We start from the raw sequence: 139,206 nt of genomic DNA, 5'->3' as shown, positions 1-139,206 counted from the left end.
ATGCTGGGGGAGCAGAGATGGTCATGGTTATCTCTTTGTGTAGCTACTCCAGAGACCACACAGGGGTTTGGGACGGGAAGGGCAGGGGGAGATAGGTATCATACAGCAGCCTGCATAACCCACCAGGATGTGCCGGGGGAGTGGGGAATAGGGGTGATAGCCAGAGACAGAGGGGGGAAATAATGCACCATGTACATTAGGGGCAGAGTTTGCCAGGAGATGGCAGCATGGCATGAATGAGACAGCGATGACTTCAGGGCCAGCAAGTGGCAGGCAGTTTGCTTGTGGGACTGGCTGGCTCGGGGACTGGGATATGGGGCCTTTCCCTTGTAGAAGGTTTTAGTTCTTATCTAGCATCTGGTCAGAGGGGCTGCTGACTCAGTGCATAGGGAAGGGGATATGAGAGACGTTTCTGCTTTCAGAGGTACTGGGTCCAATCTAGCCCCAGGGCAGGGGACTGGCTGATTCAGGGGGTCTGGGACTGGAATATGAGGCTGTTCCCCTTCTGAGGGTGCCAGTTCCAATTCAGCCTCAGCACCTGAAAGTCATTCTTATCTGACATCCATTCAGCGGCCCCACCTGAAACAAGGTGCTGGGTCTCCACCTGGGCCAGACAAGCACCCATATCTCGCACACTCTCCCATCTCCATTGGGAAGAACTGCCCCTCCTTGTTGGCAGCCTTAGCAGAGAGGCCAAGGAACCAGGGAGATGGAGCACCTTTCACCTCTGTAAAGGGGAGCTCTTTCCAGAGCAAGGCTAAGGCCTAGGGCGTGGTGGGGTGCTGTGTGTCGAGGGGACGCTTGCCCTGCCATCGAGCCCATATTTGCTACTGGAATTCAATGAGATTTGGGCTCCCAAACTTGTTAAGGCTCCTCTGAAAATTCCAGCCTGGAGTGTCCTGAGATCCTTGAATGGATGGTGCCGCATAAGGCGAAGACATTTATTAATGATATGACTGTCCATTGCCCAACCAGGAACCACGAGCAAATTACAATTTCGGTGCAAACTCACTTCTCCTGATGGCTCGTGTGCCTTTAGTTTAACTCAGTAGCACCTCCGATGGACAATGTACGGCCCATGCTCTGTGTACTGCTCCTTTCGAATCCAACACGACTGGAAGTTCTTCAAGGAAGCCAGGACAGAGCCTCCAGTCCAAGCAGCATAATTCCTCAGCGGGATGGAGGAAACTCTCAGCTTGGTGTTAACTGGCACTTTCTGAAGGAGCTCACTGGTAAACCTCTTCTCCAGCCCCTCAAAGAGAGAGGAACCTCCACAGAGAAGTACATTTTGGTACATATCTCTCCTGGCTTCTTTGGGGACTTTTTTTAAGCTTCTCTGGGCCATGGTGTGGATGCCCACAAGGGAAACACCAGGCATCTTGGGGGGGTTGAATAATCTCTCTGGGCACTGGAATCGCTCTTTCTCTAGGCTGATGATCTGGCCATCCGGCAGCTGGAAATCTACCATGTATTCCTCCTTGGGAAGATTGCACTCGCTTTCAATGTCCGCAGCGACGTAACAGAACTTATGCTTGATGTCTTCCACAATATGCATCATCCTCTCATTAAACGCATGCCCAGTGTCCCTGAGAAGCTGTAGCAGAAAGGAAGTCAAGTGAGATCCGGCAATATCCATTCTCTCAATGGCATGTGGCAAGTTATAACCGTCAAGGACTGGTACAGTGTGGGTCACTGCGTAACCCGTATCTACCACCAAGCCACTGACATTCCCATGGGCATATACTGACAAGACAGAGTGATAAGCAATGTACATACCAGGAGAGTTCAGCGATTCAAACACCACTTCCACCATCTTCTCTCTGTTGGTGGTAGGGCTGAGGGGTGGATCTGACATCAATAGAGCATGCTCTTCTGGGTGAACTTTAAGGTCATGATAGAACATGTGTCTCCAGAGGACTTCTGCTGCCTCCCAATCGATGATGATGCCATTCCTCACAGGAAAAATGATCTCCGCATTGGGTTGCAGTCGGGCTCTCTCTCCAACAAAAGTGTCTGGTCCGGTCCTTTCAGACTTTATTGACCCCTCCGAAAGATGGCCGACCACAGTACCAACAATGGATTTGGGTTTCTGCTGCCCAGCAAACCCTCCTTTACAGCTCCCAGTACCTGTTTCTATCACAACAGCTCCTGTCTTCTTCACAACAGGGCGGTCTTTCGCAGGGGAACTAGACCACTCTCCAGTGAACCTGCTTTCTTCTGCTGCTCCTTTAGCCTTGAGGTACCTATCTGGAGAATGGGCCCCAGATCTTAGAGAGGGGCTCCTTGTCCCTAGACTGCCTGATTGTGGATTCATTGACCTTGAAGTCACCATTTCCTCGTTCATCGTTCTTGGAGTCATGGGGTCTGGACTAGATAGTCTTGAGCTACCTATCCACGGACTGTCTGAAGACATTCTAGTGGAGGCAGAAACAACCTCCCTAAAGGTAAAATGGGAAGTGGCTTTTAGGGGAGTTAGCTTAGTTCCAGGACAGGTTTGATCACTGTTGTCATAGTGAGAACTATGACATCATTCCAGCTTCTTCAGTGAAGCTGTTTCAACAGGATACGCTGATCACAATGGATGATGCATTTCCCCAACCTGGTGGTTTGGCTGACTGTGTTAACATTCCATTCCCTTCTGGTTCCTGTTTGCCTTCATTCTCTGCCTTTCTTCCATCCCTGCCCATCTGATCTGAAATGAGACTTTTGTTGTTGTTCATTTTTCACTGTTTCTTTCTGACCCCATTTGTACTTGACCTAACCATTGTGCCTGGTTCATTTTTTTAACTAATCGCTATAGGATAAAGCTAGAAGTTGAATTAACCAGTCCCTTGGGGGCCAAAGGAACCCAATATAAAGTGTCTGCTTCGAGATCCTTTCAAAGAGCTTTATACTGATATCAGTTGAATGTTGGTAGCGTTATTTTAAAGGAGCAAAAAGATAATTCACCATTAACACTGTTGTAACAAAGTGTACAAATGGTAATTGGCGGGAATTGAACGAAGGACTGTTAGCAGCAAAGCTGGTATTATCAAAGGGGTACAGGGGAATAAGGGAGGGATAGCTCAGTGGTTTGAGCATTCACCTGCTAAACCCAGGGTTGGGAGTTCAATCCTTGAGGGGGTCATTTAGGGATCTGGGGCAAAAATCTGTCAGGGGGTTGGACTAGATGACTCCTTCCAACCCTAATATTCTATGATAAGGGCCTGACTTCCATAAAACATGGGCATCTCACTCCCTTTAACTCTGTTGACAGTACCAGGCCCGGTCTCTGTCACTTGAGCCAACTGAGAACTCCTCTAGTTGTGAGAAAGTAGCCAACTATCCTCATCCCTGGGACTGACAATTGGAGGGAGATATGGGCAGAGGGCTGCACCAATGCCAGTTTTTAAAGGTGTCTAAAGATGCAGATAGACCCCTAGTGGGATATTCAAAAGCACTTAGGTGCCTTTAAAAATCAGTCCCTAAAACAATGGATTATTCTCTCCAACCTTTAAAAACCAGGAGACGGCAGGACACCCTACCTGCGCGTTGCTGATCCCCCTGACCACCAGGTGTCACTACTGCACCGCAGACAGTTGCAGCTATAGCAGAAAATGACGGGTGTCAAGCGACCAGCACCACTGACCTTTTTGATGATTTCTTTTAAATATTGTAAGTGTGTTGAGGGCTTGTAAAGGGCGACCGCTCTGGAGACAGGGTTAGTTAATATTATGACAGCAGCACCCAGAAGCCGTGGCTGAGCTATGGCCCCACTGTGCTAGGTGCTGTACAAAAAACATGGTGAAAGAGACAAGCGCTGCTCTGATGAGCTTACGATTTAAATCGGCAAGGTGGGGACACACAGAGGTAAGAGGGGAAAGAGAGGATGTGACTCGCCCTAGGACACACAGCAGCTCAGTGGCAGGGCAGGAAACAGACCCCGGGCCAAGGCACTGTCTGCTGGACCATGCAGCCTTTGAGGAAGGTTTTCTGTTAAACCACAGCAAAGCACGTCCCGGGCAGCAGCATTGCAAGCTTCCTTTGTGCCCCCAGTCCTGGCCTGGGCGGCGGGGCTCAGGTTACAGGCCTCCTGCTGGGGCTGAAGCTCTTGGGCTTCCTGGTGGGGCTCGGGCTTCGGTCCCCCCTACTGGGGTTGTGTAGTAATTTTTGTTGTCAGAAGGGGGTCGCGGTGTAATGAAGTTTGAGCACCCCTGCTCTAATGCCACAAAATCCCTGGCCCGTCGCCGCAGAACAGTGAGCTGCTCTCAGGCTGCAAGGCAAACACATGGGCTGCAGCCACTCTGCCCCATGGGTCCCTAGACCCGCCTCCATGCGCTTCCTGACATATGTCATTGCACCCTGGAGGCCTTGTCTCAGTTAAGGGTGGCATGCATTGGATTTGCATTCCCAAAGGCATATCGGGGAGGGTTTTCCTGTGCTCTTTTGACATCATTCCTGACTGAAGTCAACCCTGGACTCTAGAGAGAGTGTGATTACAAGCCTGGGACCACCTTGAGCAAACTTTTTCACGAGGAGGGTGGTGAAGCACTGGAATGGGTTCCCTAGGGAGGTGGTGGAATCTCCTTCCTTAGAGGTTTTTAAGGTCAGGCTGACAAAGCCCTGGCTGGGATGATTTAGTTGGGGTTGGTCCTGCTTTGAGCAGGGGGTTGGACTAGATGACCTCCTGAGGTCCCTTCCAACCCTGAGATTCTATGATTCGATGATTCTAAGTCACTTCCCGGTCTCGTGCCTCAGTTTCCCCACCCGTAAAATGGGGATAACGCTGCTGACCTCCTTTGGAAAGCCAGGTGAGATCGACTGATGGAAAGTGCTACGTAAGAGGTAGGTATTATTATTTCACAGGCTCCCATGAATCTGGAGCACACGTTCGTGCATGCCCAACACCCCTGTTTTGTCCATTGCATTTATTTGTTGGCACAATTCTGGGCTAGCAGCTGTTGGGATTCGTTGCCATGGTGAAGGAGTGTCGCGATGATGTCACTAAAGCATTTGCAATCAGCAAGGTGTGGAATTGACTCAGGACTCAAGCTCTGTGGCTGGCAGAGGAGGGGGGGTCAGAAAGCTACAGCTGCCCTCAGAATCTGTCCCGTGTCCTGAGAACCATGTGGTCGTGTGCTGAGATGGGTCGGGTGTGTTGTGTTGGCTTGAGATTTCGCAAACCAGCCGGGGGAAAGGTGGCCCACCAGGGCTTTGCCATCTCTAATTGCTGTGGATTGCCTGAGCCAGCTCCTACAATGTGTAACTCTTTGAACACTTATTAAAGATTGTTTGTACTGAGCTCCCCCCGGAGATGAGGGTCCCATCTGGGAAGGCAGTGTGGCCTAGTGGGCAAGTCACTTCCCCGCTCGGTGCCTCGGTTTCCCCACCTGCAAAATGGACACTGACTTCCTTTGTAAAATGCTTTCCGACTTACGGATGTAAGGGCTGCGGACCATTATTGTGGTGCTAGGTGCTGTACAGTCACAAAGCGGGAGACACGTCCTGCCCCAAAGAGTTTACAATTTTCATAGTCAAAACAGACAGAGGGTGGGAGGGTAAACAAAGGCACAGAGCTTTGCCCGAGGTCACAGAGCTGATGAGTGATAGCGGCAGGAGCAGAACGCAGGTGTCCTGGCTTGCCACCTGCTATCCTTTTGTCTGCAAGGTTCATTGTCTCCATTATTACATTTATTTACTTCTCCCATTTGTTCTGCGGTCTGGCACGCTCTGAATAGCAGAGATTATAGTGACAGACACAAAAATGTCAGCACCGACAAGCAGTAAACCAGGGTGGGGCTCTGACAGAATACCCTGGAAAGGGCAAGTGTTGCAATTGGTTCTTATCTCAGATGAACGTTTCCATGATGCCCCCTGAGGCACGGCTGATCCCTTTGACTGGCTCTGAGGCCCTGGAATGGAGCAAGGCCGTTTTAACGAGCGGGGCAACAGTAAAAAGATCAGACCCCTATTCTACATGCCCTATTATCCTGGCTCTGGCAGTGGCCAATAGCCAATGATTCAAAGAAGAAAAAATCATCCCATAATGCACCTGACTAGCTGTGGAGTTCTGTAAATAAGAACATAAGAACGGCCATACTGGGTCAGATCAAAGGTCCATCCAGCCCAGTATCCTGTCTACCGACAGTGACCAATGCCAGGTGCCCCAGAGGGAGTGAACCTAACAGGTAATGATCAAGTGATCTCTCTCCTGCTGTCCATCACCACCCCCTGACAAACAGAGGCTAGGGACACCATTCCTTACCCATCCTGGCTAATAGCTATTCATGGACTTAACCTCCATGAATTTATCTAGTTCTCTTTTAAACCCTGTTATAGTCCTAGCCTTCACAACCTCCTCAGGCTAGGAGTTCCACAGGGTTGACTGTGCGCTGTGTCAAGAAGAACTTGCTTTTATTTGTTTTAAACCTGCTGCCCATTAAATAGAGGTTGGAGGGGATGCCTTCCTGATCCTTCAAGCTCTCAGTTTAAGCCCTGAAGCATGAGGCTTAATTAGCACCCTGAACTCTATAAATGACTGTGCTGGGTTCTCCTTGCCCCACTAGCTGGGCTTCAGGTCAGAGTGGCATGGCAGAGGCAAAGGGAGGGAATGGCTAGTGGAAGTTTTGGGGGGTAGTACAGCCTCTAGCCAGCGCTAGGGGAGTGGGCACTCCTGGGTGAGGATTCTGACTGCCTGGGAAAGGATTGCTGGATTTTAAGCCAATGGGGTCTATTCCCCCACACTCAGTAGCCCTGGCATTTCGTTCATATTGATTAGAAAGCTAGGGCTGTAGTGTTCCAACCCTCTGCATTCAGCTGTTGCAATGCAAGATGTGAGCTGAAGGTGTTTGCCGGAGCTGGACCGCAGAGGAGGCGGGAGAAGGGGGTCAGAAGAGTCCAGGCCCGTGGAAAAAAATGGCACTTAAAACCTTCCTCCCAGGTCATTTCCTGTTAGGAACTTGTGAAGGGTTGTGCCACATGGGCAGTGAAAGAGTTAAAGTGGAGCCAGGGAGCAATTAGTGAACCTAGTTGCACCTGGAGGGTGGGCCAGGCCCAGTTCAGAACGAGTGCTAGCTGGGGAGCGAAGGGAGTCATAGACCTTGGGCTCCTTTCCTGAGACGGGCGCATGGGAGAGAGGGGTCAGGTGCTCCTGTATGAGCCCTGACCGGAGTGGACAAGCTGGCTCTCTGGGGAGACATCCCTCAGTACAAGGACTCAGAAGAGCTTGGAAAGGGCTGAGGCAGGGTGAGGGCAGGATGTTATCCAGGGAGGCAGCTAGGAGGCTGAGGGGAGCTAAGACTGCAGGAAGCCCTGGGGGAGGAGAGCCCAGAGTGAGGACTGAAGTCCCGGCCTTCGGCTATTAGATAGTTGTTTGCAGGGAGAGTTTTGACACCATTGGAGGGGTCGGCCTGCACGTGAGCTGAGCTATGAGAAGAAGCAGGCCATGGCCTGGGCAACAGCAGTTGTCCGCCGGGTGCACCAGAGGAGGAGAGCCAGACACCGCAGTGAGTCACTATTTTTCTCAGGGGAAGGATACATTACTAAAAAAATAGAGGGAATCGATGTTTAAAATCCGGAGGCGTGGCTGGAAAGCTCCACATTACAGGTTTTTTTTTTGCTTACCAAAGCCCATGGGAAGCAGTGTGTGAATTCAAGTAGGAAGCAAAAAGGTTAAGGCACTTGCTTAGGGTTTGGCAAACTCGGTTTCAAGTCCTTGCTCTGCCACCGACTCCCTGTCTGGCCTTGGGTGAGTCACCTCGTCTCTCTGTGCTTTAGTCCCCCTCTCTAAAATGGGGATAATAAGCGTTTCTGTACGGCACAGAGGTGTTATGAGAATAAAAACACTCAAGCGAGAGCACAGAGAATCATCAGCCCTTATATGTTTTGTCCTGTGCCTCGCAACACCAGGCAGGCACCAATGGCTTATTGCTTAATCCCAGCCCAGATGCCAGCCAGTCCCTTTGGAATTCTGTGCCTCCAGATGGGATTTTTCTCCGGATACAGGGTGTGGAATGCAATCCCTGTAACTCAGCACTGCCATCCAATTTCATTACCTGCCCGTCCACCCTGCACCCCGATGAGCCAGTCGGAGTAGCAGTGACCGATGCCACCAGGTGAGTTTTTAACTCCTTCTTTCCTCCAGCTTATAACTTTTTTGCATACGCATAACTCAGAACCCACTGAATTTTCACCATTTGACATTGTCATAGAGTCATAGAATATCAGAGTTGGAAGAGTCCTCAGGAGGTCATCTAGTCCAACCGCCTGCTCAAAGCAGGACCAACCCCAACTAAATCATCCCAGCCAGGGCTTTATCAAGCCAGGCCTTAAAAACCTCTAAGGAAGGAGATTCCACCACCTCCCTAGGGAACCCATTCCAGTGCTTCACCCGCCTAGTGAAAAAGTTTTTCCTAATATTCAACCTAGACCTCCCCCACTGCAACTTGAGACCATTACTCCATGTTCTGTCATCTGCCACCACTGAGAACAGCCAAGCTCCATCCTCTTTAGAACTCCCTGTGACGTTGGACTCCATATGATTTTATGAAAATATGCTAATGAGTGTGAATATAATGTAACTGGAATATGCTTCATGCAAAAGGTCTCTTGTAAGGTATCATTACAAAGCTTATAATATACTGAATGTGGTCTTAACCTCCATAAATGTATCATTTTTGTATCTTAAAACTAAAAATATAAAATATAACTCTAAGGTCCTATTGTAATTCTGCAAAGTGTGGGCCATTAATGGTGGTTTGGAATCTTGATGGCTCCCATCAACTAGGACAATTGGTTATAAATGGCTCTGTTTACTTGCAAGCCTTCCTGTGAGTCAGGCCAGGAAAAATGAAGGCTTGGGGTCTCACAGGACATGTGACCATGTCACCTGGTACTGGAATCCATCTTAAACCTGGTGCTTTTCCATTTAGAAGGAGGGGTGGGGACCCAAGAAGGAAAAAAGATTCCTGCCTTGTGCCAAAGCTGTATAAGGGGGTGGAACAGAACAAAGGAAGTTCTAGTCATGAGAAATCCCCTAGTTACCATCTGAGCTGGAGCTAACAAAACCTGTACCAGGGAAAGGATTGGGCCCAGAGTAGGAAGGAGTCCAGTCTGTGAAAGAAGCTTATTGGAACATCTCTGAGGGTGAAATTTACCTGTATTCAGTTTCCTACTATATTAGGCTTAGACTTGCATGTTTTGTTTTATTTTGCTTGGTAACTTAATTTGTTCTGTCGGTTATTACTTGGAACCACTTAAATCCCACTTGTTATATTTAATAAAATCACTTTTGCTTATTATTGAACCCAGAGTTAGTGACTAATACTCAGGGGAGCAAACAGCTGTGCATATCTCTCTGTCAGTGTTCTAGAGGGCAGACAACTTATAAGTTTACCCCGTATACGCTCTATACAGAGTAAAATGGATTCATTTAGGGTTTGGATCCCATTGGGAGCTGGGTGTCTGGGTGCTGGAGACAGGAGCACTTCTTAAGCTGTTTTCAGTTAAATCTGCAGCTTTGGGGTGCGTGGTTCAGACCCTGGGTCTGTGTTGGAGCAGACTGGCGTGTCTGGCTCAACAAGGCAGGTTCTGGAGGTCCAAAGTGGCATTAAAAACGGTCTCAGCACATCAGGTGACAGTCCCAAGGGGGTTTCTGTAATTGAACCTCACACCCCCCCTTCAGGTAGTTGAAGGCTGCTATCAAATCCCCCCTCACTCTTCTCTTCTGCAGACTAAATAAGCCCAGTTCCCTCAGTCTCTCCTCATAAGTCATGTGCCCCAGGCCCCTGATCATTTTCGTTGCCCTCCGCTTGACTCTCTCCAATTTGTCCACGTCCCTTCTGTAGTGGAGGGACTAAAACTGGACGCAATACTTCACACCCGAACCACTAAGAGCCTGTCACGAAATAATCTGTGAAATGTTCTGCTTGAAGTCAATGACCTGGCAGAGCCAGGAACTGACTGGATCTCCTCAATCCCAGTCCACAAGGCCATCCTTCCTCTGGGCCCTGAGAGCACATCCGGTGTTCTGTAAGCTACATGCTTAAAGAGCCCCATGCACCTCTGTCAGCCGATGGCACTGGACGCAGGGCATCGGCTGGGAGGGGAATGCACCTGGCACTCAAGTAGGAAGTTGGACTAGCTTGGTTTAAGCTGGTCGGTAAGAAGGGTGTGTGGAGCCCGGAGTGTTGCCAAAAAGCTACCTTCCAAGATAAGGCAATTGTTTTCACAAATCAACCCCCTCATTCCCTCCCTGACCCACAGGCCTAGGGGAATAGCTCTAACGGTGCTGCAGGCCCGAGGACGGACAGCGCAGCAAACAGTGGCTGAGGGAAGGGGAGAGGCAGAAAATAAGGAGCAGGGATCCCTTCACCAAGGAGACGTAGGGCTCTGTAGCGGAAGCCAGGGACAGGCATTATGTGCCTGTCTAACTCTTTGGGGCTCGGATCCTGAGTCCTGTGCTAGGTGAGGCATTGGTAGCTGTTAAGCTCTGTGCAGGGCTGCTCGTAGGGGCAGTTGTCCTCGGGGCAAACTTCCGGTAGTGCCAAATCAGAATCTGGATGGGCTGGGGGTGCCAAATCTCCCTGCCTTTTTTTCTTGGACTGTCAGCTTGGGGGTGGGGGCGATGCGGAACAGTTTTTTTTTTTTTTTTTTGCCCTGGGTGGCAAAACATCTAATGCCGGCCCCAGCTCTGCAGTTCCTTCCCTCTTGGAGGCTGTTGTCCTTCTCTGTGTCACTAATCCGGAGGCCAGGGTGCAGGAATCACCAGGTGGAAATCTCTGGCCTTTGATCAGAAAGAGGTCAGACGAGATATGCACAATTATTTTGATCAACCGCCTCCTAATATTATATTAAAAGTTACTACAGAGAACTTTTTCCAGAGGGTCTGGCTAGAGAATCTTGCCCGCATGCTCGGGGTTCAGCTGATCGCCATATTTGAGGTCGGGAAGGAATTTTCCTCCAGGGTAGATTGGCAGAGGCCCTGGAGGTTTTTCGCCTTCCTCCACAGCATGGGGCAGGGGTCGCTTGCTGGAGGATTCTCAGCGATTTGAAGTCTTTAAATCATGATTTGAGGACTTCAACAGCTGAGTCAAGGGAGAGAATTCTTCCAGGAGTGGGTGGGTCAGCTTTTGTGGCCCGCATCATGCGGGAGGTCAGACTAGATGATCATAATGGTCCCTTCTGACCTTAGAGTCTATGAGTCTAATAGGGGGTGCTCCAGTCTGATGTCTGGGAACTAAGGTCTGACCACAGTCCAGTCAGAGGTGGGACTGCGGCTTTGATCTAGTAGCTTGGGTATAACTACAGGCGCTGCAGTTACACCTCTGAGTGCAGTGTAGACGTAGCCTTAGAACTCAACTGGTCCTGCTGTGGTGGTGCCCACCTCCTCTGTGAATCAGGCACAGAGGTTGATCCACACCAGGGGTGGAAATCTACGGCCTGGGGGCCACATCCAGCCTTCCAGGTGTTTTAATCTGGCCCTCGAGTTTCTGCCAGGAAGTGGGGTCCGGGGCTTGCCCCACTCCGCATGGCATGTTCCCCCTCTGGCTCCTATGTGTAGGGGCAGCCAGGGGGCTCTGCACACTGCCCCCGCCCCAAGTGCTGCCCCCGCAGCTCCCATTGGCTGGGAACCACAGCCAATGGGAGCTGCAGGGGCAGTGCCTGCGGACGGGGCACCGCGCAGAGCCACCTGGCTGCACCTCCGCATAGGAGGGGGGACATGCTGCTGCTTCCGGGCCCTGCTTGAGGTAAGCGCTGCCTGGAGCCTGACCCCCTCTCGTGCCCCAACCCCCTGCCCCAGCCCTGATCCCCCTCCTGCCCTCCGAACCCCTTATCCCCAGAGCCTGTACCCCCAGCTGGAGCCCTCCCGCACCCCAACCCCCAATTTCGTGAGCGTTCATGGCCCGCTGTACAATTTCCATACCCAGATGTGGCCCTCGGGCCAAAACGTTTGCCCACCCCTAATCCACACTGACCAATGGTCACATAGGCCCAGTGACTATACCGCATAGTTCTACACTGGGCTGCTTGAGGACGTCTGTTGCAATAGGTGCTGCAGGGGGGAATCTCTAAAGAGAAATCTGGTCATGGCAGGCAGCTCTAATTTGAATGCAGTGTGTGTTGCTCGCCGCCTGCACCAATCATGCGCTGCACTGCCCGGCAGTGGCCAGGAGACGGCGGGAGACACTGGCACGCCTATGAATTCATGCAGCTGTGTCTCTAGCCCCAGCTCAGGAATGCTTCCCACCCAGGAGCCAGCACCGCTCTTCTCACATGGCTTGCCACGGAGAAGCTGAAGGGCTGGACCGACAGCCAGGTCGGTCGCCCGCCCCGAGCACGGAGCTCGGCAAGGGTACACAGGCAGCCGTGCCCATAAGCTGAAATGTGGCGGACAGAGAGTGAGTCACAGGGAGGGTATTTGTGGGCGATTACGGTGAGCGTGTAGGAGGCCCTCTGCCAAACACCTGTCAGCTTGCTCAGGTGCAGGCTCAAGGAGGGGACGTGAGTATCCTCTGCAGAATCAGCCCAATTCTAGGAAATTCCTGCCCCGGCCAACTTCTCCTTGGCTACAGACTGTTCGAAATCACAGTGAGGCCTATATTTATCAGACGAGCACCTCCCACCTCAAATCGATAGCAAGAGGGGAGTCCCTGCGGGGTAAAGTAGGGGGCTCAGCTGATAGACCGAGGGATCTGGGCAGCTGCATGGAGGGACCGTTAGGTCCCTGCTCCCCTCCAGAAAGCTGTACCCAGGCACCTTCTGCACCCCACTCATGGCCCTGTGTCACTTTTATTCAGACCCACCTCCCTGGCATTGCTCCGGTTCTGGGAACCTCCACAGCGCTTGGCCTGCGCACTGCGGTCGATCTAACCGGAGAGTTCTCCGTCTCACCTGGAAGTTGTCTGCGCCCATCACCGTGGTCTCTAGGGGCTTGTCACAGGGCCTGAATGGGTGGGTTGCTGCGCCCGTCACTCCGGTGCACACTGGAGTTCCTTTATTGATTCTTCTCCTCCGTGACTTGGGGGCAGGGCTGCCCGGGGCGGGGCAAGTGGGGCAATTTGCCCCAGGCCCCACAGGGGCCCCCACAAGAATATACTATTCTATAGAATTGCAACTTGTTTTTATGGAAGAGGCCCCCGAAATCGCTTTGCCCCAGGCCCCCTGAATCCTCTGGGCAGCCCAGGGTGGGGGGGGGGCACAGAACATCAACAACCAACTAGCACGTTCAGGGATTGTCAGCACCGAGAGTGAGGCCAGCCAGTGCCCACGGACTAGCCCCCACCCCCAGCACACTATATAAATGGGATAAAGGAAGAGCCAGTGTCTTGTTGCCTTAATGGGGGGTGAGGATTGAGGAGACAGAACCCAGGAGGTTGGGATAGCTGAACTCGTTGGGCAGATGCAAGGCTGGGTGGGGGCTGAATTGATGTGGGGGGCAGGGCACGTAGATGTGAGTGCTGGGCGGGGGAACAGGATTGACTTGGAGGTTGGGGGCAGAGGTGGGGGTGAGAACTCCTGCAGGGGGGCTGAACTCATCTGGGACAGCGGGCACCATGAAGCGTGTGTCAGACACACGCTGAGGATGGGCAGGGGGAGTTCACAGTGGAAAGCCAGAGCAGCAAACACAACGTGGTCATTTAAAAAAAAGGCATCTCTTGGCTTTCTGGAGGATCCGACTCATGCCTTTTGAGTTCTAGAGGCCGTCAATACTGAGACTGAGAGAGCAACGCAGCACAAACCCGGCAGCTTCTCACGCTGCTCGACCACCTGGTACCAAAGGGTGAAGTCAAGCGTCAGTCCTGGCCCGCCGTGCCCTTCACTTTCCCACTCCTGTCTCACCCTGCTGTGCCAGTCCTGGGTCTGTCTGGAGCAGCTTGTGCCCGTGGCTGGCTCGTACACACGCACACACACACACACACACACAAAATTGTACTGTCAGCTGGAAGGCTAATGACACGGGTGACTGGTGGGCGTTGCCAGGGTGTTTGCTGCAAAGCTAAATTCTTGCTCTGGGCAAGAAGAAACATGACAAAAACCATCCAGCCACGCACACTTTCTCAGCTCCCTTCTCCGTGCTGGGGGAGGAGCCCCTTTCTCTCTCTTGCTTAGAATCGTGTCCCTGCCTTAGTAATGATTTAAAGCACAGAATTGTTGTGGGTGGGTTGGATGTAAAAGTCTCCCCGCGCGGCAAGACAGAAGCTCCAGCGTGACTCGGCCTGTTGGCCCGGGGTGGTTCTGTATCGCACGGGAGGGTGTCTCCACGCTGCGGCTGGCAGCGAGCCCCCCTGGTCCGGGTGAACAGACTCGCGCTAGGAGGGCTAACCGTTGCAATGCTGACGTTGCAGCTTGGGCACGTAAACGCACCCAATACCCTAGGCCTGGGAGCCTGAGCTGCAATGCTCTATTTAGCCTGCTTGCTCTAGCCCTGCTAGCAGGAGTCTATCTGCCCCGTAGAGATTCCAGTGCTCCCTAAGCTCTGTGGGCGGGGGTGATGTAAAGTGGGGTTAAGCTCTGCCTGGGAGAGCTGCTGACTAGGTGTGGAGGCAGAAGAGAGTAGTGGTTGGAGGAGAGGACTGGCGCCAGGACTTGGGGGTTCTAGTCCCAGCTTCTGTGGCTTGGTTGTGTGACCCTAGGAACTTCATGGCATTAAAAATAAACCCTCCCCGGCCTTCCTCCCTGCCATAGGCTCTGCAGGGAGTCAGTTGCAGACCTCAAAATTGCACCCACAGCTTCTGCTTGCCAGGCTCGTGCCTTAGCTACAAGAGCCTCCCAGGCAGAATGATAAAGCAGTGGGGCGAGAGAATTCTCCACCGCTGCCGGCGCAGTGCGAGGGACACAACGTTCTCCTAATGTCTCAGGCCCAGCGCTTTATGGTGGGTGTGTTCCTAGGGTTATTTTTCCCCGGGCGAAAGCACATCTCCTCTGGAGGATCCCAAAGCACTTTCCTGACTGTGTTGCCTGGCCCTGTTGCAGAGGAGTTTGGAAACCAGTCTACAGAAGATGGGTTAGCCAGCCACAGTGAAGGGACCTGAACTGCCCTGGAATCCTGCTTCCCAGCATGTTCCAGTCGTGATCCGTACCTAGCCTAGAGGGAGGGGCTCAGGTCACAGTATTGGGAGCTGGCTCCAGGATTTGAGAGAGGGGCCGGATGTTCAGTGTGACAGGAGAGCCATAGGAAAGAGATAGCTAACTCCATACCCACAGACAACAGAGCACCACCTCCTGGCACGTAGGAATAGCCACTATTAAGTTCGTGGCTTCAATAAAGCAACGGTTTTGTGTACTGTAAGTGACCCAGCCTGAGTCCGGTTTTTGACATGATAGGGTGACCCGATTTTATAGGGACAGTCCTGATCATTTGGAGGGTTGGCGCCTATTACCCCCATCCCCTGTCCTGATTTTTCACACTTTCTATCTGGTCACCCTAAGTGCGGAGCTAGGTCTCGGTGTAAATCTTTCCATCAAAACAGCTGTGTATATAAACCTGTCTCTCCTGCGTGTGGTCTGTCCCCACCGGTCACACAATCCCTATGTATTTAGGTGCGGCCACAGGCCTGACGTGGAGCGAGCCAGGACCTATAGGGTGCTTTGGGTGAAAACACCGGCTAGAGTGGCGTGGTTGGAATGTCTGGCTGAATAAACCAGCCTCTTGCCCCTGGACTCTCTGGGCCAGATCCTAGTGTAACTTGCTGGGGGTGGGGGTGTTAATGGGTGTTAATTGTTTACATCAGTGGAAGAGCTGGCCCTCTAATGCAGTTAATTAGGCCACAGCCTTCCTGCAGGACCATGAGCTGTGATTACACCTGAAGGTAATGAAAATCACCTCCCCTGCATTCCCTGCTCTGAGGGTCTGAATCCCCAGCTCTTTCAATACCAGGCTGCTGTAACAGCAGTGGCTACCCAGAGGGCTCTGAGGGGGTAACATGGAGGAAGCAAGGGCAGGGAAAAGCAAGCACCCCACTGCAAAACCCCTCCTACGCTGAGGGCCCCGCTTTCTGACCTGTGAAGTCTGCGGTACACCGAAGGCAGACAAAGAGCTGGCCAATGTGGCACAGAGCCACGGTGAAGGCTGCTCTGTTACCCTCATGTCCAACCATCTGTGCAAGAGGCACGCCCGGTGCTGCCCCAGAAATGCCCTCTGCTAACATCTCCGCCTTTACCACAGCAACCAGAGAAAGGAAACCGCCCTGGGGTCATACACGGAGCCAGTCACAGAGGCCGGGCTCGGAGCGCCCTGCCAAACCGGTCAGGCTAGGAATGTGTTGCTTTTGCCTTCTTCATGGCTCCATGGCCAGGCTCCTTCTCGGCCCTTTGACTGTGTCGCCGATTGGGTTCTTATCCTGGTGACGCTGGGGAGGGGAACGCAAGGGCTGATTTCCTTGAGCGCTGTCCTAGCACCACCCTCCTCCCCCTCTAAGCACCATGCCGGAGCTCAGCCCCTGGGGCTCCTGCTCTGACCGGGTGCTGTTCCCCCGAGCTACCTCTCTGGTTCAGTTGTAGTAACCCCGCGCAGCAAATACCTCCCAAAGGGGGAGTCTGCTTTGTTGTGACAGACTGCAGCGTCTAGCTCTCCTTCCTACCCTCCTCCCTGAGGACTTGCCAGCCCTAAGGCCATCCAGCGTTGTGTGTTTGCTGGCCGGCTTGTCCCCCATCCCGCTCGGTGGCACAGAATGTCGCTCTTCACAGCTCAGGGCCTGGAGAATGTCTGCTCAAGGTGGCTGGCCTGAATGTGCCCCAGACTGGGAGTAAGTTGTCTTCTGAGGAGCTGCATGAGCTGCAGGGGACTGGACTAGACGACCTCTCGAGGTCCCTTCCAGTCCTATGATTCTATGATGGTTTGAGTGGTGCGCCTCGTAGTCATGCTTGTCACCAGAGTCACCACCGCACCTGGCCCTAACAGACCCCTTTTGCTGGAAGCCTTAGCAGAAGGCGAGGAGAGGGCATTCCAGGAAGAATGGGCCCAAGGCATGGGTCCCTCCAGAGCCATTTTGGCTGGAGAGGGCATGGAAAAGCTTGTCTGTTCTGTGGATAAAGTGAGGCTCCAGGCATCTCTCGCCAGCTGTGTATTCCCATCCCAGGGCTTAATTTTTAATGAAAGAAGTACCAGGGCTCAAGCAGTTCTTCTACATTCATAACTGATGGGCCAGGCCCGGAGGCGCCGGGGCTCGGAACGGCCAGGCCCGGAGGCGCCGGGGCTCGGAACGGCCAGGCCCGGAGGCGCCGGGGCTCGGAACGGCCAGGCCCGGAGGCGCCGGGGCTCAGCTCTGGCAGCCCTGGCACAAATTAAACACTGTCCCATCCCATCAACTTTTAATTGAAGTGGCGCGGTGGAGAGAGTGGAGAAGCCCCACTGAAGTGAGGCAGAGTTCAGAGTGGACGCCCGGGCAAGGGAATGGATCCAAATTCGATGCCACGTAACACAAAGGGTACGTCTACACTACTCCCCGGATCGGCGGGCAGCAATCGATTCAGCGGGGGGGTCGATTGATTGCGTCTAGACGCGATCAATCGATCCCCGAGCGCTTTCCCATTGACTCCTGTACTCCACCTCCACAAGAAGCGCAGGCGGAGTTGACGGGGGAGCGCCTGCAGTCGACTCACCACGGTGAAGACACCACGGTGAGTAGGTCTAAGTACGTCGACTTCAGCTATGTTATTCATGTAGCTGAAGTTGTGTAACTTAGATCGATCCTCGCCCCAGTGTAGATCAGGCCAAAGTGGTGGTCGGAGAGGCAGAAAGGGCTGAGTGGGAGGGAGGGGGATGGGATTGCAGGTGTTTCAGAGAACAGAGTGTGAAAACAAACCCTAGGAACTAGTGACCATGCGGCCTGGGCTCTGTCCTGGTATGTGACACACCTGTGTTTGGATACAGCTCTCGCCCCAGGGGCGGTGTGACCTGGATTCTATTTTCACCCCATGCCCTTTGCTGCTTGCGTCAAAAGAGAAAGTCAAATGTTAGGAAAGACCTAGAAATAGAAACCTTCCCGCCCCTGCACATCAGATGTCCCTGCCCCCTCATCTGTGCGCGTCAGACCTCCCTGCCCCCTTGGCCAGACATGCTGGACCACGGACACTGTGCACTAGCCCAGAAAGGACCACCCGGGAGCCTGTCCAGTACCATGTGCTCTCCACGACAGTACTGCTCACTGGGGTTCCTAGGGGTCTTGATTATCTGTTGTCTGGTACATAAGTAGCCCAAGATTGGGGCCCTGTGGTGTGGGGAGTTAGTCCCTGCCCCAAAGGGCTTCCGGTCTGAAAGGATTGGGAGACAAAGGGTGGGAGGGGAAACAAAGGACTCATTTAAGGTCACCGTTGGGAACAGAGCGGAGGTCTCCCGCGTCCCTGTCCAATCCAGTCCCCCAGCCAGGGGCCCTCTTTGGTGCTGCTCTGGGGCTTTGAGCCTGTAACATGGGGTGATGTTGTTCCAAAAGTGGTGGGCACATCCTAAGGCTCTGGTGCGCGTGACGTGACCTGCGCTGCCCCATCCCACCCCATGGGAATTATGGTAGAGTCTCGATTGCTGAACCTGGGAGTCCTGACGATTCTGTTGAAACCACTGGGCCACCCGAAAGGCCTGCATGTACCACTGCCAGCCTCTTTCGCAAGCGGCTGTGAAAACACGGTACGCTTTTATAGCTGACACCGTGTTGGGTGTTGACAACCCTGTTTGTCTGTAACGGATCAAGCAAGCAGGTTTATAATCCTCTGCCTGTAATCTTGTAATCTGCATTCAGAAACCAGCCCCAGGAGTTGAATGGGAGCCAAGCCGCTGCTGTCGGCTGGTTTGGCTCCAAGGCTGGTAGGGAGGTTTGATTTCCCAGGTGAAAACGTTAGTTCGGATGGAAAGATTCAAGCCCATTCTATCACGGTTGCCTTGGCGCTACAGCTTCCGTTCCCAGTAGAGCGGAGAGTTCATTTAGTGATAGTATCACACCATTACACAGAGCCAGGGGAGGCGGAAGCGTCCTTTTCCCAACAGTGTGGGGCCCAAACGGTGGCCCCACTAGGGTGACCAGACAGCAAGTGTGAAAAATCGGGACGGGGGGTGGGGGTAATAGGAGCCCATATAAAAAAATGCCCCAAATATCGGGACTGTCCCTATAAAATCAGGACATCTGGTCATCCTAGGCCCCACCCCTGCACCACCCCTTCCCCCCTAAGGCCCTGCCCCCGCACCGCACTGTCTCCCGAGACACTGCCCGCACGCTGCCCCTTGCTCCCCAAGACCCCATCCCCTCCCCCTGTCTCTCATCCTTAGGGCCAATAAAAAGTGGAAGGGCATAGCCCTCCCTCTTTTAAAAGCGGGGAGGCCCCCAAACCCCCCTCCCGCCCACCCCCTTCCGGCGCCCCTGCCCAGAGCCCTGGGTTGAATTCATTTTCCTCGCAGCTGCGTCGCCTGTGGTAAAACCCCACCCTTCCGTGACGCCGTCATCGGGAGGGGGGAAAGCGTGTTTCATTTCTAGTAATGATCACGCTTCAAATTCGGAAAGGGCATCCAGGAAGAGCTCGGGAAATGGCTCCCGGGGGGAATCTCACTTGGCTTTTCGCAGGAAACGTTATACATCCCATTCAGGGACAGATTCACATCCCAGTCGGGCACCCACCCAAGCGTTCTGCTCCCAGTGCGACACTAATGGCCAGATCTTCACATTGCCTCAGCACCCATCCTGGGCCCAACATGCCCAGTTCTTTGGAAAATCTGGGCCCAACAGTGAGCGCTGAGCACCTGAAAATTCAGTCCTGAGCTCTCTGGAACATCTGGCTCACGGCTCACGGCCTACAGTGGGGGGAGGGCTAGCTCAGTGGTTTGCACATTGGCCTGCTAAACCCCAGGTTGTCAGTTCAATCCTTGAAGGGGCCATTTAGGGAATCTGGGGCAAAAATCTGTCTGGGGATTGGTCCTGCTTTGAGCAGGGGGTTGGACTAGATGATCTCCTGAGGTCCTTTCCAACCCTGACATTCTATGATTCAAATGAGTGACAGGCCCAGACAGGAACTCCCTAGGTATCTACTGCTGCATGGGTCTGGATTTGTCGATTACCATTGGAGGATGTCTCTGGTATCTGTGGGTCAAAGATCAGATGCAGGAGGGCTGTGCTGCTGCATAAATCGATTGTGATTTGGGATGAAAATTGTTGCAAGGTTTGATTCAGGTGAAAGCAAAGAGTTTTTCCATCTTTCTGACCATCTCACCGAACGGTGTGTGTGGAGGGCCCAATGGATCAGAAGATCCTTCAGTGTTTCAGAAGGTTTATCAACTCCTTCCCTGGAAGCCTTAAGCCCGGGATGGAGCACAAGGAAACTATGAGGTGCTAATGACTTCATAATGGTTTCTCAGGCTTGCTGCATGGATGAATTCTTTGTTCACCTCATGGCTTTGTGCATGTGTGAGAGAGATTGCGCATGGGTGTGGCAACCCCTTGGCCTAAAGGTGTGAGTTAAGGCACAACGCTTCAAGTCTTAATGAATTGTGGCTCAACATTGGCTAAACTGTATAAAATAATAATGATCTGATTTTTACCATGCTCGTTGCCTAGAAGCCCCACTAATTTGAGTAGGACTGCTTGGGGAATAAGGCGCTTCTCCGAGAGTGCAGTGGCGGAATCAATCTCCGATGTTTGATCTTTACCCAGTGTGTAAGGATCCCAGGCTCACCCTAGAAATGGGAACACAGCAGTTGGTATACGGCACGCCGTGACACAAGGAAGTGAAGAGAACTGTAACCAATTCAAACTGCACTGGGAAATTTAGAGAGGCAAGAGGTAGTGACCCCAACTGGAATTTGACCAGGACAATGAGGGGAAAACTCATTCTTCAGGGAAGGCTCATGGGATTTTCATGCCCAGAAACGCACAGGATTTGACTTTGAGATGCCTTCTGAAGCATGGCCCCTTCAGAAACATAGTGCCCCTAACGCCCTGCTGGGTCACTGGCCAGAAGTGAGTCAGACAGAAGCCCTCTTCTGAATCCACAGCTTTCTGAATCACCAGTACCTGTCATCTCATTGATCCATGAATGAAGATGTCTTTAACTAGCCTGGACAGATGAAGCTATTTCAGCCTGCTGTGTCACTGAGGAGTGTCTCAGCAGGCCTTGCACAATGCCCTTCTCTGGCCCATGGCATGAAGGACTGACGTGGTAATTATTATTATAAATCCTGGTTATTGCGGTATTGCCTCGGAGCTAACCAAGAGCGGGGTGCCAGGTGCTGTACTAATGTACTAGTGGACAGTCCGCACCCTGAAGAGCTAGACCTTCCACCACAGGGATGGTGGAGGGGGTTAACCAACAGTGGTTTGCGCTCTTCCCTGCTCTGAATTGCCAGACTCGGTCATTCACTCTGAGGTTTGCCTCGCTCTGAAATTCAAGTTCACTATCATTCCGGCTACCATGGTGTTTAAACCCTTTGTGGTGCTGATGCTTCACTGAAAGCTGGGACCGTTCTGAGGTAAACTCTGCGACCCTCTCTGTGTCGCCATCTTGGATGGCTCCCTACTCTTCAATGCTGCCAGGCCCCAGGTGCACAGATGAAGGGAGGGTGTGAGGGGAGATCTTACCTCAGATTGTGGTTCAGCTCAGAGCTCCATGGCACCAAAATGCCACAGCCGAAGCATAGCTGCTTTGGGAGGGACGACACCGTCAGTCCGCACCCCACCCAGGTGGCTTTCTGAGGGTGTTTGTGAAAAGGTCATTGGCAGAGGACAAGCCTTTGCTTATCAGTAAATATGTGACGAAAGAGCCATGCCTGCTTACTTAGCTGGTTGGAATCTGGCCTAAGCCAGTAGTGACTGAGAGCAGTTACCATTTGATGGCCATTTAGAGGTCTCTTTGTGATAAGCTGGGGGTCTTTCTCCAGCTCTTCATAGAATCATAGAATCTCAAGGTTGGAAGAGACCTCAGGAGGTATCTAGTCCAACCCCCTTCTCAAAGCAGGGCCAACCCCAACTAAATCATCCCAGCCAGGGCTTTGTCAAGCCTGACCTTAAAAACCTCTAAGGAAGATTCCACCACCTCCCTAGGGAACCCATTCCAGTGCTTCACCACCTGCCTAGTAAAAAGTTTTTCCTAATATCCAACGTAAACCTCCCCCACTGCAACTTATTGGACAGGTGACTCTGTCTCCATAGCTGCCTCCTGCTGATGTTCGTAAGCTACTCAAAGAGTTCGTCTGGCCTCCCTGTGATCTCTCCAGATGGCAGCTAGTAACCAAGCATTGACTCAAGTGAAGGTGGATAAAATCTACCACTGTGAAAACGTAAGAACGGCCATACTGGGTCATACCAAAGGTCCATCTAGCCCAGTGTTCTGTCTTCTGACAAAGGCCAATGCCAGGTGTTTCAGAGCAGTGGCTCTCAACCGTTCCAGACTGCTGTATCCATTTTAGGAGTCTGATTTGTCTTGTGTACCGCCAGGTTTCCTCTCCCTTGAAAACTACTTCCTTGCAAAATCAGACATAAAACACAGACATGTCACAGCACACTATTATTGAAAAATTGCTGACTTTCTCATTTTGTCTGTATGAAATTTTAGTGGGCAAATATCTAGATGAGTTGATGTACCCCCAGGAAAACCTCTGTGTACCCCCAGTGGTACATGTACTCCTGGTTGAGAACCACTGCTTCAGAGTGAATGAACAGAACAGGTAATCACCAAGTGATCCATCCCCTGTCGCCCATTCCCAGCTTCTGGCAAACAGAGGCTAGGGACACCATCCCTGCCCATCGGGGCTAATAGCCATTAATGGACCTATCTGTGCATTTATCTAGTTCTCTTTTAAACCCTGTTATAGTCCTAGCCTTCACAACTTCCTCAGGCAAGGAGTTCCACAGGTGACAGTGTGCTTCCTTTTATTTGTTTTAAACCTGCTGCCTAATCATTTCATTTGGTGATCCCTTGTTATGAGGAGCAAATAACATTTCCTTATTTACTTTCTCTACACCGGTCAAGATTTTATAGACCTCCATCATATCCCCCCTTAGTCGTCACTTTTCCAGGATGAAAAGTCCCAGTCTTATTAATCTCTCCTCATATGGAAGCTGTTCCATACCCATAATCAGTTTTGTTGCCCTTTTCTGAACCTTTTCCAATTCCAATATATTTTTTTTTGAGATGGGCTGACCACGTCTGCATGCAGTATTCAAGATGTGGGCGTGCCATGGATTTATATAGAGGCACTATGATATTTTCTCTCTTATTATCTATCCCTTTCTTAATGATTCCCCACATTCGATTAGTTTTTGTGACTGCCGCTGCACATTAAGTGGATGTTTTCAGAGAACTACCCACAATGACTCCAAGATCTCTTTCTTGAGTGGTAACAGCTAATTTAGACCCTATCATTTTATATGTATAGCTGGGATTATGTTTGCCAATGTGCATTACTTTGCATTTATCAACATTGAATTTCGTCTGCCATTTTATCTGAGGGATAGCCGTGTTAGTCTGGATCTGTAAAAAGCAACAGAGAGTCCTGTGGCACCTTTAAGACTAACAGATGTATTGACTAACAGATGTATTGGACCATACGCAACTGCATCCGACGAAGTGGGCATTCACCCACGAAAGCTTATGCTCCAATACATCTGTTAGTCTTAAAGGTGCCACAGGACTCTCTGTTGCATCTGCCATTTTGTTGCCCAGTCACCCAGTTTTGTGAGATCCTTTTGTAGCTCTTCGCAGTCTGCTTTGGACTTAACTATCTTGAGTAGTTTTGTATCCTCTGTGAATTTTGCCCCCTCACTGTTTACCCTTTTTCCCAGATCATTGATGAAGATGTTGAACAGCACTGGGCCCAGTACAGACCCCTGGGGGACAAAACTATTTACCTCTCTCCTGATCTGATCCTGATCTGCCTGTTTATCATTAACTATCTACCACTCCCCCTCTCTCTGTGCAGGGCAGGCTGAGGGAGTGGGGAAGTGAGCCTGAGGCTTGTTTTAGACGGAGTCATTTTTAATCCTGCCTCAGCACCTGGGGCTGGACTAGAGGACCTGTTGAAGTCCCTTCCAGCCCTTCGTGTCTATGATTCTGTACTTGCTACCTAACCAACAGGTGTGAGAGGCGCTGCTTGGCCCTTAGCAAAAGTAAAAACCTTCTCAAGCCAGTCAGCTGTTAGCTCTGTAGTTCCCCGGGAGGATCATTGAAAACATGTTGTAATTTCTACCCTCTCCTGTTACATATTATTATTCATTGTGTGAGAATGGGCCCCAGTTGTGGCCCAGCACCCCACTGTGCTTGGAGCTGTACAAACACAGAACAAAAAGGCAATCCTAGCCCGTAAGAACGTCCCCTCTAAGGAAATAGCTCTTAGGTGACAAACCTTCCCTGGAATATGAAGCACTGCAGTGGCTGTTTTCTGTGTGTTGCCAAGCCTGAAAGGTGTGTGGGTGGCCCCAGGCTTAGCCAGCTCCCGTAAGATCAGCACAGGCAGGTGCAGTGGGATGGGATGGGGCTGGGAGACATTATAGAAAAGTACAGGCCAGGTGTTTCAGCCCCAAGAATAGAAAAATCTGCCACCAAGTGGCTGCTGTAATTTGCGTTTACTCCCTCTAGTAGCCAGGGATTGCCAGGGCATAGGGACACACTAGAAGGGTTGCCAGTTGGACGTATTCCTGGAGTTTTCATCACATGACGTAATCTTTAATTAGAGATTAATCTTTAATTCCCGGAGACTCCAGGTCAATCCTGGAGAGTTGGCAACCCTTCGGCTCTAGGCATGCCCACAGCTCTGTCCTCCTTTCCCCTGGCCACATGCACTGTTCCAGCAGCTGTGTGCTACCCAAGGGTCCGTGTACATAGGGGAGACCCTCCTGTGGTCAGATGAGCTGGTTTTAGCTCACCTTTGTATCCACGGCAGGATGCAAAGTTGTCCTAAATCACCAGAGGATCTGGCCCAATGTTTGCACTTCCACATTTAGAGGTGAGATGAAAGCTTTGCCTCTGGGAGCCTCTATCGCTTGCAGCAGCCCATAGCTCCAGGGGTTGCAAATAGGATGTTATTTGTCCCACTGGATTCTGCAATATGACCTAGCACACATTTCAGGTGCTTTGTTCGTTGTTTAACCTAGGTGCTTGAAGGGCTACTGACCTGTTTCCCTAGCCCTGGTAGGATTAAGACCCAGAGTCTGTCCAGGCCCTTCCTTCGGGCCACAGTTTATTCTTCAAACAAAACTTCACGAAGTAACATGAAAAACAAGCTACTCCACTAACAAAAGCAGGCTGCAGGGACTCCCTAACAGGCCAGACCATCCTGATACAGTATTGCTTTTATTCATGGACGTTGAGGCCAGAAGAGACCATTAGAACCTTTAGTCTGATCTCTTGTATATCACAGGTCATTACATTTCTTCCAGTTACTCCTGTACTGAGCCCAATAACTTGAGTTTGGCTAAATCATCTCTTCCAAAAAGGCATCTAGTCTGGATCTGAAGACTTCAAGGGATGGAGAGCCCACCACTGCCCTTGGTGGTTTGTTCCAATGGTTAATCCCCCTCAAAGTTTAAACATTTGTGTCTACATTTCGAATTTGAATTTGTCTGGCTTCAGCTTCCAAGTGTTGGTTCTTGTTCTGCCTTTCTTCACTAACAAGCCATTTAGTACCTGGTATTCATTCCGTGTGAAGGTATTTGAACACTGTAATCAAGTCACTTTTGACAACTACTTTTGAGGTCTGTCACTTAGCTAACTCTTAACCCTACCGTGTGCTTTATTGATATTGTGTAGCACTATTTTTTTAATCAGAATGTCAAATGCCTTACGAAAGTCTGAGTATATTGTATTTACACAGTTCACTTTATCAGCCAAATTTGTAATCTCATCAAAGAATGAAATCAGATTTGTTTGACAAATCCTACTTTCCATAAAACCACGTTGACTGACCTTAATTATATTCCGATCCTTTAGTTCTTTATTGATTAAATCTCCTATCAGCTTTTCCATAGTTTTGCTCAGGACTGATGTTAGGCTAACTCGCCTATAATTACCTAGGTCATCCCGCTTGTCCTTTTTCAATATTGACACAGTGTCAGCACTCTACAAGTCTTCTCAAATTTTCTCAGTATTCCAAGATTTATTGAAAATTAATGCTAGTGGGCTAGAGAACTCAACCAGCTCTTTTAGGAATCTTGAATGCAAGTTTTACAGGACTGCTGATTTAAAAACGTTTGTCCTTAGTAGATGATATTTAACATCTTCCTTAGTTACTAATGGACTGGAATGTAGTACATCATCCTCATGCAATACGAGAATATCATCCTTCTTTCCAAATACAGTATACAGAACAGAAATATTTATTTAACACTTCTGCCTTTTCTGCATCATTAAGTTTTACCATTTCCATCTAGTAATGGGCCTAAACTAGGACTTCTTTTGTTCCTAATATATTTAAACTCCTCCTTTTTGTCCTTAACCTTGTCAGCTATGGATTATTCCCTGATGGCTTTAGCTTCCCTAATCAATTTTATACACTTCATAACTTCTAAAGTATACCGATTGCTATCTTATTTCCCCCTTTTTTCAATCACATTTTTCCAGCTAAATTTTTCATCCCAATCAATTTCATTCATAGTTTCCCACAACTTTGGGAAATTAGCCCTTTTGAAGCTGTGTGTGTGTGTGTGTGTGTGTGTGTGTGTGTGTGTGTAAAATATTATTGGTTGGGCCTGTCTTATTTGTTCACATTGAATGTAACCAGGTCTGGGGTGCTATTTTCAATTTCTCAGACAGCCCTGCTTTATTATTAAAGGTGGCTTTCCATAGAAGGAAAAATCCAATTTAACAGTCTACCCGACATCTTTAATCTCCGCTGTGCAGAAGGGGTTGTTTGATGGCCATTTGTTTGATGGCCATTTGTTTGATGGCCATTTGTTTGATGTTTGCACTGTTGTTGTAGCCGAGTTGATTCCGGGATATGAGAGCGACAGGGTAGGTGAGGTAATATCTTTTATTGGATCTTTATTTGCTTGAAGTTAGTTCTGAAAGACTCGGCTGATTTTCTGTTTCCCTAGAATTTGTTCGGTCAGTGGCACCGGAGAAAAGTTTGGGTGTAAAATGCTCCCAGTTCGGGATGGCTGTGAATGCACTGCTGTGAATGGCTGCACTCGGTACAGGGCAATGGAGAATCAGGACCTCAAAGTTGCAAGTAAAAAGGCGACCACGAGTCGGCCTGATTAATCCAATTGTACAAATACAGTGGCCAGCTCCCTGTTGATTAAAGTGAACTGGACTCCTTGTATGAGGTGTGTTTTAGTCAAAGGAGCAACAGCCCCAGGGCTAGGGCACTAGCCTAGGAGGTGGGAGACCTCCTCCACCATAAACTTCCTGTGTGACCTTGGGCCTTTACAAATCTGGTTTGAGTTCTGTGTCTCAATCCCCTTCCTGTAAAATGGGGATAATTGCACTTCCCTGCCTCACAGGGGTGATTGTGAGGGTAAATATACAGCAGAACCCCATTTATCCGACTTAATTGGGACCGGGACCAGGTTGGATAATCCAGAGGATGGGAAAGTGCAAAGCTGCAGCGCTTTCTAGCAGGTGCAGGAGAGCTCACCTGCTTCTGGACGCATGTGCGCTGGTTGATCGGTTAATACAGAGAGCCAGCTGATGGAGGGTCAGAGAAACGGTGTCCTACTGTATTAATGATTGTGAGAAGCTCACATACGACAGTGATGGGGCCATATACGTATCTAGGATGGATCATCCAGGCTGCTCAGTAGAGCCCTGGCTCTCGGGGCACTGTGACTGTGGCGGATGAGAAGAGCAGCAGGCGAATGACGGAGGCGCTTCTGGAAGGTTGGGGAGAATCGGTTTAATTGTAATGGACTTGTTCTAAACATGGGAATAATCCCAGACCTATTCAGCAAAACACAGAGCCTCTTCCCTCTGGGATTTCAGCACATGTGCCCAAGTGCTTTGCTGAATTGAGGCCTTTGGGTGGGTGTGTGCCTGAAGTGAGTGGCCCCACAGAGGGCAAATGAGACATGCTCCTCCTCACGAAAGCAGGGTTGCGTTCGGTGAAGTGGTAACAGCCCCTGCTTCCATTGTTTACGAGTGTTCTCAGCCCAGTTCCCCTTTTGTGGCCTATAATGATTGTGTCTGTTGTTTGCTGCCCCCGGGTTTATTTTGTAGCAGGCTCTATGAAATGTGTACCTGCAGCGAGAATGCGTTTGGAAGCAGACTTTCATGTGTGAATTTCAGGCTGATGAAAAGGTATCAGATCAACAGTCCTGGAGACTGGAGACCTCTGTTTGTCCACAGAACGGAGATAGTTGGTGTTGGTCCTGCTTTGAGCAGGGGGATGGACTAGATGACCTCCTGAGGTCTCTTCCAACCCTAATATTCTATGATTCTATAGCGTGAATGACAGCCAGGCTGGTTTCCCCCATCTTGCCCTGGCCTGTGTCAATCTTGTTCTGCCAAGATTATCTCTGAGAGGTGAGAGAGGAATCCGGTCTCCATGATCCGGTCAGTCCTTGGCTTCTCCACTGAGACTGCCAGCAAAAGGGAACGGTACTGCTAATTTGAAGGTGATTTTTGAAGGGACCAATGTGTGTTACATAGACCAAAAAACAGCTCTCGGATAATATCTGCTTTCAGCCACTGCTGACTTGGGCTTGTGATCCTGGGAAAATGCTAGTAACTCTCTTGTTAATAACAATCTGCCCCTGAAGGACCAAACTGATTGGATTTATTTCAAGGCTTCTTTAGGGCCAAACTTGGGCATCTTTTCTTCGATCCCACCCCAAAGACTACTCTGCCACTTCGGCACCCAGCCAAAAGCAAAGAGAGCCTCGCAAAGGGATTTTTTTTTTTAAGATGCTGACTAAAATAAACTCCCAGCCGTATTGGAATGATTTCTGATACTTTATTTCTGAATTGCAGTCTGTGGGACAACAGTCTCACAAATTCGCAAAGGATTATATTTAACAATGCATCTTTAACCAAAAATAAAAATCTCCTGGCATCATTTAAAATATAAAATTATTTTTTTCATTTGTTTAAAATATATACACATATAATGTTTTAAATGATAAAGCAGAAAACAAACAAAGTAGAATTAAAGTGCTTTTTTCTTGGGTTTGTTCATTTACAATAGTTAGTAACTAAAACACCATAAATGAGCATAATTTTAATCTCCCCCTTCAGAAAAACTACATAACACTGAGGAGCTCTGTAGACTGCATACATCTAGCGTTCACTTCATTTTCTGTTTTATTTTTTGGATGTATAACATTTGCTCAAAATCCCACAGTGCGTAAAAAAATAAATATCTATCCCCAATACATCTTCATTGCTGGCAGTTTTCCACAGTACAAAATAATTGCTGGGATCAGTGCAAAGGTTTTCTGTATAAAGGCCACAAGGAAAGATGTGTCTCGGGCTAATCATAATTTACTAAGGGAAAAATAGAACATTCTTTACTGCAGTTGTAAACATTTTTTCTCTCTTGGTGGATGAATGAGTCAGTGAGAAGAGACACTTCTGAGTGCAAGGAGTTCGTCTCGGCAATACGTTCGTCAATGCATTTTTCTCATGTCCAGGTGTGGGAAATAGACCCCGTATATGCTCTGTTGGACGTCGTACAAGCCTTCCTTTCTTCTCAGACAAAAGGCAATCTGGTGGGAAGAAAGCAACGTTAATGTGAGAAATGTGAGCCTTTGTATCACCTTTCCTCTGAGGGCCTAAGAGTGCTTTACCAGGTCGGTAGATATTATCCTCATTTTACAGATGATGTGACTCAGAGGCAGAGAGGTAAAATAACTGACCCAAGGCCACAAAGCCAATCCATGGCAGAGCCTCCAGTTTCAGCCCCTAAGGGTTTGTCCCCACGGGGGGGATCAACATGCAGAGATCGATCCACCGGGGGTCGATTTAGCGGGTCTAGTGAAGACCCGCTAAATCGACCTCCGATCACTGTCTCGTCTACTCCGGTACTCCACCAGAACGAGAAGCATAAGGTAAGTGGATGGGAGAAATTCTCAGCGCGGTGTAGACTCCGCAATAGGTCGACCTAAGGTGTGTTGACTCCAGCTCCATTATTCACGTAGCTGGAGTTGCGTAACTCCGGTCAACTTAGCCCCGTAGTGTAGACCTGCCCTAAGTCTCTCTCCTTTCCAAAGTTCCCTGTTCAGAATGGCCAGCTGTTTCCTTCTTGAGCATCTGAGTACAATTAACCAGTTTTCTCTTTGCAACCTTTGTTGGCCTATCTGGAAAGCAGGATACACAGCTTGGGTTGTGAGAGCCCTGGGAACAGAGGACACTAAAAAGGAGACGCTTTCCTCCCTACCCTCAGGCCCCCAGTAGTATCCCTGTTGGGAGATTAGAAGAGGATCCACCCATCCACATCCTGTGCAGCAGAGATGCAGCTGGAGTCTGACCCTGGCAGGGGACTTCAGCTTTCTTCCTATTGCTAAGAAGTTGGAATGGGAAGTGTTCAGTGCAATTCCTGAAGCTGGTCATTTGGGTAAAGCTATTGAACCTTCTGCACTCAGTAGCTCTGTGTCCTCACCATTCTGCAGAGATTTAGGGACGGGAGAGTGTTTAAGAAGAGCAAGAAAAAGAAGCCACTGGTCTTTCTGGGGGTTGACATTACCTCTACTTTCCTGGCTTTCTCCATATCCCTCCTTTATGCTCTTCAACCTTCTTCCTTAATAACGTATTCAATGGGTCATATTCCTCTCCTCGCTCATGGGAGCAGTCCCAGTGGAAGCCGCACGAGTAAAGCAGGGAGGATTTGGCCCAAAATGCTTATTGTTTTCCCCTGTGTGTTGCCAGCCCGCTTGTGTTCCCTATTTGCTCCTAGCTTACTAATTCATTGGTAGGATTTACTTTCAATGTGTCTAAATCAGCCAGAATGCCCGATTCCCTTCTTTCCAGCCACTGGGCCACAACGGTACCTGTGAATCTGAGGCAGCAGGACAGCAGAGTGGCCACTTACCAAGAAACACACGAGGAGGAGGAGAATCAAGCCAAGCAATGCCGAGAGGCAGATGAGGATTATGGCCCAGAATGGGAGCTCTGGAAGGACAAAAGGACGAATTACAGTTCTCTAAATTCACAGTCATTTGGGTCAGAAACAAGATTACACACAAGGCCCGGCGGGTGATTTGGCAGAATTCTGACTACGGCCAAATTTCAAGGGCACTTCTCAACTTAAAGGGGCGGTTTGAAAATGTGGGAGGGGAAAAAAGCTGATGTTTAATGCTGCCTATGTCTTTTCAGGGTTACTTCTCTTTATTTAAGTGCCGTAATCATGGGATGGATGTGCAGTGGCCTGTGAGTTTCTAGTGCAAAAATGTCCACGTCGGTCAAACATCGCTCCATCGGGCACTAATTGGGCCCTCTGTTGGCAGCTGCAGCAGAAAGGCCCAGGCCTGAATGGTTCCTGGATAGCAAACTCCCCTCTTCGCCATTGATCAGGTCTCTCGGTGCATCTCTGTCTGTGGCATGCAGTAGGTTAGTCCCCTGAGGCCTGTAACACTTGGATCTGATTCTGGTTGGTGGGCATGGTGGGGGGTAGCTAGGTGCGGCTGGTGGCCTGTGATGTACAGGCAGTCAGACTAGATGACCTGGTGGTCCCTTCTGGCCTCAAACTCTGACTCTCTCTAGGTCCGAGGAGAAGCCTGGTGGTGCAGGGGAAGTGGGTGCTGCTCCTCCCCAGGGTGTGCTGTTCGGTGGATAAGCTGTAGTCCTGGGTGGATTTCCCATGAGTCCCAAGTGTGTAATGGATTCACCATGGCCAGGCTCATTGCTCTTTTGCTGCCAGTATTGGCGAGGTCGAGTTTTACAGGCCCAAATGGTGACTGGAACAACTGTCACAGTTGTGCTGTCCCCAAGGTATCTGCACCTGCTACTCATCCATGTTTCTAACTGCCCCGGCTTGAGTGCTGGCTCCCTGCTGGGAGACCCAGTTCTCTACACTCTTGTCCCCGAAGCCATGGAGACGTGAGTCTAACCCCACGTCTGTGCATGTTCCCTATTAACTTTCTGACGCTTAACGTCTGTTCAGTACCTTTAACGCGAATTGCTTCTCAAAAAACACTTACCCGATCTACCAGGCTCTCCTGCCATTGTGTTGAGAGGAGAATAATCTGGAAAGAAAAGAGGAACTTGTGAAGAAAAGGAGAACAGCGAGAAAGCAGGTTCAAAAACGCCAGCAGAACCTCAACCACAGCAATGTGCTCTAGGTTCCAGGGCTCGGCCCTGCCACTCACCATTAACAAGCAAGCTATCCTTGTCTAGCGTGTAGCTGTCCCCCAGCTGAGTGACTCCGTTGGTGAGATGTTTAAACTCCTCATACACTTCTTCTCTTTGAAAGGCCCTGGAGGTGCTGTCCAGCATAAATTTGCAGATGGCATTAATACCAGTGTAAGTTTTCCCAGAGATGGGCCTGGAAAAGACAAGTCACAAGCCATCGATGCAGGGGGAGGAACGCGACAGAGCATGCCGAAATGTACTAAGTGAGCTAGACCAGGAGTGTGAAACAGGGATGTAAGTCAATGGAAAAGGTGATAAACAGGTCAGGGCGGTGTTCATGCAGATCTCAGAGCAATGTTTCATTAGCCGCAGGCCGGTTTTCACCTGTAAGTTACCTCTCTTTTTAGAAAAAGAGGGAGGAGCTGCTGTTAGTCTTACAAAATTCCATTCACCCTGGACAAGTCATTTTTCTGCTGGACAAGTCAAACTCTTGCCTTCTCCCCCCAGCCCCACCCCAATTATCATCTGGGATTGTGGAGAAGGGCGAGTTAGTGGGTTTTGTGCCTGGGCTGGTCAATTTTCATTACGCTTTTGCAAAGCTGCTTAATTTTGAGTTTTAGATGTGGGTGAAATTATCTGTTTTTGCCTAGAGATGAGTTGTGCATGAAAATGACTTTCCCAGCACAAATAAAAGCACTTTTTTGGCATTTGCAGAAACATTTGAGGCAAGGCAAAAAAATCATAGAATCATAGAATATCAGGGTTGAAAGGGACCTCAGGAGGTCATCTAGTCCAACCCCCTGCTCAAAGCAGGACCAATCCCCAACTAAATCATCCCAGCCAGGGCTTTGTCAAGCCTGACCTTAAAAACCTCTAAGGAAGGAGATTCCACCACCTCCCTAGGTAACCCATTCCAGTGCTTCACCACCGTCCTAGTGAAAAAGTTTTTCCTAGTATCCAACTTAAACCTCCCCCACTTCAACTTGAGACCATTGCTTCTTGTTCTGTCATCTGGTACCACTGAGAACAGTCTAGATCCATTCTCTTTGGAACCCCCTTTCATGTGCTCCAGCCCCCTAATCATTTTTTGTTGCCCTCAGCTGGACTCTTTCCAATTTTTCCACATCCTTCTTGTAGTGTGGGGCCCAAAACTGCACACAGTACTCCAGATGAGGCCTCACCAATGTCGAAATGAGCGTGCGTGAATGTGATTTTCTTTTCCCTCCAGTGAACACCCTCCATTCATCTCCCTGAGGTTTGGGCTAGGGCAGACAGACGAACGCAATACCCTCAAATAACATGAACCAGCATAGGCTCCTGAGTGAGACTTTCAATAAACATTTCGTTGGAATTTAAAGAATAACAATTCTTGTGTGACACAGCCCGCGGGAAGAGACATACCTAAAGCTTTCAACTGAACAGCCAGCGAAGTAGTTCTTGACGCTGCTATTTCTGAAAATGTTGTCAAGCTGGGTGGAAAAGGAAAAAAGAATGATTGCCATGTGGGCACAAATAGGAGTGCATCAAATTACATTTGAACAAGAGAAAGGAGTACTGGTGAAACTATAGCAGGGTGATCACCCCGCTCCGGCCCTGAAAGGGTGAAAGCAGCCCTGGAGAGGGCTGCAGCAAGGTAAGAGGGATTAAGAATGGATGGGGAAGTTGAGTGGGTCACTGACCACAGCGGTGGCTGGCTTAATGAGGGCCTAGCTGGCCCTTATAAGAGGGCTGTGGGCCAGAAGCCAAGAGACAGTCTCTCTCTAGCGGTTGAGAGGGATGGGCCTGGCTGCTGGGAGCTGAGCCGGGTACCTAAAGTGGAGTAGGGCTGGTGGAAAGGCCAGAGGAGCTGGGGAGCTCCGTCCTGGAAAACCCCCAGGCTGCAGGCCTTGCTAAAGGCCGAGAAGGTACTGGGGGTTGCGGAGGGGCAGCCCAAGGGTAGGCAGAGGCAGCAGGTCCAAACCCTCCTTGCCAATGATGAGTGGCAATTACACTGCAGTCTGCCCCAGTGAGCGGGGGCTACATGGTGACTGGCAGTAGCCCAAGACTGAGGTGAGGTGGGGATAGGGGGTTGGAGGTTCCCTGGGGAGGGGAGGCCCAGCGAGTCTGCGGGGTACTGCAGGGGGCAGAACCCGGAGAGAAGGGACACCGGGGTCCAGGAGGGACATGGGGGGCCAGCGGCAATGTGAGACTGCAGAGGGCGCTTCGGAGGCTGACGAGTTAATTCCCTGGACGACCAGCAGGAGGCGCCACGCCGGTGAGTCGTCGCCCCGTTACAGAAACCAAGAGCAAAATTCCCACGGGACCAGGATCGGGGCCCATTTGCAGAACCCTTAGAACTTTACCGCTTGCTCAATCATCAGCTTGTTCAGTCGGTGAGGATTTGAATTGGGTTGTTTCAGTTCGGACGAGTAGAAGAGGTTAGTGATGGTGAAGTTTAACCTGAAAGTCTCTCGCACAGCACTGACGGGCGGCTGAGTGACTGGCTTAATAACTGGCTCCAAAACTGAGAAGAAAGAAAAGAAACCCGTCAAAAATACAGTGAAGAGAAGCAGGCAAAGGCCCATTGGACCAGAGCTGTCCTGGGTTAAGATGGGGAGCCTGGAAGGAGCCTGGAGGCATTAGCTGAATTTGAATTTCCGTGGGATTTGGGTGCCAAACTCCCTTAATCCACCTCGAAAGCCCCAGTCCTCTAGTGTTTAAAAACCGTCCTGTCGTTCCTTGGGGATTTCGTATCTCCTTTTTTAAATTCAAAACATCCAAACTTTCTGAAATCGCAATGAACGGTTTCAGTTACCCCTCCCCTTGTCTAACAATGAAAGACTGTGTGGGTCACTGCGGACCCGACATGTTGGATTGAGCCAAACGGGATGGGCCAAAAAATGGGCACAGGCGATCTGGGAATTCACCGGCCCAGACCAGGGAGGTGGAGACTTCTCGGTGGAAGAGAAGAAAGGCAGAGACTTTCTCATCTGCCGCGGGGATTTGGATTACCCAGAATGAAAGTTAGGCAGCCAGCTCTTCTATATGGCTTACATACCATTCACGCTGGCTCCCTGTAGCTGGTAGCTGCCTCCCAGCCATTGTGCGCTTGCATTCCTCGTTCCGTCCTGAAAGGCGCTTAGAACGGTCTCCTCGCTGCGGTTGGGCGCTGGCTTGAAGTAGCAGTGGCAGTCGACCACTACAGAGCCAATCCTGTGGGCAGAGAGGTCAAGGCTCTTATACAAATCAGCCCTCAGATGATCACCTTTTTATGGGCCATGCTAATGGAGGTTTTACAGAAAGCTGGTGCTGGATACAGCCCTGGAGACACGAGATTTGCTCTTTATCCACAGACCAGCCACCTGCTCCCCTTACAAAGTCTCACACCAGTGTTCCTACACCGGTAGGGGCCAGCTCTGGGGGCTAAAAGAAAGGAGATGTTTTATCTCTATGATCCATTCCATTCTTGTCCTCTGCTGAGATTGCCAACAAGCGCTGGGATTTTCAAAGGGGCCCTAGAGGTGCTCAAATCCCCGTGAAAGTCAATGGGAGTCGGGTGCTTAACTCCCTTTGAAAATCCCAGTTAAGGATACCTGGGAAGGGTTTGATGTGGAGACTTATCTAGTGGGAACTAGAGTAAGAACCACCCAGTTCATTCCCCATGGGCCACCGACCCTCCATGGAATACAAATGACTTTTGGTCCCCCACCAATGCGGGCTAGATTCAGACTGTTCCCTGGAGGTGAGAGGGGTGGGGAGTCTCGTGACCCAGCCCCTGAGTTTCCTTACGACCCCAGTTTTGTGAAGAATGCTAATTGCATGAAATGCCAAGTAAGGAAACAGGTAGTTTGGTGACAGTTCTGTTGGCACTAACAGCACATCCAGGGGCTGGCAGAGCTGAACCCAGGCATGTTCTTGGAAAGGAGTCCATCTCCAGCTCATCTGTCTCTTAATAGCCAGAGTTCATGACTCGCTCTCAGAAGTAGAGTCTGACCCCTCGGGAGATCAGCTACAGCATGGTGCATGGCCTCAGGCCTTTTACTGATTTTAATCCCTGATATTTAAACCCTGGGCATGTGCGTGAGAATGAAGAAGTCAGGGAGTGGCTCCTGTGAGTTATTCAGACAGGGCGTGAATTAAACTGCATGTCAAACTTTGGAGCAGAGAGGAATTCTGCAAGGGAGCAGGGTACCCAGGGAAAGGCATGAGCATCTGCGCACTTTAATAAAGAAAACTGAATCGTAGCACAAACCTCAAGCCTGTGACGCTGCAGTACAGGAATCTGCCTTGAAGGTCACTCTTTTTGTACAGCTGGTTAATCTGAAAGAAACACACCATTAGATATTTCCAGTAGTAAGGGGTGACCTCGTGCCTGATGCTTTAGGGCAGCAGAAAGACCCTAACATGGTTGAAGCTGTGACTGATTTTATATTTGAAACGGGCATCGTGTGGTACGTGTTCTCATGGCTCCAACTTGACTTTGAGCATGGCAGCCCTTCTTCTCATCTTATCCCATCACCAACAGAGATTATCATTGGCTGCCATCTTGGTTAACACGCCAGCGATCGAACGGACAACCTGCAGAGTTAAGAGCATCCATTGCTCTTTCTCTAGGTAGGGGTGTCACAGACTCATGTATTCTGTGGGTCAGGCATGGAGGAGGACCTGTCGCACACTCACTGGTGGGTTACACCTGCATATGTTGGGATCAGTTTGTGCCTACTCCTAAATTTGGTCATTAAGGTACAGGTGCCAACAGGCTGGGTTTAATAGACGGCCTCCGCCTTGTCTCTTTTAGAGGTGATCCAGTCTTGTGATTGCTCAGAAGCATGGAGACCCCCCTCTAAGATAACAAATCCTGCAGCTTCTCATGAATTATGTTACACAACACACAGGCTCTGTCAGGACTGGCAACAGCAGCGCTCGTTGAAATTTGAAACATTGACAATTTCTTTGTCCACATTTTGAAGGTCAACAATTAAAACTTCTCAAACTGTTCCTGGAAGTTGGTGTGAAACTCAGATGGAACAGCCAAGACGGCTTCTGAAAGGTGGTCTCTCACCTTGTCAGCAATGTCTTTCTGTAATGCTTGGTAGGCCGAAGACGTCGGGTCTGGGTTGGTTAGGTTTACATTGATTATTTTGAAGTTGAGCAGATACCCCACAGTCTCTGGAGTCATCGTGGGAGGAGGTTCTGTAGTAGTAGCTATGTCTGAGAGGCGGAAACCTACATAAATAAATGTGAAAAAAAGGGTTAAGGGTGGTTTTTGAGAGCACTTTTATCCACCTAACTAAAGGCAATTGGAGTGGGTCCTTGTTTGATTTAGATGAAGACAGCAGTGAGCTTTTTAACCTAGCTATTAGCTAAATGAAGAACCTCCGTGAAAGCACCAATATGCTGGCCTGGCTTAGTCCTTGTGCCAAAGCCTGTGGACTGCCATAAACTGGAAATCATCGATGGAAGGGCAAGTTCATCAGGTGCTATTAGAGAGCCCAAGCCCCGATGAAGCGAAAGCACGAATTAAAGTTCTCTCTGGATGTTTACCATTCACATAAAGGCTGTTCTTCTCCACGGTGTAGGGTCCGAGCGTGGTGATGCCCTTTGTCATGCCGCTCAGCTCATGATAGAGCTTCACTCTGTCAAACGTGGCGACTGTGGAGTTGTTTTTGTAGCTGCAGACTGCATTGATCCCGGTGTCCTTATTATTCGCAGACCTAGAGAATCACAGGGGTGCTTTAGGGCACGGCTGATGTGGACAGAAAATCACCGGCCTTATTTATGTTACTGTGAAAGCTGGCGATTGACAAACCCAGCCACAATCAGTCTTCATTCACAATCACAACAGCTGCATTGCAGAGTTGGGGGGGGGGGTTAATTCACAGAACCAATAATAAAATGAAATCATGAAGGTTTCAGGGGGTGATTTGAACATTAATATACAGGAGCCCAGGCAGGAAGAATTAAGTCATAAAGACACATGGGCAGATCTCAGGTGGGGGAAACATGTGGGTTATAAAGAATTATGCTGCTTTACAGCCCAATTAGTGTCTGTCAAGAGAATGGAACCACCCCTACAACAGAACTCTTACCTAAATGCCATCACTTTGCATCCAGTGTAGACCGGGCCAATGCTACTGTTTCTGAGCAGAGGCTCAATCTGTCAAAGAAAAGATCAATTCCTGAGTCTGACACACGTCTGGGGGGAGAAGAGGGGTGTGCAAAGGGGAGAGCACAAGAGCCAATAAATGAAACAGGCCGGGCAGCATGTCTCTGTCAGACTTACATAATACAGTATTGTTTTCTCGGTAGAATTGAATTTGCGGGAACCCGGTGTCCCCAGGTCTGTGGTGTAGCGGAGGTTGGTTAAGGTGATGTTCAGTGTGAAATGCCCAGCTGTTGGACTTTGGGGGGTAGTGAGACTCAGAGCTGTGATATAAGAGAGAAAGGATCGTAACATAGCAACATACAAAGCCTTCTGCACCCTCACATGCATCCGAGGAAGTGGGTATTCACCCACCAAAGCTCATGCTCCAATACGTCTGTTAGTCTATAAGGTGCCACAGAACTGCTGCTTTTACAGATCCAGACTAACACGGCTACCCCTCTGATACTTGCATCCTCAAAGACACCCCCAGTCCCAACAGAACACTCCACTCCTACAGTGCTAATTTTCCTGCATTAGCTTTAATATGAATTAATTTGATAAAACACTTACTCGGTCCAAGAAGTGCTTCGTTGTATTCTGGAAAGGAACAGAGATCATCATTAAGAAACAGAGCTATGGACAGAGAGACTAAAAAATGAAAGAGGATCAGACAACAGATAACTCAGGAATGGAGCGCCAGAAGCCAAGCGCTGCAGATGTGTATCTATCAGATAAGTATCTCTGTTGCTTAAGAATGGCTGTATTTTACTATAATCTCAAAGAACAGCAACTCGGGGATAAAGGCTATGTGTACTATTGGGATAAAATGTTCAAAAATACCTAAGTGACTTAGAAGACTAAATCCCAGTGATTGTCACTGGGACCTAGTCTCCTACATTCCTCAGGTCATTTCTAAAAATGGGACTTAAGGTAAAAATTTTAGAAGTGTCTGTAGGACTCAGAAGCCTAAATCCTGCCAATGGATGGGACTTGGTCTCCTAAGTCACTTAAGTGTTTGTGACCATTTTACCCATGTTCTTAAATAAGACCCTGATTCAGCAAAGCACTTAGGCTCATGCTCATTTTTAAGCATGTGTTATTCCATAAACATAAATGGGACACTTCTGTGCTTAAAGTTAAGGATGTGCTTAAATGCCCTGCAGAATGAGAGCCTAAGGCCAAGCAGGCCATCTCCCACTTTCCTGTATTTTCCACGTCCCCTTTCCATCTCCTGGGGAATTCTCTTGTCCTACTATGGCAGTTGTCACCCCAATGAAGGAGTGTTTCCATGGAGTGCAAGGAAATCAGCTGTTTTCTGAGCTCACAAATATTTTACTCAAGTCTGGACTGACTTCTCTGCTGTGTGGATGTCATTTTGTCCTGTACATTTTTCCGGAGTTTCATCTTTTTTATTCATGCGCGTTAAACCAAGGAGCGATGTGAGCGCTCCCTGGAGGTGTGAGACCATCATCCGATTACCGTTGACATAGAGGCTCTTGTTATCCAGGTTGTATTGCCCTAACGTGGTGATGTCCTTCGTCATGCTGCTCAGCTCCCGGTAAACCTTCACTCTGTCCAACTTGGGTGCGGTGGCCTCATTCCTGTAGCTGCACAAGGCATCTACTCCGGTGTCATCCCTGTTCTTCACCGACCTAGGGAATCAGACGTGATGAAGATTTCTGTTAGTTAGTGCCATTGTCTGTGTTCACTCCTCAATATGATATTAAAAAGAACCAACTAAACGGAAGCCGGACTATCCAGAGGGACAGGATAATTGTTTGAATTTGGGTTTAAAGGAAGCTTATGGAAATATCACAATATAGTTATGAAATCAATTTTATGAAAAAAGAGTATCTAAGAAATCATAGCTGCTTTCACTGTAATGACTCTGGTTCCCAGGTACTAAATGCCGGACACTGGTGGTAGTTAGGATATGGATATTTTAAATATTAGGGAAAGTGGAAAGGGAAAGGAACTATACGTTGTTAGTGATTAGCGTGTCCAGCGAACGTACATGAAGCCCTACGCTGTAGCGGAATAGAAGAAGTATACCCTCCTTACCTAAATGCCATCACTTTGCATCCAGTGTAGACCGGGCCAATGCTGCTGTTTCTGAGCAGAGGCTCAATCTGTCAAAGAAAAGATCATTTCCTGAGTCTGACACACGTCTGGGGGGAGAAGAGGGGTGTGCAAAGGGGAGAGCACAAGAGCCACTAAATGAAACAGGCCGGGCAGCGTGTGTCTGTCAGACTTACATAATACAGTATTGTTTTCTCGGTAGAATTGAATTTGCGGGAACCCGGTGTCCCCAGGTCTGTGGTGTAGCGGAGGTTGGTCAAGGTGAAGTTCAGTGTGAAATGCCCAGCTGTTGAACTTTGGGGGGTAGTTAGGCTCAGAGCTGTGATACAGAAGAGAAAGGATCGTAACATAGCAACATACAAAGCCTTCTGCACCCTCAAAGACACCCTCAATCCCAACAGAACTCTACCCTTCTACAGGGCTTTTGAGAATTCCTTCCCCACTCATTTTTCTTTGATAGCTCTAATGTGACTTAATTTGTTAAAACACTTACTTGGCCCAAGAAGTGCTTCGTTGTATTCTGGAAAGGAACAGAGATTATCATTAAGAAACAGGGCTTTGGACAGAGAGACTAAAAAATGAAAGAGGATCAGACAACAGATAACTCAGGAATGGAGCGCCAGAAGCCAAACGCTGATGTGTATCTATCGAATAAGTAACCCTGTTGCTTAAGAATGGCTGTATTTTACTATAATCTCAAAGAACAGCAACTCGGGGCTAAAAGCTATGTGTACTATTGGGATAAAATGTTCTAAAATACCTAAGTGACTTAGGAGACTAAATCCCAGATATTGTCACTGGAACCTAGTCTCCTACATCGCTCAAGTCACTTTTAAAAATGGGACTTAATGTAAAAATTTTAGAAGTGCTTGTTGAACTCAGAAGCCTAAATCCTGCCAGTCCATAGGACTTGGTCTCCTCAGTTACTTAAGTGTTTGTGACCATTTTACCCATGTTCTTAAATAAGCCCTGATTCAGCAAAGCACTTAGGCTCATGCTCATTTTTAAGCATGTGTTATTCCATAAACATCAATGGGGCACTTCTGTGCTTAAAGTTAAGCACGTGCTTAAATGCCCTGCGGAATGGGAGCCTAAGGCCCAAGCAGGCCATCTCTCACTTTCCTGTATTTTCCACGTCCCCTTTCCATCTCCTGGGGAATTTCTCTTGTCCTACTATGGCAGTTGTCACCCCAATGAAGGAGTGTTTCCATGGAGTGCAAGGAAATCAGCTGTTTTCTGAGCTCACAAATATTTTACTCAAGTCTGGACTGACTTCTATGCTGTGTGGATGTCATTTTGTCCTGTACATTTTTCTGGAGTTTCATCTTTTTTATTCATGCGCGTTAAACCAAGGAGCGATGTGAGCGCTCCCTGGAGGTGTGAGACCATCATCCGATTACCATTGACATAGAGGCTCTTGTTATCCAGGTTGTATTGCCCTAACGTGGTGATGTCCTTCGTCATGCTGCTCAGCTCCCGGTAAACCTTCACTCTGTCAAACTTGGGTGCTGTGGCCTCATTCCTGTAGCTGCACAAGGCATCTACTCCGGTGTCATCCCTGTTCTTCACCGACCTAGGGAATCAGACGTTATGAAGATTTCTGTTAGTTAGTGCCATTGTCTGTGTTCACTCCTCAATATGATATTAAAAAGAACCAACTAAACGGAAGCCGGACTATCCAGAGGGACAGGATAATTGTTTGAATTTGGGTTTAAAGGAAGCTTATGGAAATATCACAATATAGTTATGAAATCAATTTTATGAAAAAAGGGTATCTAAGAAATCATAGCAGCTTTCACTGTAATGACTCTGGTTCCCAGGTACTAAATGCTGGACACTGGTGGTAGTTAGATACATGGATATTTTAAATATTAGAAAAAATGGAAAGGGAAAGGAACTATACATTAAGTATCAGAGGGGTAGCCGTGTTAGTCTGAATCTGTAAAAAGCAACAGAGGGTCCTGTGGCACCTTTGAGACTAACAGAAGTATTGGGAGCATAAGCTTTCGTGGGTAAGAACCTCACTTCTTCAGATGCAAGTAATGGAAATCTCCAGAGGCAGGTATAAATCAGTGCGGAGATAACGAGGTTAGTTCAATCAGTGAGGGTGAGGTGCTGTGCTAGCAGTTGAGGTGTGAACACCAAGGGAGGAGAAACTGCTTCTGTAGTTGGATAGCCATTCACAGTCTTTGATTAATCCTGATCTGATGGTGTCAAATTTGCAAATGAACTGGAGCTCAGCAGTTTCTCTTTGGAGTCTGGTCCTGAAGTTTTTTTGCTGTAAGATGGCTACCTTTACATCTGCTATTGTGTGGCCAGGGAGGTTGAAGTGTTCTCCTACAGGTTTTTGTATATTGCCATTCCTGATATCTGACTTGTGTCCATTATATACATTGTTAGTGATTAGCGTGTCCAGCGAACGTACATGAAGCCCTACACTGTAGCAGAATTGAAGAAGTATACCCTCCTTACCTAAATGCCATCACTTTGCATCCAGTGTAGACCGGGCCAATGCTGCTGTTTCTGAGCAGAGGCTCAATCTGTCAAAGAAAAGATCATTTCCTGAGTCTGACACACGTCTGGGGGGAGAAGAGGGGTGTGCAAAGGGGAGAGCACAAGAGCCAACAAATGAAACAGGCCGGGCAGCGTGTGTCTGTCAGACTTACATAATACAGTATTGTTTTCTCTGTAGAATTGAATTTGCGGGAACCCAGTGTCCCTAGGTCTGTGGTGTAGCGGAGGTTGGTCAAGGTGAAGTTCAGTGTGAAATGCCCAGCTGTTGGACTTTGGAGGGTAGTTGGGCTCAGAGCTGTGATACAGAAGAGAAAGGATCATAACATAGCAACATACAAAGCCTTCTGCACCCTCAAAGACACCCTCAATCCCAACAGAACTCTACCCTTCTACAGGGCTTTTGAGAATTCCTTCCCCACTAATTTTCCTTTGATAGCTTTAATATGAATTCATTTGATAAAACACTTACTTGGTCCAAGAAGTGCTTCGTTGTATTCTGGAAAGGAACAGAGATTATCATTAAGAAACAGGGCTTTGGACAGAGAGACTAAAAAATGAAAGAGGATCAGACAACAGATAACTCAGGAATGGACCGCCAGAAGCCAAGCGCTGTAGATGTGTATCTATCGAATAAGTAACCCTATTGCTTAAGAATGGCTGTATTTTACTATAATCTCAAAGAACTGCAACTCGGGGATAAAAGCTATGTGTACTATTGGGATAAAATGTTCTAAAATACCTAAGTGACTTAGAAGACTAAATCCCAGTGATTGTCACTGGGACCTAGTCTCCTACATCGCTTAAGTCACTTTTAAAAATGGGACTTAATGTAAAAATTTTAGAAGTGCCTGTAGGACTCAGAAGCCTAAATCCTGCCAATCCATGGGACTTGGTCTCCTCAGTTACTTGAGTGTTTGTGACCATTTTACCCATGTTCTTAAATAAGACCCTGATTCAGCAAAACTCTTAGGCTCTTGCTCATCTTTAAGCACGTGTTATTCCATACACATCAATGGGGCACTTCTGTGCTTAAAGTTAAGGACGTGCTTAAATGCCCTGCGGAATGGGAGCCTAAGGCCCAAGCAGGCCATCTCTCACTTTCCTGTATTTTCCACGTCCCCTTTCCATCTCCTGGGGAATTTCTCTTGTCCTACTATGGCAGTTGTCACCCCAATGAAGGAGTGTTTCCATGGAGTGCAAGGAAATCAGCTGTTTTCTGAGCTCACAAATATTTTACTCAAGTCTGGACTGACTTCTATGCTGTGTGGATGTCATGTTTTCCTGTACATTTTTCCGGCGTTTCATCTTTTTTATTCATGCGCGTTAAACCAAGGAGCGATGTGAGCGCTCCCTGGAGGTGTGAGACCATCATCCGATTACCATTGACATAGAGGCTCTTGTTATCCAGGTTGTATTGCCCTAACGTGGTGATGTCCTTCGTCATGCTGCTCAGCTCCCGGTAAACCTTCACTCTGTCCAACTTGGGCGCTGTGGCCTCATTCCTGTAGCTGCACAAGGCATCTACCCCGGTGTCATCCCTGTTCTTCACTGACCTAGGGAATCAGACGTTATGAAGATTTCTGTTAGTTAGTGCCATTGTCTGTGTTCACTCCTCAATATGATATTAAAAAGAACCAACTAAACGGAAGCTGGACTATCCAGAGGGACAGGATAATTGTTTGAATTTGGGTTTAAAGGAAGCTTATGGAAATATCACAATATAATTATGAAAGCAATGTTATGAAAAAAAGGGTATCTAAGAAATCATAGCAGCTTTCATGACGCTGATTCCCAGGTACTAAATGCCGGACACTGGTGGTAGTTAGGATATGGATATTTTAAATATTAGGGAAAGTGGAAAGGGAAAGGAACTATACATTGTTAGTGATTAGCGTGTCCAGCGAATGTACATGAAGCCCTACACTGTAGCGGAATAGAAGAAGTATACCCTGCTTACCTAAATGCCATCACTTTGCATCCAGTGTAGACCGGGCCAATGCTGCTGTTTCTGAGCAGAGGCTCAATCTGTCAAAGAAAAGATCATTTCCTGAGTCTGACACACGTCTGGGGGGAGAAGAGGGGTGTGCAAAGGGGAGAGCACAAGAGCCAACAAATGAAACAGGCCGGGCAGCGTGTGTCTGTCAGACTTACATAATACAGTATTGTTTTCTCTGTAGAATTGAATTTACGGGAACCCGGTGTCCCCAGGTCTGTGGTGTAGCGGAGGTTGGTCAAGGTGAAGTTCAGTGTGAAATGCCCAGCTGTTGGACTTTGGGGGGTAGTTGAGCTCAGAGCTGTGATATAGAAGGGAAAGGATCATAACATAGCAACATACAAAGCCTTCTGCACCCTCAAAGACACCCTCAGTCCCAACAGAACTCTACCCTTCTACAGGGCTTTTGAGAATTCCTTCCCCACTCATTTTCCTTTGATAGCTCTAATGTGAATTAATTTGATAAAACACTTACTTGGCCCAAGAAGTGCTTCGTTGTATTCTGGAAAGGAACAGAGATTATCATTAAGAAACAGGGTTATGGACTGAGACACTAAAAAATGAAAGAGGATCATAAAAGAGATAACTCAGGAATGGAGCACCAGAAGCCAAGCGCTGAAGATTCCAGTGCTGCTTCACAGCTCTTGGGAATTGATTGGTGTGTAAGGTAGAAAGCTAATGGCCGCAGTGTAATGGCTTGGATGTAAAGCCACTGCAGACGTGTAAATTAATGAGATGCAATGTACTCATAAACGGAGCACACAGGGTATGGAAGAGACTGCGCACAGTGGATGTAGTTGTATGTATACAGTGAATTGTGCTTTTTCGATTCTTAACACCGTGCCTGCGACAGCAGTGAACACCAATGGGCCATTAGTTATTTACCATTGACGTAGAGACTGCTGTTGTCCAAGTTGTAAGGACCTAATTTAGTGATGTCTCCTGTCTTGTTGCTCAGCTCGTGGTAAACCTTCGCTCTGTCGAACTTGGGTCTGGTGGAGTCATTTCGGTAGGTGCAGAGGGCATCGACGTGCGTGCCGTCGCCATTTTCCACAGGGCTAGGGACAACAGGACAAGTACGTTTCACGTGATTTTTTTTTCTATCCATTTATAACATGGGAAAATTTTAAAAAGCTTCAGGAAAAAAACCAATCTGCTCTTTTTGGAGATGAAATAAAATGCTAGGTAAGGAAGTTGTGCGATTGCCGACATCTTAAATCTGTCGACCGCTTTGTGAGAGAGAAATCCGCTCCTGGACCCATTTCCCGGCCTCACTCCCAACCTGCCCTTCCCCCACCCCGAATGGTTGGTTCTCAATGCGGTTCCTGCCCAAAGACCATCAGGTAAAATCCTCTGAAATCAGCAGCATGTTAAGTCTTCAGGAAAATAACGAAGTAGAGAAGGTTTGTTTTCCCCTGACCAAGCTAACATTAACAAGGATAGATTAACATATTAGTTGTTGATCTAAGGTACTTATTGGGCCCTCATTCCTCTAATATCCAAGAGCCTCACACTTTTAATGTATTTATCCTCACAATACCGCTGGAAGGAGCAGCAGTTGTATTATCCCAATATGGTAATCTCGGAGCCTGGATCCTTACCTGTAAGCCGTCACTTCACATCTTATATAATCTGGGCCGATGCTGCTGCTTCCAAATATTGGGTTGAGCTGGCAAAGAGAAGATGTCATTAGTCTGTCGTACTGCTGATAGCACCAGATACCCCAAACTGCCCAGAAAGGCTGGGAGCCAATCATACTTACCAACGAGATCAAGGCTTTCTCAGTAGCCTTGAACCGGGCAGAATGAGGAGATCCCAGTTGTGCATCATATTTGAAATTGGTGATGGTGAAGTTCACTGTGAAATGTTCAATTGCTGGAGCGGGGGTTGAGATGGGCAAAACAGCTGCAAAAAATGAAATAGCAGAATGAAAAATCAATGATCTCAGCCCTACAGACACACTGGAACACATCTCTAATTCCCCAGATCCATGTTTACGCAAATCGCAATTCAGATTTTATTTCCCCTCCATCACCCCCAAGGGTACCGCGGACAGTTCTCCTTAGAGAGCCAATTCCATTCCATTGTGAGCAGACTCACAGTTCTAGACAAGCTCTATTCACCACCTGTCTTGTATTAAACTTTGCAAGTTTGTATCTTTCCCATTTTTTCATTAAGGATCATTCTGAACTATACTCACTTGGCAGAGCTGGTGCTTCGTTATAACCTGGAATGAGAAGGGAAAATGATTAGAGGGCAACTAGACAGGTGGGGAGGGAAGGAAGAGACAAGTAGACGCAAGGATGGTCCAGAATGAGCGGTAAAGAAAACTGTAAAGAAATCATCTGGTTACCATTGACATAGAGGCTGTCCTTGTCCAGGGTGTAGGGGCCGAGCTTGGTGATGCCATTTGTCTTGTTGCGGATTTCATGGTAAACACCCACTCTGTCAAACGGGGGAGCAGTGGAGTCGCGCCTGTAGGTGCAGACGGCATCTACCCCGGTGTCATTCCCAGCTCTCACCGGTCTACAAGAGAAAAGACAATGTCAGATTTGTTCATTTGTTTAAATTGTTTGCTAATAATGAAGAGATATGTTTCATTCTGGGATCTCATTGTTACCATAAGATGGTAATTCATAAGTACACCTATTACCGGAATCTAAAATAATCCCCTTAACGATGTTCTACCAATCAACAATGTAAATAGGCCATTTATAAAGCTCTAAGCATTCAGTCTCCTCCAGAAACCTATGCTGACATTAACATGTTCTTCTTCCAGCCACAGTCACAGAAGTATCGTAGGGCTTAATTATGGAAGAGGGAAATATTTCCGCTTTATTCTGATGCTAAACCAACTGATAGGAAATGTGTGCTCACACTGTAGTGTTATAAATAAATGTCAGTTCCTGGATCCTTACCTGTAAGCCGTCACTTCACATCTTATATAATCTGGGCCGATGCTGCTGCTTCCAAATATTGGGTTGAGCTGGCAAAGAGAGGATGTCATTAGTCTGTCGTACTGCTAATAGCAGCAAATACCCCAAACTGCCCAGAAAGGCTGTGAGAAAATCATACTTACCAAAAAGATCAAGGCTTTCTCAGTAGCATTGAACCGGGCAGAATGAGGAGATCCCAGTTGTGAATCATATTTGAAATTGGTTATGGTGAAGTTCACAGTGAAATGTTCAATTGCTGGAGCGGGGGTTGAGATTGGCAAAACAGCTGCAAAAAATGAAATAACAGAATGAAAAATCAATGATCTCAGCCCTTCAGACACACTGGAACACATCTCTAATTCCACAGATCCATGTTTACGCGAATCGCAAATGGGATTTTATTTCCCCGACCCACCCCCAAGGGTACCGCGGACAGTTCTCCTTAGACGACCAATTCCATTCCATTGTGAGCAGACTCACAGTTCTAGACAAGCTCTATTCACCGCCTGTCTTGTATTAAACTTTGAAAGTTTGTATCTTTCCCATTTTTTCATTAAGGATCATTCTGAACTATACTCACTTGGCAGAGCTGGTGCTTCGTTATAACCTGGAATGAGAAGGGAAAATGATTAGAGGGCAACTAGACAGGTGGGGAGGGAAGGAAGTGACAAATAGGATGGTCCAGAAAGAGCAGTAGGGCATAAAACCATCACTGACTTTCTATGGTCTATGGTTATTGTGGGGCTGGGACTCTTTCTTGCTATATGTGATCTTTAACATCCATCAAATATATCGCGTCTCTATTGTTACATCGGTGCAATCAATTACATAGAAGAGACAAGCTGTAAAGAAATCATCTGGTTACCATTGACGTAGAGGCTGTCCTTGTCCAGGATGTAGGGGCCCAGCTTGGTGATGCCATTTGTCTTGTTGCGGATTTCATGGTAAACACCCACTCTGTCAAACGGGGGAGCAGTGGAGTCGCGCCTGTAGGTGCAGACGGCATCTACCCCTGTGTCATTCCCAGCTCTCACCGGTCTACAATAGAAAAGCCAATGTCAGATTTGATCATGTGTTTAAATTGTTTGCTGGTGACTGTCCAATGCCGAACAAAATGACAGCAAATGAACCTTCACATTGTAGTGTAATGTGGTAATATCAGTCCCAGGATCCTTACCTGTAAGCCGTCACTTCACATCTTATATAATCTGGGCCGATTCTGCTGTTTCCAAATATTGGGTTGAGCTAGCAAAGAGAGGATGTCATTAGTCTGTTGTACTGCTAATAGCAGCAGATACCCCAAACTGCCCAGAAAGGCTTTGAGAAAATCATACTTACCAACGAGATCAATGCTTTCTCAGTAGCATTGAACCGGGCAGAATGAGGAGATCCCAGTTGTGAATCATATTTGAAATTGGTTATGGTGAAGTTCACAGTGAAATGTTCAATTGCTGGAGCGGGGGTTGAGATTGGCAAAACAGCTGCAAAAAATGAAATAACAGAATGAAAAATCAATGATCTCAGCCCTTCAGACGCACTGGAACACATCTCTAATTCCCCAGATCCATGCTTACGCAAATCGCAAATGGGATTTTATTTCCCGCCCCCACCACAAGGGTACTGCGGATAGTTCTCCTTAGAGAGGCAATTCCATTCCATTGTGAGCAGATTCACAGTTCTAGACAAGCTCTATTCACCGCCTGTCTTGTATTAATCTTTGAAAGTTTGTATCTTTCCCATTTTTTCATTAAGGATCATTCTGAACTATACTCACTTGGCAGAGCTGGTGCTTCGTTATAACCTGGAATGACAAGGGAAAATGATTAGAGGGCAGCTAGACAGGTGGGTAGGGAAGGAAGTGAGAAATAGGATGGTCCAGAAAGAGCAGTAGAGCATAAAACCATCACTGACTTTCTATGGTTCTAAGGTGCCACAAGTACTCCTGTTCTTTTTGCAGATACAGACTAACACGGCTGCTACTCTGAAACCTTTCTATGGTCCGTGGTTATTCTGGGGTTGGGACGCTTTCTTGCTATATGTCCTCTTTAACGTCCATCAAATATATCACGTCTCTATTGTTACATTGGTGCAATCAATTACATAGAACGGACAAGCTGTAAAGAAATCATCTGGTTACCATTGACGTAGAGGCTGTCCTTGTCCAGGGTGTAGGGGCCGAGCTTGGTGATGCCATTTGTCTTGTTGCGGATTTCATGGTAAACACCCACTCTGTCAAACGGGGGAGCAGTGGAGTCGCGCCTGTAGGTGCAGACGGCATCTACCCCTGTGTCATTCCCAGCTCTCACCGGTCTACAAGAGAAAAGCCAATGTCAGATTTGTTCATGTGTTTAAATTGTTTGCTAATGATGAAGAGATATGTTTCATTCTGGGATCTCATTGTTACCATAAGATGATAATTCATAAGTACACCTATTAATGGAATCTAAATTAATCCCCTTAACGATGTTCTACCAATCAAGAATATAAATAGGCCATTTATAAAGCTCTAAGCATTCAGTCTCCTCCAGAAACCTATGCTGACATTAACAAGTTCTTCTTCCAACCACAGTGGCAGAAGTATCGTAGGGCTTAATTATGGAAGAGGGAAATATTTCCGCTTCATTCTGATGCTAAACCAACTGATAGGAAATGTGTGCTCAGAGTGTAGTGTTATAAATAAATATTAGTGCCTGGATCCTTACCTGTAAGCCGTCACTTCACATCTTATATAATCTGGGCCGATTCTGCTGTTTCCAAATATTGGGTTGAGCTGGCAAAGAGAGGATGTCATTAGTCTGTTGTACTGCTAATAGCAGCAGATACCCCAAACTGCCCAGAAAGGCTTTGAGAAAATCATACTTACCAACGAGATCAAGGCTTTCTCAGTAGCATTGAACCGGGCAGAATGAGGAGATCCCAGTTGTGAATCATATTTGAAATTGGTTATGGTGAAGTTCACAGTGAAATGTTCAATTGCTGGAGCGGGGGTTGAGATTGGCAAAACAGCTGCAAAAAATGAAATAACAGAATGAAAAATCAATGATCTCAGCCCTTCAGATGCACTGGAACACATCTCTAATTCCCCAGATCCATGCTTACGCAAATCGCAAATGGGATTTTATTTCCCGCCCCCACCACAAGGGTACTGCGGATAGTTCTCCTTAGAGAGGCAATTCCATTCCATTGTGAGCAGATTCACAGTTCTAGACAAGCTCTATTCACCGCCTGTCTTGTATTAATCTTTGAAAGTTTGTATCTTTCCCATTTTTTCATTAAGGATCATTCTGAACTATACTCACTTGGCAGAGCTGGTGCTTCGTTATAACCTGGAATGACAAGGGAAAATGATTAGAGGGCAGCTAGACAGGTGGGTAGGGAAGGAAGTGAGAAATAGGATGGTCCAGAAAGAGCAGTAGAGCATAAAACCATCACTGACTTTCTATGGTTCTAAGGTGCCACAAGTACTCCTGTTCTTTTTGCAGATACAGACTAACACGGCTGCTACTCTGAAACCTTTCTATGGTCCGTGGTTATTCTGGGGTTGGGACGCTTTCTTGCTATATGTCCTCTTTAACGTCCATCAAATATATCACGTCTCTATTGTTACATTGGTGCAATCAATTACATAGAACGGACAAGCTGTAAAGAAATCATCTGGTTACCATTGACGTAGAGGCTGTCCTTGTCCAGGGTGTAGGGGCCGAGCTTGGTGATGCCATTTGTCTTGTTGCGGATTTCATGGTAAACACCCACTCTGTCAAACGGGGGAGCAGTGGAGTCGTGCCTGTAGGTGCAGACGGCATCTACCCCTGTGTCATTCCCAGCTCTCACCGGTCTACAAGAGAAAAGCCAATGTCAGATTTGTTCATGTGTTTAAATTGTTTGCTAATGATGAAGAGATATGTTTCATTCTGGGATCTCATTGTTACCATAAGATGATAATTCATAAGTACACCTATTAATGGAATCTAAATTAATCCCCTTAACGATGTTCTACCAATCAAGAATATAAATAGGCCATTTATAAAGCTCTAAGCATTCAGTCTCCTCCAGAAACCTATGCTGACATTAACAAGTTCTTCTTCCAACCACAGTGGCAGAAGTATCGTAGGGCTTAATTATGGAAGAGGGAAATATTTCCGCTTCATTCTGATGCTAAACCAACTGATAGGAAATGTGTGCTCAGAGTATAGTGTTATAAATAAATATTAGTGCCTGGATCCTTACCTGTAAGCCGTCACTTCACATCTTATATAATCTGGGCCGATGCTGCTGCTTCCAAATATTGGGTTGAGCTGGCAAAGAGAGGATGTCATTAGTCTGTCGTACTGCTGATAGCACCAGATACCCCAAACTGCCCAGAAAGGCTGTGAGCCAGTCCTACTTACCAACGAGATCAAGGCTTTCTCAGTAGCATTGAACCGGGCAGAATGAGGAGATCCCAGTTCTGAATCATATTTGAAATTGGTTATGGTGAAGTTCACAGTGAAATGTTCAATTGCTGGAGCGGGGGTTGAGATGGGCAAAACAGCTGCAAAAAATGAAATAGCAGAATGAAAAATCAATGCTCTCAGCCCTTCAGACACACTGGAACACATCTCTAATTCCCCAGATCCATGTTTACGCAAATCGCAAATGGGACTTTATTTCCCCCACCCCACCCCCAAGGGTACTGCGGACAGTTCTCCTTAGAGGGCCAATTCCATTCCATTGTGAGCAGACTCACAGTTCTAGACAAGCTCTATTCACCGCCTGTCTTGTATTAAACTTTGCAAGTTTGTATCTTTCCCATTTTTTCATTAAGGATCATTCTGAACTATACTCACTTGGCAGAGTTGCTGCTTCGTTATAACCTGGAATGAGACGGGAAAATGATTTATTAATGATCTGGAGGATCATCTGGTGTGGACTGCACTCTCAGCAAGTTTGCAGATGACACTAAACTAGGAGGCGTGGTAGATACACTAGAGGGTAGGGATCGGATACAGAGGGTCCTAGACAAATTAGAGGATTGGGCCAAAAAAAACCTGATGAGGTTCAACAAGAACAAGTGCAGAGTCCTGCACTTAGGATGGAAGAATCCCATGCATTGCTACAGACTAGGGACCGAACGGCTAGGTAGCAGTTCTGCAGAAAAGGACCTAGGGGTCACAGTGGACGAGAAGCTGGATATGAGTCAACAGTGTGCTCTTGTTGCCAAGAAGGCTAACGGCATTTTGGGCTGTATAAGTAGGGGCATTGCCAGCAGATCGAGGAACGTGATCGTTCCCCTTTATTCGACATTGGTGAGGCCTCATCTGGAATACTGTGTCCAGTTTTGGGCCCCACACTACAAGAAGGATGTGGAAAAATTGGAAAGAGTCCAACGGAGGGCAACAAAAATGATTAGGGGTCTAGAGCACATGACTTATGAGGAGAGGCTGAGGGAACTGGGATTGTTTAGTCTCCAGAAGAGAAGAATGAGGGGGGATTTGATAGCAGCCTTCAACTACCTGAAGGGGGGTTCCAAAGAGGATGGAGCAAGGCTGTTCTCAGTGGTGGCAGATGACAGAACAAGGAGCAATGGTCTCAAGTTGCAGTGGGGGAGGTCCAGGTTGGATATTAGGAAACACTATTTCACTAGGAGGGTGGTGAAGCACTGGAATGCGTTACCTAGGAAGGTGATGGAATCTCCTTCCTTGGAGGTTTTTAAGGCCCGGCTTGACAAAGCCCTGGCTGGGATGATTTAGTTGGGAATTGGACCTGCTTTCAGCAGGGGGTTGGACTAGATGACCTCTTGAGGTCCCTTCCAACGCTGATATTCTATGATTCTATTCTATGATTCTATGATTAGAGGGCAACTAGACAGGTGGGGAGGGAAGGAATTGACAAGTAGACGCAAGGATGGTCCAGAATGAGCGGTAAAGAAAACTGTTAAGAAATCATCTGGTTACCATTGACATAGAGGCTGTCCTTGTCCAGGGTGTAGGGGCCGAGCTTGGTGATGCCATTTGTCTTGTTGCGGATTTCATGGTAAACACCCACTCTGTCAAACGGGGGAGCAGTGGAGTCGTGCCTGTAGGTGCAGACGGCATCTACCCCGGTGTCATTCCCAGCTCTCACCGGTCTACAATAGAAAAGCCAATGTCAGATTTGTTCATGTGTTTAAATTGTTTGCTAATGATGAAGAGATATGTTTCATTCTGGGATCTCATTGTTACCATAAGATGATAATTCATAAGTACACCTATTAATGGAATCTAAATTAATCCCCTTAACGATGTTCTACCAATCAATAATGTAAATAGGCCATTTATGAAGCTCTAACCATTCAGTGTCCCCTAGAAACCTATGCTGACATTAACCAGTTCTTCTTCCAGCCACAGTGACAGAAGTATCATAGGGCTTAATTATGGAAGAGGGAAATATTTCCGCTTTATTCTGATGCTAAACCAACAGATAGGAAATGTGTGCTCAGACTGTAGTGTTATAAATAAATGTCAGTTCCTGGATCCTTACCTGTAAGCCGTCACTTCACATCTTAGATAATCTGGGCCGATGCTGCTGTTTCCAAATATTGGGTTGAGCTGGCAAAGAGAGGATGTCATTAGTCTTTCGTACTGCTGATAGCACCAGATACCCCAAACTGCCCAGAAAGGCTGTGAGCCAGTCCTACTTACCAAAGAGATCAATGCTTTCTCAGTAGCATTGAACCGGGCAGAATGAGGAGATCCCAGTTGTGAATCATATTTGAAATTGGTTATGGTGAAGTTCACAGTGAAATGTTCAATTGCTGGAGCGGGGGTTGTGATTGGCAAAACAGCTGCAAAAAATGAAATAACAGAATGAAAAATCAATGATCTCAGCTCTACAGACACACTGGAACACATCTCTAATTCCCCAGATCCATGTTTATGCAAATCGCAAATGGGATTTTATTTCCCGCCCCCACCCCCAAGGGTACCGCGGACAGTTCTCCTTAGAGGGCCAATTCCATTCCATTGTGAGCAGACTCACAGTTCTAGACAAGCTCTATTCACCGCCTGTCCTGTATTAAACTTGGAAAGTTTGTATCTTTCCCATTTTTTCATTAAGGATCATTCTGAACTATACTCACTTGGCAGAGCTGGTGCTTCGTTATAACCTGGAATGAGAAGGGAAAATGATTAGAGGGCAGCTAGACAGGTGGGGAGGGAAGGAAGAGACAAGTAGATGCAAGGATGGTCCAGAATGAGCGGTAAAGAAAACTGTAAAGAAATCATCTGGTTACCATTGACGTAGAGGCTGTCCTTGTCCAGGGTGTAGGGGCCTAGCTTGGTGAAGCCATTTGTCTTGTTGCGGATTTCATGGTAAACACCCACTCTGTCAAACGGGGGAGCAGTGGAGTCGCGCCTGTAGGTGCAGACGGCATCTACCCCGGTGTCATTCCCAGCTCTCACCGGTCTACAATAGAAAAGACAATGTCAGATTTGATCATGTGTTTAAATTTTTTGCTGGTGACTGTCCAATGCCGAACAAAATGACAGCAAATGAATCTTCACATTGTAGGGTAATATGGTAATATCAGTCCCAGGATCCTTACCTGTAAATCGTCACTTCACATCTTATATAATCTGGGCCGATTCTGCTGTTTCCAAATATTGGGTTGAGCTGGCAAAGAGAGGATGTCATTAGTCTATCGTACTGCTGATAGCACCAGATACCCCAAACTGCCCAGAAAGTCTGTGAGCCAGTCCTACTTACCAACGAGATCAAGGCTTTCTCAGTAGCATTGAACCGGGCAGAATGAGGAGATCCCAGTTGTGAATCATATTTGAAATTGGTTATGGTGAAGTTCACAGTGAAATGTTCAATTGCTGGAGCGGGGGTTGAGACTGGGAAAACAGCTGCAAAAAATGAAATAACAGAATGAAAAATCAATGATCTCAGCCCTACAGACACACTGGAACACATCTCTAATTCCACAGATCCATGTTTACGCAAATCGCAAATGGGATTTTATTTCCCTCCCCCACCACAAAGGTACTGCGGACAGTTCTCCTTAGAGAGCCAATTCCATTCCATTGTGAGCAGACTCACAGTTCTAGACAAGCTCTATTCACCGCCTGTCTTGTATTAATCTTTGAAAGTTTGTATCTTTCCCATTTTTTCATTAAGGATCATTCTGAACTATACTCACTTGGCAGAGCTGGTGCTTCGTTATAACCTGGAATGACAAGGGAAAATGATTAGAGGGCAACTAGACAGGTGGGGAGGGAAGGAAGTGAGAAATAGGATGGTCCAAAAAGAGCAGTAGGGCATGAAACCATCACTGACTTTCTATGGTTCTAAGGTGCCACAAGTACTCCTGTTCTTTTTGCGGATACAGACTAACATGGCTGCTACTCTGAAACCTTTCTATGGTCCGTGGTTATTCTGGGGTTGGGACGCTTTCTTGCTATATGTCCTCTTTAACGTCCATCAAATATATCACGTCTCTATTGTTACATTGGTGCAATCAATTACATAGAACGGACAAGCTGTAAAGAAATCATCTGGTTACCATTGACGTAGAGGCTGTCCTTGTCCAGGGTGTAGGGGCCGAGCTTGGTGATGCCATTTGTCTTATTGCGGATTTCATGGTAAACACCCACTCTGTCAAACGGGGGAGCAGTGGAGTCGCGCCTGTAGGTGCAGACGGCATCTACCCCTGTGTCATTCCCAGCTCTCACCAGTCTACAAGAGAAAAGCCAATGTCAGATTTGTTCATGTGTTTAAATTGTTTGCTAATGATGAAGAGATATGTTTCATTCTGGGATCTCATTGTTACCATAAGATGATAATTCATAAGTACACCTATTAATGGAATCTAAATTAATCCCCTTAACGATGTTCTACCAATCAAGAATATAAATAGGCCATTTATAAAGCTCTAAGCATTCAGTCTCCTCCAGAAACCTATGCTGACATTAACAAGTTCTTCTCCCAACCACAGTGACAGAAGTATCGTAGGGCTTAATTATGGAAGAGGGAAATATTTCCGCTTCATTCTGATGCTAAACCAACTGATAGGAAATGTGTGCACAGACTGTAGTGTTATAAATAAATATTAGTGCCTGGATCCTTACCTGTAAGCCGTCACTTCACATTTTATATAATCTGGGCCGATGCTGCTGTTTCCAAATATTGGGTTGAGCTGGCAAAGAGAGGATGTCATTAGTCTGTCGTACTGCTGATAGCACCAGATACCCCAAACTGCCCAGAAAGGCTGTGAGCCAGTCCTACTTACCAACGAGATCAAGGCTTTCTCAGTAGCATTGAACCGGGCAGAATGAGGAGATCCCAGTTGTGAATCATATTTGAAATTGGTTATGGTGAAGTTCACAGTGAAATGTTCAATTGCTGGAGCGGGGGTTGAGACTGGGAAAACAGCTGCAAAAAATGAAATAGCAGAATGAAAAATCTCAGCCCTACAGACACACTGGAACACATCTCTAATTCCCCAGATCCATGCTTACGCAAATCGCAAATGGGATTTTATTTCCCCCACCCCACCCCCAAGGGTACTGCAGACAGTTCTCCTTAGAGGGTCAATTCCATTTCATTGTGAGCAGACTCACAGTTCTAGACAAGCTCTATTCACCGCCTGTCTTGTATTAAACTTTGCAAGTTTGTATCTTTCCCATTTTTTCATTAAGGATCATTCTGAACTATACTCACTTGGCAGAGTTGGTGCTTCGTTATAACCTGGAATGAGACGGGAAAATGATTTATTAATGATCTGGAGGATCATCTGGTGTGGACTGCACTCTCAGCAAGTTTGCAGATGACACTAAACTAGGAGGCGTGGTAGATACACTAGAGGGTAGGGATCGGATACAGAGGGTCCTAGACAAATTAGAGGATTGGGCCAAAAAAAACCTGATGAGGTTCAACAAGGACAAGTGCAGAGTCCTGCACTTAGGATGGAAGAATCCCATGCATTGCTACAGACTAGGGACCGAACGGCTAGGTAGCAGTTCTGCAGAAAAGGACCTAGGGGTCACAGTGGACGAGAAGCTGGATATGAGTCAACAGTGTACTCTTGTTGCCAAGAAGGCTAACGGCATTTTGGGCTGTATAAGTAGGGGCATTGCCAGCAGATCGAGGAACGTGATCGTTCCCCTTTATTCGACATTGGTGAGGCCTCATCTGGAATACTGTGTCCAGTTTTGGGCCCCACACTAAAAGAAGGATGTGGAAAAATTGGAAAGAGTCCAACGGAGGGCAACAAAAATGATTAGGGGTCTAGAGCACATGACTTATGAGGAGAGGCTGAGGGAACTGGGATTGTTTAGTCTCCAGAAGAGAAGAATGAGGGGGGATTTGATAGCAGCCTTCAACTACCTGAAGGGGGGTTCCAAAGAGGATGGAGCAAGGCTGTTCTCAGTGGTGGCAGATGACAGAACAAGGAGCAATGGTCTCAAGTTGCAGTGGGGGAGGTCCAGGTTGGATATTAGGAAACACTATTTCACTAGGAGGGTGGTGAAGCACTGGAATGCGTTACCTAGGGAGGTGATGGAATCTCCTTCCTTGGAGGTTTTTAAGGCCCGGCTTGACAAAGCCCTGGCTGGGATGATTTAGTTGGGAATTGGACCTGCTTTCAGCAGGGGGTTGGACTAGATGACCTCTTGAGGTCCCTTCCAACCCTGATATTCTATGATTCTATTCTATGATTCTATGATTAGAGGGCAACTAGACAGGTGGGGAGGGAAGGAATTGACAAGTAGACGCAAGGATGGTCCAGAATGAGCGGTACAGAAAACTGTTAAGAAATCATCTGGTTACCATTGACATAGAGGCTGTCCTTGTCCAGGGTGTAGGGGCCGAGCTTGGTGATGCCATTTGTCTTGTTGCGGATTTCATGGTAAACACCCACTCTGTCAAACGGGGGAGCAGTGGAGTCGTGCCTGTAGGTGCAGACGGCATCTACCCCGGTGTCATTCCCAGCTCTCACCGGTCTATAATAGAAAAGCCAATGTCAGATTTGTTCATGTGTTTAAATTGTTTGCTAATGACGAAGAGATATGTTTCATTCTGGGATCTCATTGTTACCATAAGATGGTAATTCATAAGTACACCTATTACTGGAATCTAAATTAATCCCCTTAACGATGTTCTACCAATCAATAATGTAAATAGGCCATTTATGAAGCTCTAACCATTCAGTGTCCCCTAGAAACCTATGCTGACATTAACATGTTCTTCTTCCAGCCACAGTGACAGAAGTATCGTAGGGCTTAATTATGGAAGAGGAAAATATTTACGCTTCATTCTGATGCTAAACCAACTGATAGGAAATGTGTGCTCAGACTGTAGTGTTATAAATAAATGTGAGTTCCTGGATCCTTACCTGTAAGCCGTCACTTCACATCTTAGATAATCTGGGCCGATGCTGCTGCTTCCAAATATTGGGTTGAGCTGGCAAAGAGAGGATGTCATTAGTCTATCGTACTGCTGATAGCACCAGATACCCCAAACTGCCCAGAAAGGCTGTGAGCCAGTCCTACTTACCAACGAGATCAAGGCTTTCTCAGTAGCATTGAACCGGGCAGAATGAGGAGATCCCAGTTGTGAATCATATTTGAAATTGGTTATGGTGAAGTTCACTGTGAAATGTTCAATTGCTGGAGCGGGGGTTGAGATTGGCAAAACAGCTGCAAAAAATGAAATAGCAGAATGAAAAATCAATGATCTCAGCCCTACAGACACACTGGAACACATCTCTAATTCCCCAGATCCATATTTATTGAAATCGCAAAAGGGATTTTATTTCCCGCCCCCACCACAAGGGTATTGCGGAGAGTTCTCCTTAGAGAGCCAATTCCATTCCATTGTGAGCAGACTCACAGTTCTAGACAAGCTCTATTCACCGCCTGTCTTGTATTAAACTTTGCAAGTTTGTATCTTTCCCATTTTTTCATTAAGGATCATTCTGAACTATACTCACTTGGCAGAGCTGGTTCTTCGTTATAACCTGGAATGAGAAGGGAAAATGTTTAGAGGGCAGCTAGACAGGTGGGGAGGGAAGGAAGAGACAAGTAGACGCAAGGATGGTCCAGAATGAGCGGTAAAGAAAACTGTTAAGAAATCATCTGGTTACCATTGACATAGAGGCTGTCCTTGTCCAGGGTGTAGGGGCCGAGCTTGGTGATGCCATTTGTCTTGTTGCGGATTTCATGGTAAACACCCACTCTGTCAAACGGGGGAGCAGTGGAGTCGCGCCTGTAGGTGCAGACGGCATCTACCCCGGTGTCATTCCCAGCTCTCACCGGTCTACAATAGAAAAGCCAATGTCAGATTTGATCTTGTGTTTAAATTGTTTCCTAATGATGAAGAGATATGGTTCATTCTGGGATCTCATTGTTACCATAACATGGTAATTCATAAGTACACCTATTACTGGAATCTAAAATAATGCCCTTAATGGTGTTCCACCAATCAATAATGTAAATAGGCCATTTATGAAGCTCTAACCATTCAGTGTCCCCTAGAAACCTATTCTGACATTAACCAGTTCTTCTTCCAGCCACAGTGACAGAAGTATCATAGGACTTAATTATGGAAGAGGGAAATATTTCCGCTTTATTCTGATGCTAAACCAACTGATAGGAAATGTGTGCTCAGACTGTAGTGTTATAAATAAATGTGAGTTCCTGGATCCTTACCTGTAAGCCGTCACTTCACATTTTATATAATCTGGGCCGATGGTGCTGTTTCCAAATATTGGGTTGAGCTGGCAAAGAGAGGATGTCATTAGTCTGTCGTACTGCTGATAGCACCAGATACCCCAAACTGCCCAGAAAGTCTGTGAGCCAGTCCTACTTACCAACGAGATCAAGGCTTTCTCAGTAGCATTGAACCGGGCAGAATGAGGAGATCCCAGTTGTGAATCATATTTGAAATTGGTTATGGTGAAGTTCACTGTGAAATGTTCAATTGCTGGAGCGGGGGTTGAGACTGGGAAAACAGCTGGAAAAATGAAATAGCAGAATGAAAAATCAATGATCTCACCGCTTCAGACACACTGGAACACATCTCTAATTACGCAAATCGCAAATGGGATTTTATGTCGTCCCCCCCACCACAAGGGTACTGTGGACATTTCTCCTTAGAGGGTCAATTCCATTCCATTGTGAGCAGACTCACAGTTCTAGACAAGCTCTATTCACCGCCTGTCTTGTATTAAACTTTGCAAGTTTGTATCTTTCCCATTTTTTCATTAAGGATCATTCTGAACTATACTCACTTGGCAGAGCTGGTGCTTCGTTATAACCTGGAATGAGAAGGGAAAATGATTAGAGGGCAGCTAGACAGGTGGGGAGGGAAGGAAGAGACAAGTAGCTGCAAGGATGGTCCAGAATGAGCGGTAAAGAAAACTGTTAAGAAATCATCTGGTTACCATTGACGTAGAGGCTGTCCTTGTCCAGGGTGTAGGGGCCCAGCTTGGTGATGCCATTTGTCGTGTTGCGGATTTCATGGTAAACACCCACTCTGTCAAACGGGGGAGCAGTGGAGTCGCGCCTGTAGGTGCAGACGGCATCTACCCCGGTGTCATTCCCAGCTCTCACCGGTCTACAAGAGAAAAGCCAATGTCAGATTTGTTCATGTGTTTAAATTGTTTGCTAATGATGAAGAGATATGTTTCATTCTGGGATCTCATTGTTACCATAAGATGGTAATTCATAAATACACCTATTACTGGAATCTAAAATAATCCCCTTAACGATGTTCTACCAATCAATAATGGAAATAGGCAATTTATGAAGCTCTAACCATTCAGTGTCCCCTAGAAACCTATGCTGACATTAACACGTTCTTCTTGCAGCCACAGTGACAGAAGTATGGTAGGGCTTAATTATGGAAGAGGGAAATATTTCCGCTTTATTCTGATGCTAAACCAACAGATAGGAAATGTGTGCTCAGACTATAGTGTTATAAATAAATGTCAGTGCCTGGATCCTTACCTGTAAGCCGTCACTTCACATCTTATATAATCTGGGCCGATGCTGCTGCTTCCAAATATTGGGTTGAGCTGGCAAAGAGAGGATGTCATTAGTCTGTCGTACTGCTGATAGCACCAGATACCCCAAACTGCCCAGAAAGGCTGTGAGCCAGTCCTACTTACCAACGAGATCAAGGCTTTCTCAGTAGCATTGAACCGGGCAGAATGAGGAGATCCCAGTTGTGAATCATATTTGAAATTGGTTATGGTGAAGTTCACTGTGAAATGTTCAATTGCTGGAGCGGGCGTTGAGATTGGCAAAACAGCTGCAAAAAATGAAATAGCAGAATGAAAAATCAATGATCTCTCCCATGATGAAAGTAATAATATGGAGCTGGTAAAACAGATGTCGTTATATTGGAATAAAAATATCTTTCATTTTCCTAAAGGAACTGTTAAGCCATTATCATTAGACTGCCAATTGTATTGGACTATCAGACTGTCTCTAGCTATGCAAAATAACAATATGCAGAAGTTTTTTCATACTATTTGGAAGCTTCGTAGACTGTGGTCTGCTCACAATGACATTGACAGCGTTTCCCTGCGCGATTAGATCTAATCAAACAACTGTTCCTTCTATTACTAGCATTGGCAGAATTTGATTTTAATATTTTATAATTTTGACAGTTAATATAGATGTTTATTTTTAAGCATTTTTAATTTTTTCTTGATTTGAATGTTCACATTTGTGCAAAATTGAGTTTTAAGCTTTTAGTTTTTTTATTGGAGGGGTGTCAGTGGGGAGTGTCAGACAGTAGTTATTTAATGACAATAGATACACTAATTTTCAACATCACATGTCAAAATATACAAAGTGAACATCTTTAAAGCAAACTCTGAGAAGTTCTCATGCAGCATTTTTCTGACTTTGCCTATCTGTAAATTTCCATTATTATGACAATATTATGGCAATATTGTTTCATCAGTTTGTGTGTGTACTGTGGAAGTGACGTTTACCGACATTTATCAAGAAAAATCTCATCCTTCCAAGCCTATGTATTACTTAGTAATTGCCTCTGTTGAATTTCATCTGACATCATGTTCCTAACATCCATAGGACCAGATTCTGCCACGTTTGGTCCAGCAGAATACTCCCTTACTCTAAGTATATTCCATTGAATCAATGAGACCAGTGAATAAGTAAAATACTGTTCAGCATGAGTAAGGGTAGCTTGAAGCTCACATCCCCTGTATATTTCCTAAGTAATGCGGCTCTGTGTGGATGGCTTGTGAAAGTGAAATTGACCCCAACACACACTCAGAGCGGGCACCGGTGGCCATTCATCCTGCAGCCCCTTTACACTGTTTGCACTAGAACTGGTCAAAATGTTTTGAATTTTTGAAGAGTTTTAAGCACAAAACATTAATGAAAAATTTCCATCTGGCAGGGGGGACAATTTTTTTTTTCCATTTTACCACTGGCCTTAATTCCCACAGCATGTAGGGACCACTAGATCCATCTGTGCCCTCCAGGATGTCCTGTGCAGAGCTGGCTCAGAGATCTCCTCCATGTATGCTCCAGGAAAGCTGCATGACCTTCACTCTCACACAGCGAAGGTGTGGAGCTGGGCCCCAAGGAGTCTGCAGTCTAACTCATCCCAAGAAACATTTGAACATTTAGAGTAACATTTTCAGAAGCAGGGCTGGCTCCAGGCACCAGCTTAACAAGCAGGTGCTCGGCGGCCAAGGGAGAGGGGAGGCACCTGCGGCAATTCGGGGGCGGCAGGTCCCTCACTCCCTCTAGGAGCAAAAGACCTGCTGCAGAACTTCCGCCGCCGATCGTGGCTTTTTTTTGCTTGGGGCGGCAGAAATGCTGGAGCCGACCCTGTTCAGAAGCATTGAAGTCGGTGGTGCTCAAACTTTTGTACTGGGGACCCCTTTCACATAGCAAGCCTTACAAATTAAAAACACTTTTAAATATATTTAACACCATTATAAATGCTGGAGGCAAAGCGGGGTTTGGGGTGGAGGCTGACAGCTCGCGACCCCTTGGAGGGTCCTGACCCCCAGTTTGAGAACCCCTGATCTAAGTGATTATGTCCTACTGAAAATCTGGACATACCCTAGATGCTTTTGGAAATTATACCTTTCAAAGACCAAAGCTTCCCTATTAGCATTTTTTGGTCCTGTCTAAAGAATCTAGCCCAAGAAAAGGTCTCGCTTGTTGGCTGGAAAGAAGGAAGTTGTCATCTGAAGGGACGTGCAAGCAGTACATAGAGTGGGTTGTGGTACTTTTGAGGATGCCATCTCTAAGTTGGGCAAAACAACTGGCTGACATGAGTATGTGGTTTTACTTCTACTAAGAATAATGGCAAAACACTGTAAAATATAAATCTATAGTAAAAAGCAGGGGTCACCATTAACTATCCATCTGTCTAGGCATTCATACATGAAGTAAGCATCGGAGAAACTCATACTGTTTTCCTCTCTACTGTAGAGGTACTAATTACTGCTGTAGTCTCACCTGGGAAAGTGGTCTGTAGAGATGTGGACGTTTCTGTTGTTGCAGAGGTGGCTGCAACGGTCATAACAGACGTTGAACTAGCAGGCAGAGTGACTGTGGTTGGCTGTGATGTGGAAGTGCTAATTAGCACTGTGGGCTCAGCTAGGGAGGAGGTTGGACGAGCAGAAGTGGATGCCTCTGCTAACGTAGAGGTAGCTGCAGTTTTAGTCTCAGCTGTGGAAGTGGTCACTGGGGCTGTGGTGATGGATTCTGCTCCTGTTGTGAGATATGTTGTTGTAGTCCCAGGTTTGTTTGGGATCACAGGAGCTGCTGCTTTGGTGGTACTCTGTAATGTTGTACCTTTAGTGGTGGTGGTGGTTGTGATTTTAACCACAGAAGTTGTCTGAGTTGTTGTGACATTATCTTTATTTTGTTCCACTGGCTTAACGGTCTTCTGGTAGATTATTTCAGTTATTTCACGATCTGTGTAGAGAAATGTATCTCCATTATGCTATTTTACATAGGTGCTTATACCACATGTTGAGTGAAAATCAATGGAATATGCATATCAATAATATATGGTCATTGTGAACATACACAGTGTTTGTTTTAGCTTGAACATTCCAACATTTTTTCCCCAGTTGCGAATTTTTTCTAGGTATGTTTATCACAATTTACATGTTGAACATATATAAGAGAGTCAATCTATAGTTTGCTCTTTTCCATTTCCTACTCCCTGGACCTTAATTTTACTGAATTGGGGCTTTAGTACTTAATATTTCCACTTCAAGCTTTCAAGATAAGGTTGTAAATGGGAAATAACTACCAAGAAAAATGCAGAGAATTCCTGTTTCAATAACTTTCTTGTCAGTTTGTATTCCCTTTGCTCCCATATTTATTTATGTTCGTTAATAAGTTTCAAGAAGATTATTTAACTTCAGTTAATCAGGCAACATTTTTATAATAAGACACTCCCCTATGTTCTATATATTTTTTCTTTTATGTTCATATCTCCCTTGTTTCCTATACTGAGGGAAAGTCTACATTTTCCCACCTCTATCCCAAATAATATTCAATTACTCTAGGTAGCATGAAACCATATTTTTTTATCCTCAAAATATCTCCAATCTAGTTAGATAAACACTATTAAAAATGGTTTCTTTTAATATGTGACTTCAAAAGGATGACAACCTGGACTCCTGCTGCTTAAAATGGGTCTGAACTCACGGGAAAGCAAATTATGCAACTACAAAGGATACACAGAGGAAAACAATGCCCTTACTTGTCAAAGCAGCTGTGGTAGGTGAAAGCGATGTTGTGGTTGTCACAGAGATGGCTGCCGTTGTCTCCCCTCTGATAGGGACGCCCAAAGCGGTTGTGGTCTCAGCTGGGGAAGTTGTAAAAAGGGCAGATGTGGTTGTTCCCTGTTGTGTAGTGGAGGTGTAAGTTGTTGCGGTCTCTGTAGGGGTAGTGGTGATTGGAGCCGCTGTGCTTCTCTCTGCTGCTGTAGCAATGGGTGATGTTTTAGTAGTCTCTGCTAGAACAGTGGTGACAGGGGATGCTGTGAGTGTCCCCAGTTCTGTAGTGGTGCCCAAAGCTATTGGGATCTCAGCTGAGGAACTGGTCTCCAGAGCAGATGTGGATGTTTTAGGACCTGCTGTGGTGGGAGACAGTGTCACTGTGGTCTCAGCCGGAGAAGTCACCGTAACAGCAACTGTGGATGCCTCTGCTAAAGAGGAGGTGACTGCACTTGTGGTCGCGGTGGGATAAGTGACAAGAAGGGCAGCTGTGGGTGTCTCCAGTTCTCTAGAGGTGCTGGGAATTCTTGTGGTCTCAGAGGGCAAACTTGTCTCAAGACGGACCGTGGATGTCAACGGTAAAATAGAAGTGACTCCAGTTGTGGTCTCAGTGCGGGATGTGGCCACAGGGGCTGGTGTGGTGATAGCCAGAGTGGTGGTTGTTTCAACTGGGGAAGTAGTCGGAAGGGCAACTGTGGTTGTCTCCTCCACTGTACTGGCAGTAGTTACTGCTGTAGTTTCTGCTGAGGAACCGGTCTCTAAAGGAGATGTGAATGTTTCTGCTATGGTAGATGTCCCTACAGGGGTACTCTTAGGTAACGAAGTGGTAGGAAGAGGAACCATGGTAGTCTCTTCCACAGTAGAGGAGCCAGTTATTGCTGAAGACTGAGCTTGGGAAGTAGTCTCTACAGGAGCTGGGAAGGTCTTTAGAATAGTAGAAGTAGCTACAGCCATGCTCCCAGGTACTGAAGTGGTAGGAGGTGAAGCTGTGATTGTCTCCTCCACGGAGCTGGAACTCGTTGTTGCTGTAGTCGCAGCTGCAGAAGTGGTCTCTCCAGGAGTTGTTAGTGTTTCTGCTATGGTAGAAGTGGTTATAGCTGTGCTCTTATGGGTTGAAGTGGTAGGAAGGGCAACCGTGGCTGTCTCTTCTACGTTAGTGGTACTAGTTATTGCAGTAGTCTCAGCTAAGGAAGTGGTCTTTAGAGTAGCTGTGGAGGTTTCTAGAATAGGAGATGTCACTGCAGCTGTGCTTTCAGGCTGTGAAATTGTAGGAAGGGGAAGTGTGGATGTCTCCTTGACTGTAGAGGCAGTAGTTATTGCTGCTGTCTCTGCTAAGGAAGTAGATTCTAGTGGAGCGGTGGAGGTCTCTGGACCAGCAGAAGTGGCTACGGTTGTGCTCTGAGGTAATGTGGTGGGAAGCGCAACCGTGGCTGTCTCTTCTACTATAGTCGTACTAGTTATTGCTGTAGTCTCAGCCAGGGAAATGGACTCCCGAGGAGCTGTGGAGGTCTCTGGAATAAGAGAAGAAGCTCCTGTTGTGCTTTCAGGAAGAGAAGTGGTGGGAAAGGCAACTGTGGTTGTCTCTTCAGGGGTAGTGGCATTAGTTGTTGCTGTAGTCGCAGCTAGAGAAGTGGTCTCTAGAAGAGCTGTGGAGGTCTTTTGAATAACAGAAGTGGTTGAAGCCATCTTCCCAGGTAGTGAAGCAGTAGGAAAGAGAACTGTGGTTGTCTCTTCTGCTTTGCTGGTACTAGATATTGCTGTAGTCTTAGCGACAGAAGTGGTCGCTACGGGAAAGGTGGAGGTCTCTGGTATAGTAGAGGTGGCTATAGCTGTGCTCTCATGGAGTGAAGTAGCAGGAAGAGTAATTGTGGTTGTCTCACCTACTACAGTGGTACCAGTTACTGCTGTAGTCTCATTTGGGGAAGAGGTCTCCAGAGCACCAGTGGAGGTCACTGAAATAGTAGAGGTGGCTGACGCTGTGGTCCTAAGTAGTGCAGTCGTAGAAAGAGGTACTGCGGTTATCTCCTCTATTGTAGTACTAGTTATTGCTGTAGTTTCAGTTGCAGAAGTTGTCTCTAGAGGAGAGGTGGATGTTTCTCCTATGGTAGAGGTGGCTGCAGCTGTGATTTCAGGTTGTGAACTTGTAGGAAGGGGAAGTCTCGATGTCTCTCCAATTGTAGTGGTACTAGTTATTGCTGTTGTCTCAGCTGGAGACATGGACTCTACGGGAGATGTGGATGTCTTGAGTATATTGGAGGTGGCTGCAGCTGTGCTCCCTGGTGTTGTAATGGGAGGAAGAGGAATTGTGCTTGTCTTTTCTACTGTAGTGGCGCTAATTATTGCTGTAGTCTCAGCTGTGGATGTGGTCTGTAGAGACGCTGTGGTCTCATAGAGTGAACTGGTTGGGAGTACAGCTGTGGTTCTCTCCTTGACTGTGGTAGTAGTTGTTGCTGTAGTCTCAGTTGGAGAAGTGGTCTCTGGAGGAGATGTGGATGTTGCTGGAATAGTGGAAGTGGCTGCAGCTGTGCTCTGAGGTAGTGAAGTGGTAGGAAGAGCAACAATGGTTGTCCCCTCTACTGTCCTGTTACCCGGTAATGCTGTAGTCTCACCTGGGAAAGTCGTCTCTAGCGGAGATGTGGACGTTTCTGTTGTTGCAGAGGTGGCTGCAATGGTCATAACAGACGTTGAACTAGCAGGCAGAGTGACTGTGGTTGGCTGTGATGCGGAAGTGCTAATTAGCGCTGTGGGCTCAGCTAGGGAGGAGGTTGGATGAGCAGAGGTGGATGTCTCTGCTAATGTAGAGGTAGCTGCAGTTTTAGTCTCAGCTGTGGAAGTGGTCACTGGGGCTGCAGTGATGGATTCTGCTCCTGTTGTGAGATACGTTGCTGTGGTCCCAGGTTTGTTTGGGATCACGGGAGCTGCTGCTTTGGTGGTACTCTCTAATGTTGTACTTTTGGTGGTGGTGGTGGTGGTGGTTTTAACCACAGGAGTTGTCTGAGTTGTTGTGGCATTATCTTTATTTTGTTCCACTGGCTTAACGGTCTTCTGGTAGATTATTTCAGTTATTTCACGATCTGTGTAGAGAAATGTATCTCCATTATGCTATCTTACATTTGTGCTTATACCACATGTTGAGTGCAAATCAATGGTATATGCATATCAATAATATATGGTCATTGTGAATATACACAGTGTTTATTTTAGCTTAAACATTCCAACATTTTCCCCCCAGTTGTGAATTTTTTCTATGTATGTTTATCACAATTTACATGTAGAATGCATGAGAGATTCACTGCAGCGGTAAAATAACCTGAGCATGCCTCCCAGAGCAGGCCACTCAGGTCAGTTCACCCAAAACACCTTTGGGGGGAGAGGAGGAGAATGTCCTCCCTCATAACTTTTAGTCCAGTGGTTCAGGTCCTCACTTGGGATGTGGAAGACTGACTGTTGCACTGTGGATAAATAATAACAAAATAATTTGTGCAGGGGATCTGGGTCCGGAATCTCCCACATTCCGGGTGAGTGCTCTAATGAAAAAGATATAGAATCGTTCTTATGCATTCTCCCTCTCTTCTCCTATCCCTGCACACTCATTTTATAGAAGCCTAGGTGTCTATCTGAGGATCCGTGAATCACAGTGACCTTCTAACCCCCTATAAGAGCATCACAGCACCGAGCTCCATTTGTGCATTCAGGCTTTAACTTTTTCAGTTTGAACTTTTAAGTGCCGCTGACTTCAGTGAGACTGCTCAGTGGCTTGAGTGCTTTGCTGAAGAGAGATGAACTTAGTCATATGCTTAATGTTAAGCACGTGCTGAAGGACTTGAATATTTTACTGAATTGGGGCCTTAGTACTTAATATTTCCATTTCAAGCCTTCAAGATACTCTTGTAAATGGGAAATAACTACAAAGAAAAATGCAGAGAATTCCTGTTTCAATACCTTTCTTGTCAGTTTGTATCCTCTTTGCTCCCATATTTATTTATGTTCGTTAATAAATTTCAAGAAGATTATTTAACTTCAGTTAAGCAGGCAACATTATTATAATAGGACACTCCCATATGTTCTATTTATTCTTTCTTTTATGTTCATATCTCCCTTGTTTCCTATACCGATGGAAAGTCTATATTTTGCCACCTCTATCCCAGATAATATTCAATTACTCTAGGTAGCATGAAACCATATTTTTTTATCCTCAAAATATCTCCAATCTAGTTAGATAAACACTAATAAAAATGGTTTCTTTTAATATGTGACTTCAAAAGGATGACAACCCGGACTCTTGCTGCTTAAAATGGGTCTGAACTCACGGGAAAGCAAATTATGCAACTACAAAGGATACACAAGAGGAAAACAATGCCCTTACTTGTCAAAGCAGCTGTGGTAGGTGAAAGCGATGTTGTGGTTGTCACAGAGATGGCTGCCGTTGTCTCCCCTCTGATAGGGACGCCCAAAGCGGTTGTGGTCTCAGCTGGGGAAGTTGTAAAAAGGGCAGATGTGGTTGTTCCCTGTCGTGTAGTGGAGGTGTAAGTTGTTGTGGTCTCAGCAGGGGTAGTACTGATTGGAGCCGCTGTGCTTCTCTCTGCGGCTGTAGCAATGGGTGATGTTTTAGTAGTCTCTGCTAGAACAGTGGTGACAGGGGATGCTGTGAGTGTCCCCAGTTCTGTAGTGGTGCCCAAAGCTATTGGGATCTCAGCTGAGGAACTGGTCTCCAGAGCAGATGTGAATGTTTTAGGACCTGCTGTGGTGGGAGACAGTGTCACTGTGGTCTCAGCCGGAGAAGTCACCGTAACAGCAACTGTGGATGCCTCTGCTAAAGAGGAGGTGACTGCACTTGTGGTCGTGGAGGGATAAGTGACAAGAAGGGCAGCTGTGGGTGTCTCCACTTCTCTAGAGGTGCTGGGAATTCTTGTGGTCTCAGAGGGCAAACTTGTCTCAAGACGGACCGTGGATGTCAACGGTAAAATAGAAGTGACTCCAGTTGTGGTCTCAGTGCGGGATGTGGCCACAGGGGCTGGTGTGGTGATAGCCAGAGTGGTGGTTGTTTCAACTGGGGAAGTAGTCGGAAGGGCAACTGTGGTTGTCTCCTCCACTGTACTGGCAGTAGTTACTGCTGTAGTTTCTGCTGAGGAACCGGTCTCTAAAGGAGATGTGAATGTTTCTGCTATGGTAGATGTCCCTACAGGGGTACTCTTAGGTAACGAAGTGGTAGGAAGAGGAACCGTGGTAGTCTCTTCCACAGTAGAGGAGCCAGTCATTGCTGAAGACTGAGCTTGGGAAGTAGTCTCTACAGGAGCTGGGAAGGTCTTTAGAATAGTAGAAGTAGCTACAGACATGCTCCCAGGTACTGCAGTGGTAGGAGGTGAAGCTGTGATTGTCTCCTCCACGGAGCTGGAACTCGTTGTTGCTGTAGTCGCAGCTGCAGAAGTGGTCTCTCCAGGAGTTGTTAGTGTTTCTGCTATGGTAGAAGTGGTTATAGCTGTGCTCTTATGGGTTGAAGTGGTAGGAAGGGCAACCGTGGCTGTCTCTTCTACGTTAGTGGTACTAGTTATTGCAGTAGTCTCAGCTAAGGAAGTGGTCTTTAGAGTAGCTGTGGAGGTTTCTAGAATAGGAGATGTAACTGCAGCTGTGCTTTCAGGCTGTGAAATTGTAGGAAGGGGAAGTGTGGATGTCTCCTTGACTGTAGAGGCAGTAGTTATTGCTGCTGTCTCTGCTAAGGAAGTAGATTCTAGTGGAGCCGTGGAGGTCTCTGGACCAGCAGAAGTGGCTACGGTTGTGCTCTGAGGTAATGTGGTGGGAAGCGCAACCGTGGCTGTCTCTTCTACTATAGTCGTACTAGTTATTGCTGTAGTCTCAGCCAGGGAAATGGACTCCCGAGGAGCTGTGGAGGTCTCTGGAATAAGTGAAGAAGCTCCTGTTGTGCTTTCAGGAAGAGAAGTGGTGGGAAAGGCAACTGTGGTTGTCTCTTCAGGGGTAGTGGCATTAGTTGTTGCTGTAGTCGCAGCTAGAGAAGTGGTCTCTAGAAGAGCTGTGGAGGTCTTTTGAATAACAGAAGTGGTTGAAGCCATCGTCCCAGATAGTGAAGCAGTAGGAAAGAGAACTGTGGTTGTCTCTTCTGCTTTGCTGGTACTAGATATTGCTGTAGTCTTAGCGACAGAAGTGGTCTCTACGGGAGAGGTGGAGGTCTCTGGTATAGTAGAGGTGGCTATAGCTGTGCTCTCATGGAGTGAAGTAGCAGGAAGAGTAATTGTGGTTGTCTCACCTACTACAGTGGTACCAGTTACTGCTGTAGTCTCATTTGGGGAAGAGGTCTCCAGAGCACCAGTGGAGGTCTCTGGAATAGCAGAGGTCGCTGACGCTGTGGTCCTAAGTAGTGCAGTCGTAGAAAGCGGTACTGCGGTTATCTCCTCTATTGTAGTACTAGTTATTGCTGTAGTTTCAGCTGCAGAAGTTGTCTCTAGAGGAGAGGTGGATGTTTCTCCTATGGTAGAGGTGGCTGCAGCTGTGATTTCAGGTTGTGAACTTGTAGGAAGGGGAAGTCTCGATGTCTCTCCAATTGTAGTGGTACTAGTTATTGCTGTTGTCTCAGCTGGAGACATGGACTCTACGGGAGATGTGGATGTCTTGAGTATATTGGAGGTGGCTGCAGCTGTGCTCCCTGGTGTTGTAATGGGAGGAGGAGGAATTGTGCTTGTCTTTTCTACTGTAGTGGTACTAATTATTGCTGTAGTCTCAGCTGTGGATGTGGTCTGTAGAGACGCTGTGGTCTCATAGAGTGAACTGGTTGGGAGTACAGCTGTGGTTCTCTCCTTGACTGTGGTAGTAGTTGTTGCTGTAGTCTCAGTTGGAGAAGTGGTCTCTGGAGGAGATGTGGATGTTGCTGGAATAGTGGAAGTAGCTGCAGCTGTGCTCTGAGGTAGTGAAGTGGTAGGAAGAGCAACAATGGTTGTCCCCTCTACTGTCCTGTTACCCGGTAATGCTGTAGTCTCACCTGGGAAAGTCGTCTCTAGCGGAGATGTGGACGTTTCTGTTGTTGCAGAGGTGGCTGCAATGGTCATAACGGACGTTGAACTAGCAGGCAGAGTGACTGTGGTTGGCTGTGATGCGGACGTGCTAATTAGCGCTGTGGAGTCAGTTAGGGAGGAGGTTGGACGAGCAGAAGTGGATGTCTCTGCTAACGTAGAGGTAGCTGCAGTTTTAGTCTCAGCTGTGGAAGTGGTCACTGGGGCTGCGGTGATGGATTCTGCTCCTGTTGTGAGATACGTTGCTGTGGTCCCAGGTTTATTTGGGATCACGGGAGCTGCTGCTTTGGTGGTACTCTCTAAAGTTGTACTTTTGGTGGTGGTGGTGGTGGTGGTTTTAACCACAGGAGTTGTCTGAGTTGTTGTGGCATTATCTTTATTTTGTTCCACTGGCTTAACGGTCTTCTGGTAGATTATTTCAGTTATTTCACGATCTGTGTAGAGAAATGTATCTCCATTATGCTATCTTACATTTGTGCTTATACCACATGTTGAGTGCAAATCAATGGTATATGCATATCAATAATATATGGTCATTGTGAATATACACAGTGTTTATTTTAGCTTAAACATTCCAACCTTTTCCCCCCAGTTGTGAATTTTTTCTATGTATGTTTATCACAATTTACATGTAGAATGCATGAGAGATTCACTGCAGCGGTAAAATAACCTGAGCATGCCTCCCAGAGCAGGCCACTCAGGTCAGTTCACCCAAAACACCTTTGGGGGGAGAGGAGGAGAATGTCCTCCCTCATAACTTTTAGTCCAGTGGTTCAGGTCCTCACTTGGGATGTGGAAGCCTGACTGTTGCACTGTGGATAAATAATAACAAAATAATGTGTGCAGGGGATCTGGGTCCGGAATCTCCCACATTCCAGGTGAGTGCTCTAATGAAAAAGATATAGAATCATTCTTATGCATTCTCCCTCTCTTCTCCTATCCCTGCACACTCATTTTATAGAAGCCTAGGTGTCTATCTGAGGATCTGTGAATCACAGTGACCTTCTAACCGCCTATAAGAGCATCACAGCACCGAGCTCCATTTGTGCATTCAGGCTTTAACTTTTTCAGTTTGAACTTTTAAGTGCCGCTGACTTCAGTGAGACTGCTCAGTGGCTTGAGTGCTTTGCTGAAGAGAGATGAACTTAGTCATATGCTTAATGTTAAGCACGTGCTGAAAGACTTGAATATTTTACTGAATTGGGGCCTTAGTACTTAATATTTCCATTTCAAGCCTTCAAGATACTCTTGTAAATGGGAAATAACTACAAAGAAAAATGCAGAGAATTCCTGTTTCAATACCTTTCTTGTCAGTTTGTATCCTCTTTGCTCCCATATTTATTTATGTTCATTAATAAATTTCAAGAAGATTATTTAACTTCAGTTAAGCAGGCAACATTATTATAATAGGACACTCCCATATGTTCTATTTATTCTTTCTTTTATGTTCATATCTCCCTTGTTTCCTATACCGATGGAAAGTCTATATTTTGCCACCTCTATCCCAAATAATATTCAATTACTCTAGGTAGCATGAAACCATATTTTTTATCCTCAAAATATCTCCAATCTAGTTAGATAAACACTAAAAAAATGGTTTCTTTTAATATGTGACTTCAAAAGGATGACAACCCGGACTCCTGCTGCTTAAAATGGGTCTGAACTCATGGGAAAGCAAATTATGCAACTACAAAGGATACACAAGAGGAAAACAATGCCCTTACTTGTCAAAGCAGCTGTGGTAGGTGAAAGCGATGTTGTGGTTGTCACAGAGATGGCTGCCGTTGTCTCCCCTCTGATAGGGACGCCCAAAGCGGTTGTGGTCTCAGCTGGGGAAGTTGTAAAAAGGGCAGATGTGGTTGTTCCCTGTCGTGTAGTGGAGGTGTAAGTTGTTGTGGTCTCAGCAGGGGTAGTACTGATTGGAGCCGCTGTGCTTCTCTCTGCTGCTGTAGCAATGGGTGATGTTTTAGTAGTCTCTGCTAGAACAGTGGTGACAAGGGATGCTGTGAGTGTCCCCAGTTCTGTAGTGGTGCCCAAAGCTATTGGGATCTCAGCTGAGGAACTGGTCTCCACAGCAGATGTGGATGTTTTAGGACCTGCTGTGGTGGGAGACAGTGTCACTGTGGTCTCAGCCGGAGAAGTCACTGTAACAGCAACTGTGGATGCCTCTGCTAAAGAGGAGGTGACTGCACTTGTGGTCGCGGTGGGATAAGTGACAAGAAGGGCAGCTGTGAGTGTCTCCACTTCTCTAGAGGTGCTGGGAATTCTTGTGGTCTCAGAGGGAAAACTTGTCTCAAGACGGACAGTGGATGTCAACGGTAAAATAGAAGTGACTCCAGTTGTGGTATAAGTGTGGGATGTGGCCACAGGGGCTGGTGTGGTGATAGCCAGAGTGGTGGTTGTTTCAACTGGGGAAGTAGTCGGAAGGGCAACTGGGGTTGTCTCCTCCACTGTACTGGCAGTAGTTACTGCTGTAGTTTCTGCTGAGGAACCGGTCTCTAAAGGAGATGTGAATGTTTCTGCTATGGTAGATGTCCCTACAGGGGTACTCTTAGGTAACGAAGTGGTAGGAAGAGGAACCGTGGTAGTCTCTTCCACAGTAGAGGAGCCAGTTATTGCTGAAGACTGAGCTTGGGAAGTAGTCTCTACAGGAGCTGGGAAGGTCTTTAGAATAGTAGAAGTAGCTACAGCCATGCTCCCAGGTACTGAAGTGGTAGGAGGTGAAGCTGTGATTGTCTCCTCCACGGAGCTGGAACTCGTTGTTGCTGTAGTCGCAGCTGCAGAAGTGGTCTCTCCAGGAGTTGTTAGTGTTTCTGCTATGGTAGAAGTGGTTATAGCTGTGCTCTTATGGGTTGAAGTGGTAGGAAGGGCAACCGTGGCTGTCTCTTCTACGTTAGTGGTACCAGTTATTGCAGTAGTCTCAGCTAAGGAAGTGGTCTTTAGAGTAGCTGTGGAGGTTTCTAGAATAGGAGATGTAACTGCAGCTGTGCTTTCAGGCTGTGAAATTGTAGGAAGGGGAAGTGTGGATGTCTCCGTGACTGTAGAGGCAGTAGTTATTGCTGCTGTCTCTGCTAAGGAAGTAGATTCTAGTGGAGCGGTGGAGGTCTCTGGACCAGCAGAAGTGGCTACGGTTGTGCTCTGAGGTAATGTGGTGGGAAGCGCAACCGTGGCTGTCTCTTCTACTATAGTCGTACTAGTTATTGCTGTAGTCTCAGCCAGGGAAGTGGACTCCCGAGGAGCTGTGGAGGTCTCTGGAATAAGTGAAGAAGCTCCTGTTGTGCTTTCAGGAAGAGAAGTGGTGGGAAAGGCAACTGTGGTTGTCTCTTCAGGGGTAGTGGCATTAGTTGTTGCTGTAGTCGCAGCTAGAGAAGTGGTCTCTAGAAGAGCTGTGGAGGTCTTTTGAATAACAGAAGTGGTTGAAGCCATCGTCCCAGGTAGTGAAGCAGTAGGAAAGAGAACTGTGGTTGTCTCTTCTGCTTTGTTGGTATTAGATATTGCTGTAGTCTTAGCGACAGAAGTGGTCTCTACGGGAGAGGTGGAGGTCTCTGGTATAGTAGAGGTGGCTATAGCTGTGCTCTCATGGAGTGAAGTAGCAGGAAGAGTAATTGTGGTTGTCTCACCTACTACAGTGGTACCAGTTACTGCTGTAGTCTCATTTGGGGAAGAGGTCTCCAGAGCACCAGTGGAGGTCTCTGGAATAGCAGAGGTCGCTGACACTGTGGTCCTAAGTAGTGCAGTTGTAGAAAGAGGTACTGCGGTTATCTCCTCTATTGTAGTACTAGTTATTGCTGTAGTTTCAGCTGCAGAAGTTGTCTCTAGAGGAGAGGTGGATGTTTCTCCTATGGTAGAGGTGGCTGCAGCTGTGATTTCAGGTTGTGAACTTGTAGGAAGGGGAAGTCTCGATGTCTCTCCAATTGTAGTGGTACTAGTTATTGCTGTTGTCTCAGCTGGAGACATGGACTCTACGGGAGATGTGGATGTCTCGAGTATATTGGAGGTGGCTGCAGCTGTGCTCCCTGGTGTTGTAATGGGAGGAAGAGGAATTGTGCTTGTCTTTTCTACTGTAGTGGTACTAATTATTGCTGTAGTCTCAGCTGTGGATGTGGTCTGTAGAGACGCTGTGGTCTCATAGAGTGAACTGGTTGGGAGTACAGCTGTGGTTCTCTCCTTGACTGTGGTAGTAGTTGTTGCTGTAGTCTCAGTTGGAGAAGTGGTCTCTGGAGGAGATGTGGATGTTGCTGGAATAGTGGAAGTGGCTGCAGCTGTGCTCTGAGGTAGTGAAGTGGTAGGAAGAGCAACAATGGTTGTCCCCTCTACTGTCCTGTTACCAAGTAATGCTGTAGTCTCACCTGGGAAAGTCGTCTCTAGCGGAGATGTGGACGTTTCTGTTGTTGCAGAGGTGGCTGCAATGGTCATAACGGACGTTGAACTAGCAGGCAGAGTGAGTGTGGTTGGCTGTGATGCGGACGTGCTAATTAGCGCTGTGGAGTCAGTTAGGGAGGAGGTTGGACGAGCAGAAGTGGATGTCTCTGCTAACGTAGAGGTAGCTGCAGTTTTAGTCTCAGCTGTGGAAGTGGTCACTGGGGCTGCGGTGATGGATTCTGCTCCTGTTGTGAGATACGTTGCTGTGGTCCCAGGTTTGTTTGGGATCACGGGAGCTGCTGCTTTGGTGGTACTCTCTAATGTTGTACTTTTGGTGGTGGTGGTGGTGGTGGTGGTTTTAACCACAGGAGTTGTCTGAGTTGTTGTGGCATTATCTTTATTTTGTTCCACTGGCTTAACGGTCTTCTGGTAGATTATTTCAGTTATTTCACGATCTGTGTAGAGAAATGTATCTCCATTATGCTATCTTACATTGGTGCTTATACCACATGTTGAGTGCAAATCAATGGTATATGCATATCAATAATATATGGTCATTGTGAATATACACAGTGTTTATTTTAGCTTAAACATTCCAACCTTTTCCCCCCAGTTGTGAATTTTTTCTATGTATGTTTATCACAATTTACATGTAGAATGCATGAGAGATTCACTGCAGCGGTAAAATAACCTGAGCATGCCTCCCAGAGCAGGCCACTCAGGTCAGTTCACCCAAAACACCTTTGGGGGGAGAGGAGGAGAATGTCCTCCCTCATAACTTTTAGTCCAGTGGTTCAGGTCCTCACTTGGGATGTGGAAGACTGACTGTTCCACTGTGGATAAATAATAACAAAATAATTTGTGCAGGGGATCTGGGTCCGGAATCTCCCACATTCCGGGTGAGTGCTCTAATGAAAAAGATATAGAATCATTCTTATGCATTCTCCCTCTCTTCTCCTATCCCTGCACACTCATTTTATAGAAGCCTAGGTGTCTATCTGAAGATCTGTGAATCACAGTGACCTTCTAACCGCCTATAAGAGCATCACAGCACCGAGCTCCATTTGTGCATTCAGGCTTTAACTTTTTCAGTTTGAACTTTTAAGTGCCGCTGACTTCAGTGAGACTGCTCAGTGGCTTGAGTGCTTTGCTGAAGAGAGATGAACTTAGTCATATGCTTAATGTTAAGCACGTGCTGAAGGACTTGAATATTTTACTGAATTGGGGCCTTAGTACTTAATATTTCCATTTCAAGCCTTCAAGATACTCTTGTAAATGGGAAATAACTACAAAGAAAAATGCAGAGAATTCCTGTTTCAATACCTTTCTTGTCAGTTTGTATCCTCTTTGCTCCCATATTTATTTATGTTCATTAATAAATTTCAAGAAGATTATTTAACTTCAGTTAAGCAGGCAACATTATTATAATAGGACACTCCCATATGTTCTATTTATTCTTTCTTTTATGTTCATATCTCCCTTGTTTCCTATACCGATGGAAAGTCTATATTTTGCCACCTCTATCCCAAATAATATTCAATTACTCTAGGTAGCATGAAACCATATTTTTTTATCCTCAAAATATCTCCAATCTAGTTAGATAAACACTAATAAAAATGGTTTCTTTTAATATGTGACTTCAAAAGGATGACAACCCGGACTCCTGCTGCTTAAAATGGGTCTGAACTCATGGGAAAGCAAATTATGCAACTACAAAGGATACACAAGAGGAAAACAATGCCCTTACTTGTCAAAGCAGCTGTGGTAGGTGAAAGCGATGTTGTGGTTGTCACAGAGATGGCTGCCGTTGTCTCCCCTCTGATAGGGACGCCCAAAGCGGTTGTGGTCTCAGCTGGGGAAGTTGTAAAAAGGGCAGATGTGGTTGTTCCCTGTCGTGTAGTGGAGGTGTACGTTGTTGTGGTCTCAGCAGGGGTAGTGGTGATTGGAGACGCTGTGCTTCTCTCTGCGGCTGTAGCAATGGGTGATGTTTTAGTAGTCTCTGCTAGAACAGTGGTGACAGGGGATGCTGTGGGTGTCCCCAGTTCTGTAGTGGTGCCCAAAGCTATTGGGATCTCAGCTGAGGAACTGGTCTCCAGAGCAGATGTGAATGTTTTAGGACCTGCTGTGGTGGGAGACAGTGTCACTGTGGTCTCAGCCGGAGAAGTCACCGTAACAGCAACTGTGGATGCCTCTGCTAAAGAGGAGGTGACTGCACTTGTGGTCGCGGTGGGATAAGTGACAAGAAGGGCAGCTGTGGGTGTCTCCACTTCTCTAGAGGTGCTGGGAATTCTTGTGGTCTCAGAGGGCAAACTTGTCTCAAGACGGACCGTGGATGTCAACGGTAAAATAGAAGTGACTCCAGTTGTGGTCTCAGTGCGGGATGTGGCCACAGGGGCTGGTGTGGTGATAGCCAGAGTGGTGGTTGTTTCAACTGGGGAAGTAGTCGGAAGGGCAACTGTGGTTGTCTCCTCCACTGTACTGGCAGTAGTTACTGCTGTAGTCTCTGCTGAGGAACCGGTCTCTAAAGGAGATGTGAATGTTTCTGCTATGGTAGATGTCCCTACAGGGGTACTCTTAGGTAACGAAGTGGTAGGAAGAGGAACCGTGGTAGTCTCTTCCACAGTAGAGGAGCCAGTCATTGCTGAAGACTGAGCATGGGAAGTAGTCTCGACAGGAGCTGGGAAGGTCTTTAGAATAGTAGAAGTAGCTACAGCCATGCTCCCAGGTACTGAAGTGGTAGGAGGTGAAGCTGTGATTGTCTCCTCCACGGAGCTGGAACTCGTTGTTGCTGTAGTCGCAGCTGCAGAAGTGGTCTCTCCAGGAGTTGTTAGTGTTTCTGCTATGGTAGAAGTGGTTATAGCTGTGCTCTTATGGGTTGAAGTGGTAGGAAGGGCAACCGTGGCTGTCTCTTCTATGTTAGTGGTACTAGTTATTGCAGTAGTCTCAGCTAAGGAAGTGGTCTTTAGAGTAGCTGTGGAGGTTTCTAGAATAGGAGATGTAACTGCAGCTGTGCTTTCAGGCTGTGAAATTGTAGGAAGGGGAAGTGTGGATGTCTCCGTGACTGTAGAGGCAGTAGTTATTGCTGCTGTCTCTGCTAAGGAAGTAGATTCTAGTGGAGCCGTGGAGGTCTCTGGACCAGCAGAAGTGGCTACGGTTGTGCTCTGAGGTAATGTGGTGGGAAGCGCAACCGTGGCTGTCTCTTCTACTATAGTCGTACTAGTTATTGCTGTAGTCTCAGCCAGGGAAATGGACTCCCGAGGAGCTGTGGAGGTCTCTGGAATAAGTGAAGAAGCTCCTGTTGTGCTTTCAGGAAGAGAAGTGGTAGGAAAGGCAACTGTGGTTGTCTCTTCAGGGGTAGTGGCATTAGTTGTTGCTGTAGTCTCAGCTAGGGAAATGGTCTCTTGAAGAGCTGTGGAGGTCTTTTGAATAACAGAAGTGGTTGAAGCCATCGTCCCAGGTAGTGAAGCAGTAGGAAAGAGAACCGTGGTTGTCTCTTCTGCTCTGCTGGTACTAGATATTGCTGTAGTCTTAGCGACAGAAGTGGTCTCTACGGGAGAGGTGGAGGTCTCTGGTATCGTAGAGGTGGCTATAGCTGTGCTCTCATGGAGTGAAGTAGTAGGAAGAATAATTGTGGTTGTCTCACCTACTGCAGTGGTACCAGTTACTGCTGTAGTCTCATTTGGGGAAGAGGTCTCCAGAGCACCAGTAGAGGTCTCTGGAATAGCAGAGGTCGCTGACGCTGTGGTCCTAAGTAGTGCAGTCGTAGAAAGAGGTACTGCGGTTATCTCCTCTATTGTAGTACTAGTTATTGCTGTACTTTCAGCTGCAGAAGTGGTCTCTAGAGGAGAGATGGATGTTTCTCCTATGGTAGAGGTGGCTGCAGCTGTGATTTCAGGTTGTGAACTTGTAGGAAGGGGAAGTCTCGATGTCTCTTCAATTGTAGTGGTACTGGTTATTGCTGTTGTCTCAGCTGGAGACATGGACTCTATGGGAGATGTGGATGTCTTGAGTATATTGGAGGTGGCTGCAGCTGTGCTCCCTGGTGTTGTAATGGGAGGAGGAGGAATTGTGCTTGTCTTTTCTACTGTAGTGGTACTAATTATTGCTGTAGTCTCAGCTGTGGATGTGGTCTGTAGAGACGCAGTGGTCTCATAGAGTGAACTGGTTGGGAGGACAACTGTGGTTCTCTCCTTGACTGTAGTAGTAGTTGTTGCTGTAGTCTCAGTTGGAGAAGTGGTCTCTGGAGGAGATGTGGATGTCTCTGGAATAGTGGAAGTGGCTGCAGCTGTGCTCTGAGGTAGTGAAGTGGTAGGAAGAGCAACAATGGTTGTCCCCTCTACTGTCCTGTTACCAAGTAATGCTGTAGTCTCACCTGGGAAAGTGGTCTCTAGCAGAGATGTGGACGTTTCTGTTGTTGCAGAGGTGGCTGCAATGGTCATAACGGACGTTGAACTAGCAGGCAGAGTGAGTGTGGTTGGCTGTGATGTGGAAGTGCTAATTAGCGCTGTGGGCTCAGCTAGGGAGGAGGTTGGATGAGCAGAGGTGGATGTCTCTGCTAATGCAGAGGTAGCTGCAGTTTTAGTCTCAGCTGTGGAAGTGGTCACTGGGGCTGCGGTGATGGATTCTGCTCCTGTTGTGAGATACGTTGCTGTGGTCCCAGGTTTGTTTGGGATCACGGGAGCTGCTGCTTTGGTGGTACTCTCTAATGTTGTACTTTTGGTGGTGGTGGTGGTGGTTTTAACCACAGGAGTTGTCTGTGTTGTTGTGACATTATTATCTTTATTTTGTTCCACCGGCTTAACGGTCTTCTGGTAGACTATTTCAGTTATTTCATGATCTGTGTAGAGAAATGTATCTCCATTATACTCCTTTATATAGGGGCTTATGCCACATATTGAGTGCAAATCCAAGGAATATGCATATCAGTAATATATGGTCATTGTGAATATACACAGTGTTTGTTTTAGCTTAAACATTCCAACATTTTCTCCCCAGTTGTGAATTTTTCTATGTTTCTCACAATGTACATGTGGAATGAATGAGAAATTCACTCTGCAGTTTCCTCTGGAATACATTTTTGCATTTTGTATTCACTGGGTCTCATTCCTGATCACACTAAAGTTCCCATACACTGGTTGTAACTATAATTTGCACTCTCCCATATTCATAGATTCCAAGGCTGGAGGGACAGTTGTGGTCATCGAGTCTGACCTCCTGGACAACATAGAACTTCCCGAGAATAACCCCTTTTGAATTAGAGCAGGACTTAAAACAACCTTGATTTTAAAATTACCAATGATGGAGAATCCACATCAACCCTTGGTAAATTTTTCCAATGGTTAATTATTCTCACGTTTAAAAATTTACATTTTTTTCCCTTCTGAATTTGTCTAGCTTCAACTTCTAGCTATTGGGTCTTGTAATACTTTTGTCTGCTAGATTAAAGAAACTATTATCAAATATTTGTTCCTAAGGCAGGTCCTTACAGATTGTTATCAAGTCACTCCTTAACCTGCTGATTGTTAAGGTAAATAGATTGAGGTCCTTGAAAGCATCCTATAATGCATGTTTTTAAATCTTGTAATCATTCTCTGGGCTCTTCTCTGAACCCTCTCCCATTTATCAACATCCTTCTTGAATTGTGGACACCAGAACTGGACACAATATTCCAGCAGCGGCCCTGTACAGAGGTAAAATAACCTGAGTATGCCTCCCAGAGGAGGCCACTCAGTTGAGTTCAAACAAAGCAGCTTCAGTGGGAGAAGAGGAGGAGGAGAAGTTCCTCCTCTCTAATTTTTAGCCCATTCGTTAGGGTCCTCACATGGATGTGGAAGACAAACTGTTTCACTGTGGATAAAGAGTCATTTGGGTAGAGGATCTGGACCCTGTGTCTCCCACATCCTGGGTGAGTGCACTAAACCAATGGGTATAGAATCACTCTTGTGTGCTCTCTCTCTTCCTCCCTTTTGTCCACTTTCATTGTATAGGATTCTGGGGGACTAATTCAGGTTTTGTGATTTCCTAACCACCTGTAGGAGCATCAACTTATCTAACTCCATTTGTGTATCCAGGCTTTAACTTTTTAAGTTTTAGTTTTTCAGTTCCGTTAACTTTAGTGAGACTGCTCGCAAGCACTGAAGAACTTAAGCGTTTTCCTGATTTGGGGCCTTAGTTCTTAATATTTTCATTTCAAGCTTGCAAGAAGTTGTTGTAAATGGGAAATAACTACCAAGAAAAATTCATAGAATTCCCATTCCAATACCCTTTTTATCAATTCCTATCCCCTCGCCCATCCATATTTATCGATGTTAATGAACAACTTTAAAGGGTTCCATTAAGCAGGCAACATTATTAGAATAGAAAACTCCTATATGTTCTATTTCTTCTTTCTTTTATATTCATATCTCCCTTGTTTCCTATGCCCTGGGAATTTCGACATTTTGCCACTTGAAGCCCAAATAATATCCATCTGTCCTAGGTAGCATGAAACATTCATTTTTGCTATCCTCAAAATACCTCAATTCTAAATGGATAAGCTCTCAAAAATGTTTAGTTTAAGTCTTCAATAGGATGACAACCCAGGAACCTGCTGGTTAAAATGGGTTTGGACTTATGGAGGAGAAAATTCTGCAACTACCCAAGAGGAAAACAATGCCCTTACTTGTCAATGCAGCTGTGGTAGGTGAAAGCGATGTTGTAGTTGTCATAGAGATGGCTGCTGTTGTCTCTCCTCTGATAGGGATGCCCAAAGCGGTTGTGGTCTCAGCTGGGGAAGTTGTAAAAAGGGCAGATGTGGTTGTTCCCTGTTGTGTAGTGGAGGTGTAAGTTGTTGCGGTCTCTGTAGGGGTAGTGGTGATTGGAGCCAATGTGCTTCTCTCTGCTGCTGTAGCAATGGGTGATGTGTTAGTAGTCTCTGCTAGAACAGTGGTGACAGAGGATGCTGTGGGTGTCCCCAGTTCTGTAGTGGTGCCCAAAGCTATTGGGATCTCAGATGGGGAATTGGTCTCCAGAGCAGATGTGGATGTTTTAGGACCTGCTGTGGTGGGAGACAGTGTCACTGTGGTCTCAGCCGGAGAAGTCACCGTAACAGCAACTGTGGATGACTCTGCTAAAGAGGAGGTTACTGCACTTGTCGTGGCAGTGGGATAAGTGACAAGAAGGGCAGCTGTGGGTGTCTCCACTTCTCTAGAGGTGCTGGGAATTCTTGTGGTCTCAGAGGGCAAACTTGTCTCAAGACGGACTGTGGATGTCAACGGTAAAATAGAAGTGACTCCAGTTGTGGTCTCAGTGAGGGAAGTGGCCACAGGAGCTGGTGTGGTGATAGCCAGAGTGGTGGTTGTTTCAACTGGGGAAGTACTTGGAAGGGCAACTGTGGTTTTCTCCTCAACTATACTGGTCTGTGGAACAGAAGAGGCAGCTGCTGCTGTGCTCTGAGGTAGTGTAGTAGTTGGAAGACTAATTGTGGTTCTTTCTTCTAAAGGTGTGCGACGAGTCATGGTTGTAGTTTGAACGGGAGAAGTAGTCTCTAAAAGAGAGCTGAATGTCTGTCCGATAGTAGAGGTGGCGACAGATGTGCTCCCAGTTCTAGTGATGGTCAGAGGAGGAACGGTGGTAGTGGTAGTAGATAGCGCTGTAGTCTTTGCTGGAGAAGTGGTCTCTAGTGGAGCTGTGGAGGATTCTTGAATAGCAGAGGTGGCTAGAGCTGTGCTCCCAGCTTCTGAAGTTGTAAGAAGGGGAAGCGTGGTTGTCTCTTCACTTCTGGTGGTACTAATCATTGCTGTAGTTTCAGCTGAAGAAGTCGTTTGGAAAGGTGAGGTGGATCTTTCTGCTGTGGTAGAACTGGCTACAGCTGTGCTTTCAGCTTGTGAAGTTGCAGGGAGGGAAGGTGTGGATGTCACTTCAGCTCCAGTGGTACTAGTTATTGTTGTCCTCTCTGTTGGGGTTGTGGTCTCTGCAAGAGTTGTGGAGGTCTCAGGAAAAGTTGAAGTGGCTATAGCTGTGCTCCCAGGTCCTGAAGTTGTAAGAAGGGGAAGCGTGGTTGTCTCTTCACTTCTAGTGCTACTAGTCATTGCTGTAGATTCAACTGAGGAAGTGGTCTCTAGAGGAGAGGTGGAGGTTATTCCTATGGTTGAGGTGGTTGCAGCAGTGGTTTCAGGTTGTGAAGTGCTAAGAAGAGGAAGGGTGGTTGTCCCTTCTATTGTAGAAGTACTAATTATTGTTGTACTCTCAGCTGGGGAAGTGGTCTTTTCCAGAACTGTGGTTGTTTCTAGAGCAGTTGATGTGGCTACAGCTGTGCTTTCAGCTTGTGAAGTTGCAGGGAGGGAAGGTGTGGATGTCACTTCAGCTCCAGTGGTACTAGTTATTGTTGTCCTCACTGTTGGGGTTGTGGTCTCTGCAAGAGTTGTGGAGGTCTCAGGAAAAGTTGAAGTGGCTATAGCTGTGCTCCCAGGTCCTGAAGTTGTAAGAAGGGGAAGCGTGGTTGTCTCTTCACTTCTAGTGATACTAGTTATTGCTGTAGTTTCAGCTGCAGAAGACGTTTCTAGAGGAGAGGTGGAGGTTATTCCTATGGTTGAGGTGGCTGCAGCAGTGGTTTCAGGTTGTGAAGTGCTCAGAAGAGGAAGGATGGTTGTCCCTTCCATTGTAGAAGTACTAATTATTGGTGTAGTCTCAGTTGGGGAAGTGGTCATTAGCGTAACCGTGGTGGTTTTTGGAGCTGTTGAGGTGGCTGCAGCTGTACTCGCAGGTACTGTAGTCGTGGGATTAGGAACAGTGGTTGTCACCTCTATTGTAGAATTACTAGTTATTCCTGTAGACTCAGCTGAGGAAGTGGTCTCTAGAGGAGAGGTGGAGGTTATTACTACGGTAGAAGTGGCTGCAGCAGTGGTTTCAGGTTCTGAAGTGCTCAGAAGAGGAAGGGTGGTTGTCCCTTCTATTGTAGAAGTACTAATTATTGGTGTACTCTGAGCTGGGGAAGTGGTCTTGAGCGTAACTGTGGTGGTTTCTGGAGCAGTTGAGGTGGCTGCAGCTGTATTCGCAGGTACTGTAGTCGTGGGATTAGGAACAGTGGTTGCCACCTCTATTGTAGAAGTACTAGTTACTGCTTTAGTTTCAGCTGAAGTAGTAGTCTGGAAAGGTGAGGTGGATCTTTTTATTGTGGTCGAACTGGCTACAGCTGTGCTTTCAGCTTGTGAAGTTGCAGGGAGGGAAGGTGTGGATGTCACTTCAGCTCCAGTGGTACTAGTTATTGTTGTCCTCTCTGTTGGGGTTGTGGTCTCTACAGGAGTTGTGGAGGTCTCTGGAAAAGTTGAGGTGGCTATAGCTGTGCTCCCAGGTTCTGAAGTTGTAAGAAGGGGAAGCCTGGTTGTCTCTTCACTTCTAGTGCTACTAGTCATTGCTGTAGATTCAGCTGCAGAAGACGTCTCTAGAGGAGAGGTGGAGGTTATTCCTATGGTAGAGGTGGCTGCAGCAGTGGTTTCAGGTTGTGAAGTGCTAAGAAGGGGAAGGGTAGTTGTCCCTTCCATTGTAGAAGTACTAATTATTGGTGTACTCTCGGCTGGGGAAGTGGTCTTTAGCGTAACTGTGGTGGTTTCTGTCGCAGTTGATGTGGCTACAGCTGTGCTTTCTGGTTTTGAAGTTGCAAGAAGGGAAAGTGTGGATGTCACTTCAGCTCCAGTGGTACTAGTTATTTTTGTCCTCTCTGTTGGGGTTGGGTTCTCTACAGGGGTTGTGGAGGTCTCTGGAAAAGTTGAAGTGGCTGCAGCAGTGCTCCCAGTTTCTGAAGTTGTAAGAATGGGAAGCGTGGTTGTCTCTTCACTTCTAGTGGTACTAGACATTGCTGTAGTTTCAGCTGAGGAAGACGTCTCTAGAGGAGAGGTGGAGGTTATTCCTATGGTAGAGGTGGCTGCAGCAGTGGTTTCAGGTTGTGAAGTGCTGAGAAGGGGAAGGGTGGTTGTCCCTTCTATTGTAGAAGTACTAATTATTGGTGTACTCTCAGCTGGGGAACTGGTCTTTAGCGTAATTGTGGTGGTTTGTGGACCAGTTGAGGTGGCTATAGCTGTGCTCCCAGGTACTGTAGTCGTCGGATTAGGAACAGTGGTTGCCACCTCTATTGTAGAATTACTAGTTATTCCTGTAGACTCAGCTGAGGAAGTGGTCTCTAGAGGAGAGGTGGAGGTTATTCCTACGGTAGAAGTGGCTGCAGCAGTGGTTTCAGGTTCTGAAGTGCTAAGAAGAGGAAGGGTAGTTGTCCCTTCTATTGTAGAAGTACTAATTATTGGTGTACTCTGAGCTGGGGAAGTGGTCTTGAGCGTAACTGTGGTGGTTTCTGGTGCAGTTGATGTGGGTGCAGCTGTACTTTCAGCTTGTGAAGTTCCAGGGAGGGAAGGTGTGGATGTCACTTCAGCTCCAGTGGTACTAGTTATTGTTGTCCTCTCTGTTGGGATGGTTGTCTCTGCAAGAGTTGTGGAGGTCTCAGGAAAGGTTGAAGTGGCTATAGCTGTGCTCCCAGGTTCTGAAGTTGTAAGAAGGGGAAGCGTGGTTGTCTCTTCACTTCTTGTGCTACTAGTTATTGCTGTAGTTTCAGCTGCAGAAGACGTTTCTAGAGGAGAGGTGGAGGTTATTCCTATGGTTGAGGTGGCTGCAGCAGTGGTTTCAGGTTGTGAAGTGCTCAGAAGAAGAAGGATGGTTGTCCCTTCTATTGTAGAAGTACTAATTATTGGTGTAGTCTCAGTTGGGGAAGTGGTCATTAGCGTAACTATGGTGGTTTTTGGAGCTGTTGAGGTGGCTGCAGCTGTACTCGCAGGTACTGTAGTCGTGGGATTAGGAACAGTGGTTGTCACCTCTATTGTAGAAGTACTAGTTACTGCTGTAGTTTCAGCTGAAGTAGTAGTCTGGAAAGGTGAGGTGGATCTTTTTATTGTGGTCGAACTGGCTACAGCTGTGCTTTCAGCTTGTGAAGTTGCAGGGAGGGAAGGTGTGGATGTCACTTCAGCTCCAGTGGTACTAGTTATTGTTGTCCTCTCTGTTGGGGTTGTGGTCTCTGCAAGAGTTGTGGAGGTCTCAGGAAAAGTTGAAGTGGCTACAGCAGTGCTCCCAGGTCCTGAAGTTGTAAGAAGGGGAAGCGTGGTTGTCTCTTCACTTCTAGTGCTACTAGTCATTGCTGTAGTTTCAGCTGCAGAAGACGTCTCTAGAGGAGAGGTGGAGGTTATTCCTATGGTAGAGGTGGCTGCAGCAGTGGTTTCAGGTTGTGAAGTGCTAAGAAGAGGAAGGGTAGTTGTCCCTTCCATTGTAGAAGTACTAATTATTGGTGTAGTCTCAGTTGGGGAAGTGGTCATTAGCGTAATTGTGGTGGTTTCTGGAGCAGTTGAGGTGGCTGCATCTGTACTCGCAGGTACTGTAGTCGTGGGATTAGGAACAGTGGTTGTCACCTCTATTGTAGAAGTACTAGTTACTGTTGTAGTTTCAGCTGAAGTAGTAGTCTGGAAAGGTGAGGTGGATCTTTCTATTGTGGTAGAACTGGCTACAGCTGTGCTTTCAGCTTGTGAAGTTGCAGGGAGGGAAGGTGTGGATGTCACTTCAGCTCCAGTGGTACTAGTTATTGTTGTCCTCTCTGTTGGGGTTGTGGTCTCTGCAAGAGTTGTGGAGGTCTCAGGAAAAGTTGAAGTGGCTACAGCAGTGCTCCCAGGTCCTGAAGTTGTAAGAAGGGGAAGCGTGGTTGTCTCTTCACTTCTAGTGCTACTAGTCATTGCTGTAGATTCAGCTGAGGCAGTGGTCTCTAGAGGAGAGGTGGAGGTTATTCCTATGGTAGAGGTGGCTGCAGCAGTGGTTTCAGGTTGTGAAGTGCTAAGAAGGGGAAGGGTGGTTCTCCCCTCTATTGTAGTAGTACTAATTATTGCTGTAGTGTCAGCTGCAAAAGTAGACTGTAGAGGAGAGGTGGATATTTCTCCTATTGTAGATGTGACTGCAGCTGTGTTTTCAGATTGTGAAGTTGGAGGGAGGAAGAGTGTGGTTGTCTCTTCCACTGTAGTTGTACTTGTTGTTATTGTCATCTTTGTTGGGGATGTGGTCTCTACAGGAAATGTGGATGTTTCTGGTAAGGTAATGGGGGCTACAGCTCTGGTCCCAGTTATTGTGCTGGTAGGAGGAAGAACTGTTGTTGTCTTCTCTACTGTAGTGGTAGTAGATATTGCTGTAGTCTCTGCTGGTGAAGTCATCTCTAGTGCAGCTGTGGAAATCTCTGGAATAGTAGAGATATCTATTATTCTGCTCCCAGGTAGTGTAGTCATAGGTAGAGGAACTGCGGTTTTCGCCTCCATTGTAGCAGTGCTAGTTATTGCTGGAATTTCAACTACAGATGTCATCTCTAGAGGAGAGGTGGATGTTTCTCCTATCGTAGACCGGGCTAAAGGTGTGTTTTCAGATTGTGAAGTGGTAGAAAGGGAATGTATCGTTGTCCCCTCTATCGTTTTCACACTCATTATTGCTGTAGTCTCAGCTGGGGAAGTATTATCTAGAGGAGCTGTGGAGGTCTCTGGAATAGTTGAGGTGGCCCTAGCTATGCTCCCAGGCAGTGTAATCGTAGGAAGAGTAATTGTCGTTATCCCCTCTATCGTAGTAGTACTAGTCATTGCTGTAGTGTCAGCTGCAGGAGTCGCCTCTAGAGAAGAGGTGGATGTTATTCCTATGGTAGAGGTGGCTGCAGTTGTGCTTTCAGGTTGTGAAGTTGTAGGGAGGGAAAGTCTCATTGTCTCTTCGTTTGTAGTGGTAGTAGTTATTGCTGTCATGTCAGCTGGAGGCATGGTCTCTATAGATGTGGATGTCTTTAGAATAGTATTGGTGGCTGTGGTCCTAAGAAGTGAAGTTGTAGGAAGAGGAAGTGTTGTTGTCTCTTCTACTGTAGTGGTATTAGTCATTGCTGTAGTCTGAGGTGCAGATGTGGTCTCTGGAGGAGCTGTGGATGTCTCTGGATTAGTAGAGGTGGCTGCAGCTGTACTCTGAGGTAGTGAAGTGGTAGGAAGAGCAACAATGGTTGTCCCCTCTACTGTCCTGTTACCAAGTAATGCTGTAGTCTCACCCGGGAAAGTGGTCTCTAGCGGAGATGTGAACGTTTCTGCTGTTGCAGAGGTGGCTGCAACAGTCATAACAGACGTTGAACTAGCAGGCAGAGTGATTGTGGTTGGCTGTGATGTGGAAGTGCTAATTAGTGCTGTGGCCTCAGTTAGGGAGGAGGTTGGACGAGCAGAAGTGGATGTCTCTGCTAATGTAGAGGTAGCTGCAGTTTTAGTCTCGGCTGTGGAAGTGGTCACTGGGGCTGCGGTGATGGATTCTGCTCCTGTTGTGAGATACGTTGCTGTGGTCCCAGGTTTGTTTGGGATCACGGGAGCTGCTGCTTTGGTGGTACTCTCTAAAGTTGTACTTTTGGTGGTGGTGGTGGTAGTTTTAACCACAGGAGTTGTCTGTGTTGTTGTGACATTATTATCTTTTTTTTGTTCCACTGGCTTAACGGTTTTCTGGTAGATTACTTCAGTTATTTCATGATCTGTGTAGAGAAATGTATCTCAGGTATACTATTATATATATATGTTCTTACACCACATATTGAGTGTGTATCCAAGCAATATATATACTGATAATATATCATCAGTGTTAACATACATAGAGTTTGCTTTACTTTTGAAGATGGAAGCATTTTCTCTCCAGTTCTGAATTTTTTCCATCTATATTTCTCACAACTTATATGTTGACCATATATAAGAGAGTAATTCTGTAGTTTGCTCTAGAATACTTTTTGCATTTCCTACTCTCTGGACCTCATTCTCAGTTACACGAACGAATCTATACACTACTCTTGCAGTGGTTGTAACTGTAATTTTCACTCTCATTCATAGCTTCATATATTGCAAGGCCAGAGTGGACCTCTACTCTGACCTCCTGTAGGCCATAGAACTTCCCCAAAATAATTCCTTTTGAAATAGAGAATAACTTAAATAAAAAAAATCTTACCTTGATTTTAAAATTGCCAAGGGTGTTGTATCCACCACAACTCTTGGTAAATTTTCCCAAAGGCTAATTATTCTAGTTTTTTAAAATGTACATGTTTTTTCCCATCTGAATTTGTCTAGGTTCAACTTCGAGCTGCTGGATCTTGTGATGCTTTCGTTTGCTCTAAAGCCCTTTATCAAATATTTGTTCCCAAGGCAGGTCCTTATAGATTGAGGGGTGACTTGACCACAACCTTTTCTTTGTTAAGCTGAATAGATTTTGCTCACTGAGTCTTTCATATCAAGGCATGTTTTCTAATTTTTAATCATTGTCTGGGCTTTTCTCTGACCCCTCTCCAGTTTACCAACATCCTTCTTGAATTGTGGGCACCAGAACTGGACACAATATTCCAGCAACAGTTGCACCAATGCCAAATACAAAAGTAAAATAACCTGAGCATGCCTCCTGGACTGGGCCCCTCAGGTGCATTCACACAAAACAGTTCTTGCGAGGGAGAGTAGGCAGTCCTCCCTCATAACTTTATAGCTCTGTGGTTCGGTTACTCACCTGGGATGTGGGAGACATACGGTTGTGCTCTGGATAAATAATTAAAGAGTCATCTAGGCCCAGGGACTGCATCCTGGGTCTTCCCCATCCTGGCTAATGTGCACTTGCGTGCTCTCGATCTTCCTATCTCATTCTGAGTTATTTGGGCCACAGAAAGAGAGAAAGCACACGAGAACAACTCTATACCCTGGTGGATATCATTTTAAGGAACCTCTCCCCCCTCATTCATTGTATAACAGCCTAGGTACCTAACTCAGGTTTTGTGAATCTCAGTGACTTTCTAACTGCCTAAAAGTTCGGTGCTGTGACGCTCAGCCTCACCATGCCTAACTCCTTTTGTGCATTCAGACCATGTTTTTTAAGCATGAGTACTCCCATTGACATCAGCAAGACGACTCACTTGCTTCAGTGCTTTGCTGAAAAGGGACAGACTTAATCATATGCTTAATGTTAAGCACATACTCCATTTCAGGTTTATAAGCAATTACTGTAAATGAGAAAAAGGTACCAAGAAAAATTGGGACAATTGCCATTCCAATCCCTTTTTTATATCAGTTTGTATCCCCTCCCCCTCACATGATTTCTGTTAACGAACAACCTGAAAGACGGGTTGAGTTGAGCAGACGCCGTCATTAAAATAAGATACTCCCATCTGTTCTATTTATTTTTTCTTTTATGTTCACCTTTCTCTAGTTTCCTATATATATGAAAATTCTAAATTTCACTACATATATCCCAAATAATATCTGGCTACTGTAGGTAGCAGGGCACCTTCACTTTTGCTGTATTCAAAATACCTCCATTCTAACAGGATAATAACAGATAGAAACCATTTGTTTCTTTCAATCTGAAAGGATAAACAAGAGGAAAATAATGCCCTTACTTGTCAATGCAGCTGTGGTAGGTGAAAGCGACGTTGTGGTCGTCACAGAGATGGCTGCTGTTGTTTCTCCTCTGATAGGGACGCCCAGAGAGGTTGTGGTCTCAGCCGGAGAAGTTGTAAAAAGGGCACCTGTCGTAGTTCCCTGTCGTGTAGTGGAGGTGTAACTTGTTGTGGTCTCTGTAGGGGTAGTGGTGATTGGCGCTGCTGTGCTTCTCTCTGCTGCTGTAGCAATGGGTGATGTGTTAGTAGTCTCTGCTAGAACAGTGGTGACAGGGGATGCTGTGGGTGTCCCCAGTTCTGTAGTGGTGCCCAAAGCTATTGGGATCTCAGATGGGGAATTGGTCTCCAGAGCAGATGTGGATGTTTTAGGACCTGCTGTGGTGGGAGACAGTGTCACTGTGGTCTCAGCCGGAGAAGTCACTGTAACAGCAACTGTGGATGTCTCTGCTAAAAAGGAGGTGACTGCACTTGTGGTCGCGGTGGGATAAGTGACAAGAAGGGCAGCTGTGGGTGTCTCCACTTCTCTAGAGGTGCTGGGAATTCTTGTGGTCTCAGAGGGAAAACTTGTCTCAAGACGGACTGTAGGTGTCAACGGTAAAATAGAAGTGACTCCAGCTGTGGTCTCAGTGCGGGAAGTGGCCACAGGAGTTGGTGTGGGGATAGCCAGTGAAGTGGTAGTTTCAATTGGGGAAGTACCTGGAAGGAAAATTGTGGTTTTCTCCTCAACTATAGTGGTTCTAGGTAATTCCATAGTCTCAGCTAGGATAGTGGTCTCTAGAGGAGCAATAGAGGTCTGTGGAACAGAAGAGCCAGCTGCTGCTGTGCTCTGAGGTAGTGTAGTAGTAGGAAGACTAATTGTGGTTATTTCTTCTAAAGGTGTGCGACTAGTCATGGCTGTAGTTTGAACTGGAGACGTAGTCTCTAAAACAGAGCTGAATGTCTCTCCGATGGTAGAGGTGGCCAAAGATGTGCTCTCAGCTCTAGTGATGGTCAGAGGAGGAACTGTGGGTGTCTTTTTTACTGTAGTGGTAGTAGATAGAGCTGTAGTCTCTGTTGGAGAAGTGGTCTCTAGTGGAGCTGTGGAGGACTCTGGAATAGTTGAGGTGGCTATAGCTGTGCTCCCAGGTTCTGAAGTTGTAAGAAGGGGAAGCCTGGTTGTCTCTTCACTTCCAGTGCTACTAGTCATTGCTGTAGTTTCAGCTGCAGAAGACGTCTCTAGAGGGGAGGTGGAGGTTATTCCTATGGTAGAGGTGGCTGCAGCAGTGGTTTCAGGTTGTGAAGTGCTAAGAAGAGGAAGGGTGGTTGTCCCTTCTATTGTAGAAGTACTAATTATTGGTGTAGTCTCAGTTGGGGAAGTGGTCATTAGCGTAACTGTGGTGGTTTCTGGAGCAGTTGAGGTGGCTGCAGCTGTACTCACAGGTACTGTAGTCGTGGGATTAGGAACAGTGGTTGTCACCTCTATTGTAGATGTACTACTTACGGCTGTAGTTTCAGCTGAAGTAGTAGTCTGGAAAATTGAGGTGGATCTTTCTAATGTGGTAGAGCTGGCTGCAGATGTGCTTGCAGCTTGTGAAGTTGCAAGGAGGGAAGGTGTGGATGTCACTTCAGCTCCAGTGGTACTAGTTATTGTTGTCCTCTCTGTTGGGGTTGTGGTCTCTGTAAGAGTTGTGGAGGTCTCAGGAAAAGTTGAAGTGGCTACAGCAGTGCTCCCAGGTTCTGAAGTAGTAAGAAGGGGAAGCGTGGTTGTCTCTTCACTTCTAGTGGTACTAGTCATTGCTGTAGATTCAGCTGCAGAAGACGTCTCTAGAGGAGAGGTGGAGGTTATTCCTATGGTAGAGGTGGCTGCAGTAGTGGTTTCAGGTTGTGAAGTGCTAAGAAGGGGAAGCGTGGTTGTCCCTTCCATTGTAGATGTACTAATTATTGGTGTACTCTCAGTTGGGGAAGTTGTCATTAGCGTAACTGTGGTGGTTTCTGGAGCAATTGAGGTGGCTGCAGCTGTACTCGCAGGTACTGTAGTCGTGGGATTAGGAACAGTGGTTGTCACCTCTATGGTAGAAGTACTACTTACTGCTGTAGTTTCAGCTGAAGAAGTCGTTTGGAAAGGTGAGGTGGATCTTTCTGCTGTGGTAGAACTGGCTACAGCTGTGCTTTCAGCTTGTGAAGTTGCAGGGAGGGAAGGTGTGGATGTCACTTCAGCTCCAGTGGTACTAGTTATTGTTGTCCTCTCTGTTGGGGTTGTGGTCTCTGCAGGAGTTGTGGAGGTCTCTCGAAAAGTTGAAGTGGCTATAGCTGTGCTCCCACGTTCTGAAGTTGTAGGAAGGGGAAGCGTGGTTGTCTCTTCACTTCTAGTGCTACTAGTCATTGCTGTAGTTTCAGCTGCAGAAGACGTCTCTAGAGGAGAGGTGGAGGTTATTCCTATGGTAGAGGTGGCTGCAGCAGTGGTTTCAGGTTGTGAAGTGCTAAGAAGAGGAAGGGTGGTTGTCTCTTCCATTGTAGAAGTACTAATTATTGGTGTAGTCTCAGCTGGGGAAGTGGTCTGTTCCAGAACTGTGGTTGTTTCTAGAGCAGTTGATGTGGCTACAGCTGTGCTTTCAGCTTGTGAAGTTGCAGCAAGGGAAGGTGTGGATGTCACTTCAGCTCCAGTGGTACTAATTATTGTTGTCCTCTCTGATGGGGTTGTTGTCTCTGCAAGAGTTGTGGAGGTCTCAGGAAGAGTTGAAGTGGCTATAGCTGTGCTCCCAGGTTCTGAAGTTGTAAGAAGGGGAAGCGTGGTTGTCTCTTCACTTCTAGTGCTACTAGTCATTCCTGTAGTTTCAGCTGCAGAAGACGTCTCTAGAGGAGAGGTGGAGGTTATTCCTATGGTAGAGGTGGCTGTAGCAGTGGTTTCAGGTTGTGAAGTGCTAAGAAGAGGAAGGGTGGTTGTCCCTTGAATTGTAGAAGTACTAATTATTGGTGTAGTCTCAGTTGGGGAAGTGGTCATTAGCGTAACTGTGGTGGTTTCTGGAGCAGTTGAGGTGGCTGCAGCTGTATTCGCAGGTACTGTAATCGTGGGATTACGAACAGTGGTTATCACCTCTATTGTAGATGTACTACTTACGGCTGTAGTTTCAGCTGAAGTAGTAGTCTGGAAAGGTGAGGTGGATCTTTCTATTGTGGTAGAACTGGCTACAACTGTGCTTTCAGCTTGTGAATTTGCAGGGAGGGAAGGTGTGGATGTCACTTCAGCTCCAGTGGTAATAGTTACTGTTGTCCTCTCTGTTGGGGTTGTGATCTCTACAGGAGTTGTGGAGGTCTCAGGAAAAGTTGAAGTGGCTATAGCTGTGCTCCCAGGTCCTGAAGTTGTAAGAAGGGGAAGCGTGGTTGTCTCTTCACTTCTAGTGCTACTAGTCATTGCTGTAGATTCAGCTGCAGAAGATGTCTCTAGACGAGAGGTGGAGGTTATTCCTATGGTAGAGGTGGCTGTAGCAGTGGTTTCAGGTTGTGAAGTGCTAAGAAGAGGAAGGGTGGTTGTCAATTCCATTGTAGAAGTACTAATTATTGGTGTAGTCTCAGTTGGGGAAGTGGTCATTAGCGTAATTGTGGTGGTTTCTGGAGCTGTTGAGGTGGCTGCAGCTGTACTCGCAGGTACTGTAGTCGTGGGATTAGGAACAGTGGTTGTCACCTCTATGGTAGAAGTACTAGTTACTGCTGTAGTTTCAGCTGAAGTAGTAGTCTGGAAAGGTGAGGTTGATCTTTCTGCTGTGGTAGAACTGGCTACAGCTGTGCTTTCAGCTTGTGAAGTTGCAGGGAGGGAAGGTGTGGATGTCACTTCAGCTCCAGTGGTACTAATTATTGTTGTCCTCTCTGTTGGGATTGTTGTCTCTGCAAGAGTTGTTGAGGTCTCAGGAAGAGTTGAAGTGGCTATAGCTGTGCTCCCAGGTTCTGAAGTTGTAAGAAGGGGAAGCATGGTTGTCTCTTCACTTCTAGTGCTACTACTCATTGCTGTAGATTCAGCTGCAGACGACGTCTCTAGAGGGGAGGTGGAGGTTATTCCTATGGTAGAGGTGGCTGCAGTAGTGGTTTCAGGTTGTGAAGTGCTAAGAAGGGGAAGCGTGGTTGTCCCTTCCATTGTAGAAGTGCTAATTATTGGTGTAGTCTCAGTTGGGGAAGTGGTCATTAGCGTAACTGTGGTGGTTTCTGGAGCAGTTGAGGTGGCTGCAGCTGTACTCGCAGGTACTGTAGTCGTGGGATTAGGAACAGTGGTTGTCACCTCTATGGTAGAAGTACTACTTACTGCTGTAGTTTCAGCTGAAGTAGTAGTCTGGAAAGGTGAGGTGGATCTTTCTGCTGTGGTAGAACTGGCTACAGCTGTGCTTTCAGCTTGTGAAGTTGCAGGGAGGGAAGGTGTGGATGTCACTTCAGCTCCAGTGGTACTAGTTATTGTTGTCCTCTCTGTTGGGGTTCTGGTCTCTGCAAGAGTTGTGGAGGTCTCAGGAAGAGTTGAAGTGGCTATAGCTGTGCTCCCAGGTCCTGAAGTTGTAAGAAGGGGAAGCGTGGTTGTCTCTTCACTTCTAGTGCTACTAGTCATTGCTGTAGTTTCAGCTGCAGAAGACGTCTCTAGAGGAGAGGTGGATGTTATTCCTATGGTAGAGGTGGCTGCAGCAGTGGTTTCAGGTTGTGAGGTGCTAAGAAGAGGAAGGGTGGTTGTCCCTTCCATTGTAGAAGTACTAATTATTAGTGTACTCTCAGTTGGGGAAGTGGTCTGTTCCAGAACTGTGGTTGTTTCTAGAGCAGTTGATGTGGCTACAGCTGTGCTTTCAGCTTGTGAAGTTGCAGCGAGCGAAGGTGTGGATGTCACTTCAGCTCCAGTGGTACTAGATATTGTTGTCCTCTCTGTTGGGGTTGTGGTCTCTGCAAGAGTTGTGGAGGTCTCAGGAAAAGTTGAAGTGGCTACAGCAGTGCTCCCAGGTTCTGAAGTTGTAAGAAGGGGAAGCGTGGTTGTCTCTTCACTTCTAGTTCTACTAGTGATTGCTGTAGTTTCGGCTGCAGACGACGTCTCTAGAGGAGAGGTGGAGGTTATTCCTATGGTAGAGGTGGCTGCAGTAGTGGTTTCAGGTTGTGAAGTGCTAAGAAGGGGAAGCGTGGTTGTCCCTTCCATTGTAGAAGTGCTAATTATTGGTGTAGTCTCAGTTGGGGAAGTGGTCATTAGCGTAACTGTGGTGGTTTCTGGAGCAGTTGAGGTGGCTGCAGCTGTACTCGCAGGTACTGTAGTCGTGGGATTAGGAACAGTGGTTGTCACCTCTATGGTAGAAGTACTACTTACTGCTGTAGTTTCAGCTGAAGTAGTAGTCTGGAAAGGTGAGGTGGATCTTTCTGCTGTGGTAGAACTGGCTACAGCTGTGCTTTCAGCTTGTGAAGTTGCAGGGAGGGAAGGTGTGGATGTCACTTCAGCTCCAGTGGTACTAGATATTGTTGTCCTCTCTGTTGGGGTTGTGGTCTCTGCAAGAGTTGTGGAGGTCTCAGGAAAAGTTGAAGTGGCTACAGCAGTGCTCCCAGGTTCTGAAGTTGTAAGAAGGGGAAGCGTGGTTGTCTCTTCACTTCTAGTGCTACTAGTGATTGCTGTAGTTTCGGCTGCAGACGACGTCTCTAGAGGAGAGGTGGAGGTTATTCCTATGGTAGAGGTGGCTGCAGTAGTGGTTTCAGGTTGTGAAGTGCTAAGAAGGGGAAGCGTGGTTGTCCCTTCCATTGTAGAAGTGCTAATTATTGGTGTAGTCTCAGTTGGGGAAGTGGTCATTAGCGTAACTGTGGTGGTTTCTGGAGCAGTTGAGGTGGCTGCAGCTGTACTGGCAGGTACTGTAGTCGTGGGATTAGGAACAGTGGTTGTCACCTCTATGGTAGAAGTACTCCTTACTGCTGTAGTTTCAGCTGAAGAAGTCGTTTGGAAAGGTGAGGTGGATCTTTCTGCTGTGGTAGAACTGGCTACAGCTGTGCTTTCAGCTTGTGAAGTTGCAGGGAGGGAAGGTGTGGATGTCACTTCAGCTCCAGTGGTACTAGTTATTGTTGTCCTCTCTGTTGGGGTTGTGGTCTCTGCAAGAGTTGTGGAGGTCTCAGGAAGAGTTGAAGTGGCTATAGCTGTGCTCCCAGGTTCTGAAGTTGTAAGAAGGGGAAGCGTGGTTGTCTCTTCATTTCTAGTGCTACTAGTCATTGCTGTAGTTTCAGCTGCAGAAGACGTCTCTAGAGGAGAGGTGGATGTTATTCCTATGGTAGAGGTGGCTGCAGCAGTGGTTTCAGGTTGTGAAGTGCTAAGAAGAGGAAGGGTGGTTGTCCCTTCCATTGTAGAAGTACTAATTATTGGTGTAGTCTCAGTTGGGGAAGTGGTCTGTTCCAGAACTGTGGTTGTTTCTAGAACAGTTGATGTGGCTACAGCTGTGCTTTCAGCTTGTGAAGTTGCAGCGAGCGAAGGTGTGGATGTCACTTCAGCTCCAGTGGTACTAGATATTGTTGTCCTCTCTGTTGGGGTTGTGGTCTCTGCAAGAGTTGTGGAGGTCTCAGGAAAAGTTGAAGTGGCTACAGCAGTGCTCCCAGGTTCTAAAGTTGTAAGAAGGGGAAGCGTGGTTGTCTCTTCATTTCTAGTGCTACTAGTGATTGCTGTAGTTTCGGCTGCAGACGACGTCTCTAGAGGGGAGGTGGAGGTTATTCCTATGGTAGAGGTGGCTGCAGTAGTGGTTTCAGGTTGTGAAGTGCTAAGAAGGGGAAGCGTGGTTGTCCCTTCCATTGTAGAAGTGCTAATTATTGCTGTAGTCTCAGTTGGGGAAGTGGTCATTAGCGTAACTGTGGTGGTTTCTGGAGCAGTTGAGGTGGCTGCAGCTGTACTCGCAGCTACTGTAGTCATGGGATTAGGAACAGTGGTTGTCACCTCTATGGTAGAAGTACTACTTAGTGCTGTAGTTTCAGCTGAAGTAGTAGTCTGGAAAGGTGAGGTGGATCTTTCTGCTGTGGTAGAACTGGCTACAGCTGTGCTTTCAGCTTGTGAAGTTGCAAGGAGGGAAGGTGTGGATGTCACTTCAGCTCCAGTGGTACTAGTTATTGTTGTCCTCTCTGTTGGGGTTGTGGTCTCTGCAAGAGTTGTGGAGGTCTCAGGAAAAGTTGAAGTGGCTATAGCTGTGTTCCCAGGTTCTGAAGTTGTAAGAAGGGGAAGCGTGGTTGTCTCTTCACTTCTAGTGCTACTAGTTATTGCTGTAGTTTTGGCTGCAGAAGACGTCTCTAGAGGGGAGGTGGAGGTTATTCCTATGGTAGAGGTGGCTGCAGCAGTAGTTTCAGGTTGTGAAGTGCTAAGAAGAGGAAGGGTGGTTGTCCCTTCCATTGTAGAAGTACTAATTATTGGTGTACTCTCAGTTGGGGAAGTGGTCTGTTCCAGAACTGTGGTTGTTTCTAGAGCAGTTGATGTGGCTACAGCTGTGCTTTCAGCTTGTGAAATTGCAGCAAGGGAAGGTGTGGATGTCACTTCAGCTCCAGAGGTACTAGTTATTGTTGTCCTCTCTGTTGGGATTGTTGTCTCTGCAAGAGTTGTGGAGGTCTCAGGAAAAGTTGAAGTGGCTATAGCTGTGCTCCCAGGTCCTGAAGTTGTAAGAAGGGGAAGCGTGGTTGTCTCTTCACTTCTAGTGCTACTAGTGATTGCTGTAGTTTCGGCTGCAGAAGACGTCTCTAGAGGAGAGGTGGAGGTTATTCCTATGGTAGAGGTGGCTGCAGCAGTGGTTTCAGATTGTGAAGTGCTAAGAAGAGGAAGGGTGGTTGTCCCTTCCATTGTAGAAGTACTAATTATTGGTGTAGTCTCAGTTGGGGAAGTGGTCTGTTCCAGAACTGTGGTTGTTTCTAGAACAGTTGATGTGGCTACAGCTGTGCTTTCAGCTTGTGAAGTTGCAGCGAGCGAAGGTGTGGATGTCACTTCAGCTCCAGTGGTACTAATTATTGTTGTCCTCTCTGTTGGGGTTGTGGTCTCTCCAAGAGTTGTGGAGGTCTCAGGAAGAGTTGAAGTGGCTACAGCAGTGCTCCCAGGTTCTGAAGTTGTAAGAAGGGGAAGCGTGGTTGTCTCTTCATTTCTAGTGCTACTAGTGATTGCTGTAGTTTCGGCTGCAGACGACGTCTCTAGAGGGGAGGTGGATGTTATTCCTATGGTAGAGGTGGCTGCAGCAGTGGTTTCAGGTTGTGAAGTGCTAAGAAGGGGAAGCGTGGTTGTCCCTTCCATTGTAGAAGTGCTAATTATTGGTGTAATCTCAGTTGGAGAAGTGGTCATTAGCGTAACTGTGGTGGTTTCTGGAGCAGTTGAGGTGGCTGCAGCTGTACTTGCAGGTACTGTAGTCGTGGGATTAGGAACAGTGGTTGTCACCTCTATGGTAGAAGTACTACTTACTGCTGTAGTTTCAGCTGAAGAAGTCGTTTGGAAAGGTGAGGTGGATCTTTCTGCTGTGGTAGAACTGGCTACAGCTGTGCTTTCAGCTTGTGAAGTTGCAGGGAGGGAAGGTGTGGATGTCACTTCAGCTCCAGTGGTACTAGTTATTGTTGTCCTCTCTGTTGGGGTTGTGGTCTCTGCAAGAGTTGTGGAGGTCTCAGGAAGAGTTGAAGTGGCTATAGCTGTGCTCCCAGGTCCTGAAGTTGTAAGAAGGGGAAGCGTGGTTGTCTCTTCACTTCTAGTGCTACTAGTCATTGCTGTAGTTTCAGCTGCAGAAGACGTCTCTAGAGGAGAGGTGGATGTTATTCCTATGGTAGAGGTGGCTGCAGCAGTGGTTTCAGGTTGTGAAGTGCTAAGAAGAGGAAGGGTGGTTGTCCCTTCCATTGTAGAAGTACTAATTATTGGTGTAGTCTCAGTTGGGGAAGTGGTCTGTTCCAGAACTGTGGTTGTTTCTAGAACAGTTGATGTGGCTACAGCTGTGCTTTCAGCTTGTGAAGTTGCAGCGAGCGAAGGTGTGGATGTCACTTCAGCTCCAGTGGTACTAGATATTGTTGTCCTCTCTGTTGGGGTTGTGGTCTCTGCAAGAGTTGTGGAGGTCTCAGGAAAAGTTGAAGTGGCTACAGCAGTGCTCCCAGGTTCTAAAGTTGTAAGAAGGGGAAGCGTGGTTGTCTCTTCATTTCTAGTGCTACTAGTGATTGCTGTAGTTTCGGCTGCAGACGACGTCTCTAGAGGAGAGGTGGAGGTTATTCCTATGGTAGAGGTGGCTGCAGTAGTGGTTTCAGGTTGTGAAGTGCTAAGAAGAGGAAGGGTGGTTGTCCCTTCCATTGTAGAAGTGCTAATTATTGCTGTAGTCTCAGTTGGGGAAGTGGTCATTAGCGTAACTGTGGTGGTTTCTGGAGCAGTTGAGGTGGCTGCAGCTGTACTCGCAGCTACTGTAGTCATGGGATTAGGAACAGTGGTTGTCACCTCTATGGTAGAAGTACTACTTAGTGCTGTAGTTTCAGCTGAAGTAGTAGTCTGGAAAGGTGAGGTGGATCTTTCTGCTGTGGTAGAACTGGCTACAGCTGTGCTTTCAGCTTGTGAAGTTGCAAGGAGGGAAGGTGTGGATGTCACTTCAGCTCCAGTGGTACTAGTTATTGTTGTCCTCTCTGTTGGGGTTGTGGTCTCTGCAAGAGTTGTGGAGGTCTCAGGAAAAGTTGAAGTGGCTATAGCTGTGTTCCCAGGTTCTGAAGTTGTAAGAAGGGGAAGCGTGGTTGTCTCTTCACTTCTAGTGCTACTAGTTATTGCTGTAGTTTTGGCTGCAGAAGACGTCTCTAGAGGGGAGGTGGAGGTTATTCCTATGGTAGAGGTGGCTGCAGCAGTAGTTTCAGGTTGTGAAGTGCTAAGAAGAGGAAGGGTGGTTGTCCCTTCCATTGTAGAAGTACTAATTATTGGTGTACTCTCAGTTGGGGAAGTGGTCTGTTCCAGAACTGTGGTTGTTTCTAGAGCAGTTGATGTGGCTACAGCTGTGCTTTCAGCTTGTGAAATTGCAGCAAGGGAAGGTGTGGATGTCACTTCAGCTCCAGAGGTACTAGTTATTGTTGTCCTCTCTGTTGGGATTGTTGTCTCTGCAAGAGTTGTGGAGGTCTCAGGAAAAGTTGAAGTGGCTATAGCTGTGCTCCCAGGTCCTGAAGTTGTAAGAAGGGGAAGCGTGGTTGTCTCTTCACTTCTAGTGCTACTAGTGATTGCTGTAGTTTCGGCTGCAGAAGACGTCTCTAGAGGAGAGGTGGAGGTTATTCCTATGGTAGAGGTGGCTGCAGCAGTGGTTTCAGATTGTGAAGTGCTAAGAAGAGGAAGGGTGGTTGTCCCTTCCATTGTAGAAGTACTAATTATTGGTGTAGTCTCAGTTGGGGAAGTGGTCTGTTCCAGAACTGTGGTTGTTTCTAGAACAGTTGATGTGGCTACAGCTGTGCTTTCAGCTTGTGAAGTTGCAGCGAGCGAAGGTGTGGATGTCACTTCAGCTCCAGTGGTACTAATTATTGTTGTCCTCTCTGTTGGGGTTGTGGTCTCTCCAAGAGTTGTGGAGGTCTCAGGAAGAGTTGAAGTGGCTACAGCAGTGCTCCCAGGTTCTGAAGTTGTAAGAAGGGGAAGCGTGGTTGTCTCTTCATTTCTAGTGCTACTAGTGATTGCTGTAGTTTCGGCTGCAGACGACGTCTCTAGAGGGGAGGTGGATGTTATTCCTATGGTAGAGGTGGCTGCAGCAGTGGTTTCAGGTTGTGAAGTGCTAAGAAGGGGAAGCGTGGTTGTCCCTTCCATTGTAGAAGTGCTAATTATTGGTGTAATCTCAGTTGGGGAAGTGGTCATTAGCGTAACTGTGGTGGTTTCTGGAGCAGTTGAGGTGGCTGCAGCTGTACTTGCAGGTACTGTAGTCGTGGGATTAGGAACAGTGGTTGTCACCTCTATGGTAGAAGTACTACTTACTGCTGTAGTTTCAGCTGAAGAAGTCGTTTGGAAAGGTGAGGTGGATCTTTCTGCTGTGGTAGAACTGGCTACAGCTGTGCTTTCAGCTTGTGAAGTTGCAGGGAGGGAAGGTGTGGATGTCACTTCAGCTCCAGTGGTACTAGTTATTGTTGTCCTCTCTGTTGGGGTTGTGGTCTCTGCAAGAGTTGTGGAGGTCTCAGGAAGAGTTGAAGTGGCTATAGCTGTGCTCCCAGGTCCTGAAGTTGTAAGAAGGGGAAGCGTGGTTGTCTCTTCACTTCTAGTGCTACTAGTCATTGCTGTAGTTTCAGCTGCAGAAGACGTCTCTAGAGGAGAGGTGGAGGTTATTCCTATGGTAGAGGTGGCTGCAGCAGTGGTTTCAGGTTGTGAGGTGCTAAGAAGAGGAAGGGTGGTTGTCCCTTCCATTGTAGAAGTACTAATTATTAGTGTACTCTCAGTTGGGGAAGTGGTCTGATCCAGAACTGTGGTTGTTTCTAGAGCAGTTGATGTGGCTACAGCTGTGCTTTCAGCTTGTGAAGTTGCAGCAAGGGAAGGTGTGGATGTCACTTCAGCTCCAGAGGTACTAATTATTGTTGTCCTCTCTGCTGGGGTTGTGGTCTCTGCAAGAGTTGTGGAGGTCTCAGAAAAAGTTGAAGTGGCTACAGCAGTGCTCCCAGGTTCTGAAGTTGTAAGAAGGGGAAGCGTGGTTGTCTCTTCATTTCTAGTGCTACTAGTCATTGCTGTAGTTTCGGCTGCAGAAGACGTCTCTAGAGGAGAGGTGGATGTTATTCCTATGGTAGAGGTGGCTGCAGCAGTGGTTTCAGGTTGTGAAGTGCTAAGAAGAGGAAGGGTGGTTGTCCCTTCCATTGTAGAAGTACTAATTATTGGTGTAGTCTCAGTTGGGGAAGTGGTCTGTTCCAGAACTGTGGTTGTTTCTAGAACAGTTGATGTGGCTACAGCTGTGCTTTCAGCTTGTGAAGTTGCAGCGAGCGAAGGTGTGGATGTCACTTCAGCTCCAGTGGTACTAGATATTGTTGTCCTCTCTGTTGGGGTTGTGGTCTCTGCAAGAGTTGTGGAGGTCTCAGGAAAAGTTGAAGTGGCTACAGCAGTGCTCCCAGGTTCTGAAGTTGTAAGAAGGGGAAGCGTGGTTGTCTCTTCATTTCTAGTGCTACTAGTCATTGCTGTAGTTTCGGCTGCAGACGACGTCTCTAGAGGGGAGGTGGATGTTATTCCTATGGTAGAGGTGGCTGCAGCAGTGGTTTCAGGTTGTGAAGTGCTAAGAAGAGGAAGGGTGGTTGTCCCTTCCATTGTAGAAGTGCTAATTATTGGTGTAGTCTCAGTTGGGGAAGTGGTCTGTTCCAGAACTGTGGTTGTTTCTAGAACAGTTGATGTGGCTACAGCTGTGCTTTCAGCTTGTGAAGTTGCAGCGAGCGAAGGTGTGGATGTCACTTCAGCTCCAGTGGTACTAGATATTGTTGTCCTCTCTGTTGGGGTTGTGGTCTCTGCAAGAGTTGTGGAGGTCTCAGGAAAAGTTGAAGTGGCTACAGCAGTGCTCCCAGGTTCTGAAGTTGTAAGAAGGGGAAGCGTGGTTGTCTCTTCATTTCTAGTGCTACTAGTCATTGCTGTAGTTTCGGCTGCAGAAGACGTCTCTAGAGGAGAGGTGGATGTTATTCCTATGGTAGAGGTGGCTGCAGCAGTGGTTTCAGGTTGTGAAGTGCTAAGAAGAGGAAGGGTGGTTGTCCCTTCCATTGTAGAAGTACTAATTATTGGTGTAGTCTCAGTTGGGGAAGTGGTCTGTTCCAGAACTGTGGTTGTTTCTAGAACAGTTGATGTGGCTACAGCTGTGCTTTCAGCTTGTGAAGTTGCAGCGAGCGAAGGTGTGGATGTCACTTCAGCTCCAGTGGTACTAGATATTGTTGTCCTCTCTGTTGGGGTTGTGGTCTCTGCAAGAGTTGTGGAGGTCTCAGGAAAAGTTGAAGTGGCTACAGCAGTGCTCCCAGGTTCTGAAGTTGTAAGAAGGGGAAGCGTGGTTGTCTCTTCATTTCTAGTGCTACTAGTGATTGCTGTAGTTTCAGCTGCAGAAGACGTCTCTAGAGGGGAGGTGGAGGTTATTCCTATGGTAGAGGTGGCTGCAGTAGTGGTTTCAGGTTGTGAAGTGCTAAGAAGGGGAAGCGTGGTTGTCCCTTCCACTGTAGAAGTGCTAATTATTGGTGTAGTCTCAGTTGGGGAAGTGGTCATTAGCGTAACTGTGGTGGTTTCTGGAGCAGTTGAGGTGGCTGCAGCTGTACTCGCAGGTACTGTATTCGTGGGATTAGGAACAGTGGTTGTCACCTCTATGGTAGAAGTACTACTTACTGCTGTAGTTTCAGCTGAAGTAGTAGTCTGGAAAGGTGAGGTGGATCTTTCTGCTGTGGTAGAACTGGCTACAGCTGTGCTTTCAGCTTGTGAAGTTGCAGGGAGGGAAGGTGTGGATGTCACTTCAGCTCCAGTGGTACTAGTTATTGTTGTCCTCTCTGTTGGGGTTGTGGTCTCTGCAAGAGTTGTGGAGGTCTCAGGAAGAGTTGAAGTGGCTATAGCTGTGCTCCCAGGTCCTGAAGTTGTAAGAAGGGGAAGCGTGGTTGTCTCTTCACTTCTAGTGCTACTAGTTATTGCTGTAGTTTCAGCTGCAGAAGACGTCTCTAGAGGAGAGGTGGAGGTTATTCCTATGGTAGAGGTGGCTGCAGCAGTGGTTTCAGGTTGTGAAGTGCTAAGAAGAGGAAGGGTGGTTGTCCCTTCCATTGTAGAAGTACTAATTATTGGTGTACTCTCAGTTGGGGAAGTGGTCTGTTCCAGAACTGTGGTTGTTTCTAGAGCAGTTGATGTGGCTACAGCTGTGCTTTCAGCTTGTGAAGTTGCAGCGAGCGAAGGTGTGGATGTCACTTCAGCTCCAGTGGTACTAGATATTGTTGTCCTCTCTGTTGGGGTTGTGGTCTCTGCAAGAGTTGTGGAGGTCTCAGGAAAAGTTGAAGTGGCTACAGCAGTGCTCCCAGGTTCTGAAGTTGTAAGAAGGGGAAGCGTGGTTGTCTCTTCACTTCTAGTGCTACTAGTGATTGCTGTAGTTTCGGCTGCAGACGACGTCTCTAGAGGGGAGGTGGATGTTATTCCTATGGTAGAGGTGGCTGCAGTAGTGGTTTCAGGTTGTGAAGTGCTAAGAAGGGGAAGCGTGGTTGTCCCTTCCATTGTAGAAGTGCTAATTATTGGTGTAGTCTCAGTTGGGGAAGTGGTCATTAGCGTAACTGTGGTGGTTTCTGGAGCAGTTGAGGTGGCTGCAGCTGTACTCGCAGGTACTGTATTCGTGGGATTAGGAACAGTGGTTGTCACCTCTATGGTAGAAGTACTACTTACTGCTGTAGTTTCAGCTGAAGAAGTCGTTTGGAAAGGTGAGGTGGATCTTTCTGCTGTGGTAGAACTGGCTACAGCTGTGCTTTCAGCTTGTGAAGTTGCAGGGAGGGAAGGTGTGGATGTCACTTCAGCTCCAGTGGTACTAGTTATTGTTGTCCTCTCTGTTGGGGTTGTGGTCTCTGCAAGAGTTGTGGAGGTCTCAGGAAGAGTTGAAGTGGCTATAGCTGTGCTCCCAGGTCCTGAAGTTGTAAGAAGGGGAAGCGTGGTTGTCTCTTCACTTGTAGTGCTACTAGTCATTGCTGTAGTTTCAGCTGCAGAAGACGTCTCTAGAGGAGAGGTGGAGGTTATTCCTATGGTAGAGGTGGCTGCAGCAGTGGTTTCAGGTTGTGAGGTGCTAAGAAGAGGAAGGGTGGTTGTCCCTTCCATTGTAGAAGTACTAATTATTAGTGTACTCTCAGTTGGGGAAGTGGTCTGATCCTGAACTGTGGTTGTTTCTAGAGCAGTTGATGTGGCTACAGCTGTGCTTTCAGCTTGTGAAGTTGCAGCAAGGGAAGGTGTGGATGTCACTTCAGCTCCAGAGGTACTAATTATTGTTGTCCTCTCTGTTGGGGTTGTGGTCTCTGCAAGAGTTGTGGAGGTCTCAGGAAGAGTTGAAGTGGCTATAGCTGTGCTCCCAGGTCCTGAAGTTGTAAGAAGGGGAAGCGTGGTTGTCTCTTCACTTGTAGTGCTACTAGTCATTGCTGTAGTTTCAGCTGCAGAAGACGTCTCTAGAGGAGAGGTGGAGGTTATTCCTATGGTAGAGGTGGCTGCAGCAGTGGTTTCAGGTTGTGAGGTGCTAAGAAGAGGAAGGGTGGTTGTCCCTTCCATTGTAGAAGTACTAATTATTAGTGTACTCTCAGTTGGGGAAGTGGTCTGATCCTGAACTGTGGTTGTTTCTAGAGCAGTTGATGTGGCTACAGCTGTGCTTTCAGCTTGTGAAGTTGCAGCAAGGGAAGGTGTGGATGTCACTTCAGCTCCAGAGGTACTAATTATTGTTGTCCTCTCTGCTGGGGTTGTGGTCTCTGCAAGAGTTGTGGAGGTCTCAGAAAAAGTTGAAGTGGCTACAGCAGTGCTCCCAGGTTCTGAAGTTGTAAGAAGGGGAAGCGTGGTTGTCTCTTCATTTCTAGTGCTACTAGTCATTGCTGTAGTTTCGGCTGCAGAAGACGTCTCTAGAGGAGAGGTGGAGGTTATTCCTATGGTAGAGGTGGCTGCAGCAGTGGTTTCAGGTTGTGAGGTGCTAAGAAGAGGAAGGGTGGTTGTCCCTTCCATTGTAGAAGTACTAATTATTGGTGTAGTCTCAGTTGGGGAAGTGGTCTGTTCCAGAACTGTGGTTGTTTCTAGAACAGTTGATGTGGCTACAGCTGTGCTTTCAGCTTGTGAAGTTGCAGCGAGCGAAGGTGTGGATGTCACTTCAGCTCCAGTGGTACTAGATATTGTTGTCCTCTCTGTTGGGGTTGTGGTCTCTGCAAGAGTTGTGGAGGTCTCAGGAAAAGTTGAAGTGGCTACAGCAGTGCTCCCAGGTTCTGAAGTTGTAAGAAGGGGAAGCGTGGTTGTCTCTTCATTTCTAGTGCTACTAGTCATTGCTGTAGTTTCGGCTGCAGACGACGTCTCTAGAGGGGAGGTGGATGTTATTCCTATGGTAGAGGTGGCTGCAGCAGTGGTTTCAGGTTGTGAGGTGCTAAGAAGAGGAAGGGTGGTTGTCCCTTCCATTGTAGAAGTACTAATTATTGGTGTAGTCTCAGTTGGGGAAGTGGTCTGTTCCAGAACTGTGGTTGTTTCTAGAACAGTTGATGTGGCTACAGCTGTGCTTTCAGCTTGTGAAGTTGCAGCGAGCGAAGGTGTGGATGTCACTTCAGCTCCAGTGGTACTAGATATTGTTGTCCTCTCTGTTGGGGTTGTGGTCTCTGCAAGAGTTGTGGAGGTCTCAGGAAAAGTTGAAGTGGCTACAGCAGTGCTCCCAGGTTCTGAAGTTGTAAGAAGGGGAAGCGTGGTTGTCTCTTCATTTCTAGTGCTACTAGTGATTGCTGTAGTTTCGGCTGCAGACGACGTCTCTAGAGGAGAGGTGGAGGTTATTCCTATGGTAGAGGTGGCTGCAGTAGTGGTTTCAGGTTGTGAAGTGCTAAGAAGGGGAAGCGTGGTTGTCCCTTCCATTGTAGAAGTGCTAATTATTGGTGTAGTCTCAGTTGGGGAAGTGGTCATTAGCGTAACTGTGGTGGTTTCTGGAGCAGTTGAGGTGGCTGCAGCTGTACTCGCAGGTACTGTATTCGTGGGATTAGGAACAGTGGTTGTCACCTCTATGGTAGAAGTACTACTTACTGCTGTAGTTTCAGCTGAAGTAGTAGTCTGGAAAGGTGAGGTGGATCTTTCTGCTGTGGTAGAACTGGCTACAGCTGTGCTTTCAGCTTGTGAAGTTGCAGGGAGGGAAGGTGTGGATGTCACTTCAGCTCCAGTGGTACTAGTTATTGTTGTCCTCTCTGTTGGGGTTGTGGTCTCTGCAAGAGTTGTGGAGGTCTCAGGAAGAGTTGAAGTGGCTATAGCTGTGCTCCCAGGTCCTGAAGTTGTAGGAAGGGGAAGCGTGGTTGTCTCTTCACTTCTAGTGCTACTAGTTATTGCTGTAGTTTCGGCTGCAGAAGACGTCTCTAGAGGAGAGGTGGAGTTTATTCCTATGGTAGAGGTGGCTCTAGCAGTGGTTTCAGGTTGTGAAGTGCTAAGAAGAGGAAGGGTGGTTGTCCCTTCCATTGTAGAAGTACTAATTATTGGTGTACTCTCAGTTGGGGAAGTGGTCTGTTCCAGAACTGTGGTTGTTTCTAGAACAGTTGATGTGGCTACAGCTGTGCTTTCAGCTTGTGAAGTTGCAGCGAGGGAAGGTGTGGATGTCACTTCAGCTCCAGTGGTACTAATTATTGTTGTCCTCTCTGTTGGGGTTCTGGTCTCTGCAAGAGTTGTGGAGGTCTCAGGAAAAGTTGAAGTGGCTATAGCTGTGCTCCCAGGTTCTGAAGTTGTAAGAAGGGGAAGCGTGGTTGTCTCTTCACTTCTAGTGCTACTAGTGATTGCTGTAGTTTCGGCTGCAGAAGACGTCTCTAGAGGAGAGGTGGAGGTTATTCCTGTGGTAGAGGTGGCTGCAGTAGTGGTTTCAGGTTGTGAAGTGCTAAAAAGGGGAAGCGTGGTTGTCCCTTCCATTGTAGAAGTGCTAATTATTGGTGTAGTCTCAGCTGGGGAAGTGGTCATTAGCGTAACTGTGGTGGTTTCTGGAGCAGTTGAGGTGGCTGCAGCTGTACTCGCAGGTACTGTGGTCGTGGGATTAGGAACAGTGGTTGTCACCTCTATGGTAGAAGTACTACTTACTGCTGTAGTTTCAGCTGAAGTAGTAGTCTGGAAAGATGAGGTTGATCTTTCTGCTGTGGTAGAACTGGCTACAGCTGTGCTTTCAGCTTGTGAAGTTGCAGGGAGGGAAGGTGTGGATGTTACTTCAGCTCCAGTGGTACTAGTTATTGTTGTCCTCTCTGTTGGGATTGTGGTCTCTGCAAGAGTTGTGGAGGTCTCAGGAAGAGTTGAAGTGGCTATAGCTGTGCTCCCAGGTTCTGAAGTTGTAAGAAGGGGAAGCGTGGTTGTCTCTTCACTTCTAGTGCTACTAGTCATTGCTGTAGTTTCAGCTGCAGAAGACGTCTCTAGAGGGGAGGTGGATGTTATTCCTATGGTAGAGGTGGCTGCAGTAGTGGTTTCAGGTTGTGAAGTGCTAAGAAGAGGAAGGGTGGTTGTCCCTTCCATTGTAGAAGTACTAATTATTGGTGTACTCTCAGCTGGGGAAGTGGTCTGTTCCAGAACTGTGGTTGTTTCTAGAGCAGTTGATGTGGCTACAGCTGTGCTTTCAGCTTGTGAAGTTGCAGGGAGGGAAGGTGTGGATGTCACTTCAGCTCCAGTGGTACTAGTTACTGTTGTCCTCTCTGTTGGGATTGTGGTCTCTACAGGAGTTGTGGAGGTCTCAGGAAAAGTTGAAGTGGCTACAGCAGTGCTCCCAGGTTTTGAAGTGCTAAGAAGGGGAATAGTAGTTGTCCCTTCCATTGTAGAAGTACTAATTATTGGTGTACTCTCAGCTGGGGAAGTGGTCTTGAGCGTAACTGTGGTGGTTTCTGGCGCAGTTGAGGTGGCTGCATCTGTTCTTTCTGGCTGTGAAGTTGGAGAGAGGGAGAATGTGGTTGTCTCTTCCACTCTACTCGTACTGGTTATTTTTGTCATTTTTGTTGGGAATGTGGTCTCTACAGTAGACGTGTTTGTCTCTGGTACAGTAGAAGTGGCTACAGCTGTGCTCCCAATTATAGTGCTGTTTGGAGGAGGAACTGTGGTTGTCTTTTCTACTGTAGTGGTAGTAGGTATTCCTGTCGACTCTTCTGGGGAAGTTGATTCTCGTGGCGCTGTGGAGGTCTCTGGAATATCTGAAGTCGCTATAGCTGTGCTCCCAGGTAGTGAAGTTGTAAAAAAGGGAAGCGTCGTTGTTTTCTCAATTGTAGCGATACTCCTTATTGTTGTCATTTCTGTTGTAGATGTGGTATCTAGAGTTGATGTGGATGTGTCAGGTATAGTTGAGGTGTGTAGAACTGTGCTTTCAGGAACTGTGTTTGTCTGTGAAACTGTCGTTATCCTGATTGCTGTAGTTTCTGCTACGGAAGTTGTCTTTAATGTAGTAATGTAGGTCTCCGTAGTCGCAGAACTCTCTGCAGCTTGAAGCTCTGGTAGTAGAATGGGAACACGAGTTATTATGCTTGTAGTCTCTACTGAAAGTGAGAGACAATAAAAAAAGGAAAAATAGAAAAATTAAAATGTGGGGGGAATGTAAGCTCAAGACAGCCTTCATTCTATTTTATTCAGTTGTGAAAAAGTGGAAGGAGATGGAAAACAAATATTTATAATTTGAAAATAATTCAATTTTTACAAGAAAAAATACATTTCATAAAAAATCTTCCTATGTACATTTTTGATTCAGAAAACAGGCAGTTTTTAATTTTTTAACTGAAAAATCTTTGAACAAAAGCTTTCAACTCGCTCTAGTTCTATAGCATTTTCCACAAAACAATACAAGAGAGAACTGAAAGTATGAATATGGGGGCTACTATATCTTCAAGCAGTAAATTAACAAAAGTGGGTACCTAGAGGGTCTTGGTCACTGTATGAAACTTGTGCTTTTTATCAGAATTGTATGTTTTCCAGACTGTGCCATTAATAAAATGGAGATATTTAATGCAAAGTTGTTTGGTAGCCCATTGGTTGCTTGGAATCTAGCAGTTATTCAAGATTAACTGATGAAGAGCACTATATAAGGGCTAGCTATTATTATTTATTATTAATTACACTATCATTATTTATTATGTATTTGTATTACATAGTGCTCAAAGATAGGCATGGATCAAGGTTGATGCTTATTGGGTGAAACTGACCAACCCCACACTCTCATCTGAAAGGTCATTATATTGCTTAAGCATCATGTTAAGTCCCCCTTAATTCCTTCAAATAGTGGCACCTAGACTTTGAGTTGGAGTGAGGATCTGTTTAAGCAATTGTGCTTATGTTTTATGGACAAGTAGAAGTTATTTTCTGGAGCCACAAATACCTGTTCACTCCATCCCCTTTCTGTTCCCCTCCCCACTCAGAAGTGTTATTTAATCAGACTTGAATATGACAAATGTGACATTTGCAAAGGGTGACCATGAGTCCCACTTCTTCGTCTTGCTGCATGAATGTCTCGTCTCGCCTCCCTTTTTATTGTTGTGCATTAAGATCATAGTTTCAAAGGCAAACAGAGAGGTTTCTCCTCAAAGGTCTGTGTCATGCGTCATCATGAACCTTCTGGGCCACCACAGCTATTCAGATTGGAATGTTATTGTCAGAAAGGGCATCTAATAGGTGTTAACTATTTTAGACTAAGTACTCAGTGAAAGGTTTGGGTTATCCTCTGCAGATTATTTTGTTGTGAATTTGGTGTCCAAAACAATAAGGGGACCTTTTACAGCAAGGGATTTAAAGTCAATTGGACTGCTCATGTGCTTACAGTTAAGCAGATGCTTAATTGACTTGACGGATCGGGGCTAGAATGCTTAGTCCACTACACTGTAAGATCAAGCATTTATAGTAGCTCTGAACAACTTTCCTATGTCTAATAGCCAAAACACCATGGTCGCCCAGAGTGGTGGTCCGAAACATGACGGCTTACGGTAGTGTCACTGCAGCATTATGCTGTCTGGCAAGGCCAGAGTCTAAGGGTACATCTACACTGCGAAAAAACCCACACCAAAAACCCTTGCATCAGCAAGTCTCAAAGCCTGACTCAACTGACTCAAGGCTCACGAGTTTCACGCTGTGGGATTAAAAATAGCAGTGTAGATGTTCCTACTCGGGATGGAGTCCAGGCTCTAAGACCCACCCCACTCACCGGGGTTCAGAGCCCAGGTGCCAGCCCAAGCAGGAATGTCTACTGTGCTATTTTAGCTCCATAACACAAGCCCGAGTCACTTGACCCAGGCTCTGAGACTTGCTGCTGTAGGATTTGGTTGGTTGGGTTTTTTGCACTATAGATGTGCCCTTGTGATTGGAGCGAAACTTCACAGGAGGCCCCTTTAACAGCAAAAAAAAGTCAACGGCCGGGGTTTCTGGATTATTTGCTTGGTAATCATGGGACCAATAAAAACCAAACTAGCAAAGGCCCTGACCACATTCCCTTCACGCAGCTCAACAGTCAGTAAAGTCCAGACAAACCATATACAGTCAAACAAATTACCACAAAGGGGGGCCTAAGCAGCAAAACTCCCCTCCTCTATCCCCACATAAACGCAGCCCAGTCCTGTGTGAGGTTTTGAAAAGAGCTGGTCAACGTGTTTTCATGAAAAAAAATATTCAAAGGAGGGGAGGAGGAAGGTTGTAAAAATAGGACTTTTGTGTGAAAAACAATCATCCAGTGATATTTTCTGAAAAAATACTCTAAACAAAAATGTTTAGGGAAAAGTAGTAGTCATAGTAGTTATTTGTATTTTCAATTTTTTTCATTTCAGAACTGTGAGGAAAAGCTAACTAACTTTCAATCATGCCAACGTATGGCACTGTGATGAGAATAAAAAGCCCAGTTATGAGTAGGTTAGGAAACCACCAAGATATGACCTAAGCCAGGTGTCCAGAGTTAAAAACTAGGTCACTAACTTATTAAACTATGATAGCGCTACATGTTTGTCATCCTAAAAGAATTACTCTCTCTCCTCGTGAGATAGCCGTATGTCCAAAGTCATCTAGATCAAATGTTCTTAAGGAGGGGCCCATTCTATTAATAATTGCTCATCGCTTTTTTGCCGTAACACTCCATGCCATCACAATCCATTCATGTTCAAGTTACCTGAGTCACTTAGGAGGCTAATTTACTGCTGAAGAGAAACCATTCTGTTTATATAACGCTTGTGACACCAACCAGGAAATTCAAAATCAATGTTCTGCTTCAACTAGTGCTGTTGTGGACTAGGAGGGGAAGGAAAAAGGATAGAGTCTCTATACTCAGAGTGTGTCTACACTCCAGCTGCTACAGGAAGTCCATAGTGGAGTAGGGACTTGATCCTGGCTTTCACAAGCCCTAAGCTACCACCCTAACCCTGAGACCATCTTTTCTCTCAGGCCCTTTAACCTTCCTGCAGCTTTGTCTTTCCATCTCTCAAACAGAAATGCTAATTTACCACCTCTCTAAAGCACTTTGACCCCAGTTCAGCATAAGTATATGTTAACTCTAAGCAGGCTACATTCCAGTGACTTCAGCGGGATTTAAGCACAAGTGTATTTTGCTGAATTGGGACCTTTGAGAGCTATCTAGCCATCTAATTTCCTACAGGAAAACAAGTTTTCCATAACTTTTTTCTCCACAGAAAATGTCCGTTTGTCAAAATTGATTAAACTGTCCATGAGCAAGAACCAGTTTCAACAAATCTCCCAATTTGAAAAAAATTTGGAAAAAAATATTTCAAAATGATCAGAACATCCCATTTGGACATTTTCAAAATGCAAAGTTTAGTTTTTTGAGACACAATGAATTTTTGTTTTGAAATTTTAGTTAATTTAAACTAAAAAAAAAAAAAAAAAAAAAAAAGGTTAAAATCAAAATGAAGCATTTTACAATTATCAAAACAAAATCTGTTGACCAATCTGACCGATTTGAACGTTTGGGGGATAGCTGTTCACGAAAATTTGCAAGATTTGCACTGTGTCCTGTATTAGGAGGGGGGAAAATGTTGAAATCTTGAAAAAATCTCATGACAGGAAAATTGTTTCCTGCTCTTCTCTAAGTCATTAATAATATCTGCTCTTGCTGTAAAAACTCCAGATCCAAAACTTAGACGTAATCAAGAAGTGATTTGTTCTGACAGAGAAATTACACTTGACATTTTAGGGTATTTTTAGGACTTATTTACAGTGGGTATGTCTAGGGTACAATAATCCATGGAATTTTTGGCTGATGAATACTACCGTGGGCTAAAATCTGTGCTTACAGGAAACAATTGTGGTGGGGAAGCAGGGAAGGCTAAGTCAGTGCTTGCAGCTGAGGGTGGTATACATGTTAGCCAGCTGGGGAGCTGGAGATGCCAGTCTCTCGGGGCCAGCCAGCATGTTATCTGGTTACCTCTCCTAGCACTTCCTTGAGCCCAGCGGGGAGATTCTGCCCTGCTGCTTGTGACGAGGTGTATGTACGAATGTAAGACGATCACTTATTTCCTTCACCTCTATTGACGTCACCAGTTGGGACCGGGTCTAGTCCTGCATGTTTTAAATAACATCTGCTTTGAATGCAACTGTCAATCAAATTGTAACTTGTCTTCGGGAAGGAAGGTTAGGCCGGAATGCACAGCTTTGCACCTGTCTGCAATGCACCTCTATTCACCCAGCACGCTCTAACCTGCACCCCACGCTCTGCCCAGTTATCGTGCCTTCTCCCCGACTCCCCATCATGCCCGGACTGTCCTTTCTGATCCTTCCAGCCCCACCGCCACATCCTCCTTTTCCCACCATTACTAAACAGCTACCCTCTAATTCTGTAACCAGGATGGGTGTGCCACCCTTTCTCCTGCTCTTTTGTCTGTATCTTGTCCTTTTAGATTATAATTTCTCTAGGGCAAGGCTCTGCCTTTTTACATATTTTTTGACAAGGGTGTGGCATGCTTTGGGACACTAAAAATAACAAGCACGGTAACCATAATAAAAGTACATGCCGTACTAGGCGAACAGGTGCAAATCTCTTATGTATGAGCAGCAATTTCTGCTTTAGAGGGAGAAAACCTGTGCAGTTAACCTTCTGTTCTGACCCAGCCAGATCTACGTGCCCTGTGTTAAAGGGCTGACTCCCGCCCTTACCTGGAACAAATTCAACATATCTACTGTGTTTTTCTAAATACCACATGAATAGGCCAAACATGACACATTCATTTCACATCTTGATTCTCTATCTGTGGTCTCCTTTACTACCATAGTGTCTGTGCGTCACACAATCTTTAATGTATTTACCCTCACAAAACCACTGTGCCGGTAGGGCAGTGCTATTAGCTCCATTTTACAGATAGGAAACTTAGCCACAGGGAGACTAAGTGACTCGCCCAAGGTCACACAAGGCATCTGTGGCAGAGCAAGGAATCGACCCCAAGTCTCCGAGTAACCTCCTGCCCAGTGGACCATCCTGATTTGCTTATAACTGGCTTTAAGCAATCAGTGGTAAGCAATCAGGCTGTCTGAAAGGCAATCAGCTGCACTTATACATAACATATCGTGAAACACTGAGATTCAATACTGAAATACATGACTAGGAGCTTGATTTACTATGTTTGCTATGCAGCAGTATTCACATCGAACTCAATAAACTCTCAAAGTCTCGTCCCAGCCTATACTGGGCTATGCAATGGATTTTCTGGGGTCACTTGTTCCTAACTGCTGAGCAGGAGTTTGGAGTGGATAACCCTAGCACATTATAATGCCATTTTTCATGTTGTAAATTAAAGCTGTCTGTCTGCTGTTTGTGGGCAAATCTAGTTGCGGGCTGAGATCCTTTCTGCCAAGTTTCAGCCTGGAGCAGATATTTATAGACCAGCTATGAAACCCCTGAAGAGATCAAAACAAAAAACTACCAGGAACGATCTGAGCCAACACCATCTTTGCATCGTGATATTTCAAGGTTTACGGGAGTCTCTGTGTCCTTTTTAGAAACTTCGCCAGTAAAAAAAAAAAAAAGAAATCTTACCACAGGATGGATTGCAAAACTGATAATAAAAGGCAGCTGCTGAAAACATGAAATAGCAGGAGATTTTTCCAGGAAAAGAGAGACACTTTCCCAGAGGAGCATTCAACTTTACCAATGGTAACTGCTTAGAAAGTGCAAATAACCCAACTGATAGCACGCACTATCAGCAGCATGGTCCACCTAATTCCTACCCACTTTACCAGCCTGGGGATATTCAGTCCATGCCCTGGTTAGAGGCACCTGCGTGACTCCATGGGCATTTGCCAAACATTTCTCTGACGTTTCCTGGCATTCAGTAGGTCGTGTGGAAATCCACATACCTGTTGAGTGTGCAAGGCTTGTGGCACACAAGTAGTTAATTCTTTGGTCATTTAGTGTCATAATATTGGTCCAGGTCATGCCCTTTTGAACCCGTTAGTGAGAGCTCCACAAATCTGAAGATCTGCACCATCAGGGGGAGTCAGGCAGGTGAGCAAAGTGAGGAGTGGGTGGGGGGTGGGTCAGAGTGAGGACATGGTTATGTGTATTTTCCCCCTCCCTTTGTTGGCACTATGCAGAGTCTTCTGGAAGTGTGATACAGAAAGAAGCTGTTACATTTATGCACCCCCATCACACCTATTTAAGACAGGTCACAGGGGCAATTGTGGCCAGTGTCTCCAATAGAGATATAGCCTTTTGTCCCCTGTGGATTCACAGGCTTTGAGGGCTAGATCTTCGCTTCCTTTCATGGGTGGTGGACCGGTTAGACAAGCCCAGCTCCTGGTGGCAGAATGTAGAGGACATTCTGCAAGGGAAAATTCACTAACTTCCCTCCCTGCCCTCTATGCAGGTTTACTTACAGTGTATGGGTGGGATCTAGTCTATTGCTGGTAAAACCCCATCAGACACTCCCCAGTGAATGCGGTTTGCAATTCTATACACATGTCGGTGCAGTGCAGCTTGGATTCGTGCCCAGGAAATATTGCCTTTCATACACCCTTGATGAGTATTTTACTAGACACCTAGGTCAGATTCTGATCACGGTTACACCAGCGAGAAAACAGAGAACAGTATCTCCGACAGCAAAAAATACTGTAGGGTTTTACACCTGCAAATAAAACTCAGTGTTGGACAAGACACTTTTATAATTACCTACAATGTACTGGGTCTAAATTCTTTTTGGTCAGGTTTGTAGAACCATAGAACTGTCGGGCTGGAAGGGACCACGAGAGGTCATCAAGTCCAACCTCCTGGACTGAGCCAGGACCAAATAAACCTAGAGCATCCCTGACAGGTGTTTGTCCAATCTGGTCTTAAAAACCTCCAATAATGGGGATTCCACAACCTCCCTTGGAAGCCTGTTCCAGAGCTTAACTCTCCTTAAAGTTAGAAAATTTTTCCTAATATCTAACCTAAATCTTCCTTGCTGCAGATTAAGCCCATTACTTCTTGTCCTACCTTCAGTGGACATGGAGAACAATTGATCAGCGTCCTCTTTATAACAACCCTTAGCATTTTGAAGACTGTTACCAGGTCCCCACTCAGTCTTCTTTTCTCAAGACTAAACATGCCCAGTTTTTTTAACCTTTCCTCACAGGTCCGGTTCTCTAAACCTTTGATCATTTTTCTTACTCTCTTCTGAACTCTCTCCAGTTTATCCACACCTTTCCTAAAGTGTTCCCCGGACACAGTACTCCAGCGGAGGCTTCACCGGTGCCGAGTAGAGCAGGACAATTATCTCCAGTGTCTTACATACAACACTCCTGTTAATACAGGATTACTCCTGGAGAATTAAACACGTCTAACGAAGAATATTGGCTGCGATTTTCAAAGGAGTGCAGATGAGTTAGATCCTCAACTCCCATGGGATGGGGGAATCTAACTCCATTAAACTCCTTTGAAAATCCCAACTGTATGCCTGGAAACAGGCTTTTTAAAATATAGCCAAAGACCAAGCTTAAAAGCATACTTATATTTCTGCTAAAAAGGCTGTCACAAATTCCCTGGTTGTTGCCCTCAAACAAAATCAGAGATATCACATTCTCACTGTAGCCACTCACACTGCGGTCATGTTGCTAATGCAGTCAATTAGCTTAAACCTTATTCTTATGAGGAGCTGAATCATAATGTGTCTCTTAATTGATCTTAATCACCATAGTACAATCTCCAAAAGACTAAGCATAAAGAATAAGGGGTGTAATTTTCAAAAGTGCCTAAATGACTAAGTATTTAGAGCGTTAGTCACTTTTGAAAATGAGACTTAGGATAACATTTTCCACATCAGTTATGTGATTTAGGAGCTTAAGTCTTATTTTCAAAGGCAACTTATGGTCAGATTTTTAAAGGCATTTATGCACCTACTGGGATTTTCAAAAGCAGCTAGGCACCTATTTGCATTTTGGTGCCTGAATGCCTTTACAAATCAGGTCCTTAGGTGCCTAAGTCCCAGTGATGTCACATTTTCCAGGTGACTTGGGCACTTAAGTGATTTAGGCTCCTGAGGCACTTAGATGCCTTTGACAAGTTTATCTTTGGGATCCCAAGACACTTGGGTGCTTTTAAAAAGTTTACCCAGATTGAAAAATTTGTAATGGAAGATACCTTTCATTAAATCTTCAAACAAATGTAATATTTCTCACCAATGTGATTTTTCCTATATGCCATTTTAAAAAAACTTTCATCATTATAAAGATATTGAAGGATTAGATTAATGAGCAGGTTATGAACAGTTCAATATACAGGTGTGTCATGGGATTTGCTAAATGAAATGCAATTAATTCATTATAAGGTTGTTTGTTCTTTAAGTAACTTCCTTACAAAAGTTTGGAGAAGAAATTCCTCTCTATTATCCAAGCAAAGTAGCTGATGAAAGCTTGATTTGAGTTGTGTGCTCTAAAACGACATTGTGATAATCAAGATACAATGCCCCTTAGGAAAAAACTAAGGCTCATTATTTTCTCACTTTTAGTCGGAGGTAAATCCTACGTAACTTCATGAAAGTAAGTGGAATTACCGTTGGATTTACCTTGACGTAAGAGCAAAATTTGGTCCCTTGCCTGTAGTTTTTTGGTAACGACAGTCATTTCATTTTTTTTCAAAAATCTAAGCCTTTAAGATATATAGCCACAAATGTTCTCTCCTGTCAAAATAGTAAATAAATAAAACTTACCTGAAACAAAGCATAGTACTAGGGTTATACATATGTTCTGCAGTTTACAGCGAGGTAAATGTAATGTCCAGTCCATCTCTATTTTTATGGAATTACAGTCTTACTAATTTAGTCCAAAATTCCCTTTCTCTGTTGCTGTCCTCTTTATGATAAGAGAATAACTCTGACAACCAGTGAAGAGGAGGACTCCAGCAACCAAGATATAGTGTTGTTAACCTACAGTATCTTGCATAATGCCAGCACTTTGGGTTTGGTGACATGACGCACCCAGCCGCACCTCACAGCACGGGGGTTTTAAAATTAGAATATCATACCTTCCCGCTAGGTAAGGAAAATAAGAAACTGGTGCCTTGAAAAGGTCAATGTGCATTATTCAAACATGAAATTATGACAGAGAATAGTGACTAATCTGCATCTTTAAGGAGGGTACAATCATACATTCATCTACTAAATATTTAAGTAAAGTGCATTCTTCTAGCTAAGACAGACAAACTTTTGGGTGTCAAGTTTTGTGAAAGTTCCAATTCAAACAATATAGCTTTTTGTGCATATATAGAAAAATATTCTGTGATGCTATTTGGTGTAAAACTTTGAGAAAAACTATTGTAGGAAGCAATAAAGGCTCCAATCCAACCGAACACTTAAGCGTGTGCTTAGTTTTAAGCCTGGGAGTAGTCAGTAGATTTTTTTTTTAAGTTCTTCTGTGCTTAAAGTTAAGCATATGTTTAAGTGCTTACTTGGATCAGAGCCACAAAGCCGCTCTCATTCAAAAAAGTTAATCTTCTGAATAATGAAAAAATAAATACAAACAATTAAAAAAACACAGTTTGGCCTTTCTATCCCTGAACATCCCCATTCATCATGTGCATCATGGGAGTCCTGGATCCAGTGAGTGCCTGATTCCAACTAAAGGCCCAATGGCCGTATTACTCTCTCGGTCTCACCATTGTAACTGTGAGAAGGGGATTTTCCTGGTATTTGTTGGCTTTGGGGCTATTTTTCAGTGGCCTGGGGGGAAGGAGAGGATAGAGACAGGGGATGTGCAGGAGTAAGTGGGATGAAGGAATGGGGTAATCAGGAAAATTAGGAATCAGAGAATGAATAAGAGACTCTGTAGGGATGCGGGAGATGAGTGAGTGAAAAAGACAATGTGTAGCAGAGAGGAACGAGTCAAAGAATTTGTAGAAGTAAGGGGACTGGGCAGATCAGATACTACGACACTCAAACACCCTATGCTGCTGGGTACCACTGTAAAAAGATAGCTGGATGGAAAGGGAGCTGGGGGGTCATAGTGGATCACAAGCTAAATATGAGTCAACAGTGTAACGCTGTTGTAAAAAAAAGCAAACATCATTCTGGGATGTATTAGCAGCAGTATTGTAAGCAAGACAGGAGAAGTAATTCTTCCGCTCTACTCCGTGCTGATTAGGCCTCAACTGGAGTATGGTGTCCAGTTCTGGGCCCCACATTTCAGGAAAGATGTGGAGAAAGATTGGCGAAAGTCCAGAGCATGGAACAAAAATGATTAAAGGTCTAGAAAACATGACCTATGAGGGAAGATTGAAAAAATTGGGCTTGTTTAGTCTGGGAAGAGAAGACTGAGAGGGGACATAACAGTTTTCAAGTACATAAAAGTTTGTTACAAGGAGGAGGAAGAAAAATTGTTGTTCTTAACCTCTGAGGATAGAACAAGAAGCAATAGGTTTAAATTGCAGCAAAGCCAGTTTAGGTTGGACATTAGGCAAAGCTTCCTAACTGTCAGAGTGGTTAAGCACTGAAATAAATTGCCTAGGGAGGCTGTGGAATCTCCATCATTGGGGATTTTTAAGAGCAGGTTGGACAAACACTTGTCAGGGATGGTCTAGATAATACTTAGGCCTGCCTTGAGTGCAGGGGACTGGACTAAACGACCTTTCGAGGGCCCTTCCAGTTCTATGATTCTATAACAGTGGATGGAGGAGTGAGATGATCATCATTCATAGCCAGATAAGCAAGGTTATTAAATGTTCAAATAAATAAACCCCACAGATCAGCAAAAAGCAGCAAGCAAAGGCTGTGGGCATGTCAGGAGCTCTGTGGGGACACGGAAACCCAGACTGATAGAGAAGCTGGCAAAACAAAACAAATTTAACTGCTGCTACCGCTAGACCCCCCAGGCAATGAAGACAAAGAGGAAGGACTCTGTTAAAATCGATGAGTTAAGAAAGTTACCTAAGCTACACTTGGGCACAGCCGTAATTATTTAGGGAGTTTGAGGTGATCTCCATGGCTATTGATAGCTTTACCATGGTTAATCTGGTTTCTCCCCCAAATCTACAAGAATAAATTACAGCTCAAACACTAGTTGGCCTCAGATTCCCCTCTTCAGATCTCCGCTCACTATATATACTTCCACAGCCCTAGTTCCCTTCTCTCTGACACTTCCCTGAGAAATCAAAACTACTTGTCCCACACAGGCCCAGTGAAATTTACAAATTGACTGAACCCATGCATAAGAGTCTGATTAAAGACTTTTATTAAGCCATTTGGGAAAGGTAAGGGAGTGGTCACTACACCCATTTCACTCCCAGCTCCCTATGAAGGAGTTTCATTGTCCAGGACATGAGTTGGCCCCTTGCACTGTCGATTATGTCTTTATATAACCCAATCCTAGCATCACAAGGTCTGCTTGCAAACAGTTATTAGTAATGTCCCTCAGAGGGTAGGAGTCAGGGTGCATTGGGGGGAAGAATCTCTAATTACTCGGACATATTGATAGCCCAAGCACGTAATTTCTGGCCACAGATGACGTACTTCAGGTAAGAATACAAATAATGAAAAAACAAAGAAGAAACTGCATTGGTATTTGCCGCACGATCCCTCGAAGCCTGGAGAGGCGTGAGAATGAAAAATTCTTGGACTATCTAAAAGCAAACAATGAATAGGGTACTCGTGCAGAATCTCTAAAAGACCCACCAGAATTTTACCATTCAATGTTATATAGCTAAACTACATTCTTTCTCTGTTAGTAGATCTGGAATTCATCTGTTATTCAGGATTACTCACCAAATCATTTCAGCCAATAATGTTGTCATTTGCTGGCAAGAATCCAAAATTTGATCTCTGCTGGCTAGCTTTGATTGGACCCATAGGTCTCGCGGTATTGTTTCTATGCTGTGCCCGGCTGAGTGTAGCTCTGGGGCGAATACATACATTTCCAAGTTCAAAATTCACGTTATGCATATATTTGAGAATATTCCCATAAAAACTGCTATTTGCAAGACCTTCCTGCTTGTAAATTCTTTGGCTAGAATATTAATAGAGAGCAAACACAAAAGGGGCACCATCAAAGCCAAAGTGAATTCAATTTTATTATTAAAGCAATTAGGGGACATTTTTTGGTCTATTTACTCATTAACTTCAATCTTATTTTTCTTTAAAAGCCAATTTCCATTGTTTTTATACAAAATGTTAGGGTTCCAAATGTTTGAAAAATCATACATTTTTTTAAAATTACTTGGCCATTGGTTGGGTAACAAATAAAGCTAAAAAGAATATCAAAGAGGTTCCTAAGAGGACAAACTTCATGGTTCGGAGACCGTTAGTGTCTGATTCCTGGCTGGATGTGCAAGGGATGGGAGAAGCTGTAAAGAGCCTCTTTGACCTTTCAGCAAACACTACCAAGGTCAGAAAAATCCGTCAGAAAGGGCGAGATGCATGGGGAAGAAGAAAACAAAAACTTGTAGGGAAATGCAAGCTAGGACATCTTGTGCAAATGATCTGCAACCTATCGGCATACCTGCAAAAACAATAAGGTGACACGTGCCACTCTACCCAGAAGTGAGCATCAAGGAGACTGACTTGCTTTCCCCAGTTACTACCGTCTACAGTACTGGTTCAGCCAGCAAGCAGCGTGGGCATGTATTTCATTGGGATACACTCGCTGGGCCAGATCCTTGGCCCCTCCTGCAGCTGCTTTATGCCAATCTCCCAGCATAAAGCATGTTGGGGTAAATGGCTTGCTTAATAATAAGAATAATATATACCTATCTCATAGAGCTGGAAGGGACCCTGAAAGGTCATTGAGTCCAGCCCCCTGCCTTCATTAGCAGGACCAAGTACTGATTTTTGCCCCAGATCCTTAAGTGGCCCCCTCAAGGATTGAGCTCACAACCCTGGGTTCATCAGGCCAATGCTCAAACCACTGAGCTATTCTCCCGTATAACCATGCAGGGAGTGAATTCTCCGGTGCCATAAGGTGAGCATAGCTGCTCTGATGCCGCAGTCCTTCCAACCACTGGTGTAGGGGATGTAGCTGGGACCAGGGGTGTGGGAACAATGTGTATAGTGGGGGTGCTGGGAGCCATTGAATCAAATTGTAAACCCTATGTATAATGGGGTGCAGCAGCACCCCTAGTTCTAGCCCCTCTGGCTGGGACAAGGGAATGTGGCCAGGGAAGCCAGTACTTCTGGTCAATCCCTGGCATCTAGAATGGCCTCTTGGACGCCATTACGAACTGGTGCAATTTAGCACAGCTTTGATCCCCAGACTAAAGCAGACACAAAGTGGTCGATGGGACAACTTGCAGGCTAAAAGTTAACCAGGTCCTTAAGTGCTTTGCTTTATGGGGACCACAGCGCTATGCAATTTCCCTATGCTACTTGATGGCTTTTGAGCCGGTACTATAGATAGTAGTAACTGGGGAAAGCAAGTCAGCCTCCTTGATGTTCACCTGTGGGTGGAGTGGCACGTGTCACCGTACCTTTTTGCAGGCACGTCAATAGGGTGTAGATCATTTGTGAGCCCCGTAAAGGTCATTCAGACGTCACAAAAATGTTGCATAAGCCGTGTTGAGTAAGCTAGTAAATGTAGAGCTAATATCTTTCAATTGAAATGAGCTGGGGCCTGAAATGAAAGAAATGTGGTCTCTTCTAGTCTGAAAGATTGGTGATTTCCAGGTCATACCACCTTCATGCTGAGTAATCCTCTTCCTTATAAGCAACAGAGGGTCCTGTGGCACCTTTAAGACTAACAGAAGTAATGGGAGCATAAGCTTTCGTGGGTAAGAACCTCACTTCTTCAGTCTTGCATCTGAAGAAGTGAGGTTCTTACCCACGAAAGCTTATGCTCCCAATACTTCTGTTAGTCTTAAAGGTGCCACAGGACCCTCTGTTGCTTTTTACAGATTCAGACTAACACGGCTACCCCTCTGATACTTGACACCTCTTTGTTATGATATTTACATTTTTCCAAGTATCAGCCGTTATGTATAAAGGGAATTCTCATGTTTTGGAAATTAAGAAAAAGACAGACAAACCCCTGTCCAATAAATGCTGCCTGCCACAAAATAACAAGCACATGCTGTAGCATGTCTAACATACAGCTGCCTGTAACTATATTAATTAAGGAGAGAAGTTAACAGAATCTGAAGAGTATCCCATCTAGTGTTCCTTAAATAGAAGGATAGTGGCTGTGAAAAGGAACCTCACTGGTGGCGAATATGGATTAAATAAGAGCAGAACCTTGGAACTTTCTTAGAGATCCAGAAAACCTCACATCTCCTGTGTGGCGCAATGGCCTTCTAGAGCTCTTCCGGGAAGTGGGAAGATGTATTTGCAAGGGGGCTGGGACAATTTTTAGAGTGGGGGGGCTGTGAGCCATTGAACCAAACTGTAAACCTTGTATATAATGGAAACCACTTCAAGCTCAGGGGTACAAGTGCACCCACAGCATCCCTAGTTCCAAAACTATGTGCATTTGTGTGATTTCTTTGAGGCTCAGCGTGTGTAGAAACATGGAAACACAATGAGCAGGGCATGTTTGAATTTTGAAGTTGCATCTGTTTCCCAGGGTTCACAGTGGAATAGTTTTTGTTTTGTTTTGTTTCTTTCTAATTTTTTTGTGAATTATTTTCAAAACTTTTCAAAATTTCAGATTTCCTTTTCTCCCCACTCCTTTTTTTAAAAGACCAATTCCAGCGCAGTGTATAATGTGCCGTGGTTTTTACCTCAGCCTCTCCCCCACCAACTTTAACTTCTGCACCGTTGAGGAAGTTTTGAAAAAGTTACAGAGCAGAGAAAAGAAAAAGACAAAAGCAAGTGGGGTAACCTGGACCTCTTTCGTGTGATTAAAGGCAGAGGCAAAAAAAAAAAAGCAGGAGAAGGGAAAAATACAAAACTTTGAATGAATTTTAGCTGCCCAAAACAAAAACAAATTTCAATTTAACACGAAACAAAACAAAAACATGTGTTTAATTTGTTTCAAAATTTCCCCCCAAACTGCTGGATTTTGTTGGTTTTTGTTTTATTTTGCTTTCTAGGAAACTCCATTTTTCTGTGGGTGAAAACATTTCGGTCACAAAATATGGACCATCCCTTTTCATCCTTAATGTGTCCTTCATAGCTCACAAAGGAGGACTGGGGAAACTATATCTCATACTTTGACTTTCTGCAGTGTCACGCCCTGACTCCACTTCTCCACTCCTCCAGAGGGTCATTAAGCAAAAGGAGAGATGTGATGTAATATAATATAACAAACAAGCAGAAAAGGACATTCAGAAACAAAGCAATTTGCCTTTCACATATCGTTGTGAATCCTGAAGGAGTATGAAATGGCACATGCAAACCTCCCCCATCCCCATGTTTTATTTTGTTGTTCACCTTTATGGCCAGTCCAAATATAGCCCCCTACCCTTCATTCTGGGAGAATCTGTGTATCATTTCTATTTCCTGCACATCCAAATCCCAAAAGCCAGGCAGGAGACTTATATACAATCCCTGACTAAGAGGTGGAATTTGATGCTATTGCAGCTAAAAGAATCAGCCAGCAAATTCCACGCAAGGAATTGCTACCTAATTACAAACCCGTTTCCACCAACTTCAAGTGCATCACCTGTTGCATGCAATGAACCTGGAAACCCTCAACACAGGAAATGAGAATCCAAAAGTGGCTTGTGTTCCTGGTCTCTTCTCTGTTAACATTTGCATTCATGCAGGCACAAGTATTGTATAATTGAGTACACCAGCGTTTGCACCTGCAATGTATGGGCACATGTATAGAAAGGTTGTAGAGAAACTGGAAAGGATCCAGAGGCAAGCGACAAAGATGATCAAAGGGATGGAATGCAGCCAGACGAGCAAAGGCTGAAGGAACTGCGTATGTTTAGTTTGGAAAAGAGGAGATTAAGGGGGGACATGAGAGCAGTCTTCAAATACTTGAAAGGCTGCCGTACAAAAGATGGGGAAAAGTTGTTCTCTCTTGCCACAGAAGGCAGGACAAGAGGCCCTGGGTTCAAATGACAGCAGAGCAGATTTAGATTAAATCTCAGGAAAAGCTTCCGAACTGTGAGAACAGTCGGCCAATGGACCAGACCTGCCCTGGGAAGTTCTGGAACCTCCTTCACTGGAGGTTTTCGAAAGGAGGCTGGCGCCACCTGCCTTGGATGGTTTATTCATAGATTATAGGACTGGAAGGGACCTCGAGAGGTCATCGAGTCCAGTCCCCTGCCAGCATGGCAGGACCAAATACTGTCTAGACCATCCCTTGTAGACATTTATCTAACCTACTTTTAAATATCTCCAGAGACGGAGATTCCACAACCTCCCTAGGCAATTTGTTCCAGTGTTTAACCACCCTGACAGTTAGGAACTTTTTCCTAATGTCCAACCTAGACCTCCCTTGCTGTAGTTTAAACCCATTGTTTCTGGTTCTATCCTTAGAGGCTAAGGTGAACAAGTTCTCTCCCTCCTCCTTATGACACCCTTTTAGATACCTGAAAACCGCTATCATGTCCCCTCTCAGTCTTCTCTTTTCCAAACTAAACAAACCCAATTCTTTCAGCCTTCCTTCATAGGTCATGTTCTCAAGACCTTTAATCATTCTTGTTGCTCTTCTTTGGACCCTTTCCAATTTCTCCACATCTTTTTTAAAATGCGGCGCCCAGAACTGGACACAATACTCCAGCTGAGGCCTAACCAGAGCAGAGTAGAGCGGAAGAATGACTTCTCGTGTCTTGCTCACAACACACCTGTTAATACATCCCAGAATCATGTTTGCTTTTTTTGCAACAGCATCACACTGTTGACTCATATTTAGCTTGTGGTCCACTATAACCCCTAGATCCCTTTCTGCCGTACTCCTTCCTAGACAGTCTTTTCCCATTCTGTATGTGTGAAATTGATTTTTCCTTCCTAAGTGGAGCACTTTGCATTTGTCTTTGTTAAACTTCATCCTGTTTAACTCAGACCATTTCTCCAATTTGTCCAGATCATTTTGAATTATGACCCTGTCCTCCAAAGTAGTTGCAATCCCTCCCAGTTTGGTATCATCCGCAAACTTAATAAGCGTACTTTCTATGCCAATATCTAAGTCGTTGATGAAGATATTGAACAGCGCCGGTCCCAAAACAGACCCCTGCGGTACCCCACTCGTTATGCCTTTCCAGCAGGATTGGGAACCATTAACAACAACTCTCTGAGTACGGTTATCCAGCCAGTTATGCACCCACCTTATAGTAGCCCCATCTAAATTGTATTTGCCTAGTTTATCGATAAGAATATCATGCGAGACTGTATCAAATGCCTTACTAAAGTCTAGGTATACCACATCCACCGCTTCACCCTTATCCACAAGGCTCGTTATCCTATCAAAGAAAGCTATCAGATTGGTTTGACATGATTTGTTCTTCACAAATCCATGCTGGCTGTTCCCTATCACCTTACCACCTTCCAAGTGTTTGCAGATGATTTCCTTAATTACTTGCTCCATTATCTTCCCTGGCACAGAAGTTAAACTAACTGGTCTGTAGTTTCCTGGGTTGTTTTTATTTCCCTTTTTATAGATGGGCACTATATTTGCCCTTTTCCAGTCTTCTGGAATCTCTCCAGAGATTTAGCCACTGTTTAGAACAGTGGCTCTCAAACTAGGGCCGCCGCTTGTTTAGGGAAAGCCCCTGGCGGGCCGGGCCGGTTTGTTTATCTGCCGCGTCTGCAGGTTCGGCTGATTGCGGCTCCCACTGGCCGCGGTTCGCTGCTCCAGGCCAATGGGGGCTGCAGAAAGCGGCGCGGGCCGAGGGATGTGCTGGCCGCCCTTCCTGCAGCCCCCATTGGCCTGGAGCGGCAAACCGCGGCCAGTGGGAGCTGGGATCGGCCAAACCTGCGGATGCGGCAGGTAAACAAACCATCCCAGCCCGCCAGGGGCTTTCCCTAAACAAGCGAAGTCCCTAGTTTGAGAACCACTGGCTTAGAAACAACAAATCCTGCATATTGGCAGGGGGTGAGACTAGATGACTATTCTAACTCTATGGTTCTATGTAAGTTTGTGCACAGTTTTAATGCTGCGTAGAAATGACAGTCAAACGAAGGCCCACCCCATAAGGGACAGAACTGTTTAGAAATTGTTCAATATCTGTAGCTTTAACTTGGAACAAATTTGGATGCAAGCCCCGGAACACAAATATTTCATGCAGTTTTGCTCGTCTGGAAAAAAATCTTTGCAGGAAATGACAAGTAACATATCTTGCGAACCAACTGAAAAGTAAGTCACGCTGCCTTTCGCTGCTTGCGGTAAAGGCTCCCTTTGATTTGCTATCATTTTATTTGACAAAGCTTTTACTGGCTTATTAGTGACTAAACACTCCCATCTCCTGGTCTCATTGGGGAACTACACTTTCCATGCAGATGTCATAAAGCTTGGTGGGAGTGATTAAAACAGGGGGGGCCAACTTGAGCCTGAGAAAGAGCCAGAATTTACCAATGTGCATTGCCAAAAAGCCACAGTAACATGTCAGCAGCCCCCCCGCCGCCTCGTCAGCTCCCCTGCCAGCCCAGTGTCTCCCACCCGCCAGCAGCACTGCCAATCAGCACCTAACCCTCCATCCCGGCGCCTCCTGTCCACTGCGATCAGCTGTTTTCTGGTGTGCAGGAGGCCGGAGGGTGGGGGGAAGAGGAGCAAGGGCGTGGCAGACTCAGGGGAAGGGGCAGGGGCCTTGTGGGAAGGAGTGGAATGGGGCCGGGGCCTGGGGCAGAGCCAGGGGTTGAGCAGTGAGCACCTTGTAGCACATTGGAAAGTTGGCGCCTGTAGCTCCAGCCCCAGAGTCGGTGCCTATGCAAGAAGCCGCAGATTAACTTCTGAAGAGCCGCAGGTGGCTCTGGAGCCACAGGTTGGCCACCCCTGGATTAAGATAATCCCCAGCAGTGCCGTGTGGTTACTTCAGTGAGGCTCATCCAGGCATTAAGGTCCGCCCACACTGATCCTTTGACAGGGTTGACTCTGAGACGGTGTGTGATTTTATTATTATTTAATATCCTCTTCATTATTAAAGGACCAAAAGGCACCTTAAATTTTAATCCCACTTTTGCTACTGTGTGTCCGTGGCCACGTCACTGAAATCCTCTCTTTCCACATCTGTAAAATGAGGATACTAATACTTCAGATGGTAGGTCATGAGGACTCAGCTAAGGAGTGTTCAGTGCTTTGGGAATATAAAGAGCTACATTGACTTCCCCCTTTAATTTGATAAAAAATATTTCTTTAGGGCAAAGGTGGTTCTCTGGCATGCCCAGGAACGCTGGCACACTGGATGCAAGGTGTCTCTTCAATCCCCTGCACCCACAACCTACGTCTAAGACCATAGAGCAGTGAGGAAAGCCTTCACAGATCTGCCTAACCGCCTCCCAACCCCTCGCATAAGTGGGCATGGAATGGACATGGTTTTCACTCCACCCTTCAAAATATTGTCCAGATCAGCAAAGCAAACACAGTAGAAGAAATCTCTTACTGGTGCACACCGTGTTACCTAAAGGCCTGATCCAGAGTTTGCTGCGAATCATACTTCTTGTCTTACCTGGGGGACTGGTGACAGAGGAAGATGTAATCAGCTCTTCTGCAGCATGGGTGCCGATGGTCGTTGATAGCTCAGCTACAGTACTGGTGACAGAGGAGCTTCCAGTTTTCTCAGCTGGTGAAGTAATGCGGCCAGGTCCGCTGGATGGAGTTTGGGGAACACTTGCTGGAGAATTTCCCAGTTCTGCTCTAAAGCCATTTGTAACAGCGACTATCGTCCCTAGAGATAAAGGAGTAACAAAGACACACGTTAGAATCTCTTGGGATGTAGCCGTATAATCTCAAACTCGGGCTGGAGATACAGCACTTGATATCGGAATGGAATTAATCGTCCAGAAGAACGTACCGCTTTCTGAGGCTGAAGTGGCTGTCTTCATTCCATTAGAAGAGTGTTGTGAGATGAAAGTGACATCAGGTGCAGTAAATGGCACTTCTGTTGTTTCAGTAATACGTCGAAATGTCGATGTTTCTGCAGCGAGGGGGCTAGTTACAGAGCCAGTCGTGGCCTGGGCAGATGAGGAACTTCCAGCCGTCTCTGTCGTTTCTACCGATGTTCTGGGTAGGGAGGTATTTGGGCTTGTGCCTCTGTCACTAGTGCTGCGCACCGTGCTTGTTGTGGTCTCAGCTGGAGTGCTGGTGTGTGGCCCAGCAGGAGATGTCTCTGTTGCTACAGTGCCCGTCTCAGGGAAGGGAGTGCTCCCTTGAGACGTTGGCCTTGATTCAGCTGCTGAACTGCTGGCCAGGCCTGAAGTGTCTTGGACTGGGCTTGTGGCGAGAGAGGCGCTCGTCTTCTCAGCAGTTGCACTTGTACCCGTTTCTGTGGATTCACTTGTTGCACTAGAAGGAAAGAAGTTTGGAGTTGTCTTTGCTACTGTGGTGTTTGCAGGAATAGTGCTCGTCTCACTAGGGCTAGAAGTTGCTCTTGAAGCAGTGGGCATCTCCGCTGTTCCACTAGTGCCTTGAGAGGTGCTCGTCTCTGCTAGAGTAGAGGTAGTAGGGCTTGATTTTTCCACCGTACTCTGGGCTACGGTGCCTGGGCTCCCCTCTGTAGTAGCTGTGAGAGGCGCAAAAGTGGTGGGAACGGAGGTTCTTCCGGACATCTCTGTGGAGCTGCCTGATGGAATTGCAGGAGAGACGGTTGTGGTTTCTCCTCGTGCATTAGTGCTGCCCAAAGTTTCAGCCGTTGCCTGGGCACTACTGATTCTTGGCAGAACTGTGGATACTTCGGTTTCTATCGAGGTACTTGCTCTGGTAGGTGTATCTGATGTCGTAGTGCTCTCTGCGGTGCTTACAACTGAATTCTCTGGCGGGCTGCTCCCAACAGTTAACGTACTGTCAGTCTGGGAAGTTGTCTGAGACGAGTCTGTCATCGAAGTAGATTTACTTGCAGAGACTTTTGTGGACTCAGATGAGGTAGTGGGATGGACGGGAACTGTGCTGGTCTCTGCTATTCTAGTGGTGTCTTCTCCAGTTGTCGTCCCACCAGGCGTACTTGTGTGTGGCGCAGCGGTGGTGCTTTCCGCACTCGTGAAGGTTTCCCTTGGACTTGCAGTAAGGGAAGGGTTACTGGAGAGTGGAACGGTTGTGATAGTGTCTCGACTTGTTAGGGACTCAGAGGTTGTGATCTCAGCTTGGCTGGAGGTCTCAGCGACACTCGTCGTCTGAGAAGGTGGCGTTGCCTTTTCCGTATTGCTCTCAGCTGATGGACTTGAGAAAAAGAGGCCGGTGGTGCTCTCAGTTCCAACAGTGGTGCCCACCTTAAATGTTGTATGAAGCGGGGTAGCGCTTTCCGGTGCCGAGGTAGGTCCCATTGTTTGCGTAGTGGTGGGTGTCCCAGCGCTTGTACTACTTGGAATTGTCGATGTTTCTGCAGCGAGGGGGCTAGTTACAGAGCCAGTCGTGGTCTCGACAGATGGGGAACTTCTAGCCATCTCTGTGGTTTCTGCCGATGTTGTGGGTAGGGAGGTATTTGGGCTTGTGCCTCTGTCACTAGTGCTGCGCACCGTGCTTGTTGTGGTCTCAGCTGGAGTGCTGGTGTGTGGCCCAGCAGGAGATGTCTCTGTTGCTACAGTGCCCGTCTCAGGGAAGGGAGTGCTCCCTTGAGACGTTGGCCTTGATCCAGCTGCTGAACTGCTGGCCAGGCCTGAAGTGTCTTGGACTGGGCTTGTGGCGAGAGAGGCGCTCGTCTTCTCAGCAGTTGCACTTGTACCCGTTTCTGTGGATTCACTTGTTGCACTAGAAGGAAAGAAGTTTGGAGTTGTCTTTGCTACTGTGGTGTTTGCAGGAATAGTGCTCGTCTCACTAGGGCTAGAAGTTGCTCTTGAAGCAGTGGGCATCTCCGCTGTTCCACTAGTGCCTTGAGAGGTGCTCGTCTCTGCTAGAGTAGAGGTAGTAGGGCTTGATTTTTCCACCGTACTCTGGGCTACGGTGCCTGGGCTCCCCTCTGTAGTAGCTGTGAGAGGCGCAAAAGTGGTGGGAACGGAGGTTCCTCCGGACATCTCTGTGGACCTGCCTGATGGAATTGCAGGAGAGACGGTTGTGGTTTCTCCTCGTGCATTAGTGCTGCCCAAAGTTTCAGCCCTTGCCTGGGCACTACTGATTCTTGGCAGAACTGTGGATACTTCCGTTTCCATCGAGGTACTTGCTCTGGTAGGCGTATCTGATGTCGTAGTGCTCTCTGCGCTGCTTACAACTGAATTCTCTGGCGGGCTGCTCCCAACAGTTAACGTACTGTCAGTCTGAGAAGTTGTCTGAGACGAGTCTGTCATCGAAGTAGATTTATTTGCAGACACTTTTGTGGACTCAGATGAGGTAGTGGGATGGACGGGAACTGTGCTGGTCTCTGCTATTCTAGTGGTGTCTTCTCCAGTTGTCGTCCCACCAGGCGTACTTGTGTGTGGCGCAGCGGTGGTGCTTTCCGCACTCGTGAAGGTTTCCCTTGGACTTGCAGTAAGGGAAGGGTTACTGGAGAGTGGAACGGTTGTGATAGTGTCTCGACTTGTTAGGGACTCCGAGGTTGTGATCTCAGCTTGGCTGGAGGTCTCAGCGACACTCGTCGTCTGAGAAGGTGGCGTTGCCTTTTCCGTAGTGCTCTCAGCTGATGGACTTGAGAAAAAGAGGCCGGTGGTGCTCTCAGTTCCAACAGTGGTGCCCACCTTAAGTGTTGTATGAAGCGGGGTAGCGCTTTCCGGTGCCGAGGTAGGTCCCATTGTTTGCGTAGTGGTGGGTGTCCCAGCGCTTGTACTGCTTGGAATTGTCGATGTTTCTGCAGCGAGGGGGCTAGTTACAGAGCCAGTCGTGGTCTCGACAGATGGGGAACTTCCAGCCATCTCTGTGGTTTCTGCCGATGTTGTGGGTAGGGAGGTATTTGGGTTTGTGCCCCTGTCACTAGTGTTGCGCACCGTGCTTGTTGTGGTCTCAGCTGGAGTGCTGGTGTGTGGCCCAGCAGGAGATGTCTCTGTTGCTACAGTGCCCGTCTCAGGCAAGGGAGTGCTCCCTTGAGACGTTGGCCTTGATCCAGCTGCTGAACTGCTGGCCAGGCCTGAAGTGTCTTGGACTGGGCTTGTGGCGAGAGAGGCGCTCGTCTTCTCAGCAGTTGCACTTGTACCCGTTTCTGTGGATTCACTTGTTGCACTAGAAGGAAAGAAGTTTGGAGTTGTCTTTGCTACTGTGGTGTTTGCAGGAATAGTGCTCGTCTCACTAGGGCTAGAAGTTGCTCTTGAAGCAGTGGGCATCTCCGCTGTTCCACTAGTGCCTTGAGAGGTGCTCGTCTCTGCTAGAGTAGAGGTAGCAGGGCTTGATTTTTCCACCGTACTCTGGGCTACGGTGCCTGGGCTCCCCTCTGTAGTAGCCGTGAGAGGCGCAAAAGTGGTGGGAACAGAGGTTCTTCCGGACATCTCTGTGGACCTGCCTGATGGAATTGCAGGAGAGACGGTTGTGGTTTCTCCTCGTGCATTAGTGCTGCCCAAAGTTTCAGCCCTTGCCTGGGCACTACTGATTCTTGGCAGAACTGTGGATACTTCCGTTTCCATCGAGGTACTTGCTCTGGTAGGCGAATCTGATGTCGTAGTGCTCTCTGCGGTGCTTACAACTGAATTCTCTGGCGGGCTGCTCCCAACAGTTAACGTACTGTCAGTCTGGGAAGTTGTCTGAGACGAGTCTGTCATCGAAGTAGATTTACTTGCAGACACTTTTGTGGACTCAGATGAGGTAGTGGGATGGACGGGAACTGTGCTGGTCTCTGCTATTCTAGTGGTGTCTTCTCCAGTTGTCGTCCCACCAGGCGTACTTGTGTGTGGCGCAGCGGTGGTGCTTTCCGCACTCGTGAAGGTTTCCCTTGGACTTGCAGTAAGGGAAGGGTTACTGGAGAGTGGAACGGTTGTGATAGTGTCTCTACTTGTTAGGGACTCAGAGGTTGTGATCTCAGCTTGGCTGTAAGTCTCAGCGACACTCGTCGTCTGAGAAGGTGGCGTTGCCTTTTCCGTAGTGCTCTCAGCTGATGGACTTGAGAAAAAGAGGCCGGTGGTGCTCTCAGTTCCAACAGTGGTGCCCACCTTAAGTGTTGTATGAAGCGGGGTAGCGCTTTCCGGTGCCGAGGTAGGTCCCATTGTTTGCGTAGTGGTGGGTGTCCCAGCGCTTGTACTGCTTGGAATTGTCGATGTTTCTGCAGCGAGGGGGCTAGTTACAGAGCCCGTCGTGGTCTCGACAGATGGGGAACTTCCAGCCATCTCTGTGGTTTCTGCCGATGTTGTGGGTAGGGAGGTATTTGGGCTTGTGCCTCTGTCACTAGTGCTGCGCACCGTGCTTGTTGTGGTCTCAGCTGGAGTGCTGGTGTGTGGCCCAGCAGGAGATGTCTCTGTTGCTACAGTGCCCGTCTCAGGGAAGGGAGTGCTCCCTTGAGACGTTGGCCTTGATCCAGCTGCTGAACTGCTGGCCAGGCCTGAAGTGTCTTGGACTGGGCTTGTGGCGAGAGAGGCGCTCGTCTTCTCAGCAGTTGCACTTGTACCCGTTTCTGTGGATTCACTTGTTGCACTAAAAGGAAAGAAGTTTGGAGTTGTCTTTGCTACTGTGGTGTTTGCAGGAATGGTGCTCGTCTCACTAGGGCTAGAAGTTGCTCTTGAAGCAGTGGGCATCTCCGCTGTTCCACTAGTGCCTTGAGAGGTGCTCGTCTCTGCTAGAGTAGAGATAGTAGGGCTTGATTTTTCCACCGTACTCTGGGCTACGGTGCCTGGGCTCCTCTCTGTAGTAGCCGTGAGAGGCGCAAAAGTGGTGGGAACAGAGGTTCTTCCGGACGTCTCTGTGGACCTGCCTGATGGAATTGCAGGAGAGACGGTTGTGGTTTCTCCTCGTGCATTAGTGCTGCCCCAAGTTTCAGCCGTTGCCTGGGCACTACTGATTCTTGGCAGAACTGTGGATACTTCCGTTTCTATCGAGGTACTTGCTCTGGTAGGCGTATCTGATGTGGTAGTGCTCTCTGCGGTGCTTACAACTGAATTCTCTGGCGGGCTGCTCCCAACAGTTAACGTACTGTCAGTCTGGGAAGTTGTCTGAGACGAGTCTGTCATCGAAGTAGATTTACTTGCAGACACTTTTGTGGACTCAGATGAGGTAGTGGGATGGACGGGAACTGTGCTGGTCTCTGCTATTCTAGTGGTGTCTTCTCCAGTTGTCGTCCCACCAGGCGTACTTGTGTGTGGCGCAGCGGTGGTGCTTTCCGCACTCGTGAAGGTTTCCCTTGGACTTGCAGTAAGGGAAGGGTTACTGGAGAGTGGAACGGTTGTGATAGTGTCTCTACTTGTTAGGGACTCAGAGGTTGTGATCTCAGCTTGGCTGGAGGTCTCAGCGACACTCGTCGTCTGAGAAGGTGGCGTTGCCTTTTCCGTAGTGCTCTCAGCTGATGGACTTGAGAAAAAGAGGCCGGTGGTGCTCTCAGTTCCAACAGTGGTGCCCACCTTAAGTGTTGTATGAAGCGGGGTAGCGCTTTCCGGTGCCGAGGTAGGTCCCATTGTTTGCGTAGTGGTGGGTGTCCCAGCGCTTGTACTGCTTGGAATTGTCGATGTTTCTGCAGCGAGGGGGCTAGTTACAGAGCCCGTCGTGGTCTCGACAGATGGGGAACTTCCAGCCATCTCTGTGGTTTCTGCCGATGTTGTGGGTAGGGAGGTATTTGGGCTTGTGCCTCTGTCACTAGTGCTGCGCACCGTGCTTGTTGTGGTCTCAGCTGGAGTGCTGGTGTGTGGCCCAGCAGGAGATGTCTCTGTTGCTACAGTGCCCGTCTCAGGGAAGGGAGTGCTCCCTCGAGACGTTGGCCTTGAACCAGCTGCTGAACTGCTGGCCAGGCCTGAAGTGTCTTGGACTGGGCTTGTGGCGAGAGAGGCGCTCGTCTTCTCAGCAGTTGCACTTGTACCCGTTTCTGTGGATTCACTTGTTGCACTAGAAGGAAAGAAGTTTGGAGTTGTCTTTGCTACTGTGGTGTTTGCAGGAATAGTGCTCGTCTCACTAGGGCTAGAAGTTGCTCTTGAAGCAGTGGGCATCTCCGCTGTTCCACTAGTGCCTTGAGAGGTGCTCGTCTCTGCTAGAGTAGAGGTAGCAGGGCTTGATTTTTCCACCGTACTCTGGGCTACGGTGCCTGGGCTCCCCTCTGTAGTAGCCGTGAGAGGCGCAAAAGTGGTGGGAACGGAGGTTCTTCCGGACATCTCTGTGGACCTGCCTGATGGAATTGCAGGAGAGACGGTTGTGTTTTCTCCTCGTGCATTAGTGCTGCCCAAAGTTTCAGCCCTTGCCTGGGCACTACTGATTCTTGGCAGAACTGTGGATACTTCCGTTTCTGTCGAGGTACTTGCTCTGGTAGGCGAATCTGATGTCGTAGTGCTCTCTGCGGTGCTTACAACTGAATTCTCTGGCGGGCTGCTCCCAACAGTTAACGTACTGTCAGTCTGGGAAGTTGTCTGAGACGAGTCTGTCATCGAAGTAGATTTACTTGCAGACACTTTTGTGGACTCAGATGAGGTAGTGGGATGGACGGGAACTGTGCTGGTCTCTGCTATTCTAGTGGTGTCTTCTCCAGTTGTCGTCCCACCAGGCGTACTTGTGTGTGGCGCAGCGGTGGTGCTTTCCGCACTCGTGAAGGTTTCCCTTGGACTTGCAGTAAGGGAAGGGTTACTGGAGAGTGGAACGGTTGTGATAGTGTCTCTACTTGTTAGGGACTCAGAGGTTGTGATCTCAGCTTGGCTGGACGTCTCAGCGACACTCGTCGTCTGAGAAGGTGGCGTTGCCTTTTCCGTAGTGCTCTCAGCTGATGGACTTGAGAAAAAGAGGCCGGTGGTGCTCTCAGTTCCAACAGTGGTGCCCACCTTAAGTGTTATATGAAGCGGGGTAGCGCTTTCCGGTGCCGAGGTAGGTCCCATTGTTTGCGTAGTGGTGGGTGTCCCAGCGCTTGTACTGCTTGGAATTGTCGATGTTTCTGCAGCGAGGGGGCTAGTTACAGAGCCAGTCGTGGTCTCGACAGATGGGGAACTTCCAGCCATCTCTGTGGTTTCTGCCGATGTTGTGGGTAGGGAGGTATTTGGGCTTGTGCCTCTGTCACTAGTGCTGCGCACCGTGCTTGTTGTGGTCTCAGCTGGAGTGCTGGTGTGTGGCCCAGCAGGAGATGTCTCTGTTGCTACAGTGCCCGTCTCAGGGAAGGGAGTGCTCCCTTGAGACGTTGGCCTTGAACCAGCTGCTGAACTGCTGGCCAGGCCTGAAGTGTCTTGGACTGGGCTTGTGGCGAGAGAGGCGCTCGTCTTCTCAGCAGTTGCACTTGTACCCGTTTCTGTGGATTCACTTGTTGCACTAGAAGGAAAGAAGTTTGGAGTTGTCTTTGCTACTGTGGTGTTTGCAGGAATAGTGCTCGTCTCACTAGGGCTAGAAGTTGCTCTTGAAGCAGTGGGCATCTCCGCTGTTCCACTAGTGCCTTGAGAGGTGCTCGTCTCTGCTAGAGTAGAGATAGTAGGGCTTGATTTTTCCACCGTACTCTGGGCTACGGTGCCTGGGCTCCCCTCTGTAGTAGCCGTGAGAGGCGCAAAAGTGGTGGGAACAGAGGTTCTTCCGGACATCTCTGTGGACCTGCCTGATGGAATTGCAGGAGAGACGGTTGTGGTTTCTCCTCGTGCATTAGTGCTGCCCCAAGTTTCAGCCGTTGCCTGGGCACTACTGATTCTTGGCAGAACTGTGGATACTTCCGTTTCTATCGAGGTACTTGCTCTGGTAGGCGTATCTGATGTGGTAGTGCTCTCTGCGGTGCTTACAACTGAATTCTCTGGCGGGCTGCTC

At 46.8% G+C, this 139,206-nt stretch overlaps 6 protein-coding genes across 6 annotated transcripts; all 6 read right to left on the bottom strand.

Moving 5' to 3' along the window:
* Positions 1-1,045: 1,045 nt before the first annotated feature.
* ACTL9 (actin like 9) lies at positions 1,046-2,425 on the bottom strand. The gene has a single exon (XM_005281278.3). The coding sequence runs from the start codon at positions 2,411-2,413 to the stop codon at positions 1,046-1,048; it is 1,368 nt and encodes a 455-aa protein (XP_005281335.3). The 5' UTR covers positions 2,414-2,425.
* Positions 2,426-28,839: 26,414 nt separating this feature from the next.
* On the bottom strand, positions 28,840-84,858 carry LOC101935582 (mucin-16). The gene is made up of 74 exons (XM_065578100.1): positions 83,607-84,858; positions 78,693-81,782; positions 74,308-77,400; positions 69,928-73,017; positions 65,546-68,635; positions 64,285-64,746; positions 61,944-62,086; positions 61,783-61,850; positions 61,218-61,390; positions 61,065-61,091; positions 60,645-60,787; positions 60,484-60,551; positions 59,919-60,091; positions 59,766-59,792; positions 59,330-59,472; positions 59,169-59,236; positions 58,604-58,776; positions 57,497-57,523; positions 57,066-57,208; positions 56,905-56,972; positions 56,340-56,512; positions 55,977-56,003; positions 55,541-55,683; positions 55,380-55,447; positions 55,068-55,240; positions 54,915-54,941; positions 54,478-54,620; positions 54,317-54,384; positions 53,752-53,924; positions 52,645-52,671; positions 52,207-52,349; positions 52,046-52,113; positions 51,481-51,653; positions 51,118-51,144; positions 50,682-50,824; positions 50,521-50,588; positions 49,956-50,128; positions 49,593-49,619; positions 49,157-49,299; positions 48,996-49,063; positions 48,684-48,856; positions 48,399-48,425; positions 47,962-48,104; positions 47,801-47,868; positions 47,236-47,408; positions 47,083-47,109; positions 46,645-46,787; positions 46,484-46,551; positions 45,768-45,940; positions 45,358-45,384; positions 45,041-45,183; positions 44,847-44,914; positions 44,270-44,442; positions 43,359-43,385; positions 43,042-43,184; positions 42,848-42,915; positions 41,776-41,948; positions 40,869-40,895; positions 40,552-40,694; positions 40,358-40,425; positions 39,776-39,948; positions 38,867-38,893; positions 38,435-38,577; positions 38,241-38,308; positions 37,696-37,865; positions 37,214-37,377; positions 36,404-36,471; positions 35,210-35,364; positions 34,515-34,675; positions 33,574-33,641; positions 32,190-32,365; positions 32,022-32,066; positions 30,914-30,993; positions 28,840-29,591 (listed from the first exon to the last, which is right to left on the bottom strand). The coding sequence occupies exons 1-74, from the start codon at positions 84,718-84,720 to the stop codon at positions 29,493-29,495; spliced, it is 21,090 nt and encodes a 7,029-aa protein (XP_065434172.1). The 5' UTR covers positions 84,721-84,858; the 3' UTR covers positions 28,840-29,492.
* Positions 84,859-87,670: 2,812 nt separating this feature from the next.
* Positions 87,671-91,959, bottom strand: LOC135977393 (mucin-5AC-like). The gene is made up of 3 exons (XM_065578099.1): positions 91,893-91,959; positions 88,127-90,482; positions 87,671-87,749 (listed from the first exon to the last, which is right to left on the bottom strand). Exons 1-3 carry the CDS (start codon positions 91,957-91,959, stop codon positions 87,671-87,673), a joined length of 2,502 nt encoding a protein of 833 aa, XP_065434171.1.
* A 375-nt stretch (positions 91,960-92,334) lies between these two features.
* LOC135977392 (mucin-13-like) lies at positions 92,335-101,847 on the bottom strand. Its single transcript, XM_065578098.1, has 3 exons — positions 101,493-101,847; positions 94,731-94,790; positions 92,335-92,339 (listed from the first exon to the last, which is right to left on the bottom strand). The coding sequence occupies exons 1-3, from the start codon at positions 101,743-101,745 to the stop codon at positions 92,335-92,337; spliced, it is 318 nt and encodes a 105-aa protein (XP_065434170.1). The 5' UTR covers positions 101,746-101,847.
* A 3,395-nt stretch (positions 101,848-105,242) lies between these two features.
* On the bottom strand, positions 105,243-106,633 carry LOC135977391 (mucin-5AC-like). Its single transcript, XM_065578097.1, has 2 exons — positions 105,508-106,633; positions 105,243-105,350 (listed from the first exon to the last, which is right to left on the bottom strand). Exons 1-2 carry the CDS (start codon positions 106,525-106,527, stop codon positions 105,243-105,245), a joined length of 1,128 nt encoding a protein of 375 aa, XP_065434169.1. The 5' UTR covers positions 106,528-106,633.
* A 150-nt stretch (positions 106,634-106,783) lies between these two features.
* On the bottom strand, positions 106,784-110,330 carry LOC135977390 (mucin-5AC-like). Its single transcript, XM_065578095.1, has 2 exons — positions 108,725-110,330; positions 106,784-106,820 (listed from the first exon to the last, which is right to left on the bottom strand). The coding sequence occupies exons 1-2, from the start codon at positions 110,317-110,319 to the stop codon at positions 106,784-106,786; spliced, it is 1,632 nt and encodes a 543-aa protein (XP_065434167.1). The 5' UTR covers positions 110,320-110,330.
* Positions 110,331-139,206: the final 28,876 nt, after the last annotated feature.

The sequence above is a fragment of the Chrysemys picta genome, chromosome 25 (assembly GCF_011386835.1).
Source record: "Chrysemys picta bellii isolate R12L10 chromosome 25, ASM1138683v2, whole genome shotgun sequence".
NCBI classification, from domain to species: Eukaryota; Metazoa; Chordata; order Testudines; family Emydidae; genus Chrysemys; species Chrysemys picta.
The sequence above is the reverse complement of the archived record's forward strand: the minus strand, read 5'-3'. Positions and strand labels throughout refer to the sequence as shown.

Bases quoted from the DNA above. Each gene is read 5' to 3' on its own strand.
- LOC135977393 (XM_065578099.1), bottom strand. From the start codon at position 91,959: ATGGAGTATGTGCTTAACATTAAGCATATGATTAAGTCTGTCCCTTTT. The intron at 90,483-91,892 runs GTGAGTCGTCTT...TTCTCTACACAG, and splicing joins TCAGCAAAGCACTGAAGCAA to ATCATGAAATAACTGAAGTA. The intron at 87,750-88,126 runs GTCTTCTGCAGC...CCACGACTACAG, and splicing joins TCCACCTCTCCTCTAGAGAC to TACCTGCGAGTACAGCTGCA.
- LOC101935582 (XM_065578100.1), bottom strand. From the start codon at position 84,720: ATGATTAGTACCACCAGAAGTGAAGAGACAACCACGCTTCCCCTTCTT. The intron at 81,783-83,606 runs GTAAGGGCATTG...TTCTCTACACAG, and splicing joins TACCACAGCTGCATTGACAA to ATCATGAAATAACTGAAATA. The intron at 42,916-43,041 runs GTAAGTCTGACA...TTTCTTTGACAG, and splicing joins AGAAAACAATACTGTATTAT to ATTGAGCCTCTGCTCAGAAA.
- LOC135977391 (XM_065578097.1), bottom strand. From the start codon at position 106,527: ATGACCACTTCCCCAACTGAGACTACACCAATAATTAGCACTTCTACA. The intron at 105,351-105,507 runs GTTACGCTAATG...CCTCCCCTCTAG, and splicing joins CTGCTCCAGAAACCACCACA to AGACGTCTTCTGCAGCTGAA.
- LOC135977390 (XM_065578095.1), bottom strand. From the start codon at position 110,319: ATGACTAGTAGCACTAGAAGTGAAGAGACAACCACGCTTCCCCTTCTT. The intron at 106,821-108,724 runs GTCTGCAGCCGA...CAACTCTTGCAG, and splicing joins ACCTCTCCTCTAGAGACGTC to AGACCACAACCCCAACAGAG.
- ACTL9 (XM_005281278.3), bottom strand. From the start codon at position 2,413: ATGTCTTCAGACAGTCCGTGGATAGGTAGCTCAAGACTATCTAGTCCA.
- LOC135977392 (XM_065578098.1), bottom strand. From the start codon at position 101,745: ATGACTACAGTAGCTGCGAGTACAGCTGCAGCCACCTCAACTGCTCCA. The intron at 94,791-101,492 runs GTAGCACTAGAA...CCTCTACCATAG, and splicing joins CGAAACTACAGCAATCACTA to GAATAACCTCCACCTCTCCT.